This window comes from Cetorhinus maximus, chromosome 12 (genome assembly GCF_964194155.1).
Source record: "Cetorhinus maximus chromosome 12, sCetMax3.hap1.1, whole genome shotgun sequence".
Taxonomy (NCBI): domain Eukaryota; kingdom Metazoa; phylum Chordata; class Chondrichthyes; order Lamniformes; family Cetorhinidae; genus Cetorhinus; species Cetorhinus maximus.
The window spans coordinates 100,948,625-101,076,051 of NC_135890.1; the positions used below are offsets into that span (position 1 = coordinate 100,948,625).

A 127,427-nucleotide genomic window follows, 5' to 3' on the forward strand; every position below is an offset into this window, starting at 1 on the left:
CTCGATATTTGTCCCAATTGCTGCAGTCACCCTTATTCTTGTACAAGATCACAATCTTTGCATCACACATACCCTGAGGCACCCAGCAAAGATAGAGAAGTTTGTGCAGATGCTAGAGTGATAGTTTCCCATATTTGATGAGTTCAGATGGATAGAATCAGCACCTGGAGCTTTGCTCATGAAGTGTTCTTGTATTCTTGTACTTGTTGGACTTTACTTCAAGTGGTTCTTAGTGCATTCAGTCTTTTTGCCCAGATCTCTCTTGTAGCTAATGACAGTGGGCTGCTTGGCTTCAATAACAGTTTCCATTACAGTGATTTTGTCATCAAACCAGTCAGTATTTTTCCACTCTTGCTTCCCGTATGTTGATAGTGCAGTCTTGTAGATGATGTCTCAAAGTACATTCAATTTCCGTCCTGTACTGCGTGAGGGAATACCGGAGAGTACTTGTCCAATCGAGTCGAGGAACTATTGGTTTTTATCTAGGTAAGTAGTATGGCTAATGTTGATATGAGGATGGTAATTCTGCTTTGAATGAAAAAACTTCAAGGGTTGCAACCTAACCCTGGTGAACACCCTGGGAGTGATCTGTATTACAGTCAGCACTGTGGTAGCTGCGTTGTTGAGAATGCTGTTCAGATACTCACATCCATGACAGTTAGCTCCAGCTGGTTCCAATGCCCTGATCTTGGATGTCTCTAGGACACCTTGTATCATGGTTTGTCCTGAAAGAAGGTGTTAGTTACACAAAGCTCATGGTACGCAAAGTTCAAGTAGTCTCTGTATATTCTCATTTATCTTTACTAGACCATGATGTCCAAGACAAGAGGACCATGCCTCATGCTCCATGCCCACTCTTGCGTTGAAATCCCCCAGTAGGTAAAGATGTTCTGACTTAAGGATTCTGCTAATGGCAGATAGAAGAGGTCATTCACCTCTGTGTTGGAGCACACTATTGGAGCAGAGTTACTCATGAGGTTAACAAGCCCTGTTTGAGTTGAGAGTGGAAAAACACATTCTAAACCACTTGTGGGAGGTTCTCTTCTGAAGATTCTGAAGGGGCCTGATAAGGTGGATGCTGAGACATTGTTTCTGCCGGCTGGGGATTCTAAAACACAGGGGCACAGTCTCAGGATAAGAGGCGATCATTTAGGACTGAGATGAGGAGAAATTACTTCACCGAAAGGGTTGTGAATCTTTGGAATTCCCTACCTCAGAGGGTAGTGGATGCTCCTTCGTTGAATACATTTGAGGCTGAGATAAACAGATTTTTGGTCTCTCAGGGAATCAAGGGATATGGGGAGCAGGCAGGAAAGTGGAGTCGAAACCCAGGATCAGCCATGATCATATTGAATGGTGGTGCAGGCTTAACAGGCCATGTGGTTTACTCCTGTTCCTACTTCTTGTGTTCTTGTATCAGAGAGTAGCGAGTTCTTTATAGCGAAGCCTACACCTTGCTCACACATTCCCTCTGAACTCTTCCCCTGCCAGATGAATGTGTAATGTTTTTCTTTCAGTGATCCGCTCTCAACACGCCTGGTATGATGGAATCCATTCACTTTTTGAGCAATAACTTTAAGTTCCAAGCACCCATTGAAGCAGGTGGGCCATAATGGGTCAGCGCCTTACTAGTGGCTGCCTGACTTGGTGTGTGGTGGCTGACCTGTGGGATATGGTGGTCCCTTTCACCATCAGAGAAAGCCTGTAGCAAACATTCTCTTTGCCAATCAAGTTGGGCTCATCGTTTGTAACTGCTGTCTCCTGTGTTGATTTAATGCTCTGCAGCAAAACTGGAGTGTCTTCTCCAGGGTGCAATTGTGGAAAAATTTATGGAAATCCTGGGCTGCCCAGATGTCAGGGTTCCCCTCTTGGCTTCTCTGGTTGAATCCAAAGCACTATGTTTAGCACCTGCTTGGTTGCAGGAGTTTCTGGAGAGATGACATATTGAGACATTAGTCCAACTTTGAGCTCCGCTCTACATTTTTTTTTGGTCAAGGTTTACTCCCTTAGTCTTCAACTGTCCCAAGGTATCCACAAGGCAGTGGAGCTATTTGCCCATAGCTGGGAGCTTGGTTCATGAGTGCCAGGGTGTGTCCACATGGTGGTGGGCTTGCACACTGCATGTCTGGGTGCCAAACCTCCTCTGAAGCTTTAGCCTGGGGCCACAAGTGACCCAGGTTCTGTGTGTTACAAGGAGGCACAGCTGAGGACTTGCTGATGGAAGGGCTGTGTACTGATAGGGAAAGACTTAGATATTTGGCTCTCTTTTTTGCTGCTAGCCAGTGGTGTAGGTTGAAAATGAGAAGCAAACTAGCACACAAAACTTGAAAGCATGTTAATTTCTCTTCACCCACACACTATATGCATCACATCTACCTGTTGGACACACAAAATAATCATATACACATTCGTAAAGGATTCAAGTTTACTGTATAGAGGAAATGATTCCTTGTTATTTATTTACTGGCTCAAATAACTGAATACAACAGCAACAAATTTATATAGCACCTTTAATGTAATAAAATATCCCAAGGTGTTTCACAAGAGCATTATTAAAGTAAGTATGACACCTAGCCACATAAGGAGATGACGAAAAGCTTGGGAAAAGAGGCAGGTTTTAAGGAGTGTTCTTGAGGAGAAAAGTGAGGTAGAAAGGTGGAGGAGGGAATTCCAAGGTTTAGGGCATTGGCAACTGAAAAACACAGCCACCAATGGTGGAGCAATCAAGGTTGAGGATGTACATGAGGCCAGAATTAGATAAGTGCAGATACCTCAGAGGATTAAGGGCCTGTTGGAGATTACAGATAGGGATGGGCATGACCTTGGAGGGATTTGAAAACAAGGAGGAGAATTTTAAAAATCGAGACAATGCTTGATCGGGAGCCAATGTAGGTCAGCAAGCACAGGGGCGATAGGGGAATGGGATGGTGCAAGTTAGGATGCGACAGCAGAGTTTGTATGGCCTCAAATTTATGGAGGGGAGAATGCGGTAGACCAACCAGTATTGTGTTGGAATAGTCTAGAGATAACAAAGGTATGAATGAAGGTTTCAGCAGCAGGACAGCAGAGGTAGGAATAAAGCCATGCAATGTTACAGGAGCGGATAAAGGTGGTCTTAATGACGGCACAAACATGTGGTCAGAAGCTCATCCCTGGGTCAAGTATGATACCAAGGTTGCAAACAGTCTGGTTCAGTCTCAGACAGTTGCCAGCATAACTAGGTAGGTAAACCAAGGAATGGAGTTTCAAGCAGGGACCAAAAACAATGTCTTCAATCTTCCCAATATTCAATTGGAGGAAGTTTCTGTTCATGGATGACAGATAAGCAGTCTGATAATTTACCAACAGTGGCAGAGGCAAAAGAGGTGGTGTGCGGTAGAGTTGGGTGTCATCAGCATCCGTGTAAAAACTAGTGCTGTGCTTTCGTATGATGTTGCTGAGGGGCAGCATGTCAATGAGATATAGGAGGGACCAAGGATAGAACCTTGGGGAATACCAAGTCAGGACAGATGAGTGCAAGTGACTATTTGTATACCTGAGACAGAGGTACAATGAAGACCAAATTAGGGATATCAACAACATAGTTTGACTTACAGGTATATTAAGAACAGGTAAGCTATCTATTGAATTTCTCCAAAAGTGCGTTAGACCTAAAGTTGTGCCCGTTTTCATTTTCAAGCATATTGATAATACTAAAGTGAGAGACAGTTCCACGATCGAGCAAGTGTTTATGCAAGATGAGATTGAACAGATTGGTAGTCGGGCTACTAATTTACACCATATTCTACACTATGCTTGGTCTGAGGTGCGCAAATTTCTTTCTTTTTTTGATTTGATCCGTTTGTACCGCTATATTGCCTCAATAATGACTGCACCATAAACAATACCTACTTGAAACACACCCGCATTTAAACTCACTTAAGCAGAAGTGGTTTGGCAGCACAATTAAAGACTCTGCCAAACACGTAGTAAATCTCTCTAACCATGTACTCTCTGAAAGCAAAGAGTTTGTTCTTGCACACGGCTTCAATTTTGGTGAGCCTTCAGCCCACATCAAACAGGAAGAGGTATTTGCTGAATTCAAGCTTCTCTGCTCCCAGCTATCCCACGACAGACCAATGTTCAAAGAAGATACTGAGTCCTTGAAAGCACGCCTAGTTGATCTAGCGCACACATTGTGGGATATCCAACGAGTTGGCCAATTTTCACATGCAGCGCGAATGTCTGGTAGTGTTGTGAGGCCTCGAGGCCAATCCAGACATACATATCTGTAAATCTGACAAAGGGACTGGAATAGTCACCCTTAATACGTGTGACTATATCAACAGAGTGCACGCCTTTCTTAATGACGGGTCAAATTCATATCCATTAGACCTGCTGCTAATCATGACCGCACAGCCCTGCTTGAAAGCAAGTTACAAAAATGCTTGTTGGACTTGTGATAAGATTCATCCTCATGGCTCACTGTGTCTGCGTACGTACAGGCTGCCCAAGACACACACAAGTGATGTCCCTTTATGATCTATCTTACCTATGACTGGTTCTGTACAACATGAATTGGCCAAATGGTTGAGTGAGTTGCTACAACCAGTTCTTAGCAAGTTTTCCACAGTGAAGGATTCCTTCACCTTTGCAAGGACCACACAGGACTTGCATATTGATAGCAATGTCATGTCCATGTGATTGTTTGACAATGCTAACTTTTTACACTAATGTACCGCCAAGGAAGCCATAGACATTTGCACCATATCACTATATCATGGCAATCTAGATGTGCCGCCATTGTCTGAATCTGTATTCATTGAACTTATGAACTCAGCAGCTCATGCAGCTGAGTTCAGTGTTAATGACACAATGGTGCCAAGTAGATGGTGTTGCCATGGGATCTCCTCTAGGCCCGGCTCTCGCAAACATCTTTGTTGGTTTCCATAAGAAATGTGCCTTCAATGGAATGGCACCTAACCTCTTGCCCCTTGCATATTTCTAATACGTTTGCTATATTTAAATCTGCAGCTGCATGTAAGAATTTCCTTACACACCTTAATGGGCTCCATCCTGCACCCAAATTCATCTTTGAAATGGAGCAGTCAAATTAGCTCCCTTTCCTCAACGTGCTAGTTGAGAAATCTGCCAGTGGGTTCTCTACTACGGTCTACCACAAGCCTACCTTTATTGACCAATATACATGTTGCGATTCCTACAGTTCCCCACATTATAAGATTGGCCTTGTTGGCAACCTTGTAAATGGGGCCAGAGCTAATTGCTTACCATTGGTGCTGGAATAGGGTGCATCAAAGTTATTCTGCAGGATCATGGCTACGCTGATCAGATCATTGCTTGCTGTATATTTCAAAAACTCATGAATGGGCCTAAGGCTGCCACTTTCAGTCCTGAAAAGTGCCCAGTCTACTTCAGAATATGCTGAAAGGGCGAGGTGTCTCAAAAATTTGAGAAACAGGTGAAGTTGGCTGTTTCACGCTACTACTATGCAAGTAGTATTCTCACTAACAGGATGCTGCCGTCAAACCAAGACGACGTTCTGCCTATCACACAAATGGGTAATGTGGTAAATGAATTTCAGTGTCGGTGTGTTGTGAGGTATGCAGGCCTTACGTCGCAACGACTGGTGAATTGTATTACACAGCACGTCCTTTCAGCTGTTCGCAACAGGCAAAATACTGACTGTACCCAACAAGCCTGTGCTTGCAAAACTCCATAGTGTTCAACATGAGATGTGATTCTGCAATTGAACAGCACTTGCTAAACAGTCCTGATTGTGCTAAGAATTACACTGACAAACAATTTAAGATTAGCAGTTGGGCTTGCAGTGCGGCTCACTTATACATCTTAGAAGCTACATATATTCACACACACAGCCCTGTCCTTTGGAAACAGAAAGAGCATGTCCATGCATTGCACCTTTTTCAACTAAACAAAAGCTTAGAGGACAGCTATTCCCTGGTTCATTCCCAGTGGCAATGCCATGACCAGAGTGAGCCTGCCTGGTTTGAATTTAAACAAAAGCTTGGCAGTTAATTGTTCCCTGGTGCATTCTCCATGGCAATGCCTCTACTGGAGTCTATTTGTCACTCTCTTCTCATGAGTATAAATTGTTGTTCCTTTTAGAATTGGTATTCTTCTGAATCTGTCCTGATGAGTGCAAGATGAAAAGTTTTGACATGTTTCTTTTTCAACTCCACATGTAGAGAACGTTCAATGGCAAACTGTGAAACACCAATTTTATGCCACACAAAGCGGACTAAGAAACTTTCACAGGTCTCTCACAACAAATTTTATACTGAGAGATATAATTCAGTATTCTGCTTATATTATAGGCAGTATCCACTGTCAAAACCTTTCAGAATTTTTATAGCACCAATGTGGTGTCAAATATTTTGATGGAAGGCTTCATTTGATTTTATTACCACATACATTTTATTGGACTGTATTGATTTACTTTTGGCATGACTTGGGTAAAGCATTGTTGCGTGGGATTGTGAAGACATCAACATGATTTATACCAACAGGCCTGGAAAAAGGCAAAAACCTATAGAGCTCAAAGTGACAATAAAATCTTATCACTGATGCTGTATATCTACTGTACAGAGGTTTTTAGCTGCAATGTTACATTTTGTCAGAGGAGGGGGTCATACTGCGCAAAAAGCAGGGAAGTATTTACTCTGCATTTTTGGCTGTTTTCCTTGATGGTAATTTTGATCCACATTTTGCAACCGCTGACTCCTATAATCCACTGCACCTTTCATTTGCGCTAAGTAATCTACATTATACGTTGCTGGCCCAAGGTGCATTTTGTGCATTAAAATGTAGCATATTGATGTTACCAAATATTACCTTTAATTTTTTGCAATTCAGAAATGATTTGTCCTGCAACATTAAACGACAACCAAACTTAGTGGCATTGGCACAACTGTGGTGTTTGCAGGTTTGATCTTATATTATGCATTGGCTAGAGTTTGCGGTCAGCAGCAAAGCAAGGGAACTCACTGCTGACCTTGAAGTAAGTCTCGCTGAGAGATCTAGTAATATCTCTGGTAAGAAATTCACCTCTATTGTTCTGCGATGACACTGCAACCGTTTGCCACATTCTGGGCATTCCTAGCATGAGCTGATTGATGTCATCAGGCTATCCACTCAACCAGGAAAAAGAAAGTAAAATCACTTTAAAATAAAATGTTCACAAAGATCAAATTAAAGATTGGGACAAACAGATAGGGCAAAGGCAAAAGGTAAAATGTCCCGGAAAAAAAAAATCTACTAATTAATTACACGATTACAAATTTTTTTTCAGGGCAAGTTTTTATTATCACCGTTAAAAACTTTTTTTTTTTATTTATGGCTGGGTTAGCAATTATTGTCCATCTCTAGTTGCACTTGTTCAGAGGGCACTTAAGAGTCAACCACATTGCTGGTGGGTTTGGAGACTAGGTGAGGACAGCAGATTAGGACATTAGTGAATCAGATGGGTTTTTACAACAATTGGTTTTGTGGTCATCAGACTTTTAGTTCCAGATGTTTATTGAATTCAAATTTCACCATCTGCTGTAGTGGGATTCGAACCCAGGTCCTCAGAGCAATTACCCTGGGTCTCTGGAACACTAGTCCAGTGACAATACCACTATGCCACTGCCTCCCTGATTGAACAAGTGGAAATCTTTATGGGGTTTCTAAGAGCAATGTTGGAGCAAGACAATTGAAATTCTTGCTAATTTCAATGATTGCTGACTCTGGCAGGGGTTGAGGAGGAGGGGCCACAGGGCAGCCGGAGTCCAACCACTAAGTGACAAAACGCAACTTCAGGATTTCCACACTCATCTGTGTATGCCTAGCATTCTGAAGTTGCAATTGGCTTTAGGGGTAATGACAGCAAATGCTGGCAATTCACTATCAACATAACCCCACACCATGCCATTATTTTGAAAAATAAACATGAAATTCTATCATGTTATGATCGCTATCACTTAGAGGCTCTTTTACTATGAGGTTAATGATTAATCCTGTCTCATTATTCATTACTAGGTCCAGAGTAGACTGCTCCCTGGTTGGATCTAGAACGCACTGTTCTAAGAAATTGTCCTGAATACACTATGAACTCGTGTCCCAGGCTACCTATGCCAATCTGATTCACCCAATCAACATGTAGATTAAAGTCACCCATGATTATTGCGGTAACTTTATGTGCTCCATTTATTTATTCCTGTATACCCTGTCCTACAATGTAACTACTGTTAGGGGGCCTATAAACTACTCTCACAAGTGACCCTTTTCCCTTTACTATTTCTTATCTGTACCCAAATTGATTCTACATGTTGCTCTTTTGAGCCAAGGTCACCGCTCACTACTGTACTAAAGGCATCCTTAATTAACAGAGCTACCCTACCGCCTTTCCATAGCTTCCTATTTCTTTGAAATGTCAAATACCCTTAAATATTTAGGTCCCAGCCTAGGTCACCTTGCAACCATCTCTCTGTAATGGCTATCAGGTCATACATATTTATTTCTGTGTTAACAATTCATCCATTTTGTTACGAATGCTGCGTACATTCAGATACAGAGCCTTTAACTCTGTTTTTCTTTACCATTTTTGCACTCTCTGGCCTTATCTGCTCGTGCACTCTTAAATTTGTACCCTTTGTCCTTCCTGCCATACTCTGGTTATCATTACCCAAATCACTACTCTGCTGCATTACCTAATTTCCTTTGATTTACCACATCTCCTCTCATATGATTCCTTTCCCTCACTATTTAGTTTAAAACCCTCTCCACCCCCTAGTTATACAACTTGCTAGAACACTGGCCCCAGCAAGGTTCAGGTGTAGAGCATCCCAATGGTACAGCTCTCACTTGCCCCAGTACTGCTGCTGGTGCCCCATGAATCAAAACCCATTTCTCCCACACCAGTCTTTGAGCTATGCATTCATCTTCTAATCTTATTTACCCTGTGCCAATTTACTCATGGCTCAGGTAATAATCCAGAGATTACCACCTTTGAGGTTCTGCTTTTTAATTTGACCTCTAGCTGCTAATAACCCCTAACAGAACATCTTTCCTAATTCTATCTATGTCATTGGTACCAACGTAGACCACGACAACTGGATCCCCCCCCCCTACTGTAAGATCCTCTCCAGCCCAGAGCAGATGTCCCGAAGCCTGGCACTGGGCAGGCAACACGGTCATCTGGACTCTCACTGGCTGCAGATAACTGTGTCAATTCCTCCAACTATAATGTCCCCATCTCCCTCCTATTAACTCCCCCCACTTGAATGGCTTCCTGTACCACAGTGCCATGGTCAGTTTGCACATCCACCTTACAGCTCTTGCTTTCATGCATGCAGGCTGCAAAAACCTCGAACCTGTTGACAATTGTAATGACTCAGGCTCCACTTCTACCTTATGGGTCCCCATACCTGCCTCACTCGCAGTCACACCCTCCTGTCCCTGACAAAATCAAAAGAACCTATCCTAAGGGGTTTTACTGCCTTCTGGAACAAAGTGTCCAGGTAACTTTTCCCCTCCCTGATGCATTGCAGCGTCTGCAGTTCTGCTTGCAGCCCAATGACTCTGAGTTGAAGCTCCTCAAGCCGCTGACACTCACAACAGACGTGTTTGCCCTGGATCACACTGACGTCCAGGAGTGCCCACATTCTACAGTTGCAGCACATCACCTGCCTTGCCAAAATAAATTAACTTTTCTTAATTTACTATACGAATCCCAATAAACTTTATTACCACTAGTAATATTTACTAATACAAATAAAACCTTACAATTACTAATAAATTACATGAGTTTTGAAAATAAATTAGCAAAATACTCACCGACCACTTACCTGTTTTCCTATGACGTCTCAGTGATTTTTTTCCACAACCTGGTTAGCTCATCACTCTCTCACTCTTTATGAAGCTCTCGTGCTCTTAACTAATCTACCTTAGTGAAGTGAAGCACTTTAATAATTCTTTAAAGACTGCTAAATGCAGCTGATCCTACCTCCCTCCAAATTAACTGGAAAACAGAAATCAAGGTGATCCTGTCAACTTTGATATAGTGCCATTGTTACAATTCTTGTTATTATCATTACTGATACCTTGGTCTGGGACAGCATCTGGCTGCCTGTGCCTGGCAACGTATAGCTGTCAGCTTATTTCAGTCACCTGCATAACAACATACCCAGCACATGAGCAGCATTAATACAATCCCAATTCTTTCGCTATTGATTTTTATTTGGCAGATTGTTATCAGAATTACAATATTGCCAACTGATTCCACCATCTACAATGATAAATTAATGAATGCAGTTGTTTTCAGTAGCTTTAAATGCTCTAGGTACAGTGCAGTGTCCTTGCAGAAGATTATGATGAGATCATTACTGGAAACTCTCCTGTCACTACAGTGCAGTGTGTGTGTTGGCAAAGAGCCTTGAATGTAATTGAATGTTAAATCAACAGAAATAGTTCAGTTGGCTGGCAAATATCTCCACCATTATTTTTTCACAAATCAGTCAAGCCAAACAGCTTTAAATTGCAAACCTAAGTCTTTGCTTCCAGTATACATATCTTCAGCAGAAGCTTTCCTGGGGTCCAATTTTACCTGCTAATTTGCTGTATCAGTGGAAAACGAACACTGCTGAATCAATCACTATGGGAATAAATGTAAAAATAATAGGGAAAAATACTTCCTGGATGGAAATTTGTTGAGATGTTATAATCTTCTTGTAATCTTGCAGAACATTTTTTATTCTATAAATATATTCTCTCAAGAGGGCACTAATCTTTTATGAATTCACAGTTTAAATATTCATCACACCACACTTGCAAGATAATGTCTCTCTGGATGTAAATTAGATGATCCATCATTGAATGAATGCCTTCAAGAGAAGCATATTTTAAAAGAAAGACCTGCATTTATATAACGCTATTCACTACCACAGGACATCCCAAAGCAGTTCACAATTAAGTACTTTTAAAGTATAGCCACTGTTATAGTGTAGGAAGCATGGCAGCTAATTTGTGCACAGCAAGCTCCCACAAAAAGCAATGTGATAATGACCAGATAATTTGTTTTTTTAATGTTGAAGTAAAATATAACTACCCTGCTCTTCTTTGAAATAGCGCCAAGGGATCTTTTCCTGATGGCACCTCCACAGTCCTGCACTGGAGTCTGAGCCTTCATCTTTGTGCCAAGTCCAGGCATGGAAGTTGTCCCCACAACCTTCCAACATATTTTGGTATTTAGGATAGTGGTGGTGACGAGGACTGGGATTTTGGCTGCCTTTATATATTTCACTTATACCTAGCTATCAGAGAGAGACAAATGTCATCGCAAGTGGTTGGGATGATTTAACGTTCCAGAAGTGAAAAATGAACCAACTGTTCTTTCAAAGTAGGAATGGTGCAAATCTGTCAATGACCATTAATTTGCTCAGGGCACTGGGAAAGTTTTTTTGGACCACAATGCAAATACTGCCAAATTTCTAACAAAGCCACTTTGTAGCTGGCTGATAGCAATTGCACAAAAACTGCACAAATTGCCAAGAGGTGCATGCCTCATCTCTCACCATCATGGATATCCAAAATTCTCTTTTCCTACCTGACAGCAGAGCTGTGAATGAGAACATGCTATAGGAGTTTGACACTTTCACCAAAGAATGCAGAGTTTTGTTGCAATGCTTTGCACTTTTTCTGCTGCTACAGCATTTTGCTGGCGTTCAGAAAATTTTAACTAAATTTGTTCAGTATCTGCCAAAAAGCAATTTGAATACATGGCTTCTGAATTAAACCACGTCTGTATTAAGATTATACTGATCCTGATGAAGAAGAAACTCCACACATGTAACTGTATTTAAAGGGTTAAACATATACAAGTTATATATACATATTTATATATACACACACACACCCAAGTCAGCAAGTTGGTACCCCATTGCAGCTTGCCAGCTTTGAGCTGTCGCAAAATTAGCCAACATAATTAGCCAGACTGCAGGTAGATTTTTAGGAATGAGGCAATGCAAGAGGGGAGGTGGTGGTCCCAAGTTTGAGCCACCAGAAGCCAGGGACTTCTGTTAAATGGAGTGCAAATTGTTGTTTATTTAAAATTCAATTCTGGGACATAAGCAATGCTGGCAAAACCAAATATTGCCCATCCCTAGTTACCCTTGAGAAGATAGTGGTGAACCTCCTTATTGAACCACTGCAGTCTATGGCCGTGATTTTCCGGCCCTGTCGTGGGCGGGACTCGTTGTGGGCGATGCGGTGCCCCAGCCAGGAGTCCAGACTTGCGGTGGGACTGGAAGATTGCGGTGGGGGCGGGTGCGGAAAATCCTGCCGTATGTGATGAAGGTAGTTGCACAATGGTGTTAGGTATGGAATTTTAGGCTTTTGACCCAGCAATGATAAAGGAAGGGAGATACATTGATGAAGCAGCTGAAGATAGTTGGATCCAGGATGCTCCCTTGAGGAATCTCTGAAGCAGTGTCTTGGATCTGACATGATTGTGTTTCCAACTACCACGACCATCTTCCCCTGTACTAGTTATGATTCCAGCCACTAATATGTTTATTCCCTGGTCCACATTGACTTAAATTTTACAAGGGCTCCTTGGTATCACAGAGTCAAATGGTGCCTTGATGCCAAGGGCAGTCACTCTTAGCTCACTTCTGGAATTCAGCCTGTGTCCTTGTTTAGGCCATGCTGTAATGAGGCCTGGGGTTGGGTAATGTTGGCACAACCCAAACCGATTTAGGATGCCAGGTTTTGCTGAGTATGTGCCACTTGATAGCATTGTTGAGGACTATTATTTGTTTATGAATGAACCGGATAAGGTGGTAATTGGTCAGGCTAGATTTGTCCTTTTTCTGTCAGGAGATACCTGAGCAAGTTTTCATATCAACAGGCAAATGCCAGTGTTGTAGCTGTAGTGGAATAGCATGGCTAAAGGTATAGGTATTTCTGGTGCACTGGTCTTCAGCATTGCAGGCAGGCATTATCAGGGCCCACATCTTGGCTGTGTCCAGTGCACTCAGGTTTCTTGATATCACATGAAGTGAAATGAACCTGAAGACTGACATCCGTGGTGGTTGTAGGGCATGGATCGGTACACTATACCATTCCTTCGATCCCACACTTCTGAAAGCTATCAGTTCCTTCACTGTCATTGGGTCAAAATCCTGGAACTCCCTCCCTAATAGCACAGTGTATGTACCTACACTACAGAGACTACAGTGGTTCAAGAAGGCAGCTCACCACCGCCTTCTCAAGGGCAATTAGGGATGGGCAGTAAATGATGGCCTAGCCAGCAATGCCCACATCCCATGAATGAATTTTAAAAAATCAGAGAATTCACCTCAATATCTTCTGCAGTTTGAACCAGATAGTCTTTTGCAGATTTATTTTTATCCTGATCATTAAGTGGAAGTCATGGAATTGCAAATATTCAGAGCATTTACTAACGTAGTTAAATGATTCAGTTCACGTGAACTTACATTTATACAGTGCCTGTCAAACAACAAAACATCTTCATTCAGAAATTAATGTCAGAAAAGATATAGCTTGTTCAGTTCTGAAGGAAGGTCAGAAAACTTAATACTGTAGTTATTAGGTTATGTTTGTGCTGAAGTTGGAAGAATGAAAATACTAAGTGCCATCTGACATTAAGTCCTATCCAGCTCACAAGAGCAAATTTAAATAAAACTGAATTTACCCAATTTTAGACTCAGTTCTGTTAACACTGAAAAAATACAGGTTTTAACTTAGGTTTATTTAGAGGATACATCTGATTAATTGATTTTGGAATGAAATATAAAGAAATTTATTTGTGTCTGTTCAGTGCAAAAGTTGCCTGTCACTGGCTCAATCAAGAAATATATACTAGGTTACTGATAATATAGAATGCATATTTAATGTCTTCCTTTACAATATAAAAATGTAGCTTAATTGAAAATATAAATTCAGCATTTCATTAATACCCAATGAAACTAAAACATTTGGGAAAATGCAATGTAGGAGAACCAATGGACAGATACTTTCCATGGCTGAATCAGTACAAAATACAATGAAACAATGTGTGTGTCATGATGAGTGGAACATTCAGTATAGAGCATTCCTCTTACCAAGAAAACAGAGTGAAATGCTAAATTGAATCACAGAATCACAGTGCAGAAGAGGCCCTTCGGCCCATCGAGTCTGCACCGACACGTGAGAAACACCTGGCCTACCTACCTACCTAATCCCATTTACCAGCACTTGGCCCATAGCCTTGAATGTTATGATGTGCCAAGTGCTCACCCAGGTACTTTTTAAAGGATGTGAGGCAACCCACCTCCACCACCCTCTCAGACAGTGCATTCCAGACCGTCACTACCCTCTGGGTAAAAAAGTTTTCCTCACATGACGAGGGAATAAAATATGTGCAGCAATCTAAGGCTTGGTATTATTTAGGATATTTCTATTAATAATAATCACATGTACACTAATTATTTTGGAATAAAACATCATCAACTTGGGCATCTAGAATGATTTCAAGTTAGCAATTTAGTCTTAAGTAAACAAAAACAGAAACAAATAAATCACACACGTCACTTGGTCATATCATTCAGAACAGTTTAAAATTTGCAGAGATTACACAATCACCAAAGGCTTCTGAGGAACCTTGTAAGCATTCACTTCACACAGTGGGCTGAATTTTATATGCCCCGTGCGGGTGTGTTTCCCATTGGGGGGGGGGGGGGGGGGGTGGCGGAACATGTAAAATGGGTTTCCATCCCACCACCTTCCTGCCCACCTTGGAGCTCATCCCCATAATACGGGCAGTGGGCACCAAAATTGGCAGCCCAACTGCCATGTTAAAGTGACCAATTAAGGGACAATTAAGCTGGTTATCAAGCCTAATTGACCCTAATAATAAACTACCCACACCATAATACATTTGGCGTGGGGCACAGCGGGAAGCCCAATTTTTAACCTGAAATGGTTAAAGGGTTGGGGGGCGGGGGGTTGGAGTGGGGGGGCGCTCTTTGGGGGCTGCCCTTTGCAAGGTGGCTCTCTTGAGATTGAACTTTCCCTTCGTTCCTACCCGCTCCCTCTCTTGAACTCACCCACTCTCCACCACTGACCCTGTCCCGAACGCTCCCAAACCCTTACCTTCTTTAATCAGATTGGCCGACAGCTCCAGAGGGTGGGATTTCTGCCCCAGTGCTGAGCAGACCCGCAGAGCTCAGAGCTTTATGGCTGCAGAGCTGCTCGGCATTATGCTGACGTGGTTTCTGGGTGGTGGGGTTGGGCGCCTGCCATCCGCCACCATGCACCCCCCCCACCCTTATTATTCAACCCAGTATGTCTGGACTGAATACAATTAACCCAAGTGATCTCCTTTCAGTGCATTCACTCTTCAGATTTCTCTGTTAAAGCCTTGCAGAGATCAGGTGAGGCAGAGTTTTGCTATTAACCATTTTGGCACCTCTACTACATCCCCGCTGAGTAATTCAGGTTGGTAACTTTGAGGGGTGCAGGGAGGGGGTTTAAGAGGCAAAACACCATCCTGTAAAATCAAAATTACTCCAAAATGAACTGAAAGTAAATGTGTTAGGACATTATTGGCAGTATCTAGAAAGGGATAGTACTTATTTTAAACTTGATTTTCCTTTAGTAACATCTGCATTAAGAGATAAATTGTATTAAAACAGAGGAGATGCCAGTATTCACATAGGATAGACAGTAATTTGGTAATTGATGGTCAACATTCGCTACCTGATGATTAAAGTGCCAGAGGTCCTTTCCAAAAAGATTTAACCTCATTCAGTATAAATTTACATTTCCATATCATAATATGAGTTCCTAAAACTTTTATAAAATAGAAAGTTTGTTTCAATGGCCTTGGAGTCAAACAAATTACAGAATATTTCATTATTTAAGTTGATCTTAGTCATCAGCCATCTTATTTTTGAGTTCCCAATACTGTTTTCAGTCAATGGTTATAATAATAATCCTGGTTTATTTCAATGGTGGTAATTTTGTTTTTGAGAGGTCAAGGGTCAGTCTACATTCTTGCTCTCTTACCTTAAAAAGTAAGGACTTATTGTATTGTCTAAATATCTTCTACTGCACAAGGAAGCTGTACAGTATCTCTTTGGCACAAAGCAATCTGAAAAGGTGAAAGTTCATAAGTCAAATAAGTTATCTCTAATGTCCATTTAAAGAAAAACTCAAATTAGGAAGGATCTGAAAATTAAATATTCATAAGATAAATTATTCTTTGAAATATGGAATAAAAATAAGGGCATACATTTAGATACTATACAATAACATAGTAGTATTAGTAGTATCCTGCTTTTAAGCAGTTCTCTGGATTTTTGGTTGACTTTCTTCTTCAGGATCCTCTTCAGATATGCGTTTGCCAGTGGAAAGTTCAACATGATCATTGATTTCTGTGACAGGATACAGATGCACATGTGTTGGGGAAGATGACTCAATATTTGAAATGGCTGACTCACTGTCTAAATGGACCTCCACAATTTCAAGTGTTGTCAAACCTGCAGATCCATTTGATGAATTATCATTAGGCTCAATGAAGGATATGACATTTCCAGAACTGAGGTCCATTTCAGATGCCGCAATCACATCTTGTGATGTTGACATAATCTCATGCTCAGAGGTCATGATTTCATGTGCTGATGTCACTATACTGGTGGGTATTGTCAGTCTAATGCTGTGACTCTTGGGGGATAAAGTCGTAGTGCCTACTAATGCCTGTTCGGTTGTACACTCAGTTCCATCAGTGCAATCATCTTTACAGTCCTGAACAGAATCAGAGCTACCGTTAGCTTGATCATTTAACTTGTTATACTCCTTCCTTAGCAGCTCCACCTGCATCTGTAAGAGCTTCTTGTGCTGCATCTCCATCCGCTCAATCTGAAAACAAAGTAACAAATTAGTTCTGGTCACAATTTTTTTTCTGCACCAATTGCTCTGTGTATCCAGTTGTTTCCTCATTACAATAATCACACAAATAATTGAAGCCTTTAATCTCACTTAGGCTTTTGTAATAAAAATACGGAATTGTTATGATGTGGTAATTCTGTCCATCATTAGGTGTTTCAGTGTACATCTGTCCAAAAAGTATTTTCATTTTAAACTGATGGCAAAGCAAATAGTAAAAGCAAACTTACATTTCAATAATGAATATCTAGGAGGAATTTACAAGATAGTAAAACTATTCACAGCATTAAATATTTTTCAACTTTTCAAACTTAATATTATCCTGCAAACTCAGACAGGCATTGTGTGTTTTAAATGTATGGTAAAACTGCCTGTTTAAAAAAGATGTGATTTATGCCATCATTGTGAGTCATTCAAACCTCTGTCACACACCACTAAGGGTTACTCAAAGTGAGCATTGGAAAGGCAAACGAGTAAGTTCGACTGCTGGTTGGAGAATAACTTGTGTCATAGGAAGAAGAAGAAAAGGAGGGGTGAGAAATGCCTTAACATCTTGAAAGTCACCGATGGGATAACTCCCTCTACCATTCAGCTATCGACATTAACTAGCTAACTCACTGCCTGGACTGATTTGTACTGCTAAATGCTGGCTATTTTCTTGTGTTAATGTTTAGTCTGGTCAACCCAATGATGCAATGAAGTTAAATTACAATGTTTAGTTACCTGATTGGCCAACAAGTGGATTTTGGAGATATTGGCCAGTTAGAGGTGCATTCGAAGCTGGAAAAGCTGTTTCAAGAAGAATGGAGGGGTCACAGTAAAATGAGCAACCAGTTAAGAAAGGGTTAAAATAGAACACATGAGATCACAAAATTCAGCTTTCAAAAGTAATAAGGTAAGAGCATAAGCAGCAGCAGAGAATACCAAAATAACATTGTGAATATAATTTTGAGTTTGTTGTCTAAATAAAGAGTTAGCTTCTTTCAAAATGGTTGTGTATAGTTACTGTCCAGTGTGGCATTAAGGGATACAGACAAAGAAAATTAGTAGTTCGATCCTTGGTTGTGCCAAATTAGAACTGACCTCAGCCTATGTGTTGGGGATAAGGATAATTCATACACATGTAGGATTGCCTTATCTCAATCTAATCAGGGGTTAGGTTGGTCAAATTCTTCCAAAGGCAACTGGACAGATTTTTGTTGTATGATACAAGCTTAGAACCTATGCAACTTTTTTCTTTTGGGCAGGATCGGGGTGGCAGACAGGGGGAATATTACTAGGATGCATACTAAAAGAAATTCAGGAAACAGTGATGTAAACATTCTGGCTCCAGGATATGACTAAGGAGATATTTTAAGTTGCTATGAAATATAATAAATTCCACCATTATGGGCCTCCAAACATATTTTGACAGACTTTGTAAATTAATGATGACATTCCAACTGCTGTACACAATCACGGGTAGATGTCGCATTACAGTAATTCATCTTTGACGTCAATATTTATGTTGGATTCTTCATGATTCAGAACAGGGCAATCTGGTTGATTTCTCTACTTTGGTCTACTTGATAAAAAGTATGCCATGCAAGCACACATAATGACAATCTAATTTTCTTAAATCAGGTTTAAGAATCTTAAATTTTAGATTGTGTACCTTAGGTAGTGTGTTCCCCATTCATTGAAGGGGGGAAAACTACACTTAAGGGTTGCAATCCAAAAAAAGAGGCCATTATCCATTGGGATGGTATTTCAGACCTTTATCCTCATTATAGGCAACAGGTGTTTTAGGTGTGCGAGAGAGAAATACAAAGCTTTGTATTTTTAAAATGAACTGCATGAGGACAACAACACCAAAGATAGATATTTACCACTCTTCCTTACTTGTTCATCCTCCACATGTAAATGACTGATACCTTCAAAATGCAACTAGCTTGGAGCACAGAAAGGCTAAAATGAATATATTACTGAAAAGAGAGACACGTTGCCAAAGCTTTTCATCTTTCACTCATCAGGACAAATGCAAGAATGCTAATTTCAAACGATCACAACCACTTCCCAAAATCCAGGTTAATTCAAAAAGGCACAGGGAACACATTCCTTTCGTTTGCAGAGAACGGGCCCCTGCATATGGAAGTATGTCGCTTCTACCAAGCATAAATGATCCACATTACAAGCTCGACTGATTATCTAAATTAATTAAATAATTAGGCCTTAAGACCTGAGCTATGTAACTGCCAGACTGGGCCTATGGTAGGTGGTGAGAGAGCCATCATGATGGTAAAAGCTACTGCACCTGATTCTCACCAATATACCCGTTGCTGGATCAAAATCCTGGAACCCCCTATCTAATAACAGTGTGGGTGCCTACACCATCCGGACTCCAGCGATTCAAGGCGGCGGCTCATCATCACCTTCTCAAGAGCAATTGGTAATGGGCAATAAATGGTCTTGGAAGTGACATCCACATCTCATGAATGAACAAAAAAAGATAAATATGGTATTTCTGCAATCAGCAGGAATAGGCCAGTTTTTCCAAGTATATATCAAATTCTTTTTTGAAAGTTTCTATTAAATCTGCTTTCACCACCTTTTCAGACCATGCATTCCTAATCAGGACCACTTGCTGCGCAAAAAAATTTATTTCCCTTCTGGTTCTTCTGCCAATTATCTTAAATCTGTGCCCCTTGTCAATGGAAATACTTTCTCCTGATGAGAGATCCCAAAAGGTGGGTACCTCAGCAAGTTTTTTTTTCTCTCATGGGATGTGGGCATCGCAGCCTAGGCCAGCATTTATTGCCCATCCCTAAATGCCCTCTGAACGCAGGCAATTAAGTGTCAACCACACTGTTGTGGGTCTGGAGTCACATGTAGGCAGATTTCCTTCCCTAAACATTAGTGAACCAGCTGCATTTTTGCAACAATTGGCAATGGTTTCATACTTTTAATTCCAGATTTTTGTTGAATTCACCATCTGCCCTTGTGGGATTCGAACCCCGGTCCCCAGACATTACCCTAGGTCTCTGGAATATTAAGATTAAAGCAAAATACTGCAGATGCTGAAAATCTGAAACAAAAACAGAAAATGCTGGAAAAACTCAGCAGGTCGAGCAGCATCTGTGGAGAGAGAAACAGAGTTAATGTTTCGAGTCGGTATGATCCTTCTTCAGAGCTTGAGAGAAGTGGAAATGTGATGAAATTTATACTGTTTAAGGGGGGTGGGGCAGGTGGAGCTGGCTAGAGGGCCAGCGATAGGTGGGGACAAAGGAGGGATTAGCAAAGGTATCATGAACTAAAGGACAAAAGGAGTTTTAATGGTTGTGGTTAGCGCTAAAAAAAGGTGCTGATAGTGGCATAAAGGTAAGAAAGCAGAATGTAATAATAGCAGAAGGGTAGCATTGTGTGAAAGAACAGCAGGGAACAAGTAACAGATGGCCCTGTAGGGGATGGGGTGGGGGAGGGGGCGGTGGTGGGAAAAAAAAGGACAGAAAATGGGATAGAAGGGTTGATAAAAAAGGGGATAAAACCACAGATAAATGAATACAAATAAAAATAAGTGGATAAAAAATAAAAAATGAATGTAGAAAAAAGGGGATTAAAAAAAGGGGGTGAGGATGGAGGACAGAGTTCATGGTCTGAAGTTGTTGAACTCAATGTTAAGTCCGGAAGGCTGTAAAGTGACTAATCGGAAGATGAGGTGCTGTTGCTCCAGTTTGCGTTGAGCTTCACTGGAACATAGCAGCAGGCAAAAGACAGACATGTGGGCATTAGAGCAGGATGGGGTGTTGGAATGGCAAGCGATCAGAAGGTCTGGGTCCTGCTTGCAGACAAACCGAAGGTGTTCCACAAAGTGGTCACCCAGTCTGCGTTTGGTCTCCCCGATGTAGAGGAGACCACATTGGGAGCAGCGGATGCAGTAGACCAAATTAAAGGAGGTGCAAGTGAAGCGCTGCTTCACGTGAAAGGAGTGTTTGGGCCTTTGGACGGTGAGGAGGGAGGAGGTAAAGGGGCAGGTGTTGTACCTTCTGCGATTGCATGGGAAAGTGATGTGGGAAGGGGATGAGGTGTTGGGGGTGATGGAGGAGTGGACCAGGGTGTACCGGAGGGAATGGTCCCTATGGAATGCTGACAGGTTGGGGATGAGGGGAACATGTGCTTGGCGGTGGCCTCATGCTGGAGTTGGCAGAAGTAGCGGAGGATGATCCTTTGAATGCGGAGGCTAGTGGGTGAAAAGTGAGGACAAAGGGGACCCTAACATGGGTCTGAGAGGGAGGGGAAGGTGTGAGTGCAGAGGTGCGGGAGATCGGTCGGTCATGACTGAGGGCCCTGTCAGCCACAGTAGGGGAGAAAACCTCGGTTAAGGAAGGAGGAAGACATGGCAGACATGCGCCATTTTGGAAAGCGGCATCATCAGAACAGATGAGACAGAGGCGAAGGAACTGAGAGAATGAGATGGAGTCCTTACAGGAAGCAGGGTGTGAGAAACTGTAGTCGAGGTAGCTGTGGGAGTCGGTGGGCTTATAATGAAATTGGTGGACAGTCTATCACCAGGAATGGAGACAGAGAGGTCAAGGAAGGGAAGGGAACTGTTAGAGATAGACCATGTGAAGGTGATAGAGGGGTGGAAATCGGATGCAAAATTGATAAATTTTTCCAGGTCCAGACGAGAGCATGAAGCAGCACCGAAACAGTCATCGATGTACCGGAGAAAGAGTTGTGGGAGGGTGCCTGAGTAGGACTGGAACAAGGATTGTTCCACATACCCCATAAAGAGATCAGGCATAACTGGGGCCCATGCAGGTACCCATAGCCACACCTTTTATTTGGAGGAAATGAGACAAGTTTAAGGATAAATTGTTCAGTGAGAGAACAAGTTTAGCCAGGCGGAGGCGTAGTGATGGATGGGGATTGTTCGGGCCTCTGTCCAAGGAAGAAGCGGAGAGCCCTCAGACCATCCTGGTGGGGGATGGAGATATAGAAGGGTTGGACATCCATGGCGAAGAGGAGGCGGTTAGGGCCAGGGAACTGGAAATTGTTAACATGACGTAGGGTATCAGAGGAATCGCGGACGTAGGTGGGAAGAGGCAGGACAAGGAGAGAGAGAACGGAGTCAAGATAGGAAGAAATGAGCTCCATGGGACAGGAACAGGCTGACACAATCGGCCTACCTGGGCAGTTCTGTTTGCGGATTTTGGGGAGGAGGTAAAAGCGGGCTGTCCGTGGTTGGGAGAGTATGAAGTTAGAAGCTATGGAGGGAAGATCTCCAGAGGAGATGAGGTCAGTGACAGTCCTGGAAACAATGGCTTGATGTTTGGTGGTGAGGTCATGGTCCAGGGGGAGGTAGGAGGAAGTGTCTGCGAGCTGACGCTCAGCCTCTGCGAGGTAGGGGTTAGTACGCCAGACAACAACAGCACCACCCTTGTCGGTGAGTTTGATGACAAAGTCAGGGTTGGGCCTAAGAGAACGGAGTGCAGCAAGTTCAGAAGGTCAGAGTAGGTGAGAGGGGCAGAGAAATTGAGACGGCCCATGTCACGCCGACAGTTCTCAATGAAAAGACTGAAAGCAGGAAAGGCCAGAGGGAGGGGTCCAGGTGGAGGGAGAGTACTGGAGGCGGGTGAAAGGATCCGTGGAACGGGGTTTGGGGAGGTGGAGGTGGGGGTGGGGGGGGATGACTCCTGCCCAAAGAAGTGAGCACAGCGACGAAGGCGCCGAAAGAAGAGTCCAGCATCTTGCCAAGCCCGAAATTCATTGAGATGAGGGCGTAAGTATGAAACTGAGTCCTTTGCTGAGTACAGAACGTTCAGCATCAGAGGAGGGAAGGTCAGAGAGTATACATGGCAAGGGCTGGGATTAGAAGATGGGATGGGAAGGGGTGGAGGGTTCTGGATGGGCGTTGGAGCTTCAATAAGCTGTTGGAGCTTGTGTTCCTTAGCATCTGAAAGGAAGAGGAAAAGTTTCTTGTTGAGGCGTCGGATGAGACGAAGAAGTTCTGAGGAAGGGTCATACGGACTCGAAACATTAACTCGGTTTCTCTCTCCACAGATGCTGCTTGGCCTGCTGAGGTTTCGCAGCATTTTCTGTTTTTGTCTCTGGAATACCAGTCCAGTGACAATACCACTATGCCACCGCCTCCCCATAAAATGAAGTGATAGAAATACTATTATCACAGTAAGAGATAGTCCAGCACATACAGGGGCAGATCATCAGATAATTTCAATTTGGAGACACAATCAGTATAACGCACAAATTACAATACCCGGGAACTGTATGCAATGCTTCAAGAACTCGGGAGAAAGTTCAGCTGCAAGGGTTTCAAAGAGTTTTACAAATGCTGCCAAGATGACCATAGGATCGATTATCCCCAAGACCCAAAAATAGTATTGTGCTTAAACCCTGAACCACAGAGGGTGGAAAGTTTGATATGTCTTAAGGAACCAGAGTGACGCAATTTTAAGAATTTGGAGATGCCCAAAAATAAATCACCACTTAAGGTCACATCCAAAGCTGCTAATATGATGCTCAATTCAGAATTTTTCTAGGATATTCAAAGCATCAACAACTGAAATTTATAGAGTGTCTTTAACATAATAAAAAGTCTCAGGATACTATTCATAGTTTGGAGCAGAATATTGATGGACATATCATACATAATGTTCAAAAACAGTCCCATCTTGAACCACTCCTCATGCATCGTCTTAACTGTTTAAAGAGCTTTCATTGGACATGAGGTCAGAAACCTCTTTGCCAACTACAGTTGACCCTTGATTATCCACTGTAACAGAAGTTAATTGCTAGAAAAAGTTTTCACCACAGAAGTTATCACAATGGCAGGAAAGAGCAATGCAATTTTGGGACACAACGCCACAGGCAACTCAAACAATAAAGTTATCTCACTGTAAAGTTTCTCAAGACTTAAAGATATAGTACCTCTCTGATTGCTTCAATTTTGATATAGATTACTAATATGTATTTGTACACTAAAACGAATAAATAAAAATAGAATACTCATGCTCCAAGTCTAAACTGATCTCTGAATTTCTAACCTTGTAACTATACTGCTGCATTTGCATTGATGCAAAGCAATTTTCAGTGTGCATTAATGGAAAAGCGTTAGAATAACTTTGGAGTTTAAACCAGGTCTGATTGCACCCCGTTTATTTCTGTTCTGTGGGAACCAAGCAAGTAATCAATCAGTTTGAAGAATCCTTACTGAGCCACGCAGAGTCTAAGCCAAGAAGTGTAAGTTAGAATATTAAAATCAATATAAAATCATATACAGAAAGTAAACTGAAGGGAGGAAAAGAAAGATAAGTTGAGAGGTTGATAAAAGAGACAGTAAAAAAGTTTTTAAAAATCTTTAAATCTCTAACAATAACTCTGCAGGAATGAAACCCTAAACTTGTAAATGTTATTTTTCAGTCCCAAAGGTTAAAATTTATCACAATGTTAAAAGTCATATACTTGAATAGGTAAGCTCTAACTTTTCCTGGTGTGTTTAGTATGTAGCTAGTAAGTACTGCAACTTCATGTCTTTCATGGATTTGAGTGTCAAGTCTTTTGGCGAGGTGCCAATGTAATGCTGCTTGTGCAGCAGCAGGGCAAGTCAGATTGCAACTTACTGATTTCCATATTTAATTGCATATGTGTAGACATTGCTATACGATCTTAGACCATAATAATGGTGAATGCTGATTCCTAAATTTGGCCAATATTAAAAATTAGCCATGTAGGGCCTGGCACAGAAATTCTTTTGGCGGATCAATGTGACCCAGAGTGGGTAATAAAACTCTGTTGTGCCAACTGCAGATTGCTTTCCACAAATACTGGTCTAAGAACAGCAGCAACGGTTGAAGTGAAACCTTAGGTGATAACATTATTTGCTATTAGCCTGGATTTTGTTTTCAGCAGTGAAGGAACAGCACATTCCATTTATCTTGTTGACAGCTGCACACAGGTTTGTCAGCAGAGATTTCCTCTAATGCAGTGTCTTTTTCATTGTTGTGGCCACTATAGGGGATCTGTGCCATAGTTAGCAGAACAAGGAACAGCAGGACTCATCAACCTGATTAAGAAATCCTCACTGAGATAGCCAGAGTCCAAACCAATAACAACTTACAATTACATTTCACCTTCACATGGTGAACTATTCCAAGGTGCTTCATAGGAGTGATATCAAGCCAATTAGCTACAAAATGAGATATCAGAACAAATCACCAAAAGCTTTATCAAAGTGAAGAAGTGTCGTAAAGGAGAGGAAGAATTACAGAGGCTGAGATGTTGAGAAATTTAGGGAGGAAATTCCAGAGCTTCGGGCCTTAAGAGTTGAAGGCATGACTGTCAATGGTGGAGCAATTAAAACCAGGGATACTCAAGGGACCTGAACAGGAGGAGTGCAGATATTTCGAAGGGTTATAGGGCTGGAGGAGATTAGAGAAAAGAAAGTGAAAGTTCTTGGAAAATCTTTAAAACAAGAGTAAGGATTTTAAGATCGAGGCGTGATGGGCGAATGGAGTTAGGACACAGGCAGCAGAGTTTGAGATGATCTCAAGTTAATGGAAGGTAGAATGTGAGAGGTCAACCAGGAATGTGTTGGAATGAATTAGATTTAAATTGTGTACAGAAAATGAAAGAAAGATTAGAAAATACAGATGGGTTTAAGCAAGGAGTAAAAGAAACAAACAGAAAAAATAAAAAAAAAACTCAAATCTCTAACACTAATTTCCTTTTAAGGAAATGAAACTCCATAATTGCAAAGTTAATTTTTCAGTGCCAGAGAGGTTGTTCAGCTATAATTATCAGGTTGTTAAAAATTTATTCACTCCTGAATGCACCAGCCCACTTTTTCAGGTGTTTTGTGTAGAACCTATGGGCAAGTTCAAATCAGTGCATTTCTTTGCAGAATCTATGAGCGAGGACTGCAACATTGCACCCTGTGGGGAAGCAAGGTAACTGTGACAGCATCTTCTGGATTTTCTTGTTTAACTGCACTTGTGCATACTCCAGAGATTGCTTTCGGATTTCCTTCATTATAACAATGTGTGCTGAAAGCCTCACCATTATTCCCATTGCAAATTTTTGGCCATAGTATAGTTATCTGCATAGATAATGTAAACACAAAAAGATTAAATATTTCATAATCACCATTTGATTTATTTTGTTCTCAATATCTTCGGAACATTTATATTGCTTTAGTTCTTCGGCCATTTGCCAATTGGCCTCTGTGAGACCTGCAATCTAAAGCAATTTATATGAATAGTTTTTTAGAAAGTTACAGAAATCTTTTTCAGTAAAAAAGGTAAATTGGAAGCTAACTTATGTCACATGGGTTTTTTTTTTAAACTATTAACTTATTGGCATTGCAATTGACACTAGAATAGAGAGCACAGAGAACAAAATAATAGGTGCAATCATAAATGAAAAACAGGAGAATGTCTGTTGTTTTTGTCATTAATAACCTGCTAACATAACCAGCACAGCCAATTTGCTGTTTTAGACTATTTTTAAAATAAATGGCTAGTTATAACAAGATCAAATTTCGCAGTTTTGAAGCTTGCAAAATTTCTAAAATTTTTGGGCTTCCTCATCCCTGTGTTCTTCTGTTCTCAGTTTACATAATGCCTGTAGTACTGCTGACCAATTTGCTCTGCATTTTCAACATTTTCTGTTTCTGATTTCCAAAATTTGTCAACTTTCTTCTATACATTGTGAATAAGATAGAAAATGGTACAGATATTTTACAGAAACTGTTCCAGACCTGCATCTCCCCTGACAATTAAATAAAATCAGTGCGATTTGCTTCATGTCTGTGAACATTGCCAAAACTTCTGAGGCACATCATCCTAGAAGTAGGTTAGCTCTCACTGTCAGTTTTTGTTTTACACACCTGGTCCTTTAGCTGTTGGATTTCCATTTGGAGCCTGCGTTCAGTTTCTGCTTTCTCTACTCGAAGCTGATGATTTTGCTGGTGTAGTTCTAGTAGTTGTTTTTCTATTAGCAGATTTTGATCCAAAGCTTCATCACTCTGAAATATTCAGTTGGAAACATATACTTACATCTAATTGCAAAAAGCACAAAATAATGAAGGGCTGGAAGAAAGTTGTGATCTTGGATTTTGTGACTTTAGCAAAATCCAAAAAGATTGTTCCAGTTTAGATTTTCGTAGAACACCAATTAACTACCACCAGCAAAAGTCAGTGTGCAAATACCAGAATACTTGCTCCCCACTCTCAAGTTAACATATTAAAGTTAGAAAAGTTGTAAGTTCTGCTCACTCACTGATTGAGGGACTGCTGCCTTCAGGGTATCTGATACAAAATGCCAGTATCCCTTCAATTTTGAAACATGCCTGGAATATGGCTATAGTTCCAAGAGCATTCACTTACTGACAAATGCATCATTAGATTATATAATCAGGAGCAGTTATACAAACATTTAAAAAGTAAGTTAAAGATGATTATAATTTAAGAGGCTATTGAGTTATAAATGTTTGAGACAAAAATCAAAACAGCTGACAGGCAATTTTATGACCGGTATTTTGCAGAATTTGCTGCAAGAATAATGGTAAGTTAATGGCAGACGCCATTATTAACGTGTTTAAGAAAAAGTAATTTGTGGTGAAGAAGGAATATGGCATGGGTTGGGATTTGCACCTCTCCAGTATTTACAACCTTCAGCTGCCAGCGGAGATTGCCCTCAACTTGACAGAGAGGTTCAAGAACATTTGATGTGCTATAAAAATGAGCTAAACTCGATGCAGTTAGGGCTGCTATTTCACAGTATAAGGACATTGTTAATGGGGTAGTTTATATTTCTAAAAGCTTTCCACTTTGAAGCTAGTTAGTAATTAATGTTGATTGTTCTGCCACATAAAGTATGCAAGTTAAAATGGGGTGATCATATATGGAAGTAAATCCTTCACAGAGAAACCAAATGCATTTGGGAATACAACTATTTGATAGAATGGAAGGGAAACAAAAAAAATAAAGCACAGATTATAAAGAGATAATTGAGAATATACAGGCTTGTGATTGGCTGGCAAGACAAGAAATGTTTCTGGCAAGCAGAGATGAGGATTATGAAATTTGATTTGTTGTGTATTCCTGTATGGCAGCTGGGGGATTTTAAATTAGATTAATTAATAAATCGAGAATAAAAAGCTAGAATCAGTAATGATAATCATGAAACTACTGGATTGTTGTGAAGTCCCATCTGTTTTACTAATGACGTTCATTAAAGCAAATCTGCCATCTTTACCCAGACTAGCTTATACGTGACTCCAGACCCACATAAATGTGGTTGATTCTCAACTACCCTCTGAAGCAGCCTAGCAAGCTGCTCAGTTGTATCAAACTGTTATAGTTTATAGTACCTATCACAAAAATGGAGTACAGGACTTAAGGCAGCTCACCATCACCTTCTCAAGGGCTGTATGGGATGGGAAATAAATGCTGACCTTGCCAGCAATGCTCACATCACATGAACAATAGCTGTCATGTGTAGGCAACAGTTGCCTTTGGTTCTTGAATTTCATGAATTAAAATTAATCTGAACCCTGAACAGGAGGATGTAAGTCTAAAAAAAAGTCTGGATTCTTCTATATCTTCATGTTCCATGTTATGGAGGGAAGAAAAAAACTTCACATCTTCCTGCATATAATTCAGTGATATTTTTAATACATTTTGTTTCAATAATCAGGTGTCCAAGTCACAACGTTGGAGCTTTGCCAAACATTCGAATCTTTAAATTTTATTGATTAATAGACTATTGATCATGTCATTCACCAAGGTCCTTGTTGACCTCGCCACTCTTATCAATTCAAACTTTCTGCAATTTACAGCCTAAATTAGTTGGAGCTGAACAGCAAGAGAAATACAAAACTCACAGCACTAACTGCAAAATGCCCCACTCTCTCAAAATCTGGGCCAATATGCCGCTGCCTGAAAATGTGTTATTGTTGATCATAACCAAGTCTCCTCAGGGAGGAAAACAATGATGAGGACTTCACCACTTTTGCATCATGAAGCAAACATCAACATGGCTCACAACTGTACCCAATCAAAAGAAGCAGAAATGCACACATAACTGGACACCATTCTATCCAGATGATGTTTGGAATTCAGATATATAGGTCCAAATATTTGCTGGGGTGTAAGAAGTGGTGGGAAGCCACAGCCTGGGATCCTTGAGAGGGAGGGATTGTGGCTTGTGGTTTGAAGAGGAGGGTGTGATTGTTGGGACAATGGGGTGGGAAAAAATGGGGTGGGGTGCAATCGGCAGAGGGGTTTTTGTTTTATTCATTCATGGGGTGTGCATGTCACTGGCTAGACCAACAATTGTTGCCCATCCCTAATTACCCTTGAACTGAGTGTCTTGCTAGGCCATTTCAGAGGGCAGTTCAGAGTCACCCACATTGCAGTGGGTCTGGAGTCACATGTAGGCCAGGCTGGGTAAGGATGGCAGTTTTCCTTTTCTAAAGGACAGTAGTGAACCAGGTGGATTTTTACAACAATTGATGATAGTTTCATGGTCACCATTACTGAGACTAGCTCGCAAATCCAGATTTATTAATTAAATTTAAATTCTATCTACTGCCATGGTGGAATTTGAACCCTTCCTCTAGGCATTAGCCTGAGCCCCTGGATTACTAATCCAGTGAAATTACCACTACACCACCCATGGTACACACTGCTGCGACTATGCGTCGGTGGTAGAAGGAGTGATTGTTTGTGAATGGCATGCCAATCAAGTGGGCTGCTTTGACCTGGATGGTATCCAACTTCTTGAGTGTTGCTAGAGCTGCACTCATCCAGGCAAGTGGAGAGTATTCACTCAAACTCCTGACTTGTGCCTTGTAGATGGAGGACAGGCTTCTGGGAGTCAGGAGGCGAGTTACTCGCCGCAGGATTCCTAGCCTCTGATCTGCTCTTGTAGCTACAGTATTTATATGGCTAGTCCAGTTCAGTTTCCAATCAATGGTGGCCCCCAGGATGTTGTTAGTGGGGAATCCAGCAATGGTAATGCAATTGAATATCAAGGGATGAAGGTTAGATTCTCTATTGCTGGAGATGGTCATTGCCTGGCACCTATAGGCATGAATGTTAATTGCCACTTATCAGCCCAAGCCTGGATATTCTCCAGGTCTTGCTGCATTTGGACATTCAGTATCTGAGGAGTCGTGAATAGTGCTGAAACATTGTGCAATCATCAGTAAACATCCCCATTTCTGACCTTATGAGGCAGGAATGTCATTGGTGAAGGAGCTGAAGATGGTTGGGCCTAGGACATTATCCTGAGGAATTCTTGCAATGATGTCCTGGAACTGAGATGATTGACCTTCAACAATCACAACCATCTTCCTTTGTGCTAGGTATGACTGCAGTCAGAGGTGAGATTTCCCCCCTGATTCCCATTGACTCCAATTTTGCTAGGGATCCTTGATGCCACACTTAGTCAAATGCTGCCTTGATGTCAAGGGCAGCCATTCTCAACTCACCTCTGGAGTTTAGCTCTTTTGTCCATGTTTGAACCAAGGCTATAATGAGGTCAGGAGCTGTGTGGCCCTGGCGGAACCCAAACTGAGCATCAGTGAACAGGTTATTGCTAAGCAAGTGCCTTTTGATGGCACTGCTGATGACCCCTTCCATCACTTTACTAATGATCGAGAGTAGACTGATGGGACGGTAATTGGCTGGGTTGGATTTGTCCTTTGTGTGTACAGGACATACCTGGGCAATTTTCCACATAGCCAGGTAGATGCCAGTGTTGTAGCGGTCACTGGAACTACTTCCAGTGCGGCAAGTTCTGGAGCACAAGTCATCAGTACTACTGCCGGGATATTGTCAGGGCCCATAGCCTTTGCAGTTTCCAGTGCCTTCAGCTGTTTCTTGATATCACATGGAGTGATCAAATTGGCAGAAGACTGGCATCTGTGATGCTGGGGACCTCTGGAGAAGGCCGAGATGGTTCAACCACTCAGCACTTCTGGATGAAGATTGTTGCAAATGCTTCAGACTTATCTTTCACACTGATCTGCTGGGCTCCCCCATCATTCAGGGGATATTTGTGGAGCCTCCTCCTCCAGTGTATTGTTTAATTGTCCTCCACCATTCACGACTGGATGTGGCAGGGCTCCAGAGCTTAGATCTAATCTGTTGGTTGTGGGATCACTTAGCTCTGTCTATTGCATGCTGCTTTTGCTGTTTGGCATACAAGTAGTCCTGTGTTGTAGCTTCACCAGTCGACACTTCATTTTTAGGTATGCCTGGTGCTGCTCCTGGCATGCCCTCCTGCACTCCTCATTGACCCGAAGGCTTCCAGGGGGAGTGCTCCTGCTCCTTTGGGACACAATGGACTGGATTTCATGGAGGCAGTGGGGGATCTCGCTTGCTGGCTGAAGAGCCACTGAGAGGCCCAATCGCCTTTTTTAGGTAAGGCCCATCACACCCAACTGTCTGGTACTTGACAGGCCGCCATCGGTCTTTCCCTGGGATCAAGGACTCCTGGAAGTCCCGCCCACTGAGAACTGCTGGCCATACAGAGGTCAGCAACTCTATTGAACAGCAGCATCGCCAGGGAGGGATGGCTGCTGGTGCACACAAGTGAGTGATGGTAGGGGGAGGAGGATCTTGGGGAAGAGGTGGGGATGCTGTGGGGTCAGCAGCAAGGGCAGAGGAGTGGCTTGTCAAAAGGCCCCAATTTCCTGATGCTGGGTCTCTTAATCAAGCACCGAGTGCCTGACAAAGTGGGATGTCCCCTTACTCTTCCTGGCTTTCCCACAGACTTAATTGGGGTGGAGGCGGGAAGGTGGCGGGGTCCCCACCCGCCACCCTTGCACCTGATTAAATGCCCTCCCCGCCACCAAACATGCCACAGAGGAGGGCATTAAATTCCACCCAATTTGTGCTGAAAAGGAAAGATCAGTTGTGGAGATGGGCAGTGGGTACACGGTACAATTAATATCGAGGCAATAGGTTCTGTGATCCGCTAGGAATGGGATGCAGAGATGCATCTGTGAATAATCATCGAGAGTTCCCGATTTCAACCACGCTGTAAGGTGAGGTATGAAGTGGGGGCTGATCACTTCCCCTTTAGAGGAGGGATTAGGGGCAGGTCATGCATTCCACTTTGATATATAGTATCTGACATAGGGTGACCAAAAAACGTAGGGTGAAAAGAATGAGGAAGGTGCAATAAGAGTATTAAAATTAAAAATTTAGGATTACAAACTTGTACAGCTGTCCAGTTTTCTGTTGGAAAATAATCCATTATATTTCTCATGATTACTTAAAAATGAGTGCATTTTATCTGAAAGTTGATTGTGGTGGTAGGGTTGCTTTAAAGGCAGAGGGCATTCGGACCGTTGTGTTGGACTGATGCATTGAAGCAAAGCATAATAACAATGTATCATCTCGGGCTACACATTAAAATAGCCATAACCTACAGGGAAATGCTGCAGCAGTCTAGACTGCTGCACTCATATTCCATTTAATCCAGGTCTGCTCTTATAGAACAACGAAAACCTAGCTGCTTTAAATAATGTCTTTGCTGACTCATTCTTGTTTTAAACCAGGCAGTGAGTGAATGTCAAAGCCTTACATCAGAAGGAGACTGATGACCCCTCTTATTGGTTGAATTGTTCCAGAACAGTGCTTAGAGCCATTACTGTAAATATAGAAGGATCTAAACATACTTTAAGTTACTGGTGGCAGAAGCAAGGCTTCTTAATTTTCCTTTATCATTTCCCACCTAGAATTTACAGGAATTTCCATAATTTCAAAGGGAGTCCAGTTTCTGCTTCTGATAAGAAATAAGATCCACCACTCTACAATTTTGAAAATTATAAGCATCACTGTAGAATATTAATTGCAATTTAGCTGCCTAAACCAAAAGCACGGCAATTGAGGGTGGTAAACGGGAACATGACGTTTAACACAGATTTCAATTGCTCTCAAGGGAAAAAGACAAATACTAGTATTTTAAATATAATATTATTCATGCATATTGCTAACCATCTGCTCTTACTGTAGATGATGAGTCTTTTTTACAGAATTAGCTTTTCTGGCTCTCATGTCATAAAGTCTCCTCTATCAGGCTTTTTCTACCATGTACAGTCTTCTGTATAAATATGACAACTATTGAATTTGAAGTTTCATCCTCTTCTGATTCCTCCAACCCCCTTCCACTGAATCCTGATTGTTCCCAATACAGCAGCCAGCCCCAATTCTCTGTGGCAGTGCCAGGGTACAGCGGTGAAGTCATCAAGCCAGAAGCGGTTCTGCAGAGGCTGGGGGTGGGGGGGTATGATGCTATGGAGTATGGAGTGGCACAGTTGCAGTGGGAATCTTAAAGTGCGAAGTTCTCCTGGGCTGCTTGAAGCAGTGTCTGGAAGATCCATGCCCCATTCCAGGAAACTCACCAGCCAACCAGGTTAGGCATATCTAATGCTGCTAGGTCAGCTGAAACCAGCACACACAGCAAACTGGAGATCAATCCTGGGTTCTTCCTGGTTTGCACAGCTCTTCTACACATTGAGATTTGGACAGAGTCAAAATAAATGTGAACACCATCTTTAACAACCCAACTACACCAAATGCATTAGAATTTTACCTGATCTGTAATTAGGTTTGTAGTATCATTGTACACAAGCTCTCCATTTTCCCCATCTGGGTCCATAAGTACCAGAGTCTGATGTCCCACAGCTGATGTAGAACCCATAGTCTCTTCTGCACCAACTGTGATCCCATTGGTCAGACTGCTATCCTTTTAAAAAGATAATAAATAATGCATATTTTGAATGATATTGTTCCTAAGATGTTGAACTGTTGTTTTTTTTAAAATACCTACTTTGGGAATTTGATGTCTTAGCAATTCTTAAACTTTGAAGTTTTTAGCTAATATCCATCAGAACTGTATTAGAACTCCCATCATGAGATCTTATATTTCAAGCAGGACAATCAAATAACTGCAAAATTGAAATATTTAATAATAAAATGTGACATAAGAATGTCTAATATAATCCAGCAACCAAAGTCTTGAGATTTGAATGGTTTTAAAACTGAGATTTCATTCTTGTTAATGTCCATTTTAATAATCTTTGCTTTCACTTTCATTTTATTCCACATATGCACAGCCATTAGTATAGCAGTATTTAAAAAACTGAACTCCACATGAAAGAGCCATGACATTACAAAAATGAAAAGTTAACAGGACTTAGGCTTGGAAGTTTGAAAGGTTTTGGACAGAGTAAACATTCTTTGTTTGAAGATGCAGTTGTAGGATAATTCAGGGGAATGAAAGCAAACTACTCCTGCAGCAAGAGATAAACAAGGTAAAAATAATAAAGAATGAAAACAAGCACAAGCCATTAAAAAGTATACTATAAATTTGATTAGTGTGCTATTTTTAAAAATTGCAAAACAGTTATCATGACTATTTATCTCAAAGGGGTTTTAAATAACATGTGTAACTATCAGATATAAGTTTTATGTGAATCCTTTATGAATTCCAAATGTCATTCACTTTCAGATGTAGCATGCATACAAGAATTTTTTCAGAGCCATGTACGTCGCCTACCCTCAAATTTATTTCTGCAAATTACGATTAAACATACAAAAAGTTATTTTCAACCAGATTCCATCAATTTGGTGAAAGTAAGAAATTTATCTTAGCGCTTTGATGTTTCTAGTTTATTTTACTGTATCTGTTTGACAATTAGGTAGGCATTTATTCATAGTGCACAATCAAGATGCTAATTGGTTTTCCCATTTTGGACAAAGAAAATAAAGACAGCATTTACATAATTGCATAACAGCAGTCTGTTTTTATACAAAAAATTGAATGGCTCGTTAATATTTTCTGCACTTAGGAATTGTGTGACTTTCTTATTCAAGAAATCAAACAATGACAAATGTTTCAAGATGTGCATGGAAACTCAAGCAAAATCACTTGTGCACATACAAACTTTGAACAAAATCCTTGTAAGTGTACATCTAATTATTTAACTAATTTCCTACAGTTTGTACAAGACACTTTTCTCCTCTCATTTTGTCATAAATTTAGCTGCCGCACAATCGGATCAAATAACTGCAAAAATGAAATGCTTAATAATAAAATGTGACATAAGAATGTCTAATATAATCCAGCAACCAAAGTCTTGTGATTTGAATGGTTTCCATGCGAGTGGAAAGGTCATGTTAATGAAGAACAACAGCTGGGTGATATTGCGATTGCAAAAGAAATTATCATCTGATTTTGGATGTGCAAAATTGGTGTGCTTTGTTGACATACCTTTCCAGCTTGTCCAGTAATATTATCACTTTTCTCTGTGGTTGATGTGTTAATGGTTGTTTCTGTCACAACAGGACTAATTGATGTGATATCCACTGCCCCACCAGAGGTAACTTGGCTGCCTCCATAAGCTTTATGGTGAGCTTCTGCACTCTGTTCATAATACTGTCGACTATTTACCTCCTGAAAAAAAAGTGATTTTTAAAAAAATATGTGATTGCACACAACATATTATCACATTGAAATTGGTAACCATTTTTAAGTGCAGTCTTTAATTACAAATCAGTTCGCAAGTTGAATAAATGGGTTTTATAAATAGTTTTATATAAGTAGTGCCGATAAATATGTAGAACCGCCTACCTCTGAACAGTTCAAGATCAGCTTGGACAACATTGGATCTGCTAATTATCCACCCTTACAGAACAGGCATTACATTGTTCTACATGATTCTGTTCTTTTTACTTGTGTATGTTATATTCTATTGTTTTGGTACCGAGTATCCTGTTTTTATTTTATTTTAAATGCCTCCTAATTCCTTGTACACAATTCCACTTCAAGTATGTTGACATGCCTTTCATTTATTTCTTCTTCAAAATGTGGCAAATATAAGGACGTGAAAAAAATAAATTGACAGTAGTCTAAATGTGCAACAAATTACATAGCCTCAATCAAAGATCGCCTGTATTACCTCTGAGAACCCATTCTCATCCCGTGAGGTTTCCAATGTGATGGTTGTTATCTTCTGTAAGCCATCAGAAAGTGCAATAAAACCCACACAAACTCTTCACATCCGATCCATACAGCTTGGACTGCATTCCAGATGTTAAGGGGCAATATGCTAACTCACTGGCCCATTCTGCAACCCTAACTGGATTTTTTGACAACTCAACTGGGCATGGCAGAACATTCTGAAGTATCATATCTTTCCTTCCCACACTGAACACCAGGTATGCCAATAAGCACGTATAGGAACTTGTACTTTGACCTACATAGTCTAGTTAGTAGATTTACATGTCCAAATTAGCTATTCATTGGCCCAGAATTTTGCTGGAGGAATTAGGGTGTGGTTACCAGCACTCAACATTATGATGAAGTAAGTCAGACAGCAACTTCCAATATTCACACATGTGCAGTTAAACATGGAAATCAGAAAGTTGGTGTCCAATTTTGCCTAATCCTCCACAGGCTTCACAACACCGGTACTTCACCGAGAAACTGCATTGAAACATATGAGGGGGTGTGAAGTTATGTTGCTTACCCACAAGATACCCATTAATCACACTAAAGCAAATTAGGGCTTGCCCATTCAGGTGTAAATCAATTTCTAACAGGGTGGTAAATTTTAATTAATCCTGAAAATTTACTCATACGAGTGTGGAGTTTCATATCTTCAGATTTTAATTATTGTTAGTTGCTCAAAAATATTTTTTAAAAATTGTTTCTTTTTATTTTTGTTATTTCCCTCCCTTTATTTTGGTTTCTATAAATGATTTGACATTTAATTAAATCTTTTTAACTTACATTTCCTGGTTTAGACTGTGAGCATCAGTGAGGATTCTCCAATCTGATTCATTGAAGAGACATACTACTGCTTGCCCTATTCATAGAAGTCCCCCATACAAGGTGCCATGCTGAAATGGCGCTCTGATAACCGCAAGCTCCCATGTAAAAGCCTACTAAAATTCTATGGGCAACTGTTAAGTGCAATAAACGGCAAGTAATGTTTCTTCACCACTGACCACAAAATCCAGGCCATTATCAACAACGAAAACAAAAATTGCTGGAAAAACTCAGGTCTGACAGCATCAGTGGAGAGAAAGACAGAGTTAACGTTTCAAGTCTGTATGACTCTTCTTCAGAACTAAAGAAAAGAAAAATGTGGTGAAACATATACTGGTTAAGGGGGGCTGGGACAGGTGAAGCTGGATAGAAGGCCAGCAGTAGGTGGAGGAAAAGGAGAGATTGCGAAAGATGTCATAAACAAAAGGTCAAAGGAGTGTTGATGGTGGTGATACTGGCTAAAGGAAGTGCTAATGGTGACATTAAGAGTAGAAAGCAGGATGAGCAAGTGACAGATGGCCCTAGTGGGGGTGGGGTGGGCGGGAGGGGACGGTGTGGGAGAAAAGGGTCAAAATGGGCTAAAAGGTGGGGATAAAACAATAAATGGAAATGAATTTTTAAAATAATAATAATGGAAATAGGTGGGGAAAATATATATAAAAATTTAAAAATAAATATTTGGAAAAAGGGGATCAAAAAGGGGTGAGGATGGAGGAGAGAGTTCATGATCTGAAGTTGTTGAACTCAATGTTAAGTCCGGAAGGCTGTAAAGTGCCTAATCGGAAGATAAGGTGCTGCTCCTCCAGTTTGTGTTGAGCTTCACAGGAACATTGCAGCAGGCCAAGGGCGGACATGTGGACATGTAGGCATGAGGGCATGAGAGCAGGGTGGTGTGTTGAAATGGCAAGCGACAAGGAGGTCTGGGTCATGCTTGCGGACAGACCGAAGGTGTTTCACAAAGCGGTCATCCGGTCTGCATTTGGTCTTCCTGATGTAGAGACCACCACATTGGGAGCAGCGAATGCAGTAGACCAAATTGAGGGAAGTGCACATGAAAGGAATGTTCGGGCCCTTGGACGGTGAGGAGGGGGGAAGTAAAGGGGCAGGTGTTGCATCTTCTGTGATTGCATGGGAGGGAGGGGGTTGAGGTATTGAGGGTGATGCAGGAGTAGACCAGGGTGTCCCGGAGGGAATGGTTCCTACGGAATGCCGACGGGGGAGGGGGTGGGTGAAGGGAAGATGTGTTTGGTGGTGACATCATGCTGGAGTTGGCGGAAATGGCAGAGGGTGATCCTTTGAATGCGGAGGCTGGTGGGGTGATAAATTAGGACAAGGGGGACCCCAACATGGTTCTGGGAGGGAGAGGAAGGTGTGAAGGCAGAGGGTCGGACATGGTTGAAGGCCCTGTCAACCACCGTGGGTGGAAAACCTCGGTTAAGGAAGATATGTCAGAAGCGATGTTTTGGAAAATGGCATCATAGGAACAGAATGCAATGGAGGTGAGGGAACAGGGAGAATGGGATGGAGTCCTTACAGGAAGCAGGGTGTGAGGAGTTGTAGCCGAGGTAGCTGTGGGAGTCGGTGGGCTTGTAATGAATATTGGTGGACAGTCTATCACCAGAAATACAGACAGAGAGGTCAAGGAAGGAAAGGGGAGTGTCAGAGATGGACCATATGAAAGTGATGGAGGGGTGGAAATTGGAAGCAAAATTCATAAATTTTTCCAGGTCCAGATGAGAGCATGAAGTGGCACCGAAACAGTCATCGATGTACCGGAGAATGAGTTGTGGGAGGGGGCCTGAGTAGGACTGGAACAAGGAATGTTCCACATACCCCATAAAGAGACAGGCATAACTGGGGCCCATGCAGATACCCATAACCACACCTTTTATTTGGAGGAAGTGAGACGAGTTTAAGGAGAAATTGTTCAGTGAGAGAACAAGTTCAGCCAGGCGGAGGAGAGTGGCGGTGGATGGGGATTGTTTGGGCCTCTGTTCTTTTATCCAGGTCATTATGTCTCCTGTATTAATATAAGTTTTTTTTCCGAAGAAGTGCATTTTCTATTTTTCCCCTTTCTTTCCTTCCTACTTTCATGGCTTCCCTCTCTTTGTAAACCACCACCTGTCACACTCCACAATGAACCACTCCATAGTGCAGTTTGTCACTGTATTGATAGTAACAATTTGCATTGATAAAGTGCTCTTAACAAAATGTCCTAAGGCGTCACAGAGTGTTATCAAACAGAATTTGACACCGAGCCAGGTAATGAGATATTAGAGCAGGTAACCTAAAGTGGTGGATTTGAAGGAGTGTCTTAAAGGTGGAGAGGTATAGATGGGAGAGGCGTAGGGTGGTATTCCAAAGCTTAGGGCCTCAGTAACTGAAGGCACATCTGCCAATGGTGCAATGATTAAAATTATGTTGTGCAAGAGGATAGAATTGGAGGAGTACAGTTATCTTGGAGGGCTGGAGGGGGTTAGAGATAGGGAGTGGAAAAGCCATGGAGGAATTTGAAAACAGATATAAGAATTTTAAAATGAGGTATTTCTCAATCAGAAGCCATGTAGGTCAGTGCACATAGGGATGATGATTGAACAGGATTTGGTGTGAGTTAGAGCAAAGGCTGTAGAGTTTTAGATTACCTCAAGTTTATGAAATTGGAAGATGGAAGGCCAGGCAGGAATGCATTGAAGTGGTCAAGTCTAGAGGCATGGACAGGGGTTCCAGTAGCGGCTGAGTTAAGTCAGGCAATGTTGAAAGGTAGTATATAGGCAGTCCCAATGATGGCACAGGTCTGGTTGGAAGCTCAAGGGTTAAATGCGACATTAAGGTTGTAGACATTTTGGACCAGCTCCAGACAGTTGCAAGGGAGAGATGGAGTCACGGAATAGTGTTTGCGGCAGGGAACAAAGACAATGGCTTCAGTCTTCCTGATATTTAATTGGAAGACATTTCTGCTCACACAGTACTGGATGTTGGACAAGCAGTCTGACAATTTTGAGACAGTGGAGGTGTAGATAAGATTACATCATACAGATATGAAATAGGAGGGGGGCAAGGATAGATCCTGGGGGGCTACAAAAGTAAAGGTATAGAGGCGGGAAGAGAAGCTATTGAAGCTGATTCTCTGGCTATGACTGGAACTGGAATAAGAATGGAACCTTGTGAGTGCAGTCCCACTCAGCTGGGTGACATAGGCGAGGCATTGGAGAAGGATGGTGTAGTTAACTATGTCAAAAGCTGCAGTCAGGTTGGGAAAGAAAGGAGGGATATCACAGTCACAGTCACATAGGGTCTCATTTGTGACTTTGATAAGAGGTGTTTTAGTATTGTGCCAGAGTGAAAACCTGATGGAAAGGATTCGAACATATATCAAAATTAATTACACATATTTTTCATCTACAGAACGCAGCACTGCATAAAACTCCAAGTTTTAGACATCTATTAAGTATTAAGCTCTCAAGTTTTTATAGCTAAGCAGCTATTAATAATTGCACCACACACATGCCAGGCAATGACCATCTCCAACAACACGGAATCTAACCATCTCCCCATGACATTCAATGGCATTATCATCACTGAAACCCCACCCCCCCCCCAAAAACCAAAATCCTGAAGGTTACCAGTGGCCAGAAACTGAACCAGCCACACAAATATTGTGGCTACAAAAGCAGGTCAGAGACTAGGAATTCTGCACTGAGTAACTTACCTCTTTACTCTGTGTGATGGAATACTCTCCACTTGCTTGGATGAGTGCGGCCCCAACAATATTCAAGAAGCTTAACACCATCTAAGGAAATGCAGCCCGCTTGATCAGTACTCCATCAACTAGCGTAAACATTCACTCCCTCCACCACTGGTGCACAGTAGCAGCAGTGTACCATAAACAAGATGCACTGCAGCAACTTGCCAATGCTCCTTTGAGAGCATCTTCCAAACCTGTGACCTCTATCACCTAGATGGAAAAGGGCAGCAGATGCATAGAAACACCACCAACTGCAAGTTCCCCTCCAAGTCTCACACCATCCTGACTTGGAACTATATCATTATTCCTTCACTGTTCCTGGGTCAAAATCCTGGAACTCTCTTCCTAATAACACTATGGGTGTGACTACAGCAGTTTAAGGCAGCTCTACCACTTTCTCAAGGGCAATAGGATAGGCAATAAATGCTGGCCTTGCCAACTACACTCATGTCCCAAGAACAAAATAAACATTGATTTTGTACAGCACTCATTAGCAATGAATTGTACTAATTTTACTCTGTCTAAAGGTTAGAAATATTATCCCTACCAGTATTCAGCTGCTGGCAATTAACAGAAATAACAAAATTTAATATTTTTGCCCCTTTAGGTACTTGCATTTTCTCCTTCATATTCATATGAAGAATCAAAGTAGTCTGGAAATACTTAAATGTAGCACCTTCCCCATTAAGAGAGGATTACATCCTGGTAATGGGAAATAGAAAAGTGACAATTTTCACCTCTCTTTCTCCTTCCCACCAAACAATTAGTAAAAATGAATTTAACATCAAAAGAGCACAAGTCTAGATGTATGCAGTTGTCAACTCCAGTTACGGGTCTGAATATAAGCCTCAGCTGACATTCATCAAATTTACTTCCTGTCACTAAATTCTGTCAATAAGGGCTGCAAAAAAAAAGGAATATTCCATGGAAATTATTTTCAAAACGTTCCATTTGTAACTTGTATTTTATTGAAAACTAAAGTTACATAGAAATGAGGCAAATGAAAAATGAAAATAAAAAAATGGGCTATAAACTATATTTAAGTATTGATTATCTCTCCCATAACCCTTATTAACAACAATATCATTGCCAATAAATGTCCTTCATTCCAAAGCATCACTGACTTGTAGAAGATTTAATATCACTTAAGGTAAATAAAATAGTACTCAAATGTATTCATTGCAGGAGGATTTAATTTCTACGGTTGCTATTAAAGGGGAATACAGGCATTATTATGGATTGTTGCATAAAAAGAAAATAGATTCATGGAAGAAAGCTAATCATATTCCAATTTTATTAGTTATCGTCACTCATCTTTAAAAGAAATGCAACAGCTAACTTATTATAATTAATTGATAAAGCTCAAAGATTTCCATTTTGTTTTTTTTCTTGAAGTTTGCAGGATTCCTTAAAGAGAAAATCAAGGGGATTTACCTTTTGCTAAAAACTGACAAACTTTTAACTTACAGAAGTGTAGTGTTATGCTTGTGGTCAGATCAAATGTTAAATATGCATACACCATTCAGAGTAAATAACTAAAGCTGACGGTGAAAGAAAAAGGTTTTAGTGTTCTAGTACATCACTAAAGGTTCATGACCACTGCCATGAAGCTATAGGTGGAGTGAATAGGATGCTGGGTGTAGTTATTATATTGTTTTGTCTTTGTACAAGTCTTGGTTAGGCTTCAGTTAGAATATCATGTCCAGGTTTGGTCTCCTCACATGGTGGATGATATGTCATTGAAACATAGAAAATAGGAGCAGAAGTAGGTCATTCGGCCCTTCGATCCTGCTCCGCCATTCAATATGATCATGGCTGATCCTCTATCTCAATGCTGTACTTCTGCACTCTCCCCATACCCCTTGACACCTTTAGACTCCAGAAATGGGACACTTCAGTTATGAGGAAAGATTGGAGAAGTTGGGGTTGTTTTCCTTGGAGAGGAGAAGGCTAACAGGAGACTTGATAGAAGTTTTCAAAATCGTGAGGGGTCTAGACAGAGTAGATAGGGAGAAACTGTTCCCGCTTATAAATGGATTGAGAACCAAAGAGCACAGTTTTAAAGCTTTTTGCAAAAGAAACAAATGCAAGGTGAGAAAAAACTTCACACAGTGAGTAGTTAGGGTTTGGAATGCACTGCGTGGAAGTGTGGTGGAGGCAGTTTCAATTGAGGCATTCAAGAGGGCATTGGATGACTATTTAAATAGAAATAACATGCAGGGTTACAAGGAAAAGGCAGGAGATTGGCACTAAGTTAAAATGCTCAGAGAGTTGGTGCAGACACGATGGGCCAAATGGCCTCCTTCTGCACCATAACAATTCTGTGATTCTGTGAAATTTATTTCCTTCTTAAATTTCTTCAGTGACTTGGCCTCCACAGTCTTCTGTGGTAGAGAATTCCATAGGTTCACCACCATCTGAGTGAAGAAGTTTCTCCTCATCTCAGTCCTAAATGGTCTACCCCGTATCCTCAGTTTGGGGCCCCTGTTCCAGAACCCCCCAGCCAGAGGAAATATCATCCCTGCATCCAGTCTGTCCATCCCTGTCAGAATTGTGTGTTTTTTATTGAGGTCTCCTCTCATTCTTCTAAACTCCAGTGAATACAGGCCTAGTTGGCCCAATCTCTCCTCATATGTCAATCCTGCCATCCCAGGAATCAGTCTGGTGAACCTTCGCTGCACTCTATAGCAAGTATACCCTTTCTTAGGTAAGGAGACCAAAATTGTGCACAATACTCCAGGTATGGTCTCACCAAGGCCCTGTGCAACTGCACTAAGACATCCTTGCTCCTGTACTCAAGTCCTCTAGCAATGAAGGCCAACGTACCATTGGCCTTCTTAACTGCTTGCTGCACCTGCATGCTTGCTTTCAGTGATTGGTGTATAAGGACACCCAGGTCCCTTTGTTCATCAACATTTCCCAATCTATCACCATTTAAATAATACTCTGCCATTCTGCTTTTCCTACCAAAGCGGAAAACTTCACACTTATCCCACATTATACTGCATCTGCCATGTATTTGCCCACTCATTCAACCTGTCTAAATCGCCTTGAAGCCTCTTAACAGCCTCCTCATTGCTCACATTCCCACCAAGTTTCGTGTTGCCAGTAAACTTGGAAATATTAGATTTGGTTCCCTCATCCAAATCATTGATATATACTGTGAACAGTTGGGGCCCAAGCACTGATCCCTGCGGTACCCCACGAGTCACTGCCTGCCACTCCAAATAAGATCCATTTATTCCTATTCTCTGTTTCCTGTCTGCTAACCAATTCTCAATCCATGCCAATATATTACTCTCAATCCCATGCATTTTAATTTTACACACTAACCTCTTATGTGGGACTTTATCAAAAGCTTTCTGAAAATCCAAATACACCACATCCACTGGTTCTCCCTTATCTATTCTGCTAGTTACGTCCTCAAAGAACTCCAATAGGTTTGTCAAAGATGATTTCCCGTTCATAAATTCATGTTGACTTTGTCTAATCCTGTTGATATTTTCTTAGTGTCCTGTTATCACATCCTTTATAATAGACTCTAGCATTTTCCCTACTACTGATGTTAGGCTAATCTGTCTGCAATTCACTGTTTTCTCCCTCCCTCCTTTTTTAAATAGTGGGGTTACATTTGCCACCCTCCAATCTGCCGGGACTGTTCCAGAATCTACAGAATTTTGGAAGGTGACAACCAATGCATCCGTAATTTCCATGGCTACCTCCTTTAGTACCCTGGGATGTTGAATATTGGGCCTGGGGATTTACCGGCTTTCAGTTCCATTAATTTCTCCAGCACTATTGTTTTAGTAATACTAATTTCCTTCAATTCCTCCTTCTCACTAGACCACCTTCAATTCCTCCTTCTCACTAGACCCTTGGTTCCCTCGTATTTATGGGAAGTATTTGTATCTTCCTCCGTGAAGACAGAACTAAAGTAGTTGTTTAATTGCTCTGTCATTTCCTTTCTTTCTATTATAAATTCTCCCATTTCAGACTGTAAGGGACCTAAATTTGTCTTCACTAATCTTTTTCTTTTTACATGCTTACAAAAGCCTTTAGAGTCTGCTTTGATGTTTTTTGCAAGTTTACTCATACTCTATTTTCCCCCTATTAATCAATCTCTTGGTCTTCCTTTGCTGAATTCTATATTGCTCCCAATCCTCAGGCTTGCTACTTTTTCTAGCAACTTTGGGTCTAATACTATCCTTAATTTCTTTTGTTAGCCATGGTTGGACCATTTTTTGTGTTATGTTTTTGCGCCAGAAAGGAATGTATAACTGTTGCAATGCATACATTCGTTCCTGAAATATTTGCCATTGTCTATCCACTGTCATGCCTTTTAATGAAGTTCACCAATCTATCCTAGCCAACTCACACTTCATACCTTTGTTGTTTCCTTTTTTAAGATTTAGGACCCTAGTTTCAGAACTGACTACTTCATTTTCCATCCTAATGAAGAATTCTATCATGTTATGGTCACTGTTCCCTAAAGGACCTCACACAAGATTATTATTAATTAAACCCTTCTCATTGAACAACACCAAATCTAGGAAAGCCTGTTTCCTAGCCGGTTCCTCGACATACTGGTCTAAAAAACCATCTCGTACACACTCAGGTATTCATTTGCCACAGTGTTATTGCTAATTTGGTGTGCCCAGTCTATATGTAGGTTAACATCACCCATGATTACTGTAGCACCCTTGTCACATGCACCTTGATTTTCCTGTTTAATGCCGTCCCCTACCTTATCACTACTGCTTGGAGGCCATAGACAACTCCCACTAATGTTTTCCACCCTTTGTTGCTTCTTAGCTCCACCCTGACTGATGCTACATCTAGATTTTCTGAGCCAATGCCCCCTCTCACTATTGCACCGATTTCATCCTTAACTAACAACGCCACACCATCTCCTTTTCCTTTTTACCTGTCCATCCTAAATATCGAGTACCCTTGGATATTCAGTTCCCAGCCTTGGTCACCCTGCAGCCATGTCTCCGTAATCACAATCATATCGTACCCGTTTACATCTATTTGCACTGTTAATATGTCTACCTTATTGCGAATGCTCCATGCATTCAAATACAGTGCCTTTAGTGTCTTTTTAACATTTTTACACATTTGTTTTGTACTACGGCCCTACTTGCTGCTAGCCCTAGTTTCCTCCGCTTTCCACTTTTGCTTTCTACTTTTCCGTCTTTCATTCCTATCTTTGTTTCCCTCTCTTATGTCTCCCGCTCAGATTCCCACCCCCCTGCCAATCTTGTTTAAACCCTCCCCCACAGTAGTAGCGAATATCCCTGCAAGGATATTGGTCCCGGTCCTGCTGGGATGCAACCCGTCCAGCTTGTACAGGTTCTATCTTCTCCAGGATCGGTCCCAATGCCTCAGGAATCTAAATCCCTCCCTCCTACATCATCACTCCAGCCATGCATTCGTCTGATCTATTCTCCTATTCCTGACCTCGCTAGCACGTTGCACTGGGAGCAATCCTGAGATTACTACCTTTGAGGCCCTGCTTTTTAATTTATTTCCTAGCTCCCTATATTTTGCTTTCAGGACCTCATCCCTCTTTTTAACCCATGTCATTGGTACCAATATGGACCACAACCTCTGGCTGTTCAACCGCCCCTCCCCTTTCAGAATGTCCTGCAGCCGCTCAGTGACATCCTTGACCCTGGCACCAGGGATGCAACATACTATTCTGGTGTACGTCTGTGGCTGCAGAAACGTCTATCCGTTCCCCCTATGACAGAATCCCTTAACACTATTGCTCTCTCACTCTTTTCTTCCCCCCTCTGCGCAGTTGAGCCACTCGTTGTGCCATGAACCTGGCTCTTGCTGCATTCCCCTGAGAAATCATCTCCCCCAGCAGTATCCAAAATGAAAAATCTGTTGGAGAGGGAGACGGCCCCATGGGATTCCTGCACTACCTGGCTGGTACTTTTACTCTGTCTGGCGGTCACCCATTCCCTCAGCACTCTGAGACTCATGACCTAAATGAGAGGTGTACAAGATTATGAGGGGCATGGACAGGGTGGTAGGGAGCAGCTGTTTCCCTTGAAGGGTCAGTCACAAGGGGACATAAGTTCAAGGTGAGGGGCAGGAGGTTTAGGGGGGATGTGAGGAAAAACTTTTTTTACCCAGAGGGTGGTGACGGTCTGGAATGCACTGCCTGGGAGGGTAGTGGGGGCGGGTTGCCTCACATCTTTTAAAAAGTACCTGGATGAGCACTTGGCACGTCATAACATTCAAGGCTATGGGCCAAGTGCTGGTAAATGGGATTAGGTAGGTAGGCCAGGTGTTTCTCATGTGTTGGTGCAGATTTGATGGGCCGAAGGGCCTCTTCTGCATTGTGTAATTCTGTGATTCTGCCTGTACATTCTTTACCTACAGTGTGACCACCTCGCTGTATGTGCTAACCACAAAGATCTCATCCTTGCGGATGCTCCACAGTGACTCCAGGCGCAGCTCCAGCTTTGAAACACGAATTTCAAGTAGCTGCATCCTTAGTACCACATTTACTCATCCATAGCATTTTTGGGTTGCATGGGGTTTACAATTAAAGTACACTGGACTTAACACAGTCTAAAGGTACTTTATGAATAAAAGCAGCACTCTGAGGCTCATGATGTAAATGCATTTTTGTTTTTTTTTCTTTACCATATGTACTACTGGTCCTTATTCCAATTCCATGCCTCCTTCATAATGAGATTGTACCTTTGGCATCAGGATTACTCATCTAAAGTCATCGACAGTATTGATATAAAACCACACTAAAACCATGTTGTACTAAGCTTAGTATTTGTCACTAAAAGTGGAGAAGACAAGGGGGATAATGAAATATTCGTTCAATACCATGCAGCTATTAAAAGTCATTTAACAAAAAGCAAATTAATGCGCAAAAAATTAAACTGCAGTTATAGCTTTGTGTTTTGCTGAATTAACCTAGATAATTATCGTGTAACATTTCATTTATTTGAAGGTTTAAAGAGTCGAAAAGTGAACACGTAAATGTACTACAGAATAAATGACAAACAAACTTCCAATTCTTGATCACAAACTGCTGCAACAATGTGAAAATCCGTTTAAATGCAATTAACTAAAAAGCGAATTTTGTTCTAGAACTATCAATTGAAAAAAAAGTCAAAAGTCAATTGAATTAGTCAATTTGTTCTAAAATGGAAAATTGAAATAGCAATGTTACTAGCAAGTAAGCTAGCTGCATTCTATAGCATCCACTTCTTAGTTATTTGTCAACAAATGTGTTGACTATATTATAGCAGCAGCAGTTCAAAACAATTCAAAATTTTCATTAGCGCAGCTAAACATACAACAGAATGGTTAAGCTCAACAAATTTCTTAATATCAATCCTTCAGTGACTTTGTCCCCACCCTCTCGAACTTCTGCCATCAGCCTCTTCACCTTGACACTTCTCTATCAGCCTTCAAAAGCCCCCTAAAATCAGTTCTTTACACCTATGCTTTCACTCTGTCCCAACGCCTTGTTCCACCCTTCTCCTTCCTGCTCTGCCTCCATCAATCTGTATGTATTCAGAGCACATATCCATGTGTATGTGAGGAGAATTACAGAAATGTATGCTGCATTTATGGTTAATAAGCAAAGCTAAACAAGTAAGCTCAATTGTAAGGATGAAATTAAATGTACGAATGGATGAATTATTAGACTCAACTTCTGTGGAAAAGTTTCCTGTTACAGGTTTTTGACTGCTAGATATACTGAGAATTAAAATATGTAATTTTCCCTTAATATTTATTGTAAAATTGTCTAAAAATGTACAACTTACCTCAAAAATATCAAAAAAGGCAAAATATTAGAAGTGGGGATACTGTGAAATCATTGCATAAACTGAAATTAATATTTGTACCTTTAATTCAACATATAGAAGATTGATATAATTCTGTCTGCAGGTTTGGGAGTGATTTCATCCTGATTAAATAACAAGGATTTCACATAACAGTAGACAAGTTCAACCAAAACCCCTGAAATGGCTGAAGATTGCTCCTCACCTGCAGATCCAAGTATTACAAAATAACAAAAGGGCCAGCAGATTCAAGTAAACATCGTAGGGTAGGAACTTTCAACTTGTTGATTCATGAATGGAGTCAGCCACCTACTTCGTCCAGCTATGAACAGGTAGTCGTGATTTTGGAGATCCAGGCCTCATTTGATTGCAAGTGGCAAACTGTGAACAGTCCTGAGGTAGTTCGCCAGTTTTCAGCCATGAACATGTCAGCTAACTGGGATTCCAGCAGCAACTGCAGTTCGGTCCTGGGGAGAGCAGTGGGAAGGCAAGGACAGGGGAGGTGAGCAGTATTTTTGCTTAAATTTCCAGGGCCTCTTTGACCCTATTGTCAGTAAATTTCATTGAGCGATTCCACTGTTGGTTATAATGGGACCCTGCCAATTGCTTCTCTGGCTCAGGAGGGAACTAGAGCTTTGCTGGTGCTCTGGGCAACCAGTCTTCCCAAAGTGGGCAAGAGTTGCATGGCAGGCACTGACAATGTGCCCATGGTGGCCAGGATACCTGCCAGATCACCTATATTTGCTACTCTCCTGTTGACTCTGAAAACTCCAGTAAAGTCAGTGGTGGATAGCACTAATTGGCACAATTCCATAACTGTGGATTTCTGGGGCCTATATAATCAATAATCTCAATTACAGAAAGAAAAGAAAGGACTTTCACTCGTGCCTTTCATGTGCTTGAGACATTTGAAAGTACTTGACAGCCAATAAATACTTTTGAAATGCACTAGGGAAACATGGCAGCCATGAGTTGTATGACCGGATAATCTGTTTTTGGCAATGTTATTTGAGGGATAAATGTCGGTCAGAACAAGAGAGCTCACCTATTCTTCTTTGAATTGTGCCTTTTATGTGCAGCCAAAAGGGCATATGGGGACTCAGTTTAAATTCTCACCTGAAAGACAACACCTCTCCCAACAGTGTAACATGCCTTCAATATTGCATTGTAACGTCAGCCTAAATTGTGCGTTCAAGTCTGTGCAGTGAGTCTTGAACTAATGCCTTTGTGACTCAGAAGCAATAAAGTGGAGCCAGTGAGCCAAGGTTGACATCTATTTGAAATGTACTTGGGTATCTGTGTTGGTATCCAAAAGAAATTGTCACCAAGTTGTCACTGGCTCTTTGAGTAATGTGATCATACTGAACTCACCTGTGTAATTTGAATTTGGAAAGTGGTATGAGGATTGCGGAAATGAGTCTTGTAATGCTTGACAGCTTCATCACGCCTATTGAAACCGTTTCGACAGCGGTAGCAGTGCCAGTGCGCGCCTTTAAATTTCTTTTCTCCTTTGATAGTTCCAACAATGTCACAGTGGTTACAGCAGCGAAGTATCTTCAAACCTAGTAAATATGAAAAGGGAAACCCGTTAAGCACCCATTAGGAAGCTCTACATAAACTTTAGTAAAATTTGAAGCGAATCATTAAGGCAGGCGCCAATTTGTAAATAAATAATTATTTAGGCCAAGAACTGGGGAACATATTCATTTGGATAGTGTCCTTTTATCACTTGAAGCTGGGCTGAATGGGAATACAGCCTAATCACTCTGCCCATAACAATCGCCTCATGTTAAGTGAGCTTGATTACTCTTCAGCTAGTTCCTAATGAGGGGGTGGAAGGCAAAAAACCTACAAATTTATCTACGGTTCAGCCAGAGAGGCAATCTTACTTAATAATGCTGGCAATTCTGGCAAGTGAAAACATTCTCCTATTGCAGATTTTCTTCTGATATTGGGGGTTTAAGTGCCTTGTTGAGTTGACCAGAAGGAGCTTTATTCTATATCTGTCAAGTACTGTAACTAATCCAGGAGTGCTTGGGGCAGATTAGATGCCAAAAATGTTCAGTTCTTCAGTAAGGGATTATATTTTACTTTTAATACCATTTTGTAGCTCTATTTTTGTCCACTGTTTAAGTCTATTCCTTTCCCAGTAAAGAACATCCATATAGCGACACCAGTTTGCCAAAAGTGGCCCCACTATTGGCAAACTGGAGCCACTTTCCAGATTCATTTCATACGTTGAAACCCAGATTAAAAAAACTTCAATACTTACGTCAAGTAAGACAGGTGGTTTATGATACTGGCAGCTTTGTTTTGGTGTATTTGGGTCTACCCTCATTGAAGTCCAGAAGAATGAGAGGTGATGTTATTGAAACAGGGGCTTGACAGGGTAGATGCTGAGAGGATGTTCTCAGGAGGCACAGTTTCAGAATAAGAGGTTACCCTTAAGATGGAGACGAGGAGGAGGAATTTCTCCTCTTAGAGGGTCATGAATCTTTGGAATTCTTTACCCCAGAAAGCTCTGGGGCAGAGTCATTGAACACATTCAAAGCTGAGACAGAGATTTTTAAACTGGGGGAATCAAGGGTTATGATGAACAATCAGGAAAGATCAGACATAACCTTATTCAATGACAAGCAGGCTTGAGCAGCTGTATGGCCTATTTCTGCTCCTATTTTGTATATTTTTATGTTTTATGATCATGGTATTGCCTCCCAAACTGTAGGAAGTTCATGCCAGAGAATTTCCTAGTTGTGATTTCTTAATCTCAGTTGAGCTGTCAGAGGCTTTAGGTAAACACCTAACAGCTGATTCAATAACAGAATGCCCAACCATCTAAAAGCAGGTAGTTTCTGGATTTAAACTGATCAGATAATAGGGATTGGTATGAAAAATGGGAATTACTAAAATAGTGAAGTTATAAAATGGGATAAAACAAAAAAAAAGGACGACCTTGTAGCTGACCCAAATTTAAAAATTAAGTCAAGTGGATTTCAATTCAGTTTTTACATTCTTCATTGCAAGCTGGGATAACACATAGGTTGTACTATGACAAGGCTATTTATCGCACAATAAAATGTCATTACTACTGTAACAACTGCCCTGAGCAACATTTTGTACTGTGTATAATCTTACTACAGTGTTACTAACATTGGGCAGAATTTAGCCCTTGATGGGCCAGCAGGCCCCACCGGCTCCGCGGCGGACAGGCAGCCGACTCCCGCTGCCGAAATGGGGCCCGCCGCCATTTTGAGTGGGCGGGTCATTTAAGGCCCGCCCAGTGGCCTGCCTGACAGGAAGTGCAATGCACTTCCTGGGCGGGGAGGAGGGAATCCCCAACTGTCAAATTGTGCTGTTTCGCACATGCACGCAAAAGAGCGCACTGCTCCCTGAGGCAAAGTGCTGTCTCAGGGAGTTTACTGACAGGTAAGAAAAGTCAAAAAATAGAGAAATATTAAAATTATTAACATGTCCCCCTCATGTGACAATGTCACACAAGATGGGACATGTTAATAAGAAACACACAAAGTTTATTAAATTTTTTAAAAACGGACATGAAACTTCATCCCACCAGTGGATGAAGTTTCATGAGTAATCTAGAGCCCGCTGGGGCTCCTGGTCTACCCGCCAGCCTTAAGCTTGGACGGGCAGGGTCTTTAACAAGGTTAATTAGTCTGTCAATAGCCTTAATTGGCCATTGACAGGTCGGCGGGCGGACAGCTGATTTCGCTGTCCGCCCACCTTCCTGAAGATTTAAATGGACCGGGATGACGTCGGGTGTTCCTCCTGATGTCATCCCGCATCATTTTCCCTTCGGCGAGCGGGCCCCACCCCCAAATCGCTGAGGGGAAAATCCTTCTGATTGTCTTTTTGAAGGTTGCTTTTGCTCTATCCTCAAACCCAATGCTCATCTATGAATTAGAATAATAATTCACAAATTACACAGTTTCCAGGGAGGAAAAACAATAGTTATGTGGTAAAGCTTGAGATACGGGGACTATATTCATTGGAGTAGAGAAGGCTAAGAAGAAACTTAATGGAGGTTGTAAAAATTGGTAATGGTGCTGATAAACTGGCTTAAGAAACAACTTATTTTCTGATTGTCGAGTCGCATACGAAGGGGTCATCAATTTAAAATTATCACCGAGAGTGAGGAGAGGGGTTAGGAGAAAATTCTTTATGTAGAGGATAGGATGATTTACCACAGACACCCTGAAGCTCTCCTTGAAGTGCGGCAGCAATGGTCTTAATGACTATGAGGAACTTGCTACCAATTGTTCAGAATGGCAACAACTTGTCCATCACGCTTCAAGACCCAACGCCTTAATGATGAGACAGAGAAGGAAAGAAAAGGAAGCAAAATCTGCACTCTGGATCGCACTATTTCTTGGGACATCCTGCCCCATGTGCCCAAAGACATGCAGTTCGAGAATCGGCCTATTCAGTCACAAGAAGACCCAAGGCAAAAACTTGCAACCCTGAGTAGACGTCATCTTTGATTTGAGGGACAGCCGTCGCTGACTAATTTGCTAACTTTTCTGCCCATTAACCAAATAATATGTACCTATTGGTACATATGTACAAGAAGTTGTATTTGCAACCAATAATTAGCCAGAATATTAAACATTCAGACTAATCATGTGTTTTATATTTTTCCAGGGTGCAAGAGCAATCTGCCACAGTTTCCAAAATAAGAACATGAAACTTTTATTGCTGTTGAATATCAACACAATAAGATATAAAGGCCTTTTGAGACCTTTAGAATTATGTTTAGTGAAATGTCAGCAGGTAGTACATTTTTAAAGTTATTTGTACTTTCATCATTAAAAACAACAAAAAACACTGGAGTGATAATAAATATCACTGAAGCCAGAATATAAATGAAAGTTGCACACAACCAAATGTGAAAAGAAACTTAAGAAAGAGATAAACATAAGGAAGGGAGTAATATAAATACAAAGGAAGAATGACAGATAAATACAGACAAGGACAGAAATACAGAGACAAAGGAATTGCTGGGAGAGCAAAATTACCCAAAGATTCATCTGAGCCAGGCACTGGATTACAGTCCATTGTTGTTTCTTCTATAGTCAATATCTCTTTGTCCCTTCTATGATCTTTCCCAATCTGGAATCTTGCCCCAATATTTACAGTTAAATGGAGGGCGTAGGGACCCGGTGTTTGTGGGAGGGAAACTGAGAAATGGCACCAATGTGAAGGTCCTGTTTAATTTAATTCCATATTTATTCCAAATTGAGAAACTGATTGGGAAAGCCAGTGGTAGGAGAGAACTCTGGGCAACCCAGAAGCCTCCTAGGTTGATGCTTTGGAAGAGGCCAACTGGACAACGGGAGGAAGAAGGTACCGGCAAAAATTACAAAGTTGGTGGGATGGCCGACAACTGGGAAATATCTTAAGCTGATTTTGATGGGACAGAAGTGTCCAACTGGCAAACAAGGAGGGAGGAACGGGCAAAAATCACAGGGCTGGTGGGGTGGGTGTTGGCCAATTGCAGCAGGAGATTTGCTTGAGAATCAGGCAGGTGGGGGGAGGGGTTTAGCTGCCAGGTTTCCTGAGGCCTGGGAAACACAGCCAATAATGCTAAATTCAAATGGCAGCCTAGGTCTGATGACCAGAGCCTCATTCAATTATTAAAATTACGACCCAGTCTCTCCAGATGGGGCTACTCAAATGTCCCCAAAATTATTGCGTCCGCTGAAGGTTGGGGTCAGGTTTCTTATATTTGCTAATTCATCGCTGGGAGGAGGGGTCAAAATTCTCTCCTCCTCCCCCCATCTGAAATTTTAGAAAATTAGATTACTGCAATAGTCATGTTACTGCCTAGACTAGGCAGTCCGTTGCCTTGAAGAATATAAGTAATATCTTACATGGTATTTTTCTGTAACCTTGAATCTCAAATGAAATTAATTCATAAATCACAGCTGTGTGCAATTTGTCTCATCGACTGGAAACTCACTGCACAAGGAACAAATTCTAAGGAGTTATACCACCCGGAAAAGAAAGCTCGTTGATATTATACAGCTAGGACAAGGTTTTCTAAAATAACCTTTCAGAAAGGTCAGCGACTTGAAACGTTAACTCTGTTTCTCTTTGCACAGACGCTGTCTTACACTGAGTATTTCCAGCATTCTTTGATTCTATTCCAGATTTCCAACAACTATTGCATTTTGCTTTTGTATCAATGTTTTCTGAAATTTATAGACAGCATTCATCATTTAAAATTCATTTGGTAATTGCTTCTCAATGATCATACAATGTTTTTAAATAGTTTTGTCAGAAAATAAACAGTAAGATAATATCCCTGGGAAAATTGAACAAATTGGTACTGAGGTTTAAGCTAAAGTGATCGAGTCAGCAAATTTGTAGCATTGTGGTCATCCAACTTCTTTTGAACTTGCTCTTTCTGTCACGACAATAGGCATCGCAAGTTCATTTGTCTCATTTCTTCTCAGAATTCTTTTAGACCAGGCATAATTACTGGGCCATGATTCCACTCCTCCTTTAGATTATGTAGTAAAATCAGCACTTTAGGCTAAAGGTTTTGATTTAATACAACTGTGCTATTATCATCTATACAAACCAACTTTAAACAAAACACAAAATTAAATAATTAATGGAAGCAAAAAACCTGGTATGTAAGCAGCAACACGGCACAATATCCTTATTTTATCATCTTCTCTTGAGTCAATTAATTACCTTGACAGCAAATGATATAACAGTACCAAGTGTCATGATGAGTACGGTAAAGAACAGCCAGTTCTAAATTAGACTACAAAATTGGAATTCTAACATAAAGCAATTCATCTACAAAATAGCTTCTCTGTCACGCCTTGTGTAATATGATTATGAGGCATATAGACCAAGAATATGCTAAGAGTTTAATCCCTACCCTATTACGAGATAAATACTTTCACTCAGGCACGGAAGTTGGCCTCGGTGTCCCAGGTTATGGAGGCTATGAATTCGCCATGGTCTCTGGTTGTATTTGCTATTCAAGTGAACTTGCGTGAGAGTTGGTTGAGGACAGAATTAGGCTCTGCTGTGATGTCTTGTACGTTCAAATATTTTGCCAAACCTCACTACCAAAGCTCAGGTGTAGAGATTGGCCATTTGAGAAAAAGGCTGTCATTGTTTTTACAATCATAGTCCAGTCACCACTTGCAGAAAAGGGATAAGGGACAAAAATTGGAGAAGGTAAAAGCATTGTTGCCCTATGGTATTCTTGTGTAAAGATGTAAACTTCAAACTGCCAGACAATTTTTAAAATAATCTTGAAATCAACTTAAAAATCAGTTAAAATGTGAAACTTGATTCCAATGGCAATGAATGCACCTACTTCCACTTCCACAGTAGTTTGAAGGTGTCCTTATAACATGCTTTGGAGAGGCGGATCTGTGATTAGAATATTTAAATAGGGCTCAGTTCCTCAGATTTTGGAAACTATTTGAGTTTAATGGCTGTGGGCCGGAGTTTCTCAGGGCTCAGAAAAACTGGTAGTTAAGGCAAGCTGCCAGATTTAACAGCTTTTCCAACACTGCTTGTGGATCAAGAAAAATATGTGCCTCCCCCTGCCCAGACTCATCAAGCAAATCGTTGACTACGATTTCTCCCTCCCTAAATCCCTGCAATCTCTCCTTTCTGCTGATCTATCCCTCTTTCTCTCTTTGCTCCAAACCTCCCTACCATGTGCCCAATATTTGCCTCCCTCCTCCCCACCATAACTGGATGTTCTACGATTGCCAGCAACCATTCCCAATGGTCTCCAGCTTTGGCCTTCTAATGCCGATGAACTGCCAGACAGTAAACAGAGTTAAAAAAAAGCGAAAGAGGTTCTGCTTAAATTCGCAGAATCGCTGCATTCCTGGCATTTCGTGTTTCCAGACCACAAACATGCACCCCTACTCCCTCCCAGTCTTCCTATAAAGATCAGGGTCTAAGGCCAGGATTTTCTGGCCCCTCCGGCTGATGGGATCTTCCAGTCCCGCCGAAGTGAATGGACTTTTGAATGGATTGACGCATCCACTGCGGCGGAACCCGCCATGCCCAGGTCAGAAAATCCTGGCCTAAGTTGTCTGGCTAGAATTATTTTTGCCACATTAATTATTCAAGTTGTACGCCAGCATACGTTTCAGCTCATGAAATGAAATTTTCTCCTTCCAAACTCGAAATGTGCCTGAAGAGAGCTCTTTAACATAAAGCCAAAGCACTTTATGTAATTGTTCCTATTCATGGCACCATGTTGAAGTGATGACTTAAGTAGTTTTACATATAGCTCATTGGCGCCAATATGTAAATAAACCTGTTGACAACCTGACCCTGCTTCATTTGTCCAAAATACAGTCACCATTACAATTTCTTTCTAATGCCCCTTTAATTGTGTGGTTCAATTTTTTAGCCAGCATTTCGTCTTTCCTATAAACAAGCCAAAAACTATCTGCAGCCGAGATGGCAGGTAACCTTCTTGACCTTCTTGAAGTCTGCCACCAATATCACCCTCTAAATTGGCTAAGGTCCATAGGAAGGTGGCTGACCTCTGCTAGGCAGCTTCTTACTAGCTCAGCTGCAATTGGGAACTGAACTGTGTGGGTGAAATAAAAATGCATTGCTCTCTCCACTGGTATTGTGCAATCATGCTCTTTCAAACTTCAAAAATTATTAGAAAATCATACATTATAAATTATACATTTTAAACATTCTAGAAAATTAACAACATAACTGTGCGTTCCATAATGGGTTGGAACAATATCCTCCAAAACTGCCTGTTGTGAAACACAAATTCTTATTAAAGTGATAAATTCTTTGAGTGAATCTATCACTCAAAAGGTAGTTGCTGTGGAAAATGAAAATCTTGCACCATGATTTGAGTTTTTTTGACTTAAGTTTCAGCATTTCTCTATCAGTCCTTAATCCAGCCATCTTCACCTATGCCCCGTCAGCAGTGTAAAATTGACTTCATCCAAGTCAAAATATTGTAATGCACTGGAATGTGACACTAATAACAGCTTTCCTCCACATTAGAAAACTTTTGTGGAGTTGATAGTCAAATAAAATGGTATTACTGAAGCTTTACTCAACATCACAATTCTCATCTTGCTGGATTTTTCCACTCCACTCACATTAGATCAGGGAACCAACAGACAGGAAGCAAGTTTCCACAACAGAACCATTGAAAACATCAATCTTCCTCCTTGTCTCTCAAAAGGACATTTGGTTTTGTTTTGCCTTGGTCCTATGTCTCATTGCGTTCAAATGCATGTTAACTTGGAAGACAAAAACCAGTTAAACAAGATAACATCTTGGCTGATCCATCCAGAAAGACCCTCAAGTCCTTTCATTGCAACATCCAATTGATTGTTTCAATTGGTTCTTAATTGATTGTAGAATTTTCACCTCCACTACTCCAATTCCATGTGTGTTTGTTCTTTGTGTAAAGAATAAACTGTTTATATCAGTCCTAAAGTTGCCTTTCGAGTTTAAACCAATGGCCTCACTCCCATATATAAAAGCAAAATACAGCGGATGCTGGAAATCTGAAGCAAAAACAAAAATTGCTGGAAAAACTCAGCAGGTCTGACAGCATCTGTGGAGAGAAAGACACAGTTAACATTTCGAGTCTGTATGACTCTTCTTCAGAAATTTTTGTTTTTGGCCTCTCTCCCATTTTGTTCTATTCAAATTGATTTAAGTAGTTTTCCAAATTCTTTACTAAGCAGCTTAAAATCTTTCACACCTCTATAAGATCATGTTAAATGTGTTCTTTCAAGGTTGAACAGTCTTAAGTTTCTCCAATCTTTCCTCACGACTAAGATCCCTCCATCAACCACATCATAGAAAGCCTCATCTTTGTACTGCTTCCAGTGTTACTTGTTTCACTAGTGTCACATTGACTAGAACCAGGCACAATCCTTAAGGAGTAACCTAACCCGAATACACGATGCTCCATGCATGTTTTGAAAAACATTGCAGAAAAAAAATTCAAAACAATTACAGTAATTTTAGTGGGTGAATAACTGGTTATATAAATTCTGACAATGCACACATACAGAATAGGACTAACACGTTGCCATTCTTTTTAATAAAAGATACCTTGTTACCATTGAACTTAAAGAAAGGCAATGAATAGTAAATACGCCTGTTTTAAGAAGGTTGAGAAAATTCTCAGTAAAAGCAATCTCTCTTGATATTTTTAAAATCAGAATGCAGAAATTTGACATTCAACAAATATAAAATTTGTTTTTCAGAGCCAGAGACATTGTTCAGCAGTAATTATGAATTTAGTACTCAGTTAAAATCCCAGTTGCACCTCATTAACAAGATAAAACATTTTTAAGGATTTTTTACAGTGAGACTAATAGCACAAAAGCGCAGTTAAATTATATCTAATTGATTGCTGAGTGCGGAGACTTCAACAGTGCACCATAGGGAGAAGTGCAGAATGGCTGACGGCAATTTCTGGATTTCTGCATTTAACTGTGCACGTCTGGACTCCAGAAGTTATCAATTTCAGGAGAAATATTGGCAGCGAAAGCTGAGTTTCACCGTTAAAACTACTGCAAAATCTAGGCCAGTAAGCAGAATGTTGGATAGAAAATTGACTCAAAGAAGCAAACAGCTATCATAATCAGTACCATGATGGGAAAGGGAGCATAATTGGGGTAGCAAAGCAGTGACAGTAATTGTATTCAAAAAGTTATCCATTGATTGCAAAGCACTTTGGGGTGTGTTGTGGACGTAATAAGATTCTACATGAATTCAGGTACTTTTTTGGGAAATTCCCTATTTATAATGGCATTGGTAAGGGTAATAAGAGCAGGACTTCAAAGTTTGCAGAGGTAATTAAAGCGAAAGCAAATAAGAAAGTTATATAATGGGCAGTGCTTTCAAAAAATTGATGGCAATTAAAAATTTAGAGATGTACAGATAGAGAGAAAATTCAGGAAAGACAATGTTAAACAATAGGTAATATATTTACCAGGCAAAGCCATTGATACAAATATTATGACTGAGTCTACAATGCGCCCCATAGGTTTGAGAGGAACAGGGAAAGAAGGATAGAATGGGAAAACAGAAAAGCGGGGTACATATTTCATTAAAATAGGGAAAATATTGGGCCAAATGTTTCAAGACACAACTGCTTTCCAAAAATTAGGCACAATGATAAAAAGACACTGCTCAAAACCATTCACACCTAGTCCCTTGTTTTTTTCCCCTAATTAAAAACCTTATTTGGTGATTATACTGTAGAAAATATTAAAAGATATGCTTCTGATTTCCTCCTTTCAGTAAGGCTAATTTATTTCAGATAACCCTAATTTCACATTCAAACTGAAGAACAGGGTTGTCAGAAATAAATTAGTCTTGCTGAAAGGAGAAGGAAATCTGTACGCCAAACCACAAACTGACTGAGATCCATGCTTCTTGTTCATTTCTAAACGGAGTTTACTTTTGAGAGAATAAACCACGATATATATATTTTTTTGACAAAGCAATTTCCTTTCTAGTGACAGTTCAATACCAATCTACGTGATACCTCAGTTTATACAAATTGAAGGCAATAGAAATGTTATTACGACACTTGGACCTGAAAATTATGTTGTGCTGCATCCAATTTACAGGCACAAGATGGATGCCTAGAATTCCAAAATGGCAGACTGCATGCACATGCTCATTCCAAACTGGAAGTGCACCACCCGCCATATTGGATTATATTCCTCCATAGGCATCCTGGGCACATGCTATTACCATTAAAAACCGATTATAAAATTTAAATAAGGATCTTAAGCTTGTTGCAAGGATGCTTTTCTCAAAGTGGTCACTGTCTTGTCCTGTGTTAAACTTGTTCAGTAAGTCACAGAGCTAACAGGTGACAAGGACCCTGCAATAACTCTATTTAAATAGTTTATTCTCTCCAAGCATGTGAGCCACCATGGAGCTGACCACTTGTTTGACAGAATGGCCTCCACGCTCTGAACGAAGTCCCAACATATTGGAATTAGACTCCTTCATCCTCACCCAATACATACAAACTCACTGACAGTGTACCCAATACACTTCGCATTCCCTGGCCTATGTCCATCAGACTTCTTTGGTCCCTCAAAGTTAGCAATTGTGTCTTCTGCAGAAAAGCTACTATGGACTTGGATGAAAGAACCAAATGTATGGTTGCTGAATTTGCTGATGACACAAAGATAGGTAGGAAAGTAAGTTGTGAAAAGGACATAAACAGTCTGCAAAGGGACACAGATAGGTTAAGTGAGTGGGCAAAAATTTAGCGGATGGAGTGCAATTTGGGAAAATGTAAACTTGTCCACTTTGGCAGGAAGAATAAAAAAGCAGCATTTTATTTAAATGGAGAGAGATTGCAGAACTGTTAAGGTACAGAACAATCTGGTGCTCTGGTACATGAATGAGAAAAAGTTAGTATTGTTATGGCACAGGGATACTTGAAACAGCTGCCACAACTTGTTTTGCAATTTGTATAAATTTCAAGACACATGCCTTGAATTCAGTAGTAATAAGACCACCAAAAGTCTTACAAGTTTTTACAAAGCTAGATTAAACATTTATTAATATGAGAAATGATTTTAAACACATACATAGATCTACAAATTACTATGATAACTTTCTAGCTCCCCTACTTAATCTGACTCCCAGTTACACTTTCGTTAAGGCAACAGTAGATTTTAAAAGATCCAGGCAAGGTGACACAATACCCTGAACCATTCGAATTCAAAATGAGTTTTCTTAACTTCAGTTATTTGAAAATAGCAGCTTGAGGCATAGATGCTTGAGGCTTTTCACACTTGTTAGATCTTAAAAATACCTACCCTTACACACGGCCTTCGCTCCTTTATACATATCTTCCCCTTTGAATGCAAATTCCCATTGTTTCACTATGTCTTTGGACTTTATATTTCTGATAATAAAAATCTCTCATAGCACTAAGTTTTACCAGTAACCTTTGGGGAAAATACACACAGTTTCTAAACTCCACCTGGCTAGGTGACACATTTCACCCCTCTTTTGAAAACAATCTAGTCTGGTTTATTTAAAAATGCAAATGTCCTTTTACAGCTTACATTCTAAACTTCCCCATGTTTACATCAAAGCCTTTAGACCAACTGCCTTTAATCTAATTAAGACACACATACATATTACAATAAATTCCAATAACATTATGAAAATTATTATACCTTCCTGACATATGTAGGTACAGCAGGAAAATTGGGAAGGCAAATGGAATGTTGTCATTTATTGCAGGGGGAATGGAATCTAACAGTAGGGGTGGTTTGCTACAGTTGTACAGAATGTTGGTGAGACCACATCTAGAGTACTGTGTACAGTTTTGGTCTCGTTTAAGAAAGGATATAAATGCATTAGCAGCTTAGAAGAGGTTCACTTGACTGGTACCTGGGATGGGAGGGGTTATCTGATGAGGAAAGGCTGGACAGGTTGGGCCTGAATCCATTGGAGTTTAGAAGATTGAGAGAGGTAATCTTATTGAAAACCTAAGATCCTGAGGGGACTTGGCAGGGTGATGCTGAAACAATGTTTCCCCTTTTGGGAGAAACCAGAACTAGTTCAAAAATAAGGGGTCTCACATTTAAAACAGAGCTGAAAATAATTTTTTTCTCTCGGAGGATCATGAATCTTTGGAGCTCCCTTGCACAGAGAACGGTGGAGGCAGAGCAATGAATATTTTTAAGGCAGAGGTAGATAAATGTTTGACTAAAAAGGGAGTCAAAGGTTATCGGGGTAAATGGGGTTGAGGTCACAATTTGATGAGCCATGATCTTATTGAATGGCAAAGCTGGCTGGAGGGGCCGAATGGCCTACTCCTAATTCATAAGTTTATAATCTTGCCAGACAGGCTGTAACCGGTGCAGAAATTAGGGTTGCAATAATGGTGAGAATAGGGGCAGAGGAGGTGGACTCAAGTGTGATGCATCTTCTACTTCTTCTTAGGCAGTCTCACGGGATTGAGGATGACTTGCTTCTACTCCAGCTTGATGAGTACTGAGAAGGCTAACAAGTCCACTGAATGATCTGCAGACTCTGCAGGACAGGAAGTGCTTGAAGGGTTGGGTAGATGGGTTGTTTGGAGGTTTATGCACCTGTTTGCGTCCTGCCGACGCCTCAACTTCACCTCTGCATGTTCCTGATAAAGTCTCTCAATGTGTTTGGTGCCTTCCCGGATGAACCTTTGCCATTTTGGTCAGTCACAAACCAGCAGATGTTTGGCCTCTTCAGGGATACTTTGAGGACATTCCTAAAGTATTTCCACTGTCCTCCTGGGAATCTCCTGTCGCGACTGAGTTTCAAGTGGAGCAGCTGCTTTGGGAGTCTGATATCAGGCATACGAACTTCCTGCCCTGCCCAGCGAAGCTGGTTTTGAGTGATCAGCAATTCGATGTTGGGCAAATTGGCTTGGGAGAGAACACTGCTGTTGGACAACCTTTGCCACTGAATTTGGAGGCTTGTGTGAAGGCACAGCTGGTGATACTTCTCCAGTGCTCTGAAATGCCAGCTGTATGTTGTCCAAGTCTCCAAAGCATATAAGAGTGCAGAGGTCATTTCTGCCCGGTAAATCATGACCTCAGTTATGCAGTGATTATATAAGGCTGGAAGGGAAAAGGGCAGGAGGGAGAATGGAGGGGTATTGTGAGTTGTATACTTGCAGGTGCAAGGAGAGAACAATTAATGAGAGAAGTAAAATTCTTACTGGACAACTCTGGTGGAGTCTTTGGAGTTTTTTTATGCACTGCAGGCATGTCTTGAGAGCCAAGCTCCTGGCATTGACCTCCTCAGCAATCTCTTCTCACTGGTGGCAGAGATGTTCCCTCTATGTCCTCCTCCTAGGATCAAAGAGGGAGGGGAACAGGATGGCCCTCCTCCTGTCAACAGTCCATACTAAGGCCTCCAAAGCCGCATCTAAGAACTTGAGTGCCCTCTCCATGCCTCTTCCAGCCATTTTAGACTTAACAATATTTCCTTTTTGGCTGCAGCTAGCACATCACCCCTTTAATAGGACCTGGCTGTTTCTGGGGCTCGAGTGAAGACCAATTTCTCACTCTCTCAAACAGGTGTGCAGCTGATAAGAAGTGGGGCTGATGTTGGCTGCATGCCTGATTGTAAGTGAGCAGAATCTATTTTGCGTGATCCCTGTAACCATACGAACAGACAATGGTGTGCACTCCAAGGGCAACATTTTGCCCTCACTGGTGGTGAGTTTGGAGGCAAGAAGAGCATGTAATTAGGTGGGATGGTGGGGTACTGGAACCGGCCACCTTCCTGCCTCTGCCAGAATTGAGATCCGGGCAGGAAGGCCCATGGTTGACCTTCCCACCATGCCATCTATCGAGATCCTCAAGTGGCCAATTAATGGTCACTTAAAGGTCTCACCCCACCGCCACACGGGGCCTGATGCCATGCTGACATCTACGGCAGCTAAAACAATGTGTCCAGCTTGTCATGCCCAGATGTTGGGTCCCTCGATCAAAGGACTGATCGAGGAAGTGGACACCAGGAAGGGTTTCAGGGTTGGGGTTGCACCACTGACAGCCATCCCCTGACTTCACTGCTAACCTCCCTATCCCCGCTACCCCCACCCAACGAAACATCCCACCCCCTCATTATTTACTCTTGGCCTGGGTCACCCAGTGATCGTGGGACTCCAGTAGGTGTTTTTCCTGCATTAACCACCACCTCCCCTCTGGCACTGCAGAGCACAAGAGTGGTTGGCAGCTCTCGACAGGCTAGACTTCTGTCCTGGGGTCTTGATTCTGGGGAAGGCCTGCTGGTGGCCTCACCATTGTCTCACTGGCTTGTGATCTGGTGAGCTTTCCCAAAAAGAGGCAGCTTGGGTCTCTTGACAGCAGGCAAGACATCGGACACCTCAACAAGATTCTGATGTGACTATTTTCAGGCAAGAATTAACTTGTAAACCTTTGTAATCTTTAGCCACATAACTGTTCACTCTTGTTCAGACCATCATTATTTCTGTGCCACTCTCGGGCACGTCCCAGCGGCACTGTAATGAAGGTTAATAAGTGGCTTGCAATAGACCAGAACAAACACAACAAAATATTACCTTCAAATGGGTTTTCTAAAAATTATGAATGTTTTCTTAGATTCAGCAGTTCTCGCAACATCTCAGCTAACAACATAAATATAGGTAAAATGCATATCCATTCAAGCTCTCTAAGTAAGCAGCTTTTAAAATGATGAACATCATAAGCCATGAGAAGGTTCTTGGCAATCCATAAGTATACTAATAGTTAATCCACTTACTGATGAATGGGGGAGCTCAGCAAACCTTCAGTATGACTGCATCCCACCGTACTTGTGGATTTAGACTGGCAACAAGGTCACACGCAATACGTTTGCAGCAAAATTTTGGGATGCACAATTAAACACAGTGTTGGGTGCCTAGATTTTAAATGTGCTAACACTAAACAAACAAAGCATGATGCAATGGAAGACAAAATTCTCATCCAGTCTGTGAATCTAATTTCTCCTTCTGGATTTAGCTCAACGCTATATAACTTTCTTTCAAACTGTGTTTGAACCTTTATCTCAATTTGAACTGTAATTTTAAGATGCTGTAGCTGGCACTGCATCCCACAGTTGAGTTTAATTATGAAACAGTCTATATACTCAACAATGGATAGACAACTGAAATGCTTAAAAAGTTAAATATATGTATATTCTGGCAACCAGAATCGTAAGGGAATATTGGCACTGGAGAAGGTGCAAAAAAGATTTACTAGGACAACTGCAGAACTAAGAAGTTATACCTATCAGGAAAGATTAACAGGCTAGAAAAGACAGAAGTCTTTAAGATTTGAAAGGGTTTGTTATGATGTATGGAGAGACCACTTGCAACGGAGAGCAGAATTAGCAGCTATCAATATGAAAAGTCATTCATAAATCCAGTATGGAATTCAGAAGAAACTTCTTTACCCAGAGAGTGGTTAGATGTGGAACTCACTACAAGGAGTACTGAGGTGATCAGCATAGATGCATATAGGGGGGAGCTATATGGACAAATGAGGGAGAATGGAATAGAATGATACGTTGATGAGGTTAGATGAAGGATGGGAGGAAACTCGTGTGTTAATATAAACACCTGCATGAATCTATTTGGCCAAATGGCACGTTTCTGCGTTACAAGTACTACATAAATATGCACAGAGAAATCTCAATACCAAAAATTACCAGTGAAGAATTATTTGTACTGTATTTTATTTGAACTGCTGATGCTCCACTGTGTATAAACAGGTGCCTTTTGATTTTTTTAAGCCACAGTATCAACAGTAAGTTGCAGCAACATCATGCAAACACTGATGTAAACCGATAGTCATTTGGGCAACAGGTGAAGTTGGCTGTTTCACGCTGGTACTATGCAGTAGCAACACGAGTGGTATTCGCCACTAACAGGCTGCTGCCGTCAAGCCAAAAAAGACGTTCTGCCTATCACGCAAATGGGTAACGTGGTATATGAATTTCAATGCCTGTGTGATGCTAGGTATGTAGGCTGGATGTCCCAAAGACTGGCGGATCGTATCAAACAGCATGTCCCAGCCATCGTTCGCAACGGGCAAGGTACAGACCCGTTCCCAACCAGCCCATGCTTGCGAAACTCAGAACGCAGTGTCCAACATCAGATGAGATTCTAAAGATTGGACAACTTTTGCTAAATAATCCTCAGTGTGCTAAGAATCATGACAATCAGTTTAAGATTCAGTCGGGCTCAGTGTGGCACATTTGCGTGTACTGGAAGCTACCTATGTTAATACACAGGGCCCTGTTCTTTGCAGGCAGAAAGAATATCTACACACACTGTGACTGTCTCAGCTAAACAAAATAAGTGACAGCCATTCACTGACTTGTTCCTCAGAGCAATGCCTTGACCAGAATCAAGTTGCTTGGCTTAAATTTCAAACAATATTGGGCAGTTAACTGTCTGTCATAATCAATTGGTGCATTCCTCGTGGCAACACCTCCACTAGAGTCCACTTGCCAACCAATCAGCACTCTCTTCTCATACAGTATAAATTGTTGTTTTCCCCTTATATTGGTATTCGTGCGACATGTCCTAATGAGTGCAAGGCAAAAAACTTCAACATGTCTCTTTTTTCAGCAATATTGATATAAACACTGATTTCAGCAAAAAAACACAAACAAACCGCACTAGTGGCCTTTAAGACAAAATGGCCAAATAAGTTTTTGAAACCACAAATTTTATTTGATAATTGGGAAAACTGGCTTCGAGATATGCTGAGGCCAATAGTGCAAAGGAACAGGTTTAAACACCATATTGCTGCAGTGTTGTCACCAGGCCAGATCTGATGTCTTTTATATGCCTATACATTGGAGAGAATTCACATTTAAACCAGTCTCTTGCCAGAACAGTATAAACAGTTTGTTCCAGGGCTGGAGCCACTGCAGATCGGGAGGTTCAACCCAGTTCCACCCAACTTTTACAGGAGTTATTATCCAGAATGCTCCATAAGTACCTCCCATGTTAATAACTTAAATAACTTCTGCTTGTCAGAAGTCTAAACAGTACCTGTTGGAGAGCAATAAAAGGTTAATATACACAGCTTATCTGTTTCAGTTGGGGATGCAGTAAGCTGGAGTGACAATTTATTTCCAATCAGGGAGCCATATCTAAGAGGTTTGTTTTTGTTTGTCCAATTAGATTATCAGGATATGTATTTGAAACACCATATTGTTTTAGATGACTAGCAGAAAATCATCAGTATAAGTTTGAGTTACTGCCCATTGGCTAGGCATCCATTGGTAACTTTTGTATGTGCCTGCTGGTCAATATCCTTCCTACTTTTCAGTAATATCTGAGACAAATCAGCAGTGTTCAGTTCACAGCTTCGATTTGTCTCCCACTTTTTAAATATGTATCTGAACTCCCAAGTTTCTACTCTTCCAACTCTTTCAAAGTTTAACTATTTAGTGTGAGATTTTCTCCACATTCTTCCTCCCAAAATTAATTACTTCTCATCTTACTGCATTAAATTTCAAAAAAATCTGCTGGGGTGATCATTTCTAAATGGGTTTGTAAGTTGAAGCTGCTATCCATAGAAAGAATATTGATCAGCAGTTAAGGAGCTGAAATGGTTTGAATGTAGTTGAATTATGGAGTTGGTCCAAAATTGATCCTTGACATGCAAGCTTTGTTTGGTTTCTTTACAGAATGAAAGAAAAATGTTCAATACTTCCCCAAATCAGGCATGGGGATTTTTTTAATTCTCCCATGAGATTTTGTGGTCAAGGGGTGGCTTTTTGGTCTATGAGGTCTCACTGTTGCTTTGATGCTCTTTTCTTACTTTTTAAAAAAATGTGTATAAGTGTAGCATATAATTCTCCAAAAAAAAAGGTTCATTTTATTTTAGCTGTATACTGGTCTAAAACTACCACAGGTTCTAAAGAACAATTTATGAATCAATTATTTGAATAAGCATAGTCCACATGGCCTCGCAGACAGAGGGGACAGTACAACATGCAAAAGAAAAGGTACATCTGACAATTTAGATATTTAAAAACTCAAAGCTTACTGGAGTTATTAATATGACAAAACACTAATGGAACAGTTCTTTACAAAACTACATCTGAAACATCACAATCCACTAATGAAAAGTGTATTTATACTACAAATTTACTGGTGGTGTGAACCAATTTCCTCCAAATTGGCAGTGGATGAAGTCAGGGCCTGACTTGACTCTGAAGTAAAGGAGAGAGGGGCTAATCTCGCCCTGCTTTAGTTTAACACTTCATATGGTCATGAAGAGGTGGTGCTGTTGACCTCCTAAGCACTTTTTCAATCTCAATTTAAACAGCATCAAGAGGAATTCTCTGCTCCCCGATCTCTAAATATTTAAATTTATAACAAGAATCATGGCATGCACTGAGTTCGCTTCTGGACAAGCCAGTTAAAGTTCCAGCTAACAGGAGCCAAGCAATCCAAGTTGGATCTTAAATTGCCAAAAGAGACTGGTGGACATATACACAAAGGTAGTGCAAGACTTGCATATCCTAAATTTACCAGGCTACATCAGGTACAAAATTCATCGTAATGCATTAGGTTATATTTAAAGCAAAGTTAAATTGTAAATTAAAATGTTAATGATGGTACTGTAAATTTAGAAGTAAACTTTTATATCAACACTGCCGCATGACAACTAACATTACATTCACTTTTATAGTAAAATTTAATGTAATGTCATAAATCCATGGCTGTATATCAAAAACTTTTATGTGGCAGCATCGGTGGAGAAGAAAACAGTTGACGTTTCGAGTCCTCATGACCCTTCGGCAGAACTGAAGTATAGTTAGGAGAGAGGTGAAATATAAGCTGGTCTAAGGTGGGGGGCAGGGGGAGAGAGAAGTTGAGGGTGGGGTGGTTGTAGGGATAAGCAAGCAGTGATAGGAGCAGATAATCAAAAGATGTCACAGACAAAAGGATCAAAGAGGTGTTGAAGGTGGTGATATTATCTAAGAAAAGTGCTAATTGAGAATGGATGGCAGGATACTCAAGGTACAGCTCTAGTGGGGGTGGGGTGGAAAGACTAACAAAGTTTTAGTTTTAGATTTAAAAATAATGGAAATAGGTGGGAAAAGAAGAATCTATATAAATTATTGAAAAAAAGGGGAGGGGGAAGAAACGGGGTGGGGATGGGGGGAGGGGGAGTTTAAGATCTAAAGTTGTTGAATTCAATATTCAGCCCGGAAGGCTGTAAAGTGCCTAGTCGGAAGATGAGGTGCTGTTCCTCCAGTTTGCGTTGGGTTTCACTGGAACAATGCAGCAAGCCAAGGACAGACATGTGGGCAAGAGAACAGGGTGGAGTGTTAAAATGGCAAGCGACAGGGAGGTTTGGGTCTTTCTTGCAGACAGACCGCAGGTATTCTGCAAAGCGGTCGCCCAGTTTGCGTTTGGTCTCTCCAATGTAGAGGAGACCGCATTGGGAACAACGAATGCAGTAGACTAAGTTAGGGGAAATGCAAGTGAAATGCTGCTTCACTTGAAAGGAGTGTTTGGGCCCTTGGACGGTGAGGAGAGAGGAAGTGAAGGGGCAGGTGTTGCATCTTCTGCGTGGGCATGGGGAGGTGCCATAGGTGGGGGTTGAGGAGTAGGGGGTGATGGAGGAGTGGACCAGGGTGTCCCGGAGGGAACGATCCCTACGGAATGCCGCCGGGGGGGTGAAGGGAAGATGTGTTTGGTGGTGGCATCATGCTGGAGTTGGCGGAAATGGCGGAGGATGATCCTTTGAATGCGGAGGCTGGTGGGGTGATAAGTGAGGACAAGGGGGACCCTATCATGTTTCTGGGAGGGAGGAGAAGGCGTGAGGGCGGATGCGCAGGATATGGGCCGGACACGGTTGAGGGCCCTGTCAATGACCGTGGGTGGAAAACCTCGGTTAAGGAAGAAGGAGGACATGTCAGAGGAGCTGTTTTTGAAGGTAGCGTCATCAGAACAGATGCGACGGAGGCGAAGGAACTGAGAGAATGGGATGGAGTCCTTACAGGAAGTGGGGTGTGAGGAGCTGTAGTCGAGGTAGCTGTGGGAGTCGGTAGGCTTGTGGAAATTGAGACAGAGAGGTCAAGGAAGGGAAGACGAAAGCATGAAGCAGCACCGAAGTAATCATCGATGTACCGGAGAAAGAGTTGTGGGAGGGGGCCGGAGTAGGACTGGAACAAGGAATGTTCCACATACCCCATAAAGAGACAGGCATAGCTGGGGCCCATGTGGATACCCATAGCTACACCTTTTATTTGGAGGAAGTGAGAGGAGTTAAAGGAGAAATTGTTCAGTGTGAGAACAAGTTCAGCCAGACGGAGGAGAGTAGTGGTGGATGGGGATTGTTCGGACCTCTGTTCAAGGAAGAAGCTAAGGGCCCTCAGACCATCCTGGTGGGGGATGGAGGTGTAGAGGGATTGGACATCCATGGTGAAGAGGAAGCGGTTGGGGCCAGGGAACTGGAAATTGTTGATGTGACGTAAGGTGTCAGAGGAATCACGGATGTAGGTGGGAAGGGACTGGACAAGCGGAGAGAGAAGGGAGTCAAGATAACTCGTCAGGACCTGGAAAAATTTATTAATTTTGCTTCCAATCTCCACCCCTCCATCATTTTCACAAGGTCCATCTCTGACACTTCTCTTCCCTTCCTTGACCCCTCTGTCTCAATTTCTGATGATAGACTGTCCACCAATATCCATTACAAGCCTACCGACTCCCACAGCTACCTCGACTACAGCTCCTCACACCCCGCTTCCTGTAAGGACTCCATCCCATTCTCTCAGTTCCTTCGCCTCCGTCGCATCTGTTCTGATGACGCTACCTTCAAAAACAGCTCCTCTGACATGTCCTCCTTCTTCCTTAACCGAGGTTTTCCACCCACGGTCATTGACAGGGCCCTCAACCGTGTCCGGCCCATATCCTGCGCATCCGCCCTCACGCCTTCTCCTCCCTCCCAGAAACATGATAGGGTCCCCCTTGTCCTCACTTATCACCCCACCAGCCTCCGCATTCAAAGGATCATCCTCCGCCATTTCCGCCAACTCTAGCATGATGCCACCACCAAACACATCTTCCCTTCACCCCCCCTGGCGGCATTCCGTAGGGATCGTTCCCTCTGGGACACCCTGGTCCACTCCTCCATCACCCCCTACTCCTCAACCCCCACCTATGGCACCTCCCCATGCCCACGCAGAAGATGCAACACCTGCCCCTTCACTTCCTCTCTCCTCACCGTCCAAGGGCCCAAACACTCCTTTCAAGTGAAGCAGCATTTCACTTGCATTTCCCCTAACTTAGTCTACTGCATTCGTTGTTCCCAATGCGGTCTCCTCTACATTGGAGAGACCAAACGCAAACTGGGCGACCGCTTTGCAGAATACCTGCGGTCTGTCTGCAAGAAAGACCCAAACCTCCCTGTCGCTTGCCATTTTAACACTCCACCCTGTTCTCTTGCCCACATGTCTGTCCTTGGCTTGCTGCATTGTTCCAGTGAAACCCAACGCAAACTGGAGGAACAGCACCTCATCTTCCGACTAGGCACTTTACAGCCTTCCGGGCTGAATACTGAATTCAACAACTTTAGATCTTAAACTCCCCCTCCCCCCATCCCCACCCCGTTTCTTCCCCCTCCCCTTTTTTTTCAATAATTTATGTAGATTCTTCTTTTCCCACCTATTTCCATTATTTTTAAATCTAAAACTAAAACTTTGTTAGTCTTTCCACCCCACCCCCACTAGAGCTGTACCTTGAGTATCCTGCCATCCATTCTCAATTAGCACTTTTCTTAGATAATATCACCACCTTCAACACCTCTTTGATCCTTTTGTCTGTGACATCTTTTGATTATCTGCTCCTATCACTGCTTGCTTATCCCTACAACCACCCCACCCTCAACTTCTCTCTCCCCCTGCCCCCCACCTTAGACCAGCTTATATTTCACCTCTCTCCTAACTATACTTCAGTTCTGCCGAAGGGTCATGAGGACTCGAAACGTCAACTATTTTCTTCTCCACCGATGCTGCCAGACCTGCTGAGTTTTTCCAGGTAATTCTGTTTTTGTTTTGGATTTCCAGCATCCGCAGTAGCTTTTAGCTTTTTGTTCTTAAAAACTTTTATGTATTTGCTGGCTGAAAACCACTGAGTTTTAAAATGCTGAAACAGCATTCCTGTGATTTGAAACAGCAGTTTCTAAGATGGCTGGTCATTTGCATGATTGTACCTTACACGCTCCAAAGTCATTGAAATAGAGTCATCCTATCTAGAAAACTTCACCAGAAACAACTACCCCTAAGGAGTGTGAATGGGACCATCTCCTAACCCATTCACAAAGTATCCAGACAATTACCTGGGTACTCAACTGGGTGGAGACCAAGCATTAGACATAATCACCTCAGACAATGAACTCTAGCTGAGAAAGGAATTCATCCAGCCATAATCTAATCAAGTAAACCATGGACCTGGAATCCACTAGCCACAGTTTCAGTTACTGGTCTGTTGGTGAGAGAGGATCATGTGACAAGCAAACTAACTCTCTTTTGTATTTAAGAAACTGCTTCTCTCCAGGACATAAAACAGAAGAGACATCATAGAAGCAGGACCCCTGACTGGGCCACTGTCTGTCTGCTTCTTTCTCTCCATGCAGCCTGAAAGCTTAAACTCCATCTGCTGATCAACCATTTATCCACTGCAGGCAGTGTTAAGAAGTAACCCAAGCAGCTGCTGACTCCAGAACAGACAGAAATCATCTGTCAATGTATTTGAATCGTCTTGACACCAAATCCAGAGAAACCATCGAGCTCAGACTGAAACCATCCAAGCCATCAAACTACAAGATTCATATACCTTTAACTTTTATACCTTCATTGGACTCTTAATCTATCCTCCCAATCTGTAAATTACTTGCGTGTGTGAACCTTGAGTGCGTGTCTGTGTGAAAGTTGGAACGTTTTTGTTTTTTTTATTAGAGTGGGTTAAGTACAATAAATACAAATGTCTTTTAAAAAAAAATACAAGGGAACCTGTCTGTGTACGTCATTTACATTCACAGCATGTAAACAGTTAAACACTCACTGAATTGGCAAGCATATCCTTTTCTGCAGTCAGACGAGGAGTGGGAAACAAAGGGGAGCCATTGTACCCTTCCTCACCTGACCATAACAGTAAACTTAGTTCTGGCTTTTAGGGGAAATAATCTGGACAAATTTACACAGGTTATGATCAACTATAAAATTTAACAGAGTACTGAACAGCTTTGAATTTTCAAAATGTGCAAGTTGGTACTTTATATAGTTTCATTCACAATAGGACCATAATTACCTACTGAAACTGAAGAAGCCCTATGTACACCCACTTCCTTCCCGACCCCCAGATTTCACTGTACATTTTTTTTTTTATTTGCCTGTAACCAATATTTTACTTGCATCTTACACTGTCTGTATGAACATTTAATTGCATGTAGTCATTTCCATAGATCTAATACAAGCAGATTTTGACTACCTGTTTTTATTACCCATGTTCTTTTTCACCAACAAGGCGTCTCTCCGGCCTTGTACAATACAGTTTTCTAGCTTAGACCTGACTTTAGCAAAAAATAAATTGCAAATAAATCAGAAATGGGTACAAAGTTCCACTAAAATGGATATTCTGTAGAGCTTCACTGATGAATGTCAAAATAGTGTAACAAAAGGAATACAAGAAACCATAAAACATTGCAATGTATTTATTTTTATATCTGCTAGCTTTTCATTCTGCCATATCATACACTATTCCTCTTCAAAGCAGACAAACAAATTGCTGCCAGGTCTCAGCCAATGATACTTCTCAATTGAAGGAATTTGATCATGTCATGAAAGTATAATAATTCTCATAATGTTATTGTGATTTATTGTAAAAGTGGGGGTTGGGGTGTGTGTGTGTGTGTGTGTGTGTGTGTGTGACAGAGAGAGAGAGAGATTTAATTGAATTGGAGACAGCTGGTCCAGAGGTTTTTATCAAAAGGGAAGCTAGGTTTGAAATGCTAAATATGTAAATGTGGCTGAAGTTTTAGAATGTGAGGTGTAAGGAATATTTGCATTTTTAGATAAATTAGGTTAGTTTGAACTTCAAAGAGATGGTAAGATGTTACACTTAGCCAGAAGAAGCTAAGCCAAACAGTGTGTTTATTTTTCCCAAATGTTATTGACAAAATTAGTACTATGAAAAGATTTATATTATGAGAAAAGCAAAATTGCAAAAAACATATGGGAATAATGGAATTTGCATTAAAAGGGAGGAACATGTATAAAGGAGATGAGCTTATGTGTAAGGGAGAAGGCATTCTAAGATCTAAGGCAAGTGTGAAAAATCTCCAGCCTCTGTGCATAAAGTCGCTGTCTACAGGAACCGAAGCTAAGAAAACTCACTTTGAATATTACTGTCCAGGGTTTTGTGTGCTTTGCCTGGGTTTGTTTAAATCTATTTGTTTTTACTGTTGCCTTAACAGAGGTGTAACTGGGACCCAGATTAATTAGAGGATTTAGGAGTTATTATGGTAGTAATTTGTAGACCTATGTGCTTACAATCTTTTCTTTTTTAAAAAAATGTTAATTTAGTTTTGTAAAAAACCTCCAAGTCTCGGTGGACTTATTACTACCAAATTCAAAGCATGCATCTTAAATAAAATACAAATTGCAAAACAGTTGTGGCAGCTGTTTCAAGTTTCCCTCTGAAATTTGAGCAGCTCAGCATTTACCACCTGCTGTGCCATAACAATACTCTGATGTAACTGGTTTAAATACTTGAGTCAGTCTGAAACTGCAAGACCCAATGTAATGGTGAGTTGTCCACAATGTACACATGCATCACACAGCAACAACAGCATAGAGGTCTGCTATTCATGTGGCACAATTAGTAACTTCAGATTCACTCGGACTTGCTACTCGTCTCCATCGGCATAATTAGTAGTTTAAGATTCTCTCAGACTTGCTACTTTCCTTCGTTTAAAATCACTTTGCTCAACAAAACGCCTTCAGAAATCTAATTCTTTGTAACATGCTGAGTCTGGAAGCACTCATTGCTCCACAGGCGTAAATTGAAAAACAGATGAAATGGTTTGTGGGACAGATCATAGCTCCCAAGATGTTTCATAATATGTCTTTTCTCTTTATAGACGTGGGTGGATGTTCTGTATATTTTTGGCATTTTCTATTATTACTTGTGATACCTAGCTATCTAGTACCAATGTGCAATAATCTGTTTTAATTTACCCCTTTCAACAATTTTCAGAGGAAGTAAAGCAATATTAGAGGAAAAAAAAAATCTGTGGGGCCTAAAGGGTCAATGTGGAGTTTATTCTCTTACCTGCGAAATCAAGTCCTTTATCAACGTGTTTAACTCTGTAATGTGCTCTCAAGATGACAGGGTCCAGGTAGGCTTCAGTCACACTACAAAAGGGACAGTGCATGTGGCTACCTTTAGAATTAGAAGAACATTTCTCATCCTGGCAGAGAACTGGATTGTAGTTATGCTCTGTTCCTTTAACCCTCACTGATGGATGAGTCTGCACACAAAATCAAGGTAGAAAACATAATTAGACAAATGCCACCCAAATACCCTCTTTAAAGAACTATTCACCCATTAATACAACCACTTTTATGTTTAGTACCATGCCTGTTCAACACGTTGTGATTCTAAATCTGTAAGCTATGTGGAGGTTGGGTGAAGACAGCACATTCACAGAAAGTAAAGATTGCACTGCACATCACAGCTTAATTGGACTGCAAAACATCAGTTCATGTTCATAATCCTCTAAATAACAGGGTTCCTGGTCTCATTGCTTAGTTACAGGGAGGTAAAATTGGCAGTGACTATATGATGTCACAAACATAGCAAATTGCTCAACAACAGAATTAGCTGAAACCTTAGAGAGCCACATTCTCCATATGTGGGGCAGGATATTTTCTGTATTCTGTATTTTCTTCTCCAGGTTAATTTTTACAAAAATAGTCATGAACAGGTGAAGGTGACTTATAAAAATGATAATGCACTTTTTTATTACTATTATCCCGCATCATCTTCACAACTTACAGAAAAGAGTGATACAAGGAAAACTAAACCACTAAGAACTGTAAAACTGCATTAAAATCCATTCAAAAAAAAACTTGCACTTGCATAGCGAGGGCGGGGGGGGAAGGAAATACAGGCAGAGGAATTTAAATGAAAACTCCACCTTCAACTCCCATTCAGAATGGGGATTAATCAGACAAAGGAAAGGTCAAGTTCACCATAGCTTATTTATAAATAATTACTGGAAGAGAGAGCTGCTTCTGTTTATTAAGCTGACAACAATGACCTGCCTCAGGGCAGTCGGATCCATTTAGTATTCATGGAAATTCATACATTCCTCAGTGTGGCACATGGCCTTGTGCCCCCGCATGACCAACACTTTTAAAAAGGAAGGGTAGTGGGGAAAACTGCAAGAGAAAACAAGCTTCATTATAATCTCAATGTTTATTACAAAGATAAAGTGCAAAGTAACTTCCATTTATATCACACCTTTAACATAGAATAACATCTCTAGTTGCTTCACAGAAGCGTAAACACTGTCAGAAATTGACGCTGAGCCAGAGAGATACGAGGAGTGGTAACTAAAAGCTTGGTCAAAGACGTGGTTTTTCAGGAAGAAGTGGAGAAATATTTAGGAAAAGAGTTACAGAGCTCATGTCCTGGACAGCTGAAAGCACAGTCATCAATGCTGAGGGAAAGAGAGTGAGGGGGTTGACAAGATTCCTGAGTTGGAGGATCACAGAGGGTTGAGGGGCTGGGCAGATTAGAGATAGGAAGAGTGAGACCATGAGGTGATTTGAATGAAAGGGTAAGAATTTTAAATTGCAAGATTTAGGAGACCAAAATCTGCTCAGTGAGCACATGGGTGATGGGTGAGTCTCTGTCTTCTCATGTCACTACATCTTCCTCCGCCAGTGTTCCATGCAGGTTCTGGCTTGAGAGTTGAAGACCTTCAGGGGCTACATGGCTCTGGTAGTAGAGGGCATTCTAGGAGATGTTTAATCGTTTGGGGTGCCTCCCCAAGGTCACAGTCAACAGAATTTGTTTGGTTGCAACCCCACTTCTGCATAAGGGCTTTGCAGAGGCACTCGTCCTAAGGCAATTGAGACACCGCCAGGTAGACCATGTTTCCCTGGTTCCTATAGGAGATATTCCTCTAGGTTATTAGACAATATGTGCACCTTCATCTCTAGTTGTGTTGACCGATCAGCAAGCCATCAGCTGTGGGGGTTACAGTTTAGGAGCTAGACAGAATGTAAGAAGCTGCCCCTTTGTTGCTGGCTCTTCCTGGAAGAGAGGATAATGAGGTTCACTGATCTGCTTTGTTCATTCTACTCCTGTTGTAACTTGCCTCCTTATGGTGGGTGGGACAATAGCAGTAAGCACGTACAGATTGTTCACTTTAGTAGGTTTCAGGCAGCCTCCAGTAGCTCTATAAGCTGCATTGAGGATGGTATCTGACTTCCAGAAATAGGGAGAGCATTCCTGGACTAGCCAAATATATTAAGCTGCTAAATAGCACAGGGCAAGGGCAGCTGTTTGCAATGTTCTCAGACCAGTTTCCTATTCAGAGCTGACCAGATTCCTTAAGATATTGTTTCTGGCTGCCATCTTCACCCTTACTATGAGGACAATGATGACATGATCTTTGAAGCTTGGGGTGCAATCAAACATTATTCCAAGGTATACTGCTTTATGGTTATGTGCCTGTGTTCTCCCATACCAATGTATGTTCTCACTTTTCATCTTAGGAATAGAGGTGCAAAGAACTGATCTGTGTCTTTTCAAGGTTGGCTGCAGATGTGGAGTGAATTAAAGAATCTTAAAGAATCTAAAGATTAGATGTATTCTATTCAGGGCTATTTGACTCATCATGCTTCTGCGATATAGCTATCTTGTAGGTCCCACACCCCTACTCTTGCCTCACAGCCCTGCAGATTTACGGAATCATACAGTGGGGCTTGGTGCTGTTGGAACACAGGCAGCAAAGTTTTAGTTAATTTGGCATTTATATTTGGTAGAGGATGGATAGGTTGATCAGAAGAGCACTGAAATAGTCAAGTATGGATGGGGGGGGCTGGTATTGTAGAGATAGAAGCATGCAGTCTTTGTGATTGAGCAGAATACGGTTAGAAACTCAGCTTTAAGTCATTTAGGATGACGAGGTGGCAAATAGTCAACTTCAACATGAGCAGTGGATGATGACAGCAGTTTTGAAAGAAAGGGTGACAGTACCCAAGGACAGGAAACCATTTACAGTGTCAGTAAGCATGGAGGCTGGTAAGGGAAGTTGTGCGATGAACAGTTCAGAGAGCAAGAGGCGGGCTTCCTGGAAAAGACAAGCTTGAAAAGGACATGAGGGAGAAAGGGGAGGGCTAGAGAAAGATGTATACTCTGGGCTAAGGCAGGCAACGATTTGAGGTATGTAGCAGAGATAGTTGATCAGATTGTCTAAATCTTAGTGACAAATAAGTCCATGAGCTCTTGGATTTTGTTGGGGGTAGGAATAGAGGAGGCAGGAGAGAACGATTTAAGGATATAGCATATACTGGAGTAAAGAAGCCAGAGATTATCTTTTCACTCGACCAAGATCCTGGAGTAACGAACCTTTTAAAGCAGGGGAGAGGAAAGCCCGATAGTGCTTTATGCCAGATAGTTTACACGTCTAATAGCAAAGAAACATTTTATTCAACAACCTTTAAATTTACTATATTTGAACTACATTTGATTTCTGAATGTTTGTTAATTTTGTCAAAGGAAAATATGACATGGTGTATGTGGACATTAATGAATAGCTAAGTTATATGTAGTACACTGTTGCTAAAATATCAGGCTCATTTCTGATCTATTAAATGCTTCCACTGTACATGTTTAAAATTACACTTAATTCAGAACCAAAATGTTTATGTAAATTTACTGCAAAAAACTAATATTTTTAACAAACACCTAAACACATTCCCATATACAGTCTTCATCTCTAAATGAGGGTAACCTAGGACAGTCATGGAAATTCAATGATTCATTTCTCAAGGTAAATACACATCTAATAAGCTGGTCTTTCCGAATACACCATCCATTTTAAATACTGCATTTTGACTCTCCGCTGCTGGATTAACTGAATGGGCTAACTGATGTAAATAATTAGTATTTGTTAGCAAATTGAGAAGTACCATAATAGCATTATGACAAGTACACAGTGACTGTCCATTTTTCAGCCATTCTTAATGTTTCTAAAAACATGTCTGCAGAAAGTTAAATGATTGCATCATTCTGATTGGCAGTTCTAAAATAAAGGAAAAAGTGTTAATAATTTATCAAAGGACAAAAGTAATCCCCTAAAGATAAATATTAACTCAGAAAAAAATAAGATAATAAAGCATGATAGTGTAAATAAATATCACTTTCTATTATATTTAAAAATACAATCTCAACTAAAAGTGTAATTCTATAAGAAATTACATTTAATTTTGATAGGTTAGAACATAAAAATTCAGGAAACTTTGCTTATTTTGAAAATACTAATTTGGACCACAAATTAACAGCTTAAAAAAAAAATCATACAACGTACATGAGGTGTAACTATTGCCTCACTACGTTTCAGCTTGACCTAGTCAGTAGATCTCTCACTAATGAGTGAGAAAGTTGTTGGTTGAAGCCCAAAATTCCTCTATTAATCAAAACTATTAACAGATCAACTGGTCACATGTCTCATTTTTTAAGGGATTCTGCGGCATTCAAACTGGCAACTAGGTTTTCCTCCATTCCAACAGCTGACTGCCCTTCAGAAATAATTCATTGGTTGTGAAGCACCTTAGAAGTCAGGGAAACAGAATGAAAAGCAATACAAGTGCACCATTCATTTCCCTTCTGAGAATCAAAACTCCCATTTCTAGAAACAGCAGTTGTTGCTATTTTTATCTTGACTGGTCAATTCTCCAAGGCTAAAAACTACTGTAAAAGCATAATCACTTCATTGAACAAATGAAAATTATGGTTGGCCATTCTTTCAAGTATTCCATGAACTGACACAAAATCATTCAAAAACAAAAAGTGCTGCCATTTTGTGACAGCCACTGTATAGCAAAGCAGAATACCAAATTTGCTATTTTTGCACCATCTTGTAAGCCATGCACATCTGTTCAAATTCTACCTGTGTAATAAGTTCATTGTTGCAAACAGTAATGAATGGAAACAAAACTTCATTTATTTCTTAATCATTAAATAAAATTAGAATAGAATATACTATATATTTTTACCATCATTACCTCACATTACAGATTGTGTACCATATCCATGTACTGAAAGCTAGTACATGGAATAGGTTTTCAAAACCTTCATTTATATTAAATTTTATCATTTGCATTAAATAAATTCATATCCAATGAAGACAAAAAATAAGCTGTCAAATTTTATTTTAACTTTTATTTAGGCTTTGCAAACTTGTCAGTTTTCAAACATGAAAACCTCTCAGACCTGACTGCTGTCAGATCACATTAAAATTAAAATGGCATCCTAGCCATATATGGATATGCACTCTGCAGAGTGAATTTTTCAGTCAATCATAGAGGGATATAAAAAGGCCGATAGTCCTTGATAAACCTCCTTGTTTGGTGAATAGTTAAGACAAAAAAAAGCAATTACTGGGAATGTGAAAGGGAGGCAGGGGAAAGAGTACAAATTTACATGGCAACAGGGAAAGGACAATATTGCTGTAGTGATTCAAACATTCAGATATCAAGTGTTGATAATTTTATAGCAAATACTAAAGCAAATTGGTGGTGCTCACATGGCTTGTGAATTCAAATGGACGCTCACCCGAACAAATAATTCATTTTTTTCTCAAACCCCTGTCTGACATATATTCATAATAACTTAACAGAATTTTAGGATAAGTTTAAATCCATTTTTGTCTTTTTTTTCCATCCAGTTCAACTGCATTTTCTGAAGGGATTTTAGTGACCAGCTGCCGAGTACCATTTATAGAGATGTTAACTTAACCCCATCTCTTTCAAAGTATTGCTCCAAACGTTCCTATGCTATAATGTTTTACAGCCTCTAACCTCTAACAGTTTATGTATATCACCTTCTTTCAAGGTTGCTGTCAGGAAATTCTTTTTCACAATGATCACGCAAAAAAGCTCTTCACCAACCAAAAAAAAATCTTCAAGCAAAATAAATTAAGAAAACAATAAACTGTCTCCAAGAAGATAAAAGCATCAGTCTGCACGCTATAGGTATTAGATAAATAAAATTAAACACTTAGACATGTGGTGTAACAAACTAACCTGCTACAGTATATTGGTTTCCTCATTCACATCAATCTTATGAACAGATTAATAGAAAATAATTCGGCCCATTTTCACGGATCTATCCAGAGAAACCTGCACCATCTAACTGCTTCTTAAAAGATTTTTGTATTCATCATCATACCCAAACACTGTGAAAAAGAGCTTGTGCCCTAAATTTGACTTTCGGCAATCGGCCCTGAATTGCTTGAAACATTGCTTCAAATTTACCTTTTCTAGAATGTATTATAATAAAGTCTCAGAACAATGTACATTGTAGCATAATACTTTCCAATTCTGCTCTGCTTATGTAATTATAAAGTTCAGCATTTGATCCTTCATTCTTGTCAGTTAGCATGTCTTTGGTCTCAATGACATGGCAAAATCAGTGTTGTGGGCGCTTATCTTATACCTCTGGTGCGATCTTTATGGGCCCAAAAAGCATCTGCTTCACAGCTGTACAGGAAATCATAGAAGGCAGATGGGTGGAAAACAGTTCAGCTGCTAAGAGAAAAGGGATGCCATGGTGGACGCACCTGCAACCTTCTCCCAACCATGCGGCTGCAATGGCTGCAAGGACAACAGGCAACAATTAAGCAGACGTGGGACAGGTTGTCCATCATTCTCTGTGAAGCTTGTCAATGTCTCAGAAGGACATTTATACTGCTAAGCTAGGAATTTCTTGCCAGCTGAACCAGTGCCAGCATTCTATGAACAAGAAATTGAGGAATTTTGGAACTGACAAACAGGCACAGCAAACCTAGCTTGATACAAAATTAAGGAATGTCTTCAGCCTAGAGTGCCACAAAGCAAAAGGCTGCAGTTCAATATTGTTAATTTTCAGATACCAGCCATCAAGCATCTATTCTGCCTGCACATTCTAAATTATCCACTTAAATTTTCTCAAGCATACCTAGAGAGGAGGAGACAAAACTAATAGAGAAAATGAAAAGAAGGCTGCACTCTAAATTTGAAAAGTAAACTATGGAATGCAATCTACAAAGCTTTATTTTTCATTATAAGTTACATACCTAACCAGTTTTCAAGGTTTTTGGCAACTGAATTTCATAACCTGGAGAGCATATGGTCAAATAAGCAAAGCTTCCAACAGATGTATTTATGAATTTAAAAGGACAAATGCAGGCGAGCACTTCTCATTAGTACTGCTGATCCATGGGTGTCCCTCTCCGCTAATGTTTTGCCCTAGTTTCCAATACATCAAAAAAATGGACAAACCAGAAAACTTAAAAGCCATGTGGCTATCAATTCTAAAAGTTTCTCTTTATCTCTCTATTGAGAAATTGTTCACCTTTGAATCTATTGTCAATTCCAATGTTCCTTAGTAATGCCTCCAAAATATTAAGATAGAATTTTGAGACAGCTGAAACAAAGTGGGGTTTATTTTTTTAAGAATGTTTCATCAAAAGTGTGTGTATTTGAGGTGTCCCCTCTAACTCTGCAAACTTATGTTATTTTTCTTCTGAAAAAAACTTTCATTGATTATCTGCCACTGATTTATTCCTGCTACTCTCCACGACTGCTGCAAAAACCACAGCTAACTGGATCAGAACACTACACTGGCTGCGCCAAGGTTCAACTAAGGACAGTCAGTTTAGCTGTGCATGGTTTACATCTCAATTTTGCTTCGGAAAATTGTTCAGCTGGGTGACCTTTCCGCTTGTAAACTGAGAAAGGAAGACTTTTCATTTAATGGTACCTATGTGATGTTGTACAGCACTTTATAGCCAAAGCGTAGTTTAATAACTGTTACTTTGTATGCAAATGCTGCAGCCAAATTAGCATATAGCAAGGTCCCACAAACTGAGAACAAATCAATTTCCAGATAATCTGTTTTAGGTACTACTGGTTGAAGGATAAGCATTGAGCAGGACATTGGAGCAAACTCCTCTGCTCTTTTTCAAATAGTGTCGAGGGATCTTGAACCAAGGCTGAATAAAATTCTAGTACATACTGCAAAATTTTTCCATTAACATATTTACTTTGATGCTTTATAAGCTTGTTATTTATTCTCCAAACATACATACGAGCATACAGATTAGGAGGAGTAGGCCACAGCCCCTCGAGCCTGTTCAACCATTCAGTAAGATCATGGCTGATCTGATTGTAACATCCACTCCGCATTCCTGCCTACCCCTGATAACCTTTCACCCCTCCCCTTGTTTATCAAGAATCTATCTAGCCTTAAAAATATTCAAAGAATCTACTTCCACTGCCTTTTGAGGAAGAGACTTCCAAAGACTCACGACTCTGAGAAAAAATTTCTCCTCGTCTCTGTCTTAAATGAGTGAGCCCTTATTTTTAAACTATGACCCCTAGTTCTAGATTCTCTCACACAAGGAAACATTCTCTCCACATCCACTCTGTCACGACCTCTCATGATCTTAAAGGTTTCAATCAAGTTGCTCCTTATTCTTCTAAACTCCAGTAGAAACAAGCCCAGTCTGTCCAACCTTTCCTCATAAGACAACCCGCCCATTCCTGGTATTAGTCTAGTAAACCTCTTCCGAACTGCTTCTAACACATTTGCATGCTTCCTTAAATAAGAAAACCAATAGTGTACACAGTACTCCAGATGTGGTCTCGCCAGTATCTTGTATAACTGAAGCATAATCACTAGGACACCTAGATCCCTCTAACTGACATGAAGTCCCTAGTTTTTCAATGCTTTTCTTGACAGCCATTTTTAAAAAATGGTCGGATAAAAGACAATTATACTTCATCAGATAATTTAAAGTTAAAACCTGTATATTATTTGGAAATACTTGACATTAAGAAGAAACCAATAAAATCCAATTTCTGGTACTTTGAGAACTGATATCCCTCATGAGTTAAAATTGAAAAAAAAAGTGCTTTAGGGAGACATAAATAGAACAGTTTCTAGCCTGCCCTTTATTTCAATCATTGCTAGAAAAAAAATCAATAGATAATCATTGATCATAGTGCACACTGTTGATGCTTAATACAGCAGAGCTAAATAGTCAAATAAAACTACCACAGAACCATAGCATGCACTACGGAAATCTGTGTCTGGCACACCCTTCAAGAGCTTGTATTCAGAAACTGCAGTGGCTAAGGTTGCAAAATCCACTACTGCAGCAAACATTTACTGCATCAGCAAGGGTGCAAATGATCGATAGCATATTCCCATGATAGTTACAGTGTGTTCTGTCAGAGCTACAAAAAATGCAGGCAATGCGCAAAATGCAAAAATTAAGTGAGATTTGATATCTCCTTCGGTCATATAAGCACACTGAGCAGAATTATCATCCAACATTGTTATCTACATTGCTAGCTTTGACCTTGATAGCTAAAAATCATTGTTACTTTCCTACTGCATAAATTAAGAAAGACAATAAAATCTAGGCAGCTAAATTTAATAACAACTTGCATTTATATAATGCATTTAACATCCAGAGGGTCTTCACACAAGTTTTATCAATCACAATTTGACACCAAGCCATAAAAGAAGATATTAAGACCGGCGACCACAGGCTTGGTCAAAGAGGTAGGTTTTAGGGAGCACCTTAAAACAAATGAGACACAGACAGGTATTCTAGAGCTTATGGCCAAGGCAGCTGAAACCTGGTTGTCAATGATATAGCAATGAAACACGCAAGAGGCTAGAATTGAAGGAGAACAGACATATCGGCAGGTTGTAGGGCTGGAGGAGGTTACAGAGATAGGGGTGGAAGGAATAGAAAACAAGGATAAGAATTTTAAAATCAAAGCATTGCCAGACTGGGGGCAAACTTGGGTCAGAGGGCACAGGGTAATGGGTGAATAAGGCTTGGTGCAAATTAAAATATGGGCAGTAGGGCATTGGATGATGTTACAGAGGGTGCAAGGGGGAACACCAGGCAAGAGAACATTGGACAGTCGAGTTTCGAGGTAGCAAAAGTCATGGATAAGAGTTTCAGCAGCAGATCAGCTTTTTCTTATTCATTCTTAAGATGCGAGAGTCATTGGCAAGGCCAACATTTGATGTTCATCCCTAGGTGCCCTCAAGAAGATGCTTTGTCCTGGGTGGTGTCATGTTTCTTGAGTGCTGTTGGAGATGCACTCATCCAAGCAATTGGAGAGTATTCCACCACACTCCTAACTTGTGTCTCGTGGACAGGCTTTGGGGAGTCAGGAGGCAAGTTAACGCCACAGAATTCTCAGCCTCTGACATGCTCTTGTCACCACAGTATTTATGTGGTTGATTCAGTTCAATTTCTGGTCAATAGAAGCCCCCAGAATACTGATGGTGGGGGTTCGGGTGATGATAATGCTGTTGAATGTTAAGAAGAAGTGGTTAGAGAATTTCTCTTGTTAGAAATGATCATTGTCTGGAAAATGTTACTTACTATTTATCAGTCCAAGCCTGAATATTGTTCAGGTCTTGCTACATTTGGGTACATACTGCTTTTGTAAATGAGGAGTTTCAAATGTGAAAGAGCTGAGACAGGAATGGAGATGGGCAATGTTATAAAGGTGGAAGTAAGCAGTATTGGTGAAAGAGAGAACATGCCATTTGACACTCAACTCAGGGTCAGATTATTCACAACCTCAGTTTGATAGGAACTGGATACTGTTTGAGACAAGATGAATGAAGTCAGTGGCTAGGCAACAGAGTTTGTGGCAAGGACAAAAGCCAATGACTTTGGTCTTTCTGATATCTAATTGGAGAAAATTTCTGCTCATTCAATACAGAATATCAGAAAATTAGGGTGAGAAATCAGAGGCAGTGAAGGGGTCCAGAAAGATGAAGGTGGTAGTGAGGTTGAGCTGGGCATTGTCAAGCTACATGTGGAATCTGTTAGGTAATAATAGTTTATTAATTTAGGAACTAAGTTTGTCCAAGCTATTCTCTTAATCTAGAACTCTTGCATTGTATTTTGGAAGGAAAGTACGGCCACAAGACAAACGTACATCTGAAAATATCAGTGGATGTCAGATGCCAAAACATGAATATTACAAGTTGATTTATTCAAATACAGTTGTGGCGAACCATAGATAACCAAGTATCATTTGTAGTTTTCTCACCATTTTCTTGATTCTTAATTCTTTATAAAGCAAAGATTTATTTTTTCTAATTTTTCATCTATCACAAGTTCCTTCTAACTTTCTATTCCTTTTAACATTCTCACTTAACAACAGATACAAAATCCTATGACACAGCCCTGAAATACTCTAATTATCGCCGCACTGCACAGCACAGCCCAGCACTTCAGGTGAACAATCTGCCAGTTACAATGTAGGAGATGCCTGGAGAGCATTCAACTGGGTTTACCACTTTTTAAAATTTAAACACATCCATCAATTGCATCTACAAGAGAACAGGCTGTGGCCAACAACCAAGATGCAAACAATTTGGAAAGGGTCGGGGGGAGAAAAGAAAGAGGACATATTGGAGAAAAGATGTGTTTTTAGGGTGATTTGAAGGAGTGTGTGAAGACATAAGAAAGATAGTCACATCTTAAAGTAAACAATTTATATTTATGTACAGAATATTAAGATACAAATTAAAGCTGCCCACCCCCAGAACTGTTCCTGAACTGCGCAGCTCCAGAACCCAAGGCTAGTGTTTTGTGTACATACTTAACTAAGCAGGAGTTTACCCTCTCCTGACTAGCGTGGCATGACCCAGTTGCAATGAAGTCGATGAAATTTTGACCACTAAAAGATACAAATTCCTTATTCTGCTATACCAAATTGTGTAACCAAAATGGAGCCTTCACATTTCACATACCTAAATGGAAGGGATGTCTAAAATACTTATGAACATGTCTGCCAACAATGGTCATGTCAACAGTGATTTCTAACCTTAGCCCCAACCGCAAATCCTAACAAGCATTAACCCTAAACCATATAATGTCAATCGTGCGATCCATGGCCAGGTTTGGGGGGGGGCGCAGGTCGGCTGTATTGTCACTAATCCCTTAAGATACATAGTGTGGCAACCCAAAAATATGATCCATTTCAATGCAATCATAGACTCTCCACACATTTAAATTCATATGAGGTGAAGGTGTCGAGTTAAGTATCCCAACATATTTTATGCATTTGGATTACTGCATACATTGGATTCTAGAACTCTGACAGTTTATTTTTGATACTGTGGATTAAGGAAGTCATTATGACAGAACAGTCACTAACTGAGATACTTTTTTTTAATAATTACAATCAAATTTCCTTTAATATGTTTCTTCTTACATTACTCAACATGCAGCCTAAACTGAAAATTTGGAACCCTGAAGTATTTATGGCAAAATGAATTCTGCACAGTCCTTGGCGGTCTTTGCATTCATTTAGCAAAACGGGTAAGGGGTTATTTGTTGGCTTCTACACTCTACTTCTACAAGACTCCTAAATTTACATTGCTTAATTTTATAGATTCATTTTCATTTCTTTGTTAAAAGTTAAAAAATGTTCCGCCTAGAGGATACTGTAAACTAAACCTATGAATTCAACTTTTTAAAAGACTTTTCTTAGGAACCTTTAACGGTTATAAAGTTAGGATTGGAGATGTTCACACATTAATCTAAAATTGCCACAGCCACAGGGTACTGTGCTCAGCTTTATGGTAACTAGGTTATGTTGATATCTAACAATCCTATGTATGACTGGTTGGCTATTACATAGCACAAAACCATAGATTGGTTAGACGTGAAAGCGACTCGTGTTACTATTGTGAGTTAAGAATACAGAAAGGCTTGGGGAATTTGCACTGAAGCCGAAACAGTCAGACCCAAGCTTTCCTATGTCTCAAGGCATACTTTAAAAACTCTAGAAAACTGTTTGCAATATACAGAACTAGTAAAATTCCCGTCCATAATCATGGTTTATTTTATTTGTTTTCTTACAGAAGGTAAAATACGCATGCACAATAGAGAAACGTTTCTTCTTGGCATTCTTGTGATGAAAATGCACAAACATCTAACAAATTATTTCCCTTTAGTTTTAACATGATAATTTGAGAGATCTTATATTGCCTCTCATTATTCAATATTTTAAACAACGTCTTTCTGCTGGAGCCGGCCAGGGACGGTTGATCAAAAGCAATTTCTCTATCTGCCTGGCCTACTTAGGACAAAATGAACATGTGAAACACATCACTGCTCTTTAAATCTTTTAAACCTCCTGGGCAGGTACTGGCTTTACATCAGGTGACCACATTGGGTTAGAAAGTATGGTCTGTGTTGGCACCTCTTCGTTGACGAGACGGCTGAAAGCAAACCACATACGTTTTTAAATATATATTTATATATATATTTCTGTAAATATAACAAACCCATTGGAGGTGGAAGAGATAACCGCCATTTTAGGAGAGCCCCAGTCAAAACGCCGGCCTGCTTCACTGTCAGCCTGCAGCAGGTACAGTACTCACAATGAAAGCTGTCATATCCCTCCTCAAATTCTAGCCGGTCCCCCACTCGACCATTTGGCGGTTTATTGGTTAAAATGTCAGCATCACAACAACCGGCTTGGGAGGCGTTTTTTGTTTTGTGTGTTTCTCGTCATCAGTTTCAACTGGATGGCGAACACTGAATACGTCACCTTCGGTTCGGCCACGAAGAAACGCGAGCTCGGCTTCGGGTCCGGCAGCGGAAATTGCCGAATGCAGCGTGCGGCGGGTGCTCGGCTTCGGGTCCGGCAGCGGAAGTTGCCGAATGCTCTCTTCGGCTCTCTTGGAAACGGACCAAAAGGTGCGCTCTGACCACCCAATGCGCTGCGCCAGCTTCACACCGCATCCCAGAGGCTGCAACTTCCAGCAGTACCCATTTTTGTCCACCGGCCGAGATTTATACTTTGAAGATACTGAAATACAGATATAGACCTTTCTAAATGTTTTTAAGGGTTCTAAATTAATCAAGGATTATCTTACGTCCACATCCAGATAATATGCAAAGTTATATTTACAATTGCATTGAAGTTTTGTCACATTAAAAATTAAATCAGCTATTTTTTATGATAGAAGGGAAAGGAAGTCAAATCATTTTATTGTATGTCGCTTTAATTGTTTCATTGAATCGACATCTAAAGGTTCAACTTTCACCGCTGCTTTTGTAGCTGCCATAAAACCGGGTCTTGCAATTGCTTAGTTTTAAAGGAAATATGGGGATCGGAAATAATCTAGCACCTGTCATCATCCATACTTAATTTAATTTAAAATTCCATTAACCTTGAAATAAATAAGAGAATCTGATGCTTCAGTCGGAAGACCAGAAATATATTTTGTGTCTGAATGATTGAAAAATTAAATAGGTAAGAATTTTACATTAAAGGGGTTTGGGTCTTTTAATGAGCTTTTTTTTAAAAAATCACAATATGCTGAGTGTTTAGATTGAATTAAACAACGCCTTTCCGCTAGATGAAATAATATCGTCTTTAAAACGGGATGATTTATTAAAATAGTTTTAAAGAGCTAAATGACATGTTCGTGTTTAGTTTTAAACTTAAATCTAAAGTAATGAGACTATAGAAGTGAATTAGAGGAAGGCATTTGGCCAAAACCCTTTCGTTTTTGGCGTTATGTTTCTATATTTATTAACCCTTACAATAGTTGACTCGGAGCTACAAGCTCTGCTAAAGTGAGTTGGATATTGCAGGCATCTCTGGCAACCAGCGGGCTTTGGACCTGCTTTGCGGTTGAAATGAAATCTTTGGTTTCTTGGGGCTGTTTTATTGTTTTTTCTCTCTGAGGTGGGCTCAAGTCTAGACCCCAAAGTATAAAACTGACATTAATCAATGAAGTGAAATCCCTTTGATATCGAACATTTTCTCAGGCATCAATGAATTCATATATTTAATCAATCCGGGCCGTTTTTATTTAACGGAAACGGTTTGGTAAAAGAGACAATTTTATTTCCAGATGAAGTAAGGCACACAGAGCTATCACAAAACAAGGAAGTATGGGAACATTGAAACAAAGTTAACTCTACTCGTGGAACTCATCAAACTACTGATTGATTCATGGGCTTTAACTAAATCCTGAATATGTTTTCAATCGAAAACGGGTTCACCAAAAGACGCGGCAGCAAACCATTTACTGGACCTCATCAAGATATGGGTGCTTCCTGTAGGGACTGTGCACTTTATTATTGTTGTTTTGTAAACTTGTGCAGACACATAGTATACAGCACATTAAAGGGGAAAAAAATAACTGGAATATCTATGGCAGTATATAAAAAGCATTCTGCACGCACTTCCTAGGAACACAGAAACAGCGGTAAACCATTTCGACCCTGGAGCCTGTTCCGTCATTCAGTAAGATCACGGCTGAGCTGCGACCTAACTCCACACACCAGCCTTCGCCCCATATTAAACCTTTGGACAATAAAAAGCTTCCAATAACAAAATCAGTCAATCTCCGATTTAAACCCAACTGTCGTTTGCAGGACAGAGTGCCATCTTCTACCACCCTTTGTGTGTAAAAGTGTTTCCTAATTTCAAGCCTGAAAGGCGTGGTTCTACTTTTAAGGCTATCTCCCCCAGTCCTTGACAACCTAAACCAACGGAAGTCATTTTTATCTACCCTGTTTCCATTATTATTTTGAAAACTTCAATCAAACCACTGGAAATCTTCTAAATTCCAGGCAATCGTCCCTAGTCTGTGTCATTTCTCCTCAGTTAACATTTGGGGTTTAGGTATCATTCTGGTAAATCTATGCTGCATTCCCTACAAGTCAATACATCATTCCTAAAATATAATGCCCAGAATGGGATTAGACAAAGTCAACATGGATTTATGAAAGGGAAATCATGTTTGACAAACCTACTGGAGTGTTTTGAGGACCTAACTAGCAGATTAGATAAGGGAAAACCAGTGGATGTGGCGTATTTGGATTTTCAGAAAGCTTTTGATAAAGTTCCACATAAGAGGTTAGCATGTAAAATTAAAGCACATGGGATTGGGGGGTAATATATTGGCATGGATTGAGAATTGGTTGGCAGACAGGAAACAGAGAATAGGAATAAATATTTTTTTTTTGGAGTGACAGGTGGTGACTAGTGGGGTACTGCAGGGATCAGTTCTTGGGCCCCAGCTATTCACAATACATACCAATGATTTGGATGAGGGAACCAAATGTGATATTTCCAAATTTGCTGATGACACGGAACTTGGTGGGAATGTGGGCGATGAGAAGGAGGCTTCAAGGCGATTTAGACATGTTGAGTGAGTGGGCAAATACATGGCAGATGCAGTAAAACATGGATAAGTGTGAAGTTATCCACTTTGGTATGAAAAACAGAATGGCAGAGTATTATTTAAATGGTGATAGATTGGGAAATGTTGATGTACAAAAGGACCAGGGTGTCCTTGTACACTAATCACTGAAAGCAAGCATGCAGGTGCAGCAAGCAGTTAAGGAGGAAAATGGTATGTTGGTCTTCATTGCGAGAGGACTTGAGTACAGAAGCAAGGATGTCTTACTACAGTTGTACAGGGCCTTGGTGAGACCACACCTGGAGTATTGTGTGCAGTTTTGGTCTCTTTACCTAAGAAAGGGTATACTTGCCATAGAGGGGGTGCAGTGAAGGTTCACCAGACTGATTCCTGGGATGACAGGATTGTCACATGAGGGGAGATTGGGCCGATAGACCTGTATTCACTTGAGTTTAGAAGAATGAGAGGAGATCTCATTGAAACATATAGAATTCTGACAGGGATGGACAGACTGGATACAGGGATGATATTTCCTCTGGCTGGGGGATCTAGAACAAGGGGTCACAGTATGAGGAAGCAGGGTAGACCATTTAACACTGAGATGAGGAAAAAAGTCTTCACTCAGACAGTGGTGAACCTATGGAACTCTCTAACACAGAAGGCTGTGGAGACCAAGTCACTGAATATATTTAAGAAGGAAATAGATAGATTTCAGGACTCTAAAGATGTCAAGGGGTGTGGGGAAAATGCAGGAGTATGGTGTTGAGATAGAGGATCAGCCATGATCATATTGAATTGTGGAGCAGACTTGAAGGGTTAAATGGCATATTCCTGCTCCTGTTTTCTATGTTTCTATGTAATTGCTAACAGCACTCAGTGCGGTCTAACCAGGGCTTTGTGTAGCTGCAGCATGACTCTTGCCCACTTGTGTTCTAGTCCTCTGGATGTTAAGCCCAGCATTCCATTAACCTTTTCGATTATTTTTGGTGTCTGTACATGACATTTTAATGATCGATGCACATGGACTTCAAGCCTCTTTGGATTTCCACTGTCTCTAGCTTACTGTTTGCAAATCCTAATGCTAGCCTATTTCTTATTTTATGTCAACAATCTTTCCATTGTGAATTCCTATGACTTGTAATGAACGCCTTATAGATTGATAACTTTTAAAGAGAAATTCCAGTTGACAGCTGAAAGAATGACATGCCAAGATTTCATTTTTTTAAACTTTTACTTTAGCAAATGACTAAAAACATTACTGACTAAACACTATTTACCCTTTAGGAAATTTATACTTTAAAATACATGGTTCCTTTTTACTTATCACACATCACACTTTCCATAGAATTACAGTTCTTATTGAAAACAGTTCACAGGTGCTCCCACCTTCCAAAGGGTTGCTTCCTTTTTACTTTCCCAGCTGGTGTATCTCTAATCCCAGAACTATCTCTCACTATGTGGGTTACACTGTAGATTTCTTATTCTAGCTCCAAAGTAAGCAAGTCTTCCAGCTTCCTTTAACTCCTCATGAACTTGGTCTTTAATTTGAATTTGAGCTCCTACCCATGTTCTACATGGTGAATGATAGTCAGCATTTTCTCTGCTTAAGGTGCAGGCCTGGCAGCTTCTATTATTTGCTTGCTCTACTCTACTCAAATGGCACAGACCACAAGACCAAACTGCAACTTCTGCCTGTCTTGGTATATCTGGGTTTATAGGGAAGACAGTAACCTGATCTCAAAATAGCTTCCTCTACCCTCTTCCCCATGGCAATGGGAAACACATTAGCTTTGTATCTAAGTAAAAATGCTAATCATTATCTTTGATTCCAACTTCCTTTCAGCTAACCTGCATTTAAAGCTACCATCCCAAAATATAGTAATCTTATAAACCAAAAGGTACAATTATCAAACACAACAATCCTATAAAGCTCACAATTGTAACCGAAAGACAACTGCTCATGTACTGTTATCACACACCATGATGTCAGTGGTGGTGCTGCAGTGGCTTGGTTTTGCATCTTTGAGCTTCAAAATCTCCTAAATTCCAACTAACTATGCAATTGGAGGCATAAAGCATGATGCAATAGTAGCAGAAAATGTGAAAGAACAAATGGTGTAAGTACAGCATGGCATAAATTAAACCCAGGAAGTCAGGGATAAAACAAAGCAAGGGCAATTAGTGTAACATGAATTATGGATACCAATTGGGGAATGATTTCACAATCTTTAAAAGTAGTATGGTAAGAATTGAGACGCATATCTCACATTACTTTGTGCCCAAACCAATTATGTTACAGACATGAACCAAAGGTTTAGAGCTAATGAGTGGTGTTTGCCTTGGAGAAAAATATACATCAATGATCTGCAACAAAATACCAAAAAACATTGAAAACACTACAGTGGCATTGAGGATTTTAGAAATGGGGGCATGGAGTACAAAACCAAAGAGGCAATGATAGATGTGTGCACCAGTAGAATATTTTTAGGTGTTCCATCATGGGAAAGACATGAAAACCATAGACAGTGTTCAGCATAGTTTCACCAGGATCATAACAGGATTGGAAAATGAAAGTTATGATTTGAGACAAGAAACTGAAGCTACTCTTATTGGAGCAGATGAAATTAAGATTTAATAGGGGCTTTGAAAATTATGAAAATATTTGGTAGGTTGGCAGGGAAAATCTATTTTCTTTCATTCAGGAGTCAGTGATGAGGAATCATCAATTTAAAATTGTCAATAAAAGAATAGGAAAATAGGTTATTAGGAGAAAATTCTTTACACAATAAATTGTTACAACATGACTTTAACATATAGAATTATTGAGGTAGAGACCATTGCATTGCATGGTAAAAGTAGGTAATAATTTGAAGTAGAGGAACATATGGGGTTATGGTGAGAAAGCAGCACAGTGGGATTACTTTTTAGATTGTTCTAGCAAAGGACTGACACATTCACAATGAGACAAATGGCAGTATTGTTCTCTGTAATATTCTATGGTTCAATTTAATATAAATATAAGACCCTGTTGCTACACTGGAGCTTTGTGTAGCAAGACCTCATCTGAGATCAATTGGAGGACAATGGTTTTTCTGTAGTTTTTTCGCAAATCTCTATATATCTTTATTCTAAAGTAGTAATAAGGATGCTACTATTGGGTATATCACCCTTGAGTGGAGAGGATGGGGGTGAACTAGCTTATTCAGTGATCTGTTCTGCTAAATGCACAGATGTGGATAGGCAGGGCCATGATGCCACCCCATGACGAATAATCTGTCAATAAGCACTTTGAAAACGCACACATGAAAAATAACTTTAAGATTTTTTCCCCCTAATCTCTGCTTCTTTGGTCCATTTGCCCTTACCTATCATTGAATGCCTTCTCCGTCAAATATGCTACATCATTGCAGATTGTTGACATGTAAATCGAGCAATATTTATTCTCTGATACATAATTAAAGGAAACACGTCACCAGCAAATAATAGTTAAAGCTTCTTTTGCTTCTCAATGGATTGGTTTAAGTTAATGAAGTGAAGGGTTTTCATGCTGTTAAATAAACCCATCTGCTCATTTAATAATGTTTACTGGTAATTATACAATGCTTTAAAATTAATTGCACTCCTAAACTAGATTTACCTCAAACATGAAGGCTTAAACATGAAGGCTTAAAGTTACGAGCTCGTTCAAAACATGCAATTCATTTCTTAATGGTTGTCAGCACCTCCCAGTCCACTGACATGACTCACTCAGTATAGTTATGGTGCCGAATCAGTTACGAGATTCTGCCAGCTTTTGATCTATTTGTAATTTTTTTTAAAACTGCATTGTGCATTCAATTTTTGTTTTGATATTTGTTCTTGATATATTCAATGGGAACGCTTCAGACAGCCCGACAATATTTCCCATTTTGCAATAAAGGCCACACCTTCTTAAAAGACGACACTGCGGAAGGCGCTGTCTGGGAAGCGTAGTGCTGAAAACACGTTCAGTTTTGCAAGAATATATCCAAAACTTTGGTGTGTGTTTGTGTGTGTGTGTGTGTGTCCGGGGGTGAGGGCTTATTTTTTTGTATACTTCGCAGGAAAAAAACAAAAATACAAAATACTCAACACCACCCCCCCTCCCCCCCCAACCTCACGCAGTGTGCATAATATTAGTAAGAATTCTGAGATCTTCCAGCTGAGTAACATAAACTTTTTACACGCACTAATAAACGCTTGTACATTTAGATACAGTATACAAAGTATCTTACAATGGCTTAAACTTATTAGGGTCCGTGTAGTAATAAGTTTTTTTAAATTTAAAACGTGAATAATTAATAACCATGCGGAATATAATCAAACATCAGGACAAAAAGCAAAATATCAGGAAGGGAATCCTTTCATCGACAAAGCCACTAAAACTACCCCAGTTTGACTTGCCACGTTTTCATATTAGCATATTTGTTTATAATATAAAATAACGGGCAAAATCGTGAATTTCCAGATGCAGTTGCTCTCCCGCGATCCAGTTATATGCAATAGGGGATTAATATGCAAAGAGAATTTTACTCGAAATACGTTTGGTTATTTAAGTACCTTTATCTGCATGTAGAAGTATCTGTAACCTGATCTGGTTAAAATAGTTATATTTCCACATACAAGAGGCCGAGGGGGGTGGGGAGGGGAGGGGAGGGGGGGGGGGGTGTGGGGAAGAGACATCTTCAGCAGATTGGTGAGTGAGACGTCGCTGGAATAAGGTTCCTGCCAAGTTCGCACATTCTGCGGTCTATAAAAGGCGCAGCCTCCACCCTCGCCACTGCAGTGCAACTCTCCCCTTCCGCACGATGAGTTACAGTCTGGATACAATGCTCGGCAGCGGCTCTTACCGCAGGGTATTGGGGGAGTCGCCCCGGCCCGTGTCCCGCTCGTCAGGCTCCTTGGCAAGTAGCGGCTTCCACTCGCAGACATGGTCCCGCAGCCCCAGCACAGTCACCGCTTACAAACGGGTAGCTCCGGGTGTTTCAGCCAGTTTCGGCTCTCAGGTCACCCTCTCCACCGACAGCCTGGACTCCGGGCTCCTCAACGGGGACATCAGGTCCCGCAACGAGAAGGAGGTGCTGCAGACTCTGAACGATCGCTTCGCCACTTACATCGACAAAGTAAGGAACCTGGAGCTTCAGAACAAGAACCTGGAAGCGGAGGCGGCGTCCCTGAGACAGCAGCAAGCCGGCAGGTCGGCAATTGGAGAGCTGTATGAGAGAGAAATCAAAGATCTACGCAATGTGGTGGTGCAGATCAGCAATGACAAGGCACAGTTACAGCTGGAGCAGGAACATCTGGAGGAGGATATCCAACACATCAAACAGAGGTACGACGACGAGAACAGAATAAGGGAAGAGATTGACGTCGGTATCAGAGCCCTGGGTAAGTATACGGAGGATGCGGGCTTGATGAAGCTGGACCTGGATAAGAAGCTGCACTTCCTCACGGACGAGGCTTCTTCTATGAAGGCGAACCACGACGAGGAAGTTCGAGATTTGCTGAATCAAATCCAGGGCTCTCAGGTAACTTTAGAAGTGAGGGATTCTCTCAAGTCTGACATTACGGCCGCCCTCCGAGAGATCCGGGCTCAGATGGAAGGTCACGCCATCAAGACCACCAACCAGACCGAGGAGGTGTTCAAAGTGAAGCTGGAAAAGCTGAACCAAGCCGCCAAGGTCAACACGGACGCCATCCACGCCGCCCAGGACGAAATCTTAGAATATCGTAGACATCTGCAGTCCAAGAATACCGAGCTGGAGACCCTGAAAGGCACCAAAGACTCACTGGCGAGGCAAATGTTTGAGATGGAGGACAGGCACAATGCAGACCTTTCCAGCTACCAGGTAGTCTTTGGATACATTTACCTTAGTGACCCAACCATTTTCCCAATAGAGAAAATAAACAGTTTAAGGGAATTAGGGTTTATTTGCTTTTGGTTAAAAAAAAAAGCTGTCAAATTCGTTTAACTTTTAAAAATGACCTTGAGAAGGCAATTGGTTTAGGCTGTTTAATATCAAGGTTACAAGTTAGTCTTAAGTTTTATATCCAAGTTTTCCTTAAATTCCCGATTGTACACGTTAATATGCTGACAGCATCTGATCCTGAATTTGACAAGATTGAAGGGTTTTCATGTGCGTAACCATTGATTTCTGGAAAATATTTAATGTTATAGGAAGCGGCTCAGCAACTTGAAAACGATTTGAGAAACATAAAATGGGAAATGGCTGCGCAACTCAGGGAATACCAAGACTTACTCAATGTTAAAATGGCTTTGGATATTGAAATCGCGGCTTACAGGTAACCGTGTGGGTGTCAAGTGCAAAGTGCGTGAGCGAGTTTGAGAGCGTCCGGTCTAAATGTCAGAGGAAAGGACATAGAAGCCAATAGCTCACAATATAATTAGGTTAGACAATCAAATTTTAAATCATGTAATAACTATAATGGTATTTTGATGCGAGAGTAGATATGAAGAACCGATGTTGTAGAATGGTTGCTAGTTTTGAGTTTTTGGAAACCTAATTCGGAAGCATCATAAGAGAAAGGAAGAAAGTCATTTAATTGGAATTTGGATAACAAATGGTATGGATTTTTTTAAGAAGCTAGAGATACGAAATAAGGCGAGCCAGGAAGATGGGGTGAATTTCTTAATTACAACTCTATTTCTGTTTCATATGCTGACCATTGACCTTACGTTTCTAGCGTTTTCCGATTTTTATTTCAGTTGTCCAGTATTCCTTGTTTTTCCTTTAGTTCTAATGAATAAATGGTGTTTTTGTTAATAAAAAAGGACATAACAGTACATTTGTAAGCAACTGTTATTACTAATAATTATTGTTGGTGTTATTTTATTTTGGAAAGGAAACTCCTGGAGGGTGAAGAGTCAAGGTTTATTGGGACACCTTCCTATCCTTATATAGAAGGCTACCTTAAAGTTCCTACACCACCAAACCATATTAAAGCCAAGCCTGAAGTAAAAGCCAAACCAGTTGACAAAGGAAAAGATATTGCAGAGGAACAAATGGGCGAAAAGACCATTGCAATAGAAGAAGCTGAAGAGGCAGAAGGAGGACAGGAAGAGGAGGAGGAAGATGAAAAGGCAGAAACTGAAGAAGCAGCAGAGGGAGAGGCTGGAAAAGCAGAGAAGAGTGACCAAGAGACTAAATCTGATGAAGAGGCTGTGAAAGAGGAAGACACAAAGACCGAAAAAGCTGAGGAAGAAGATAAAGCAAAGTCACCTGTAGATGAGAAAGCTGAAGAAAAAATAGAAACAGAGGAAGAGGACGTAAAAAAGGGGGAAAAGGAGCAACCAACAGAAAAGCAAGAAAAAGAATCTGCCAAAGATCAAAAGGAACCAGTGAGCGAGGCGGATGAAATAAAACCAGCTGAACCTACAACAAAAGATAAGGAAGCAGAAGAGAAAGAAAAGACAGAAAAGGAACCAGAAGCTAAAGAAACAGAGAAAGCAGAAAAGAAAAAGGAGCCAGAGGAACCCTCTAAAGCAGATGAAGATGAAAAGGAAAAGGAATCAAAAGCAAAACCCAAGGATGAAGAAAAGAAGGACGTAAAACCAGAGCCCAAAGCTGAAGAAAAGAAGGACGTAAAACCAGAGCCCAAAGCTGAAGAAAAGAAGGACGTAAAACCAGAACCCAAAGCTGAAGAAAAGAAGGACGTAAAACCAGAACCCAAAGCTGAAGAAAAGAAGGACGTAAAACCAGAGCCCAAAGCTGAAGAAAAGAAGGACGTAAAACCAGAGCCCAAAGCTGAAGAAAAGAAGGACGTAAAACCAGAACCCAAAGCTGAAGAAAAGAAGGACGTAAAACCAGAACCCAAAGCTGAAGAAAAGAAGGACGTAAAACCAGAGCCCAAAGCTGAAGAAAAGAAAGACGTAAAACCAGGGCCCAAAGCTGAAGAAAAGAAGGACGTAAAACCAGAGCCCAAAGCTGAAGAAAAGAAGGACGTAAAACCAGAACCCAAAGCTGAAGAAAAGAAGGACGTAAAACCAGAGCCCAAAGCTGAAGAAAAGAAGGACGTAAAACCAGAGCCCAAAGCTGAAGAAAAGAAAGACGTAAAACCAGAGCCCAAAGCTGAAGAAAAGAAGGACGTAAAACCAGAGCCCAAAGCTGAAGAAAAGAAGGACGTAAAACCAGAGCCCAAAGCTGAAGAAAAGAAGGACGTAAAACCAGAGCTCAAAGCTGAAGAAAAGAAGGACGTAAAACCAGAGCCCAAAGCTGAAGAAAAGAAGGACGTAAAACCAGAGCCCAAAGCTGAAGAAAAGAAGGACGTAAAACCAGAGCCCAAAGCTGAAGAAAAGAAGGACGTAAAACCAGAGCCCAAAGCTGAAGAAAAGAAAGACAAATCGCCAGAGCCCAAAGATGAACCGAAAGAAAAGAAAGGCTCTTCTACACCAGAGCCTGCACCTCAAGTGAAGAGCGAGAAAACAGAACCATCAAAAGAAGAATCAAAGAAAAGTACAAAAGAAGAATCAACTACACCAGGTCCCACAATGAAAGTGAAGGAATCTGAAAAAACAGAAGTTAAAGACAAAGTAACAAATCAAATTAAAGAAACAAAGGATGAGGTAACAGTGAAAAAATCAGAAATAAAGAAACCTGCCCCAGATTCAACTAAAGATCAAAAGGAAAAGGAAACAGAAAAAGAACAAATTAGTAAGGAGTCTGTAAAGGCAAAGACACCTGAAGTTAAAGAAGAAACACAAGTTAAAGATGACAAAGAGGGGAAATCAGAGAAGTCTTCCAGTACTAAAGAAGAGGCAAAGACAACAGACAAAACTAAAAAAGCAGAGGAATAAAAGGCAGAACGAATGATTTTGTGGGAAGAAAAAAAATATCACCAAAGAAATACTGGCTGAAGGAACAAAGTGATTAATGAAGAAAAACTGCCATGATAATATTGTACCTTGTCATGATACAAGGGGCTGGTAAGCAATAGGTGTTCACAAAAGAGGCAGACAAATGCATTATGGTAATTTATATAGCAGAATGTGATGTATGCAGAATGCTTACACTTGAAGAGTGCGAATCATTAACCTGCCTCAGTAATAAGTGCATTTAAAATGACTGACCATATGAGGTATATCACCTAAAGATAAAGAGTATTTGCTGACGTATATTAATCAAATAACACATCAGTCATGAATTGAAAATAAAAAGCCACATCCTCAATTTAAAATGTGCACCAGAAAAAATACTGTCAATTATCGCAATGTGCAATATATAAATAAAGAGCTTAACAGATATGATGTGCCTCTGAAGTGTGTATCAATACTAATGAAAATTGATATGATTAAAATATATGTATAATGACAACACAATAAATGATTGCATTTTCTTTGAATAAAATGGCAACTTTGTTATAGGAACATATTTTCTTAAGATCTGTCATTTGTTTCAATGTTTGTGCGCAGTTGTTCATGCTTTTGTCAGGAGCAATTTTTTTCTGTAACAATGAGGCAAAACACCAAAGTATCACCTGAGCATCAGACTCACCACAGAACAGACTGGTGCCTGCTATTGAGAGGAGGGAGGAGAGAAAAGAGACAGATACTGGCAGTGCATATAAAATACTGTAATATACAAACAAGTGTGAAATATCGAGAATTTAAGGACAAATAATTACCTTTATTGGGGTAAATGTACAATATATTACAATCTTGAGTTGGTATATCGTCACGCTCCAGTCCATTTAAGTTAATAGTAACACTAGCAGTAATGGTCATGCCTGTAGTACTGCAAACTCTGAACAAGAATCGTATGATGAGAAGGCCTGTAATTCTAATCTAGTCCACAGGCGGCAGTGTAACCTGTAGAACAAACAGCTGAAAGAGACGTCATTTACTCTGATTAACCATGAGTAAGGTGAATAGGAGAGTCACTAGCTTATTAAAAGCTAAACAGAACATTAGTTTTCTCATCAGTTTCACAGATCTAAAAGCAGCAACTCTTTCCAGAATATTGTTCAAGTAAAGAGCAATTATGAAGTAAATTGTCTTAACTGACATTTTGAATATGTCTGCATCAATATGTAAAGTTTGATTGTAGCAACCACCTGAATCAAATAAATATTATGGAGATCAGGGCATGTTTGGACAACAGAGAAGCTATTAAGTTACAATATCTCAGCCACAGATTTGACTGAAATAAAAATGTGCTACCTGTGTTCCAAGAGGATCAGTGGGTCAATACACTATGATATGGCATTGTGGTATATAAACAAAAAGATTCTAGGTTTGAAGCCTGTTCCATATTAAGCTTGTTGTGGGGTGATATAATTAGCCTCAGTGGCCCTTGGATGAGGAAAAGAACAAATTACAATTCCATCTTTCCAGTTGCTATTCAGATATCACAACTGTGCGTGAATGATGGCTGACACCAGGACTGGATTGAGTTGTGGTGGACCACAGTTGAATAACTGCCAATAGTCACTAATCAGGCTCATATTTTAGAAGTAGCTTCTTAGTCAAAGTCCCAAGGGCTTTTGGTACTTACTGGACAATATCCCAGAAAGAGTTGCTGCTCTTAGATGTGCAAAGCTGATGAGAAAACTAATGTTTTTAATCTAGGTGCAAAAGTAGGATTTAAAATAGCATATATATTTGATGAAACTAAGCATCAAGCATCATTTACAATGCAAGAATAGTAGGATGAAGGAAAGAGATGAACTAAAAAGACTAGATAAATACCATCAAGAAATAAAGCTTCAGCGACCGACAGACTACTGAAGTAATGATCTAAACTTGGGGACAGTGTGAATGTATGTGATTCATATGAAAATTAAATCAATGAGCATAGAGATTTGAATAATCTTTTTCATTGCCAATTTTCTCCCCTCTATTTTTAAGAAGGGGTTGACTTCTAGATGGGATATTGGTCTACAGACATTGGCACACTGTTGGTAATTCCAGCAAGGGGTCATTATTCATGCATGGACCTTGACAATGAATACCAAAGCCCAGCACAACATGACCTATACTGCAGTCCTGGATGAGATTATAAAACTCAGCAAATATCAAGGATTCAATTTTGTCTGTATGACTCATTCAACATATAAATATATTGAGCCCCATGAGATGAGTGATAATCAGTACCAGGGTATAGAATACTTCTCCATTTCAGACACCAAATTCCTCCCAGGTCCATCTTATCACAGAGAAGCACAAAGTACAGTTTTATTCAGCCTGTTGCATCATGACTTCAAACACAAAAGAGTATCAAGAAGCCTACTACCACAACATTTTCCCATATCCAAAATTTGTTTGCTTTTCACAGAGGTTTATAACTTGTACTCAATTTTCTGATGTTGTTACCTGTCTGTCCTTTTTCCTACTCAAAGGATTTAGAGACCTGAAAAACGCACACAGCTCTTAACAACCAAGACCATAGCAATGATACAAAAATATGTCCACCAACTGGACTAATTTTTAAAAAAAACAAGCTCATCAGCATTGCAATCTCAAGGTCTGACACAAATGGCTTACACAATAATTGCAAGGTTAGTATGTTGATTGTAAAATGCACAAGGAAGTACTAAGCTCCAATGCTGTTGACAACACAGTAGTTTACTGAATTTCCATAAAATTTCAGATTTTCAGATTCTGTTTCCCTTTATTTAACATATAAGTAAAAATTAAAGCAAAGCAATGAATATGTATCTGTAATACCCTTTACCAGCAATTCAGATAGGATCAGATTAGAATATTTAGCAGTTTTAACCTATATTAATTTAGAGATGCTGCAGCTCTTGACATCCTGACCAGAAAATAATAGATAACTCTCCTCTTTCCCAAATCTCGTGTTCTTAAGGCACAGTCTGAGAAGACTATGGAAATGCATTCAAAAGGAACTGGGTTCAGATGGTTAAACTAATTTTGTTTGCGCATCTATAGCCAGTGAAAAAGATGAACTTTCTTCCCATTAGTCAGGGATGATTTCAGGGCAATATTCCCGAAGTATAAAGACATGATCCTAAGTCACTGTTCTTTCCAATCCCTTGGATGGTAATTTTAGGCAACAATAATTTACTCCACATTTGTGAAATAATGTATGACTGGTATGTAAAAGAAAAGAACACTTAAAACACAAAATTAAACATTACATTAAACTGAGAAAAGAATACATTTAGAAATGATTTAGCAAGAATTATAGGATGCTTCTGAATGGTCTATTGTCACGATGAGGTTCTATCATTTAGATATCATAGTTTAGAATCTATTCCTGTGCAAGAAAGCCAAATAACTATTCCCGATATCTGCACTTGCACGGCAGCAAAAGTAAGATGAATATACATCCAAAAGCTGCCAAGTTGCAATGATTCTGCTACATCAGACAGTCATATTCCAGGCACAATATAACACAAAGTGATAAGAAAATGAATTTAGTCTTTCATAGTTTGTAAGCTCCCACTTAAACATACCCACCTCCAAAACAGCAACCTGTTTGCATGTGTCTTCCGCTATAGAAATACGAGTGTAGTTCCTAGTTTGAGTACAACAAATTTGTTTGTCCTCACTTTTAACTCTAGTGGTTCAATTTTAACAGTCCAACTACCTCCAGAAAATTAGATACTCAACAGACATTTTCAGGTTAATCAATTCCTTGATTTTTGACTGTTTAAAATTGCTATGACGGTCATTATATTCGATATGAATACATTATTTCTTCTTCAGATGTAAGTAACACTGGTAAGGCCCTATTCATTATCTGTCTCTAGTTGCTCTGAAAAGCTGGTGGACAGGCCTTACATTTCCACTCAAGCCTTGTGAGGTGCTCCCATAAGAGTGTCAGATAGGGAACTCTAGTATTTTGATATACCAATGATGAAAGGATAGTGCATCTATTGAAGTGTGATTGAAGTGTGATTTCGAGGGAAATTTGGAGAGGATGGTGTTCCCATTACATTACTGTTCTTGTCATTCTTTGTGGCAAATGCCATAGGCTGGGAAGTGCTGTTAAAATAGGCTTTGTGAGTTGCTGCAGTTCATCCTATGGCTAGTACATGTTAATGCCACAGTGTGCTAGTAGTGAAAGAGGTAGACATTGAATTCAATGGCAGCAGTGCCAATCATGTAAGGTGCTTTATCCTGGATGGTGTCATACTTGAGTGTTGTTGCACATTGGAGCTGCACTATCCAGGCGAATAGTCAGTATATCATCATACTCATAACATTAACCTTACAGACAGTGGAGGAGCATCAGTGGAACAGGAGGTGAGCCATTCATCACAGAGTACTCAGCCTCTGATCTTGTAGTTACATTATTGATATGACCAGTCCAATTAAGCTTAAGGTCAATGATAATATCCCGGATGTTGAAGGTTGAGGTCTCAATAAGTATTTGTAGGTATTTGTGGAGCCAACATATTTCTTCTCAATTACAATTTGTCATAAAGCTCTCAACAGACTTTAATTACTTTTCACAAAGATTGCTAAGAAAATGTACACTAATACACCATAGGCAGAGATTTATATGTTTTTTGCATCATACTTCACAATCAAAAGTAGTGAATAAAAGAAAGAAAAAGCTGGTGTTTTTTTTGTGTCCTTGATAACTTGTTCTTCCCTAGAGCAGAAGTCAGGATTTTCAAACAGTGTACACTTTGATGACATATATCTGGTATGCCTGTCTGTACAAAGGAATGCTCCAAGAATAGGAAGTTCCAGAGGTTGTCTGTATGTTGACTCTTAATTGTCCATACTAATCATGTTTAAAAAAGGCAAAGCCAGGGTTCTGACCTGCAGTCTGCGTGGCAGTTGATGTCTGAATGAATACATGCAGTGCTTTCTTAAGAGTGATTACACTTTGTGGCTTTAAAGGGACACAACCTCACCTTAGTAATAGAAAAATATATTGTACATTAAATGGTATAAAAATGCTTGTTTATACAAAGCAGCATATTGTCTGACTTACCATGAGAAGCACCTGCCTTGTAGTAGTTAAAACAGTAAACATTTTTGTAAAAATCATAACTGCAAGGTAATGCATGAATTATTTTCTTGCAGTAACTGTGACAAATCAGAAATATTAATGTCATAGGATGTTTTCATATATATAAAAGCCTTAGAGACATTCATTGTGTTGAGACTTCTTTGTGTTTACTGCAAATGGAATGTAGATTTACCTCTGGCGATAATGTAACCATAGTAACCATTTGAAGGGACAAGATAGATTGATATGCCAACGTTGTGGCATTCCAAGGATTTTAATCAGAAGCCTCCCTGTAAATTTGCTTGCTTTGTCATGAAAATGATCAATTAAAGGTGCTTGGAAATGCAAGTGAATGGAATTGTACTGGTATTATTAGGTGCAGGAATCCATCACTTTAATTTGATAACTTTGTTAACTAGCATATGATATCTAACTGTCAATCACTCTTCAGGCTTCTGCATTCACAAAGAACAAATAACCACAAAAACATTCTTTACTCACTAGTTCTTCCTGCTATATAGTAGCCCATGTGGGGATGAGCATATGTTGGCTCCATATACTTTTCATGTTATGAGTACTGACGCAGGTTCAGTGTTATTAGAACCCTTCATGTCTTTCATAATTTTTTTAATAGTCAGAACTTGAGTATTGCTGAAAAAAGAGACATGTCTAAGCTGTTTGTCTTTCACTCATCAGGGCATCTTGCAAGCATACCAATATAAGGGGAAAACAACAATTTATACTTTATGTGAAGAGAGTGCTGATTGGTTCGCAAGTGGCGTTGCCATGGAGAATGCACCTGTGATGATAACTGACAAGTAACTGCCAAACATTGTTTGAAATTTAAACCAGGAAGCTTGACCCTGATTGGTCAAGGCATTGCCCTGAGGAATGAGTCAGTGAACAGCTGTCACTTATTTGGTTTAGCTGAAACAGGCGCAATGTGTGTACATGTTCTTTTTGTCTGCAAAGAACAGGGCCCTGTGTATTAGTATGTAACTTCCAGTACACGCAATGCACCACACTGTGAGCCCGAATGACAGTCTTCAATTGGTGGCCAGTGTAATTCTTAGCACACTGAGGATTATTTAGCAAATGTCCAATTGCAGAATCACATCTAATGTTGGACGCTGAGTTTTGAGTTTTGCAAGCACAAGCTGGTTGGGTTTGTACTTTGCCTGTTGTGAACAGCGGCTGGGACATGCTGTTTGATACAATCTGCCAGTCTTTGATACGTACGGCCTACATACCTAGCATCACACTGGCACTGAAACTCATATATCACATTAGTCATTTGTGTGATAGACAGAATGCCTTTTTATTGACTGCAGCATCCTGTTAATGGTGAATATCACTCGTGTTGCTACTGTATACTAGCAGCTTGAAACAGCTAGCTTCACCTGTTGCTCAAATTTTTGAGATACCTTGCCTTTCCAGGGTAATCTGAGGTAGACTGAGCACATTTCAGGGCCAAAAGCGATGGCCTTAGGCCCACTCATGAGTTTGCGTCATATACAGCATGAAATGATCTAATCAGGGTATACATTATCCTGTAGGATGCCTATGATGCCCCCTGTTTCAGCATCAAGTTTGCATGGTAAATAGGGCTTGGGCCCTATTTACAAGGTTGCCGATAAGACCAATCTTATAGTGTATGGAGCTGTAAGAATCCCAACGTGTATGTTGACCAGTGAAGGTAGGCTTGTAGTAGAGACCCTTCCTGGCAGGTTTCTCAACTGGTATGTCAAGGAAAGGGAGTTCATTTGATTGCTCTATTTCAAAGGTGAATTTGAGTGCAGGATGGAGCCCATTAAGACATGTAAGGAAATTGTTCCATGCAGCTGCGGATTTAAATATAGCAAACGTATCAACCACGTGCCAGAAATTTGTGAAGGATAGGAGGTTAGGTGTCATATCATCGAAGACACATTTCTCATGGAACCCAACAAAGATGTTTGCGAGAGCTGGGCCTAGAGCGGATCCCATGGCAACACCATCTATTTGGGCATAGATGGTGTCATTAAAACTGAACTCAACTGCATGAGTTACCGAGTTTATAAGTTCAATAAATACTGATTCACACAATGGTGGTGAGTCTAGATCGCCATGATATAGTGCTGCAGCTCAAATAGTAATGGCTTCCTTAAGTGGAACATTGGTGAATAGGCTAGCATTATCAAATGAGCACATGGTCACAGCATTGCTATTGCTATGGAAGTCCTGTATGGCCTTCACAAATGTGAAGGAGTCCTTCACCATGCATGTGGAAATCTTGGTCAAAACTGGCTGTAACAATTCACCCAACCACTTGGCTAATTCATGGTGTGCAGAACCTTTCATAGATACGATGGGGCATAAAGGGACATCACTTTTGTGTGTTTGGGCAGCCCATACATACGTGGACTTAGCAAACCATGAGGACGAACCCTGTCATATATATCAAGCAGTAGCTTATTGCACTTACGCAAGTCCAGCAAGCATTTTCTTAGCTTACTTTTGAGCAAGGTTGTCAAGTCATGTTGAGCGGCAGGTCCAATGGATACGAATTTGGACTTGTCATTAAGAATGGCATGCATTTTATTGATATAGTCACGCTTGTTAAGGATGACTATTCCTGTCCCTTTGTCAGGTTTACTGATGTGTATGTCTGGGTTGGTCTTAAAGCCTCGCAATGCAGTCAAATGAATTCCCCTTCCTTGACGTACTAGTTGAGAAATCTGCCAGGGCGTTATCTACCACGGCCTACCAAAAGCCTACCTTCACTGGTCAATATACACGTTGGGATTCTTACAGTTCCACACGCTAAAAGATTGGTCTTATCGGCGACCTTGTAAATAGGGCTCGAGCCATTTTCTCACCATGTAAGCTGTGTAACATGGTGTATGAATTTCAGTGCCAGTGTGATGCTATTTTTGTCCCAAAGACTGGCAGATCATATCAAACAGCATGTTCCAGCCCCTGTTCGCAACAGTAGGGTACACACCACACCCAACCAGCCCGTGCTTGCAAAACTCAAAACACAGTGTCCAATGTTAGATGTGATTCCGCAATCAGACAACATTTGCTGAATAATCCTCAGTGTGCTAAGAATTATGCTGGCAACCAATTTAAGATTGTCAGTCGGGCTCACAATGTGGCACATTTGTGTGTACTGGAAGCTACATATATTAATACCCAGGGCCCTGTTCTTTGCAGACAGAAAGAACATGTGCACACATTGCGTCTGTTTCAGCTAAACCAAATAAGTGACAACCATTCGCTGACTCATTCCTCAGGCCAATGTCTTAACCCATCAGACTCAAGCTGCCTGTTTTAAATTTCGAACAATGCTTTGCAGTTAACTATCAGTCACCATCACTGATGCATTCTCAATGGCAATGCCACTTGCCAACCAATCAGCACTTTCTTCACATACAGTATATATTGTTGTTTTCTTCTTATATTGGTGTTCTTGTGAGTTGTCCTGATGAGTGCAAGATGAAAAGCTTAGACATTTCTCTTTTCTTAGCAAGATTTTTTTAAACCAAACACTTGTAAGTTAAATGCTGTATCCTTGTAGAACTTACCAACTTGATCTGTTGCTACAGTTTAATTTTTCCTTTTATTAAACTTGCTTCATAGATCATAACCTAAGCCATATGGTTTAACATAGTGATTTTATATCAATTATCTGAAGGCTGGGAATACCAGTAACCAAATTTCAGTACCAAGTACTTAATCAAACAGCTAGCCGAAAAACTGTACTCTTATTGAAATGTGGTGGATGGTTCTGATCAAAAGTCCTGACATTAAGTATGTTTACTTATACAGAAATTTATTTTATTAATACCTGTTCCATAGATATTTGATAAATGAAGGATGCACATCATTTTAATGTTTTAAGATTTTATATATGTCTTGCCTTCACAATAGAAACAAGCACATTAAACATATTAATTGTACAAATAGAGTTAATCCCTCGTATTACATACAGGGATATGTTTGTTTACGTTCTTGATCTGCAAAGTGAATAGAAGTATACCTGCAATGGATAAAGAATCCATTACCTTCCAGGGGCTTATCAACAAATACTTTGAAGTTTGTGAGCTGATTTCATTCCAAATCAATTCAGTGATGACATGAGCACCTCCATAATCCAGAGCCTCTTGTTGCAACTGGGTAATCTCTGACCCATCAAAAACAATCGCATTGGAGATCTGTAGCTTATGTATGAATCATAATCCTTTAGTCTTTGATACAGATGCAAAACAATCTTAAAAATTGAGAGAAGGTAAGGCAGTCATTTCCAAACTACAGTTCCTTAGTAACAGAAAAAATCTAAACAACTTCATGAGACACATTTTTTTAAAAAATGTTAAAAAGACAAAGAAGGCCACCAATTTCCATTGTACAGACTTTCCCAGCAAACAGAAAACACATAATTGACCTCAACAGTCCTCAACAACAGTTGATTTTCTATATTATAATTAACAGCATGGCCTAAGGGATTGTCCATAATGTAGGGCAATATTTTGTATATTACAAGGTATAATGCTCCTATTCTTATAGAACAGCATATCATTTAATTTGCCATGAAAAATATGTATATTACTCATAAGTACAAAAATACCATTAATTTGCCACTAGTACGCAAACTTAACCAATCAAGTTCCCTACTTTTGTATATGGTTTCAATGTCCGATAATGGCCCAAATCTTTCCATCAGGATTGGAACCCCTATTTCTGACCCTGATCAGGCAAAAATTTGCCCAGGTAACTTTCGTCCAATTTTTCTGGGCAATCTTCGAATGGAGGATCCTGCAGGACTCAGTCAGCACAGGAAACCTCGGAGATATCAGCGAAGGGAATACGCACAGAAGCCATGTCCCCTTTTTACGGCACTAGCTGCCATATTAAGGTAAGTAAAGATTAAATGTCCCAAAGCTTCTTTGCAAAGTTATGGAGATAGTGTAAGTGTGTAAGGGGGTATGGTGGGTGACGTAAGAAGGTAAGGTGGTAGGGTGAAGTGGTAGGGTGGCAGGTGTTTAGGGTGGCAAGGTGGCAGGTGGGTGAGGTGGTAAGGTGGCAGGTGGGAAGGTTGTTAGGTAGGTAGCATGGCAGGTGGGTAATCTCGAAGGGTAGCAGGTGGATAGGGTGGCAGGTGGGTGAAGTGGTAGGATGGCTGTTGGTAGGGTGGCTGTGGGATAGGGTGGCAGGTGGGTAGGATGACAAGTGGATAGGGTGGCAGGATGGCAGCTGGGTAGGGTAATAGGTGGGTTGGGAGGCAAGCAGGTAGGGTGGTAGGTGGGTGAGATGGCAGTTGGCTATGGTGGTAGGTGGGTAGGGTGGCAGCATGGCAGATGGTTAGAGTGGTAGTTGGGTAGGGTGGTAGTTAGGTAGGGTGGTAGTTGGGTAGGGTGGCAGGGTGGAAGGTGGGCGAGTAGTTGGGTGGGTTGGGGTTAGTCCATTTGAGCTGTGGGGAGTCAAGTGGTGAGGTCAAGTTGGGTCGGGGGAAGCCAAAGAGGTTGAGGGGGAGTTGGAGGTGTCAGGGGGGAATTAGCTGGCACAGTTGGGTCCTGGGGGGAGGCTAGTTGTGAGGGTCGGAGTGGAGTTGCATGGTGGGGCTGGGTCAGTTTGGTTCATAGGGGTCAGGGGGGTGTTGTGTGGTGAGGTCGGGATTGTGGGGGAGTTGGGGGGATCAGTGGGATAGCTCAGGTGGTGCGGTCAGGTCAGGTTGGGTCAGGGCATGTTCGGGAGTCAGGGCAATAGTCAGGGGTGGAGGGGGGAATTGGGGGCGGTCATTTGTATAGTTAACCAAGAGTTAGACTAGGACTTTTCTGTCTAATATATCCTGGATAAATATCCAGCTAAGTAAGTTGGAACTGTCCAAAGTCTTCAAATGTAACTCAGAGTTGGAGACTTTTTCAGAGGTTTCCAGGGAACAGGGGAATTGCCCATTAGAAATTCAAACTTCCCTGGCAATTCCCATGGAGTCAGTGCATTGGGGCTTCCAAGGGGTCATGTAGCCCACCTTTTGGTTGTCATGAAACTATCATATTTTTCATAATATTATTGTGGTTTATTGTAAATTAGGTTTATGAGTGAGGCACGTATGTTCCTGTCTGTGTGATTTAATTGAATTGGAGTCAGATAGACAGCAAGATTGAAATTATCAAAAGAAGTTAGGAGTAAAAGGCATTTGAAACGCTAATGAGTGAACATGGGTGAGGGCAGCATGTAGGGTGTGAAAGAAATTTGTATTTTTAGATACGTGAAGGGGTGTTTAGGTTTCAAAGGGATGATATGATGTTTACAGCTAAGAAGATAAGCAAGGCCAAACAGTATGTTTATTTTTCCCAAAGGTACTGACCATATTGGTAACATGAAAGATTTTTATATTATGGGAAAAGTAAATTTCCAAAGATATATAGAACAATGGAATTTACAGATTAAAGAAAGAGAAACAGGCTATACTGGGGTCCATGTAAAATCTAAAAAGACCGTGCAAAACAGCCTTGGGGAGAAAGCTTCCAGCTGCTTTTGCAGAAGTCTGCTGTAACCAGTAACCAAAGTTGGAGAAAAGCCTTTGGAATTCCACTGTTGAGTGGGTGCTGTGGTAAACTTGCTGGATTGCCTTTCTAAGTTTAAAATCTATTTTGGACTGTTTCCTTAAAGAGGGTGTGTAGTTGGAAGTCAGCTTAATTAGGAATTTTGGGGCTTGTTATAGTATGAAGTAACTGTAATCTTGTGTACACGCTTGAAATCTTTTTTTTTGTTAATAAATGTTTTATTTTAATTTTTTAAATCTCTAAAAGTGTAAGTGGGCTTGTTACTTCTGAATTCAGTGCATAAATCTTCTCGTAATAAAAACAGATGATAAAATCTTTGTGATAGCATGGCCAATTTTCCCTTGTGGATTTGGTTCACCTGGCACATATCACCTGCCACTTCATAATACCAGGGTATATCCCGTCTCTGACGACCCCGATACTGGAATATCTGGGCTGATATTTCATAAACGGCCAATATACAAACTAAATTTACAAATCATCCACAGTGTTTTTTTATTCATTCATGGAATGGGGCATTGCAGACAAGGCCAGCACTTATTGCCGATCCCGAATTGCCCTTGAGAAGGTGGTGGGGAGTTGCCTTCTTGAATTGCTGCAGTACATGTGGTGAAAGTATTCCCATGGCCCATTGAGATAGGGAATTCCAGAATTATGACCTATTGATAATGAATAAATGGTGATATATTTATAAGAGAGGACGGTGAGTGACTTGGATAGGGAATTGGTAGTTCCCACAAGTCTGCTGCCCTAATTAAATAAAATAGTGATGCAGGGCCAGCCAATGTGTTGTAGCTGCATGATGTGGGAGCTGGTAGACCCCATTGTGGTTCCTAGTGACCACATCTGTTGCAAATGTTGGTTGCTCGAGGAACTCCGGCTCTGAGTTGATGAGCTGGAGTCTGAGCTTCGGACACTGCGACACATCAGGGAGGGGGCGAGTTACCTGGATGCTGTGGTTCAGGAGACAGTCACACCCCTTAGATTAACTACCTTAAATTCGGCCAGTGGTCAGGGACAGGAGGGTGGGACTGTGAGTGAGGCAGGTAGAGGGATCCAGGAAGTAGCACTGCAGGAGCCTCAGCCCTTGCCCTTATCCAACAGGTTCAAGATTCCTGCTCTCTGTGTGGACGAGAGCAGGGACTGTAGGGAGGATGGGCAAACTGACCATAGCACCCTGGTACAGGGAGCCATTCAAGTGGGAGGAGAAAAGAGAAATGTAGTTGTAATCGGAGATAGTATAGTTAGGGGAATAGATACTGTTCTCTGTAGCCAGGATCGAGAGTCCCGAAGGCTGTGTTGCCAACCTGGTGCCAGGGTTAAGGATATCTCATCTGGGCTGCAGAGGAACTTGGAGTTGGTGGGGAAAGATCCAGTTAAAGTTGTCCACGTAGGTACCAACGATATAGGTTGAAGAAGGAAAGAGGTTCTGCTGAGGGAATATGAGCAGCTAGGGGCTAAATCAAAAAGCAGAACCAAAAAGGTAATAATCTCCCGATTACTACCTGAGCCATGAGCTAATTGGCACAGGGTCAATAAGATTAAGGAGGTAAGTGTGTGGCTCAAAGATTGGTGTGAGAGAAGTGGGTTCATGGGACATTGGCACCAGTACTGGGGAAAGAGGGAGCTATTCCATTCGGATGGGGTCCACTTGAATCATGCTGGGACCAGTGTCCTGGTGAATCGCATAACTAGGGTCGTAGATAGGGCTTTAAACTAAATAGTCGGGGGGGAGGGTTCAGTTGCATAGAAATATAAAAAATCAAAGTTTAAGGAGAGGGTCAGAGTGCAGGTTAGTGACGAGGCTGATTGCTATCAAAAAGTGAAAAGAAGGGACAGAGTGTGTGAACGCCGTATTGCACCAAAGAATCATATAGGAGTAGAGAAAATTGACAATAGGGCAAACTTAAAGGCTTTGTATCTGAATGCACGTAGCATTCGGAATAAAACTAATGAGTTAACAGCGCAAATAGAGATAAATAGGTATGATTTGGTGGCGATTACTGAGACGTGGTTACAGGGAGAACAGGTTTGGGAGTTGAATATCCAAGGGCACTCAATGTTTCAGAAGGATAGGCAGGAAAGAAAAGGAGGTGGTGTTAGTAAAGGAAAAGATCAGTGCTATAGTGAGGAATGATATAGGCACTGGAGAGCAAGACATAGAGTCAGTCTGGGTAGAAATACGAAATAGCAAGGGAAAGCAGTCCCTGGTGGGAGTAATCTATAGGTCCCCAAACAGTAGTTTAGCAGTAGGGCACATTATAAACCAGGAAATACTGGGAGCATGTAAGAAAGGCACGGCAATAATCATGGGTGATTTTAATATTCATATAGACTGGACTAATCAAATTGGCAAGGGTAGCCTTGAGGGAGAGTTCATAGAGTATTAGAGATTGTTTCTTGGAGCAATATGTTGTGGAACCAACCAGGGAGCAGGCTATTCTGGATTTGGTTTTGTGTAATGAGATGGGATTAATTAATGATCTTATAGTAAAGCATCCTCTAGGGAAGAGCGATCATAGCATGCTAGAATTTCAAGTTCAGCTTGAGAGTGAGAAACCTGAGTCCCATACTAGTATTCTAGAGTTAAACAAAGGTAATTACATAGGTATGAGGGCAGATTTGGCCCTAGTGGACTGGGCAGGAAGACGACAAGGTGATGAACAGTGGCAGATATTTAAGGAGATATTCAATTCCTCCCAAGTAAAATATATCCCAATGAGGAAGAAAGATGGTAAGAGGGAGAAAAAGCATCCATGGCTAAGCAAGGAAGTTAAAGATAACTTAAAGGCAAAAGCTAAGGCATACCAAATTGCAAAGGTCAGTGGCAGGCTGGAAGATTGGGAAACTTTTAAAGATCAACAAAGAGTTACTAAAAAAATAATAAAAAGAGCAAAGGTAAATTATGAAAGAAAACTAGCGCAAAATGTAAAAACTGATAGCAAGTATACAAGTATATACAAGTATATAAAAGGAAAAGAGAGTAGCTAAAGTGAATGTTGGTCCCTTGGAGGACGAGACTGGGGAGTTAATAGTGGGGAACGCAGAAATGGTAGTGACGCTTAATCAATATTTTGCCTCAGTTTTCACAGTAGAGGACATTAGTACCACTCCAACAGTAACAGGTAGTGCAGAGGATATAGAGAAGGAAGAACTTGGAACAATCACCATCACTGGAGAATAAATACTGAACAAACTATTAGGATTAAAGGGTGACAAGTCCCCAGGACCTGATGGCCTACATCCCAGGGTCTTAAAGGAAGTGGCAGCGGAGATAGTGGATGCATTGGCTATAGTATTCCAAAATTCCCTGGATTCTGGAAAGGTTCCAGTGAATGCTAATATTCAAAAAGGGGGGGAGGCAGAAAGTAGGGAACTATAGGCCAGTTAGTTTAAAGTCTGTCATTGGGAAATTGTTGGAATCCATTATTAAGGAAGTAGTAATGGTGGCATTTGGAAAGTCAAAATGCAATCCATCAGAGTCAACTTGGTTTTATGAAGAGTAAATCGTGTTTGACTAATTTAGTACAGTTCTTTGAAGATGTGACAAGCAAAGTGGATAATGGGGATCCTGTAGATGTAGTATATCTAGACTTCCAGAAGGCCTTTGATAAGGTGACACACAAAAGATTAATACACGAGATAAGATCACATGGAGTTAGGGGTAATATATCAGCTTGTATAGAAGATTGGCTAACCAACAGAAAGCAGAGAGTCAGGATAAATGGGTCTTTTTCTGGATGGCAAGCTGTAACTAGTAGGGTGCCACAGGGTTCGGTCCTTGGGCCCCAACTATTAACAATCTATATTAATGACTTGGATTCAGGGATAGAAGTTACTATAGCTAAATTTGCAGATGACACCAAAATAGGTGGGAAAGTAAGTTATAGTGAAGAAATAAAAAATTTACAAGTGGATATGGACAGGTTAGGTGAATGGGCCAAATTTGGCAGATAAAGTTTAACGTGGATAAGTGTGAGGTTATCCATTTTGGTCGGAAGAATAAAAAGGCGACTTATTATTTAAATGGAGAGAAACTTCAGAATACTTCAGTGCAGAAGGATCTGGGTGTCCTCGTGCATGAATCGCTGAAAGCTAGTATGCAGATACAGCAGGTAATAAGGAAGGCAAATAGAATTTTGGCATTTATTGCTAAAGGAATAGAGTATAAAAATAGGGAAGTGTTGTTGCAACTGTACAAGGCATTGGTGAGACCGACCTGGAGTACTGTGCACAGTTTTGGTCCCCTTATTTGAGGAAGGATGTAGTTGCACTGGAGGCGGTTCAGAGGAGGTTCACTAGATTGATTCCAGAGATGCGGGGCTGGTCTTATGAGGAGAGATTGAGCAGTTTAGGCCTATACTCGCTGGAGTTTAGAAGGACGAGAGGATATCTAATTGAGGTATATAAGATACTAAAGGGGATAGACAAAGTAGACGTGGAGCGGATGTTTCCCCTTGAAGGGCATTCTAGAATGAGAGGCCATAATTTTAGGCTAAGGGGTAGTAGATTTAAATCAGAGATGAGGAGGAATTACTTTTCTCAAAGGGTTGTGAATCTGTGGAATTCACTACCTCAGAGTACAGTGGATGCCGGGACGCTAAATAAATTTAAGGAGGAGATAGACAGATTTTTAATTAGTAATGGGTTGAAAGGTTATGGAGAGAGGGCGGGAAATTGGAGTTGAGGCCGAAATGAGATCAGCCATGATCGTAATAAATGGCGGGGCAGGCTTGAGGGGCTGAATGGCCTACTCCTGCTCCTAGTTCTTATGTTCTTATGTTCTTATCCTGCTAGGTGGTAGAGGGAACAGATTTGAGAGGTGCTGTTAAAGAAGTCTTTGGGAGTTGCTGCAGTGCATCTTGTGGGTGGTACACACCATAGCAACTCCCTTCTTCACTCCATGCACTGGTGGTAGAGGGAATGAATTTTTAAGGTGGCTGTTTTGTCCTGGATGGTTTTGAGTTTCCTGTGTATTGTTGGAACTGCACTCATCCAGGCAAATGAAGTGTATTCCATCATACTCCTAATTTGCGCCTTGCAGATGGTGGGAATGATCTGGGCAGTCAGGAGGTGAATCATTTGCCAAATACTATGCTGCCTCTGGCCTGCTCTTGCAGTCACAATGTTTAAATGGCTGCTTCAAGTTAAGTTCCAGGTCAATAGTGACTCTCACAATAATGATGGTGGGGGATTTAGTAATGTTAATGTCATTAAATATCATGGGGAGGTGGTTAGATCATCTTTTCGAAATGGTCATTACCTGACACTTTCGTGGCATGAATATCACTTGACACTTATCAACCCAAGACTGAATGTTGTCCAGATCTTGCTGCTTGCAGGCACAGAGTTCTTCAGAATTTGAGAAGTTGCGAATGGAACTGAGCACTGTGCAATCATCAGTGAAGATACCCACTTTTGACATTATGATGGAGGGTGAGGTCATTGATCAAGGAGCTACAATTGGTTGGGCCTAGGACACTACCTTGAGGAACTCCTGTAGAGAAGTTCTGGGGCTGAGATGCTTGGCCTCCAACAATAACAACCATCTTCCTTTGTGCTAGGCATGACTTCAATCAGTAGAGACCATTCCCTCCCAGCAGCACTACCTCACCCTTCCCCCATCCCCCCAACACAAGGATTACCATTGATTCAAATTTTACTAGGGGTCCTTAATGCTACTTTTGGTCAAATGCTGTCTTGATATCATGGACAGTCACTCTCACCTCACCTGTGGAATTCAGCTCTTTTGTCCATGCTTGGATCAAAGCTGGAATGAGGTCAGGGGCCGAGCGGTCTTGGTGGAACCCAAACTGAGTGTTAATGAGTAGGTTATTGGTGAGTTCAGTGACACTTGATAGCATTGTCAATGACAACTTCAAACACTTCGCTGATGATTGAGAGTAGTCAGATTAGATTTGTCCTTTTTTTATAGGTAGGACATAACTGGACAATTTCCACTTTTTGGCAGTGTTGTATCTGTACAAGAAAAGCTTGTCTGGAGGGCTAGTTAGCACAAGTCATCAGCACTACAGCTGGGTGGTACCACATGGACTGCAGCGACTCAAGAAGATGATTTACCACAAACCTCTCAAGGGAAACTAAGGATGGACAATAGATGTTGGCCTTATTAATGAAGCCCACACCTTATGAATGAATTTTTAAAATGCTGTCAGCCCCCATAGCTTTAGCTGTATCCAGTACGTTCAGCACTTTTTGACATTACATGGAGTGAATTAAATTGTTTGAAGACTGGCTTCTATCATGGTGGGGGACTCAGGAGGAGGCTAAAATGGATTATCCGCTTGGTACCGCTGGCTAAAAATGGATGAAAATGCTTCAGCATTGTCTTTTATGTTCACATGCTGGGCTCCCCCAGCATTGAGGATATGCATTCTTATGGAACTTTCACCTCCTTAATTGTCCACCATGATTCATGGCTGGATGAGACAGAAAGCTGAGCTTTGATTGGTTGTGGGATCGCTTAGCTTTGTCTATAGCATGCTGTTTCAGCTGTTTAGCATATGTGTAGTCCTGTGTTATAGCTTCACCAGATTGGTACCTCATTTTTAGGTACACCTGGTGCGATTTCTGGCATTCCCTCTTACGCTCCTCATTGAACCAAGATTGGTCCCGTTTTGTTGTTAATGGGAGTGAAGGATATGGCAAACCGTGAGGTTACAGATTGTGGTGGAATAAAATCCTGTTGTTGCTGATGGCCCACAGTGCCTCCTGGATGCCTGGTTTTGAGTTGCTAGATCTAAGTCATTTAGCACAGTAGTAATGCCGCACAATAGACCTTAGTGTGAAATTGGGACTTTGTCTCCAGAAGAACTGCGTGGTGGTCACTCCTATCAGGTAAATTGGTGAAGATAAGGTCAAGTAGGTTCACACTGTAGGTTTTTCCCTCTCACTAGCTGCTGCAAGTCCAATACTCAACCGGCTTGGTTAGTAGTGGTGCTACTGAGCTTTTCTTTCTTTATTCTTTCATGGCCAGCATTTGTTACCCATCTCTATTGCCCTTGAACTGAGTGGCTTGCTCAGCCATTTCAGAAGGCAAATAAGAGTCAACCACATTGCTGACGGTCTGGAGTCACATGTAGGCCAGATGAGGTAAGGATGGCAGATATTCTTCTCACTGCCAGATGGGTTTTTACAACAATCTATAGCAGACTAGCTCTATATTCGAGAAATTCCACCAGCTGCCATGATGGGATTCAAAGCCGTATCCCCAAGAACCTTAGCCTGGGCCTCTGGATTACTAGTCTAGTGACATTACCACTACGCCATCGTCCCCCCTTCTTGGTGTTGGACATTGAAATACCCCTGTGTGAGTGCACTCTGTACCCTAACTTGCTTCCTCTGTATATTAAAGACATGCAGCATTTTAAAAGGGGCAGAGCAAGGGGGAGAGAGAAGGTAGAAATAAAACACAGCCACAAACACAGTTTGTTGCTGGTTTCCAAAGATAAACCAATGAACATGCAATTACTCTAATTAATTAAAATAAGCTTTGTGAATATTGCAATATGGTTACTAAATATATTTTATCACTGCAGAATTAAAGTACAACCATTATAATGAAGAGATTTCATAGATTTTTTAGAGTTGACATTTATTATCATTATTGTAGGATTAATAATTTGATCACTCTTTGGGCTGAATTTCATGGGGCTTGTGGCAGGGGGCTATTGCTCACCCTCCCTGTTGCAAAAGTCTGATGCCAGCCGACCGATCTAAACAAAGCACCCCCCTGCAGCAATAACACATTGCTGGCGGGTTAAATGGGCAGAGAGTGGGACTTCCACCCCTCCATTGGAGGAAGTCCCAACCTTGAGAGCTGCCAGTCAATCTGATTGGCTATCAGCTCTAGCTGTCCCAGAAGCACCAGAACTAAGTAGTGGGCACTGCTGGGACTTAAATGAGTTCCAGGATGAAGACAGCCATGGTGTCCAGACCCAGGTAAGTCCCTTGTTTTGAACAAGGAGGGATCGGGGAGCCTGGGGGGGGCTGGGTGGAGGCCATGTGAGGAGGAACAAAGGGTGTAATAACTTGGCGGGGGGTGTCTCCAATGAACACAGGGGACTCCCTGAATGAAGTGCCCCCCCTTCCTTCCTGCTTTTTCCACAAAGTTTAAAACAACAAGGCCTTCTCACTCCGCTTGCCTGCCCGTGCCATATTATTGCACGAGCAGTGTAATATTTGGATCAGTTGGATTGGTAACAAGCACAATTAGCCATTAATCAATTATTTGAAAATGGCGGGCGGGCTGCCAATTTGGGTGCCTGCCTACTTACTGTTTTATGGGGACGGGGTTGGGGTTGGGCTGGAAGGTGGTGGGCTACCCAGACATCATATTATCATATTTTATGTGCCCTCCACTCCCCCACGCCGCCGAAAACACACCTGGCTGTGGGGCGGTGAGGGCGGGGTGGGGGGCATTAAATCTAGCCCTTCATGTTCAAGCTCCAACATTTACAATCATAATTTGCATCATAGGAAAGTGAAGCTTCCACCAATTCCTTGGCCCCAAAATCGTGCTTCCTAGTCACTAGATTTTAATATTAAATTGCAACATTATTAAATGCTTAGACATGGTTGGAGTCAGGCAATGTTACGGAGGTGTAAGTAGGCAGACTCAGTGATGATGTGGATATATGGTCATAAGCTCACCAAGGTTGTGAAAAGTCTAGTTCAGCCCCAGACAACTGCCAGTGAGAGGGATGGAGTCATTGGCTAGCAAACAGAGTTTATTGGGGGGTGGTGTGGACTGAAGGCAATGACTCCTGTCTTCCCAATAATTAGTTCGAGGAAATTTCTACTTATCCAATACTGATGTTGGGCAGGCAGTCTGACATTTTAGTCAATGAGAGGCTGAGAAATCCCTAAATAAAAAACCTTTCTATTTAGAACTAAATAGGGCTAAAAAGAATAATATTGACCTTTACATCTTCTACGACCTTTATTTGTACAGTGCTGCAGTTTGTACCATACGCTAGGAAATAATCAGCACCAGAACTTGGTTTTCAATATTCATTTGTAATATAGTCAGTTTCTGCTTAGTCAGTTGGCATCCTGCCAAAGTATGCAAATGAGGTTTTTTGCTGCAGTGCAGATATCACTAATGGTTATTTTTATTCAAGGGTTATATCCCTGGAGAAAAGAAATAAAGGGAGTGCAGCAAAATACAACTATGTTAAATGCACCGGAAGGCACACAGAACGAAAGAAACTTGTCCTCTTTGTATTCATGACTTCCCCTGGGTCAGGCATATAATCTTCAATCCAAATTAATGCTACTTGTCCAATATGTTTTAATACAAATTATAGAACATTCTAGAACAGATGCACTATTGCAATTCCAGCTCTACTGAATTTCCCTCGAGGATCTTAAAAAAGGCTCATTATTCAAATTGTAGTAAGTTGTGAGGCTTAAATTGCTCATGTAAAGGTGCCTGTCTCAGTACTTATTAAAATCACTACAAGGACTGCTGGAGCTGTTTTTGTTGCTAATTTTGTGCCATCTCTAGACATTTCTAAGAATGGGTAGGTTTGTTTGAGCCTTGACAGTGAATGTCATTAGATTATTAATCTATGGAGGCCATCACAGATAAATATAATTGTTCCTCCCCCACTTTCCATACAGCAATGTATTTTTATCAAGGAATGTTGATTAGAATGGGAACCCTATTTGGTCTTCCTCTCCTGAACTGCCAATGCTGAAGCCAACTGCACCTCCTATTGTTATCAACTGACTCAGCATAAACCAGGCATCTTTTGAGTTAATAAGAGCAGAGAATGCTGGAAACACTCAGCATGTCTGGCAGCATCTGCAGAGAGGGAAACAGAGTTTACTATTCCAGGTTGATGACATTCCATCAGAACACAGTTTTCCAACATTTACGGTTTTTATTTTAGGCTTTCAGCATCTGCAATATTTTGCTCTTGACCTTTCTGAGTTGCCTGGCCCAACTGAATACGGCTTAAAACCACAGAACCATCAGTTGAGCAATGTGTTAATTGTATATCAATCAGTTGTTAATTGTATTCAAGTGCTGGGTATTCGCTGGGGAACACTTGTACTCATATATATATATATATATATATACACACATATAGATATACATATAGATATAGCAGATTGAAAGAGGGGTTTATTTTAGCTAGAGTTGCATGGCATGCAATGTGTGTCTCTGTATATAAAAGCTTGAAAATGAATAAAGACTAAACTTCAGTATTTTATCCTCCACCACCTGGCTAAATGAGTTTTGACTCCCTGTAGAAATTTTGAAGCTTTTTCATGCATCTGTCACAATGCAGAAAACATTGTATTTAAAGACGATCTGGCTTGACTGTCATGCCCTTTAGCTTTGTTTCGCTTCATACATAAAAATATCCACTTTGTGAAGTTACTAGAGATTAGGAAGTGCTAAAGGAACTACCCCAGCACTACCCAAATAGCTTCAGGACAAACAGGGAGAATAGTGGACAGAATATTAAAAGAAAACTATAGAGAGGCTTTGAGGTTCTGTAATTTCATAAATATACAGGCTACATCTGCCTTAAAATAGTTTACAAGATTATATTGATCATTAGAAGTTAAAATGTTGACTATAACAATATAACAGAAAGATTGCAAATGCCTCTAAAGCAGAGTTAATAATCACTTCAAATGAAATTAGTATTGTTCAGGATTATGTGCAATACAAACAAACATGACATTCTCTAATATGAGTTTGATAGATTGTGTTAACCAATTTGAGATGCCGGCTATAAATAGAAGCAGACTCAGAATAACACTGCTGAGTGTAATAGTGATAGAATTTGAAATGGCCCAGAAAATCGATGAGCATCCACTGAATCAGATAATGCTCAGGGGCTTTTGTGACCTAGTTACTCACCACATTTTAAAAAAATTCATTTATGGGATGTGGGCATCGCTGGCAAAGCCAACATTCATTGCCATCACTAATTGCCCTTGAGAAGGTAGTGGTGAGCAAGTGGAGAATATTCCATCACGCTCCTGACTTGTGTCTGTTAGATGGTAGACAGGCTTTGAGGAGTCAGGAGGTGAGTTACTCACCACAGAATTCTAAGCCTATGACCTGGTCTTGTAGTCCCAGTATTTATATGGCTAGTCCAGCTCAGTTTCTGGCGAATGGTAACCTCCCCAGGATGTTGATGGTGGAAGGTTCAGGGATTGTAATGCTGTTGCATGTTAAGCGGAGGTAATTAAATTCTCTCTTGTTGGAAACGGTCATTGTCTGGCACTTGTGGGCCACAAAAGGTTATTTTCTACTTATCAGTGCAAGCATGAATGTCATCCAGGTCTTGCTACATGTGGGCATGGACTGTTATTATGTGAGTAGTTGTGAATGGAACTGAACACTTCAATCATCAGCGAAGGTCCCTACTTTTGAACTTATGCTGGAGGCAAGGTGATTGATGAATCAATAGAAAATTGTTAGGCCTAGGGCACTACCTTGAGGAACTCCTGCAGTGATATCATGGGGTTGAGATGCTTGGCCTCCAAAAACAAAACCCATCTTCCTTTGTTTTTCCTCAACTGAGGATTCCCACTGTCCTCAGCCATGTCTATTCCAATTTCTGCAGTTCTTTCCTCACCCTTTCCACTCCTCCCAGAAACATGATAGTGTTTTCCCTGCTCTCACCTTCCAACTCATCAGACTCGATATTCAATGGATCATTCCCCAACTTTTCCACACCTTCATCATGAAGCCACAACTCATTTTTCAACATTTCAAAAGGACTGCTCCCTCTGTGGCACCCTGATCAACTCCTCCATCATCCCTATCACTTCCTCCTTTTCCCACAGCACCTTACCTTACAAGCTCAGCAGATGAGACACCTGTCCTTTCAACCCTTTCATTTCCATGATCTACAGCTCCAGATGAAACAATAATTTACTTATACTTCTTTCATTTGCGCAGGCTGTGTTCACTGCTCATGGTGCAGTCTCCTCCATCATGGGGAGACCAAACTAAGGTTGGGTGGCTGCTTCAAGAAACACCTCCATTCAGTCTGCAAGCATGACCCTGAGCTACTGGTTGCCTGTCATTTTAATTCTCCATCCCAATTCCACACTGAATCGCTCTGTCCTTGGCCTCCTGCACTGTTACAGTGAAGCTCAATGTAAGTTCATGAAACAGCACCTCATCTTTTTATTAGGAATTTTACAGCCTTTCAGATTCAACACTGAGTTCAATAAATTCAAATCATTTGCTTTACTCCCAACTAGCAATTGTTGGTAATGATTCTGCTATTCCCAAATTCATGTCCTCTAGGCCCAACTTTTGTTTCTTTACTTGTTCCATTACCATCTCCTTTTACTTTCCACCGTTGTTCCATTTAATCTCTCCTGTTTTCTGCTCTATCACGGACCTTCTCTGTTGTTCTTTGCCTTCTTTCCTTTTCCCATCTCTAAGTGTTTAAACCTATTACAACTCTTTTTTTTAACCAGTTCTGACCTGAAACATTAACTTTGCATCCCCTTTCACAGGTGTTTACTAGACCTACTGAGTATTTTCAGTTATTATTTAATCTTCTTTTGTGTCAGGTATGACTCCAGCCAGTGGAGACCTCTCCCCTGATCCCCATTGACTTCAATTTTACTGGTCTCCTTGATGCCACACTTGGTCAAATTCTGTCTTATTGTGATGGTCAGTCACTCTCACCTGCCCTGTGGAATTCAGTTATTTTGCCCATGTTTAAACCAAGTTTGTAAAGAGGTCTAGAGTCAAGTGGTCCAGCAGAACCTGGACTGAGCAGCAGTGAACAGGTTATTGGTAAATGCTGCTCGATAGCACTGTGAACGACATCTTACATCATCTTCCCGATGATTGAAAATAGACTGATGGGGCAATAATTGGCTGGATTGGATTTGTCCTGCTTTTAGTGGTCAGGTCATACCTGGGCAATCTTCCATTTTGCTGGGTAGATGCTGGTGTTGTAGCTGTACTGGAACAGCTTGTCTGGAGGTGTGGCTAGTTCTGGAGCGCAAGTCTTCAGCACTATAGCTGAGATTTTATTGGGGCCCAAAGACTTTGCTGTACCCAATGTGCCCAGCCACTTCTTGATATCACATGGAGTGAACTGAATTGGCTGAAGACTAGCTTCTGTATTGATGGGGACCTGAGGAGAGGGTCAAGGTGGATCATTTACTTAGCAATTCTGACTAACATGAGCCTCCTCCTCTGGTTAGTCGCTTACTTGTTCACCACTATTCATGACTGATGGACAGGACTATAGATATCTATAACATGTAGATGGTTTTTTTTAGGTTGCATGTAATCCTCTGTTTAAGCTTGATACAGGTTGGCATTGTATCTTTAGATATGCTGGTGAAGTTCCTGGCATGCACTTCTACACTTCTCATTAAATTAGTGTTGGTGCCATGCATAATGGTAGAGTGAGGGATGTCCAAGGTTGTGAGGTGACAGATTATAGTTGAATACAATTCTCCTGCTGCTGATGGCCCACAGCACCTCATGGGTGCACAGTTTTGAGCTGCTAGATCCATTCTGAATCTGCCCCATTTAACACAGTGGAAGTCCCACATAACACAATAGAGAGTCTCCACAAGAACTGTGTGGTGGTTATCCCTAGCTCTGGCTTCACGGGGGAATGACATTGGCAACTGCCCAGAGTGCCTTGGTGGTGGGGTGGAAAGTTAGGGTGGGAGTGGAGGGTGGGGGGAAAGGGTTGGTGCAAAAGATGACAGGGTAGGAAACCCTCAAATGGTTAAGAAAAATGTTGATTCAGTATTTATTCTTTTTACACAGATCATTAGCGTCAGTGTTAGCAGAGAATTGCTCTGAACAGAATCTTCCTCACACCCCGCCCCAAAACCTTCAATAGAGAGTTCCAAGATTAGGCTGCCTGTTTGTTTTGTTGACAATCACAGGTGGAATAATCAGCCTTCCCATTGGAATCGGGCGAGTAAGTGAACAAGTGGTGGCTGGGGACAGGCTTGATGTGAACTGGGAGATGGGAATTGGAGTCTGGCCACCACCTCTTTGTTACTGGCATCTTAAACAACTTTGCACCCCTTGGTTGGTAAAGTTTACTTGGTAAGGGGCCTCTGCATTTTCATGCTTGTTCCCATTCTTCAACTCTGTCAAAAACAGCAAAGAAGCAAATTATGGAGACCTACATTAATTTATGCCAATTCATTTATGCACATTTTCTTGGTCAAAGCTCATTTGCTGTTGAAACCCTGAACTGTGCCTTTGTTGGTCAAATTAAGCCAAAATCAAACAGGTAATTACACTGCAGAGTAAAAATGTAGTTTTATTACAATGTGTGATAGTCTTTGACCCAGAAGCAGTACAGTAAAGGAAGGAAAGTTTGTAATTACTTTAAAATGTTTGGAGAATCTGTAATTGTTTAAAAAATAGTTTGAAAAGGACTTTTAAACAGTTTGTATCACTTGTAAAAGGATCAATTGTAATTTTTGATTTAAGAAATACCAGTCCATATGGCCTGGTGACCCTTGATCTGGAAGTAGTAACAACAGGAAGTAAGTTCAAATATAGAGATCATGTGGCATACAGATGTTAAGAGAAAAGGGGAGAGCTGGAGAGAGAAGATGGTTCTGGTAGATCCACACTACTATGACTTACCGGAGCTGAGAAGATTCTGTAAAGAAGTATGTCATATAAGAAAGATTGCTTGGGTGGAACCCTGTTTACGCAGAAGCTACTGCCTGCATTTCTCTGCAGAGAATTGGCTTAGTCCTTGAAAGAAAGATACTGGAATTCGGTTTGGAAAAACTGTGTGGTGGAAACTGGGACCATACAGGCAGGGTGGACTGTCTTCTAACTCAGTGAGATAGTCTCTGTTGTATCTGCTATTCCATGTGTAATTTATAGTTCATACCAACCATGATTTGTTTGTTAATTTATGTTCTGGCTTGAGTTACAGTAAAAGTAGCAAAAAAGTGAAATCTTGTGTGGTAATTTCTTCATATGTGGGGGTTGTTTGGCAAATTTGATTACTTTGGTTTACAGATCCCCATGGGGATTGTAATAGGAAGGGCAGTGAGGGTTGGGCAATAAATGCTGGCCCAGCCAGCGACACCCATATCCCATGAATTGAATTAAAAAACTACAATGCAGCACAAAACAGTTCTCTGTCCAAGTGTCGTCCTGACTGTCAAATCTATCTACATTACATCAAACTAATCTAAAGCTACTAAAAATACACTTCGTGAGGACAGAATGTTTTGCATGCTCTTCATAATCTATGTTTATAAAAATTAGATTAATTTTCTTGATTTTGACACTATCACAATAGTATCTTCCAAATAAAACACCCAGCTTGTTTTCTTCATTTTAACAATCAATTTTAATTTCAACATCACTGAAAGCTCACATAACTTCTTTTAACCTGAAGTTATGTATTTAGGCGCTTTTTAAAGCAATATAATGCACCATTGTAGTGTTGCACTTTATCCCCTCTGTATTCTATGATTTGTGGCTTGCTTGGT

The 127,427-nt window shown here is 40.7% G+C and overlaps 2 protein-coding genes across 5 annotated transcripts; one reads left to right on the plus strand and one right to left on the minus strand.

Moving 5' to 3' along the window:
• Nucleotides 1-13,890: 13,890 nt before the first annotated feature.
• Nucleotides 13,891-88,806, minus strand: LOC144687771 (uncharacterized). Of its 4 annotated transcripts, none has more exons than XM_078554264.1 (10): nucleotides 88,628-88,806; nucleotides 75,248-75,446; nucleotides 49,726-49,916; nucleotides 35,227-35,409; nucleotides 33,547-33,699; nucleotides 26,825-26,962; nucleotides 26,083-26,175; nucleotides 18,813-18,870; nucleotides 17,668-17,733; nucleotides 13,891-16,917 (listed from the first exon to the last, which is right to left on the minus strand). In XM_078554264.1, exons 1-10 carry the CDS (start codon nucleotides 88,640-88,642, stop codon nucleotides 16,913-16,915), a joined length of 1,101 nt encoding a protein of 366 aa, XP_078410390.1. In that variant the 5' UTR covers nucleotides 88,643-88,806; the 3' UTR covers nucleotides 13,891-16,912. The 4 variants fall into 4 exon arrangements, with proteins under 4 accessions (XP_078410390.1, XP_078410392.1, XP_078410388.1 ...); XM_078554266.1 differs by having other exon boundaries at nucleotides 18,826-18,870; nucleotides 88,628-88,805; XM_078554262.1 differs by lacking the exons at nucleotides 17,668-17,733; nucleotides 18,813-18,870 and having other exon boundaries at nucleotides 88,628-88,804.
• A 7,904-nt stretch (nucleotides 88,807-96,710) lies between these two features.
• LOC144687770 (uncharacterized) lies at nucleotides 96,711-100,798 on the plus strand. Its single transcript, XM_078554261.1, has 3 exons — nucleotides 96,711-97,275; nucleotides 97,605-97,729; nucleotides 98,291-100,798. Exons 1-3 carry the CDS (start codon nucleotides 96,841-96,843, stop codon nucleotides 100,239-100,241), a joined length of 2,511 nt encoding a protein of 836 aa, XP_078410387.1. The 5' UTR covers nucleotides 96,711-96,840; the 3' UTR covers nucleotides 100,242-100,798.
• The last annotated feature ends 26,629 nt before the right edge of the window (nucleotides 100,799-127,427 follow it).

What these genes read in the sequence shown, in the direction of transcription:
- LOC144687771 (XM_078554262.1), bottom strand. An exon ending in TCCAACAGCTAAAGGACCAG is followed by an intron (nt 26,176 to 26,824) that starts GTGTGTAAAACA and finishes AAATTGCTTTAG; the next exon opens with ATTGCAGGTCTCACAGAGGC. An exon ending in AGAACAAAATAAATCAAATG is followed by an intron (nt 16,918 to 26,082) that starts GTGATTATGAAA and finishes CTTTGTTTTCAG; the next exon opens with ATTGAGCGGATGGAGATGCA.
- LOC144687770 (XM_078554261.1), top strand. Translation starts at nt 96,841, where the DNA reads ATGAAGCTGGACCTGGATAAGAAGCTGCACTTCCTCACGGACGAGGCT. An exon ending in CAGACCTTTCCAGCTACCAG is followed by an intron (nt 97,276 to 97,604) that starts GTAGTCTTTGGA and finishes TTAATGTTATAG; the next exon opens with GAAGCGGCTCAGCAACTTGA. An exon ending in ATTGAAATCGCGGCTTACAG is followed by an intron (nt 97,730 to 98,290) that starts GTAACCGTGTGG and finishes TATTTTGGAAAG; the next exon opens with GAAACTCCTGGAGGGTGAAG.